This window comes from Lygodium microphyllum, chromosome 15 (assembly GCF_053477565.2).
Source record: "Lygodium microphyllum isolate KBCC chromosome 15, Lygodium_microphyllum_v1.1.10, whole genome shotgun sequence".
NCBI lineage: Eukaryota > Viridiplantae > Streptophyta > Polypodiopsida > Schizaeales > Lygodiaceae > Lygodium > Lygodium microphyllum.
The window spans coordinates 70,857,370-71,001,548 of NC_141149.1; the positions used below are offsets into that span (position 1 = coordinate 70,857,370).

At 41.1% G+C, this 144,179-nt stretch overlaps 1 protein-coding gene across 1 annotated transcript; it reads left to right on the plus strand.

Moving 5' to 3' along the window:
- Positions 1-47,220: 47,220 nt before the first annotated feature.
- On the plus strand, positions 47,221-50,413 carry LOC148024658 (uncharacterized). Its single transcript, XM_087694294.1, has 3 exons — positions 47,221-48,385; positions 48,555-49,151; positions 49,906-50,413. The coding sequence occupies exons 1-3, from the start codon at positions 47,369-47,371 to the stop codon at positions 50,011-50,013; spliced, it is 1,722 nt and encodes a 573-aa protein (XP_087550420.1). The 5' UTR covers positions 47,221-47,368; the 3' UTR covers positions 50,014-50,413.
- Positions 50,414-144,179: the final 93,766 nt, after the last annotated feature.

The window sequence follows — 144,179 nt, forward strand, 5'->3', positions numbered from 1 at the left end:
TATCGGCTCCTTTATTTGTAACTATGATAGTCAAAATTCAACATATTCAAAGGATGAACCAACGGCTCTATCCCAGCTTCTTCATTGAATCCAAGAGGGATGCTTGTCAAAATCTTTAAGTAGTGATGGTAGAAGACTTTGATCTCCCAAACAAATGTCACGTCCTCTAGCTCAATCACTTTATAACCTTTTCTCCACCAAAGAAGTATTTTGTGATGGTATCTTTGTTCTAAATATGGGTGTTCTAAGTAGGGGATTAGCCACCCCATCAACTAACTTTCAGCCTCTCTTAATGGTTTCAAATCCGTCCACAGCCTTGACCTACAAGAAAATTATCTCATCAGTATGCCTAAAGATAATAAGGTTTAATCTTATTTATATTAACCTTGTTTTTAAACTCCACACCCTACAAATCTAGTAGTAATGCTGTGGACTTATTTTTTTCAATTCTAACTAAATTATAGGGACCATCCCTCTTAGGCTTTAATTTCCTAGGAAACAGCTCCCTATGTGCATCATAGTATAAAACTAACTTCCTTTTCTTGAAGATATACTTCTTTGCTTTCAAATCATGAAGCTGCTTCATTTGAAAATTAGCTATCTCTTGATGTAACATGCTCTGCAATTTGAGCTCATTGAGGCGTGGTAAAGTCATAAAGTGCCCCAAGAATGCATCTTCGTTCCCCAAAGAATAGTTAATTGCAAATCTTATAATTGGTAACTCGATCTCTAGGGGTAGTATGCACTCCTCACCATAAAGTAATTCCTTGAATGGGGTGTGACCAGTGGCTCATCTAAAGGTTGTATTATAAACCCACACCACCATATATAACTTCTTATCCCAATCTCGTTTCTTCTATGATACTACCTTTGATAGAATGCCCCCAAGTTGTTAATTAGTACTTTCAACCTACCCATTCGCTTGTGGATTATAAGGTGTCATTTTATTGTGTTTAATCTGCCATGTTTCAATCAGGCTCTTAATCACCTTATTGACAAAATGGATTTCATAGTCCGACACTAACTCCTTTGGCAGACTAAATCAATAGATAATTTGCTCAACTAGGAAGTTGGCAATCTCCTTTGCATTGTCCTTCCTTGTTGCTCATGCTTTTGACCACTTTGTGAAATAATCAGTTGTGCTACTATGATACACCTCATCTGTGCAAAGGGTTGGGTAATAAGACCCACAAAATCTATGCCCCACTTCTTAAATGGTAGTATAGCCATAATAGGAGTCTGTGGATACTTCCTAATCTCCCTACTATCATGTCTTTGACATACATCACATCTTTTAAGATATGCAAATGTATCCTAGAAAATGGATGGCTACCAATATCTAGCTCTTAAAGTTTTTTGTATAATCGACCATCTAGCAAAGTGCCCTCCACAAGCATAGTCATGATACTCTTCCAAGATAAGCAAAACCTCATCATGCATTATACATTAGTGATAAACATCATCAACCCCTTACCGATATAATGCTCATGTAATCAAGGCAAATTTCAAAGCATGTTGTTTAATTTTTCCTCTTCTCAGCTTTTGAAAAATTAGCTTCAGTCTCTCCTTTAGATAGATAGTGTGTTACGGCAACATACCTCGAGCATACCAAGATGGAATGAAAGCCGTATCAATTTTGAATAGACCTCAATATCACTATCTTTAGCCAAAATTTTCTTCAATTCCCCAAAATCCACAAGACATTCAATGATGCCTTGTAACTTCAGTGGCTTACTCTTGATTTTATAATCAAACTCTTGCAAAGTTGTTATCACTTTACTAGGTGATTCGGCAACTGCAACTTATTTATCAATAGCCTCAGCCCTTCTGCTTTCATACAAAATATCACCTTTTCATAGAGAATATAATTCCTGAATTTCTTTGTCACAAATACCATCCCAAGGCACAACTTCTCCATATAGGTGTAGTTAAGCTCAAATATCCCCAATTTACGACTGGTAAATGCAATTAGATGATACCACTTTTCCTCCCAAGTCTAGGCTAAACAACAACTGATGCTATGCATTGAAGCTGCTAAAAATACATAAAAAACCTCACCTCTTTTAGGTGCTTTCAAGATTGACACTTTCACTAATTCTTGCTTTACATCCTCAAAGGATACTTTGCGTGGGTCACTCCAAACAAGCTGACAGTTAAAGGATAATAGATTCCTCACTTGGCAATGTCCTCTCTGCCAGTGCATTGATAAATCTTTGATAATATCCCATTGATGACAAAAAACTATGTACTTCTTTAGGAGTACATGGTGGACTCATAGCGATAATAACCTTTATCTTTTCAAAATCAGTCCAGTTGAGCTAACCACATGGCCCAATCACAATTCATAGGGCACTTGAAAGATGCACTTTCTTGGATTAAGAGCAATGCAGAATCGCCTACAATGCTCAAAACATTTTCTTAAAATAACCAACTGTCTCTCCCTTATGGTGGCTGCCCCTAGATCATCAATAAAAATTTTCAACTCCTTTGGAAAAATATCACCAAAAGTCTTATCAACTGTACGTTGCCAAGAACTTGGCGCATTGCATAACTCGAATGCCATAACATGATATGAAAACGGACCAAATATAGTAGTAAAGGTTGTTTTCAACTTATCTTCCTCTTTGCAATAGCCACTTGGTTATATCCAACAAAGCAATCCATGAATGAATAAATGTCTCTACCTACTAACTAATCCATGATAATCTGATCAATAAATGGTAGCAAATAGTGATCTTTGACCGTTTGTTTATTGAGCACCCTAAAATCTACACAAAGCCAGATTTGATTATTATTCTTTTTCCTGATAACTATCAAACAAAATATTAGTGAGTTTGGGAATCTCCCAATTTCCACTTTTTGAATACTAAAAAGGTGGCACCCGGATAACATGACCATAAGTTTCTCAAAACCATATGATGTGACCTATCATTGGAAAGCACTTGAAAAATGGAGTCTATTAAGCTATAGAGCACTTGATTTGGAGTTACAATGTTGAAGTTATGACAAATCCAAAGATTTGACCACATGTCCCAAACTTATAGAAAATTTCCACATTCCCCAATATGGTTTTATCATCGAACACCACTTCGTGTGTTGTATAGGAAAAATTAGGCTAGCCTTACGGAATTTCTACAACTCCTCAAATAGTCCATCCCTTATCTCGAAAGGCATCCGCCTCACTTTTTGTTGCACAGGGCAGCTACCTTCCTTCAAAGGAATGGTATACATAGCTAAACTAGGAGGAATATCCCTCAACTCATTATAACTCCAAGCAAAGATGTCATAGAATTCTTGGATCAAGGACATGTAGTCCTTCCTTTCTTCTAGACTAAGCATAGACCCTAATTTAATAATCATCCAACATACCAAGGTCAAGCTTATTGACTCACTTAGAGTCACCTGGTAGACATCCTGTATAGCGGACCCCTCTTTTGATTCATTACAAAGTCTCACTATCAAATGGATCATCTAATGCATCTAATTCTGACAAAGATAAATGTACTCTCTCAATTTGAGGAGATTTAGGATATGCATCCATTATCATATGTCGGGTACCTCTACAAAAAATCAAATGACTAGTAGGTATGTCTATTTCCTAACAAGGCTTGATAGCTCCGCCTTCCTACAAACCTAATAACCTAAAAGTCCACAATGCATTCCACATTGGCAATAATCATGTGAACTTTGGTAATGCAACTCTCCGGTTGCCTTAAAGTGTCATCAGCTATTCAGAGAATTGTGGAAGCATCCTTTTGGATTTCCAGTCCTAATCTTTTCATCAATTTTGAACTCATAATATTGATGGAGGATCCCGTGTCCACAATGGCATGTTCCACTAATATGCCATCAATGTATGCTGCTACCCTTGGGAAAATCCCTCACACTTCTCCCCTCACACAAAAGATCATGGAAGAGATACATTCTTACCCCACTAGTAGTCATTTGGGTGTTTCCAAAACATATGATAGGGTTTCCATGAGCTTTCACTAGAAGGGCCTATGGAAGGATGTTAAGGACTTTCGGGCTAGTTGTGTTCCATGCCAATAGAAAAAGGATAGCATGCTCAAATCCATTGGTCTCTTGTAGCCCCTACCTATTCCTAAAGGAAAATTGACACATATCACTATGGATTTTATTATTGGCCTTCCCATCGTCAAGCATTATCACGTAAATTGAAAACTCCTAGAGTTGTGTCTTGTTGGTAGGATTTTTTGTGCTTGAATTATCTATGTAACTATTTATCTTATTGGTTTTTAAGCTGAATTTTTTGTGTTTGTTTAGAGTAAGAGCTGTTTTCATCCATATTTTGGATTTTTTGTGCCTAAAAACTTGATAGTCTTGGTTGTAATTGGTGTTTATTTGAAAAAATTGAAGTTTGATTTTGATTAAACCAGTCAGACATCTTGAATCAAGTATATTTCCTTGCCAATATCTTTGCACATCACAAGGATTATGGATTCAAAAGCACTTTATGTTGTAGTTGTCCGATGCACTATACTCAAGGGCCGTCTCTTGATTTCTTCAATTACTTCCATGTCATGGGTCGGGTTAATGCACAATTACACCATCATTGAGTATTAACACGGCATGATGCTTGCTATAGCTATATGTAGTAAAATTTAGATATACACGCACTTGGGATAGCATCTTTCATTGTGTACACACAATTCTTTGTATATACAAGAGTTATGATTTTTATCATGGAATTAGGAACCTCAAGATGAGAGGAAAGGTAATTGGGTGAGTTTGAGAGTCGTGAAGGACACCTACAGTTGTGAGATGGGTTGTTTATCTGGTCAATATCTTCGGGACCATTTTTTCATGTGAGTTTGTGAGATTTGGGTGGGTGGAGCAGAGTGCAATATTTTTCTCTTTTGCTGAGTATTGAGAGGTGAGGCTAAGGATCCTAAAATTACCAAGGAATGGTATTTGCATTTTGCATGACGCACAGGAACTTTTAGCTAGGCTATGCACTATTCCTTCAGTGCATTCATCTTGTCTCATCTTACATCGATTGTGTGTTTGCATGGCATGGATTCAGATTTTGCACTTTTTCTCAAACATGGGTGATTGAGCAAGTACATCTTACAAAGCATATTTCAATTAAGACACTTTGCATAGAATCAAAAAGCAAGTATATCCAAAAGACCAAGGTTAATACAATAGATTATTTTAATTAATAATGCTAACATTTCTTATCCATTTGATCGAAATAAATCAAAATCCTAAAGATATAAAGGAGGCTAGGAAGATATTATTATTGTCTCCTTTAGCACTTTTATGAGTGGTGTTTACATGGGGGAATTAAGTTCAAAACAAGAAACTATCAAAGATTGGAAAATCTAGTGACCATTTAAGAAGTAGTGAAAGAGTAGGCACCATGATGAAATAGAGAAAATTAGTTAATATGATGCTACCTCTTTGGAATAGTGGCCTAATTTGGTAGGGCACATATCAATGTAAGTTGGTGATTATTATGATGGATGGAGTTGTTTTAACAAAGAACAAGATTTGGAATTCCAAGAGGGAGAGCTAGCCCTCTTGAAAGTGCCTAAGTCCCATTACTCCACTCTCAAGGAGGGAAATAGTGACAAGCTGGCCCACTGCTTCTATGGCCCCTACTAGATCCTTAAGAGAGTTGGTGACTTGGCTTACCAATTAGAACTTCCCCCCACCACCAAGATTCACAATCTGTTTCATATCAACTAGTTAAAGCCTTTCATTGGCACCTCAGTGAACTATGTGGAAGAGCTCTCTCTCATAGATGAAGAAGGCATCATTTAGTATATCCTTGAGGCAATTATTGGGCAATGAGATAAACAATTGAGATCTCAATCTATTAAGGAATACCTAATCAAATGGCAAGGCCTACCCCTACAAGAAGCCTCTTGGCACCCAGCCGCCATCGTGGAAGAGTTTCCTCACCTCCAAATGACCCAATGGGCTAAAGACTATCTAGATATGCCTTGTTTTGACCCACATTACCTGCAAATCATACAATGTTTTAGAATAGTTTTGTATCTTCATTAATTATAGACGTGTGCTTCCTACATAGGCCAAAAGTGCTTGTCATAAGCTCCATTTTGGAATGCTGCACATCCCAGTTGGAGTAGCCCATCAAAAGTTATGAAAGATTTACCTCAACAAGCTTGTGGTGGATAGCATGTTGTCCATGGTCTTTACCCAATCTTCTCATTGTAAGGTAGATCGGAGTAGTACTCTACACTCCCACTCACTAGCCACTCTATCAAGATCCTCTAGTTGTCTTTTGTTTTTTAAGGCAAAAACTTTCATGGTCAAGATGGAATGTAATGAGCGAGATACACCGAAACTAGGGGCTAGATACCTAGTCACACTGACTAGGGTATAAAAGGTGTAAGTGACCCAGTTTAGGGCATGCAAACATGATCAAGAACCGACTCTTTAGCTTTTCCTTCAGCTTCCATGGCTTCCTTCCTCCTTCTCCCCTCTTTCCTATCTTTCTCTCTCCTCTTCTAGCCTTTCTCTCTCTTCTTCTTCCTCTCTTTCTCTCTCTTCTCCTCTCTCCCCTTAGCCTCATTCATTACACATGTGTTTATAGTATCTTAAAATTTGCAGGTATAGTGTGTTTAAATTGGCATAAAAAGTTTTGCTTACATGATGTGATAAAAATGTGTCAATCACGATATGTATAGCCTAAATCCTTTGTCATAGACACATAGTAACTTTGAAAGTGTATTGAGAATTATGAGTTGGGCATGAATGGTGAGGACAAGCTTCATGTGAACTACAATAATGTTGGGGGATCCACTCTACATATTGAGCTAAGTTGGCATCTCTTTCAAATGACCCTCAACCCCCTTGTCTACTAGAAAACTTATCTACATCTAGCATGGCCTACAATTATTTAAAAAATATTAGTAAAATTTCATTATATATATATATATACATGAGAAATTAATTTTATCTCTTGGGCTCCATCATTCTCAACCTCAATCTCTTTAGTAAGGTCTAGGCTAGATTTTGACTCATTTATGATGTTGGGGGATGGTACCTAAAGTGTAAGGTGGAGCATCTCATCATATCCACCCTAGTGTGGTGGCCTTGAATTCTTCTATGCTAATTGTAGCTTGCTTAGATGTGTCAATTATAGCTACTAGGGCACATCCTCAATCTCTTAGAGCCTGGGGAACAATGTGAGAGTTAGCAACATTTAATATATATATAAAAAGAAAATATACATATAAGTAGATAAAATCCATTACTAGATAGCAACATAACCAAGAAGAGGAGTATTACCATGGAGACTTACAATTAGACATGAATTCATTATGTATAACATGGGGGGGTGAGCTTCAAATGCTTCATGGCGTAAACATATTATATTATTGCAAGTAGATCATCATCTCAAACCTCCTTAAAGTAGAGTAATCTAAATTTCCAATGAATCTTCAATAAATCATGATCTCTTACTCAATAAGAGCCAATTGCTCTTTGTTAAATATACACCCATGAATCTTTCTTAAGCATTGCTCCAATCCATTTTCCATACTCATCCCTTGTATCATAAACACAGTAGCATTGAGGGAATCTTAAGTGCATCGTTTTGATGTGACTTGCAATGATTTCGCAAGAATAAACTTATAGTTCTTGGGAGGAAGAAGGCAAGGAGTAATTGCAAGAAAGGGACGAGTGGTGGTTGTGGAACATCAAATGACAATGGTGTCTTTGTATCTATACCTATGGCTATGAAAAGAGAGGTTGTGGAAAGATTTAATAGATGGCTTTGTGAAATGGAAAGAGAGAACACCAAAAGAAGAAGCAATTCTCAAAGAAACACACCAACAAATCTTTTCTTGACTACACATAATATAAAATGATTTTTTAAAGGAAAAAGGGGCCTTTTGAGAGAGGATGAAAAAAAATTTCAAATTTTACTCTCTACTTTTGGCCACCTTGTGGGGGCCATGTTGTCAAAGGTAAAAGTTGGAGAGGGGAAGAGAGAGATAAAGTGGAGGGACGAGGGACAAGGCTACTTATAGTGGGCCCAATTAGGGAAAAAGGGAGTGGATTAAATATTCATACCTTCTCCTCTCCCATTGGTCCTCCTCAAAACTCTTATCATTAGGAGAGTCATTAAATCTTGAGTTAAAGGGTCCTTTCTTAGCCCCTATTTCTCCTAAGGATCATCTTTTTCCTCCTTTTCTTATTTTCTTGTTCTCCTTTTTTCAAGAGAAGAAAACAAAAAGAAACTCCATATTTATCAAATAAGGCAAGTGTGTATAGATAGGCATTTCTATTCTTCTTTGTTTAACTTGCACAATATCTACATCTACTTTTTTCCTATGTTAATGCTATGTTTTCTAAAAATCTTTTTGGTCTAAGATAACTTAGAAAAGGCCCTTTGTATAGCATTGTGCATAAATTGGTAGCATGTAACATTGTGTGTATTACCATTGGTAAATTATACAAGTGTAAGAAGTCATACTATTAAATACTGTGTTAGACGTACACAGTACAAAAGTTTTTTTAACCTCATCTTTGTGGTTTTCTTTGTATAGCATTGTACACAAAGTGATAGCATGTAACTGTGCATATAATAGCATGGGTAAACTATAGAGGTATAGGGAACTATACTATTGCATGTGCTGTTAGATGTACATAGTGATGAGTCTTCTCAACTTCATCTTTACGGTTCTTTGGGTAATCAAGTCAAACTTTGATAATAGGTAGTTTGTGCATAAAATTTGAATTCTATTATTGTTTTTAAAACTTTTATTTATCTCACTCTATTTATCCATGTGGACACACAAAAGAGGCAACAAGGTGGAAGGGAGGAAGAAAGAGAACAAGCACAAGTAAGACATCTCAAAATTGATATTGTTTATTTTCTCGTTTATTTTCTCATTTTTTGATTTAGGAAAATGTATAGTTTTGTTTGGTCTTATGTATACTCTCTGTATTTTATGTAGAGCACCTTAAATGGCATATTATTTTTCTAGGACATTGATCACTTCTTAAGGTCCCATTTATATGTGTATTGAGTTTTTCCCATGTATATTTTTATATTATTTTTAGTTTTGATATCTTTTTAAAAATTTTAGTACTAAATAATCTATTTTTGTTTACCTTTACGTGCCTCCTATTTTGTTTTAGAGTTTCAATTTCATATATCTTGTAGAAACTATTCTCTAAGTCTAAATCACCTTTAAACCATTTGCAATCTTATCACTATATATTTCAAGAATGTTATTTTATATTATTTGTGAGTCTCAAATGGAGCTCCAATTTTACAATGAGCAGCTTCTTAGTCTTTTTAAATGCTAGTCTAGAACATGTTTATAGGTGCATATAAAAGCACATGAAAATTGTAGAAAAAATGTGCTTTATAAGAGAGTGTATAAATTACCATAAGAGTTCAAATATTAAATAGTGTTTAAAAGTGCGATTAATATCACCTTATGGCTCATTAATACACACAAATTGTAACGTGTCCATCTGTTCCCTTTCAGGACACGTCTTAGTAGTCCAGCGGAAAGAGAGTCTAGAAAGCTCCGCTCGGCACTCCCATGGAATGTTACGGGGTTTGCGATCTAGGACTTTCCGCGTCTGCCACGTAGCGGAAGTAATCCGGCCGTTCCCACTTAGGACCGATCTGAATTAGGGTTTCCCCTAATGGTCATTTCCTAAACGGCAACTAGCGTCGAACCCCAAGCGAACTACTTTACGCAGAAACACCAGGGATGAAGCAGATTCACGCTGCACTTGGTTCAAGAAGAATAGGAAATGAGAGGGATGCAAGGCTCGACCTCTCCGCCCATAAGGCATAGTCCCATTTCGTTCCCCTAAAACATCATAAATCGGGATTTTTGTTGTTACTTAACTCTAGGTCAGCGCCCTTGCTATTCATTTCCTTTGAGAAGAACTCCTTGATTTTCACATTACGATTAAGAAAAGTACCTAGCCAACCGGGACCACCCATCCGTAGGACGGACCCATGGCCACATCCACCGCACTTTCCTCAAGGTTGCTTTAGTTGTCTAATTACCTAACACATTTAGTTGGACATGCATCAAGCAGCTTCCTTAATTAGCCCCTAGACACTAGTTCCTTCACGTAATCTTAGAACTTGACATAAAAAAATAGTGTCAAACAAGTTCCTTTTCAACTGGTTATCATATTTATCTTTGGAATACATTCATAAAGTCCAACCAGCAGGCTTATCCATAATCCACTCGAAGGCTATCCAGCAATCCACAGGGATCACTAATCCAAGATTCCACCCGTAGACTAGTATGCGGGCCTCAAGATCCAATCCCGAGTCACGTTGGCCTCTTGTGGAGGGCCCAGAAGGTGAGGGATTTATGGCCAGAGCCCCCCTGGCACCCAAGCATCCTCTTGCTCCAAGTAGTGCCCAACGGAGAGACCTCATGCAGTGGGTTCGGTCCACATTCTCGGCACTGCTAACAACCCCCTTGGTTAGGGTCAGGCAAACAGTCGGAGGTAACTAAGGCTGCCTCTTCCTTTAGGCCTTCAACCTGAAGCATTTAATATCTTTCCATCCTTTAGTTCCTTGAGCAAAACAATGCAAACAGTGCTCTCTAAAGTATTACAAGCACAATCAATTCCAGTGGTTATTTATTCGGCCAACTGCTAAGGAGTGAATTCTTCTCCCCAAATGCATCCATCATTCGATCTGGGATCAATTGCGACTTGGTAAGATCCCCAAGGGTTTGTCTGTTCTCCCTTTTGTCCTTGGGTTAGGGCAGTACCCTATTAACCCAACTCAACCAATACCTTAGGTTTTATTAACAGTAAATCATGGCGACTATGTCGCTCCAAATTATTGATTGGTCCTTTGATTCCAAGTAAATACCCAATTTCCTTATCTTAACTTGGCAATTTTTCCCAAGAAAGGTGATATAACAGGTGGACTACTCATCCTCTTGCAAGATAAACTTGAGCAAGAATCTGCCAATCTCATTCCAAGGAATTGGCAACTCTCTTGTGATCGAACCACAAGATCATGCGACGTTTGCAGCTTGTGGCACAAGTGTCCTATCTATTCCGTGGGATCATTTCACCCATCGAACAACGTCTTCTAGTCACGGAATCATGATTAGATAAGAAATAGGATTTAGGGTGCCTTCTTATCCAACCCATTTCCAATTGCACTAGGCCAACAACGTTCGCGGTCCTAGGGGTTCCAATTCAATCCGAGTTTCAACATTTGATCGAGTGATCCTTAGGGTAGAAACCCTACATCATTTCTTGCAAGTGCGTCCAATTTTCCCCTACATTCCATGAATGTGGGCAGGACATTTGGGTATGAGGGTTTCGACTTGGCTACAAGTGTGAAACTAGGTCAAGTCCTTAACGTGCTAAACCCTAGTTAGCACTTGGAGTATATTGTATCGATTGAACCATCCTATGCGAATCCTTTTTGGTTTAGGTGTTTTGGGTAATCCAGTTTACTTGTCTTACGATAAGGATAAACCAATCCTAGGGATGTTAATTGGATCTAAAAGGGGAAAACTAGTTGCATTACGTCACAATTCACGTAAGCACGTGATTCATTGCCTCTACATATGATTAGATTCACAAACCCTAACTTTTCATGTTAAGACCAAAGCACATGTTAAATTATGGCATAATTTCCATTGATCCTACTAGGACTTGCATTCACGAATCATGCCACTAAGCTTTTAAGATTTTACACTTAAATGAACCATGCAGCCTTTCCCTAAGTGTACCCTTGATGAATGAATTTCTTGCGTATGTCGAATGTGCAACATGCAACCTTTTCCTAACTACTATGTAGTTAAATGAGATTCATGCCAATTGAAGTTAGAGTTAACCTATTTCATGCAACCCTTAGGATCTTTTCCATGCTTTGCAATATCCTATGGTTGATAACGACTTCCTTAATGAATCATTACGAAGAAGATTTGTCTAAAAATGCGACATGCGATTTAATCTTTCCATGCATAATCGAAGGTGTACTATTATAATTTCGACTTTGTAATGCTAGTCATTAGCTATTCTAGACTCGTCACTTTGCAATGCACAAAAGGCAACTTGCTAATAAGGTACTAAAATGCATCGACACCTTATGTTCTTTTCCATTCATTCCATTGAAAATACAAATGACCAACTTAGTATCGTGAATTACTTTAAGTAAATTTCAAATAGAAAATTTATTTCAATCGCAATTAGCTAGGTGGATTTGACAAGCATAAGTGCATCCTAGTTCCATGAAATAACCATGCATAAATATAATACTTCTACGCAAATCAAAAATAGAAAGAAAACCTGGACTTGTGGGCTCGGTGAAATATCCACATGAATATTAGGAGATGATCCTCATGCAGGTGCGCCTTGTGATTTTTTAGGGGCCATTGTGATTTCTGTTCTGGTTTGCCTTCGTGGATTTGAATTACTTGCCTTGGTTCGCAACCTTATGAAATTTGCCCGTCTCCCTCGTACGCTGAGATTCCCTTTGAAGTACGGATCTTTGACAAAAGTACCGACTTGCGGAATTTGGCTTATGGAAGGCCTTAGGATTCGGAGCTTGGGCCTTCTTTCTTTCGAAAAAAGAGAGGGTTCGTGAAAGGGTTCTTGTGATGGACCTTGCAGGAGTGGAGACTTTAAATCCGTCCCTAGGGGGCTTGTGGGAGATTTGGTAGGAAGGGCCTTATAGGCATCCTCTTCAAAGCCGGGGGGAAAAATGGACTTATGGAGGATCTGTGTGAAAGGGGGTTAAGGAAACCCTCTTTTTCTCTACAAAGACCTAGGGGGGGGGGGGGGGGAGGGGAAAGATAGGGATGGGGTTATGTGGCGAATCTAGTGGGAAGGGGACTTTAAATCCCGAGCCTAGGGGGCTTGTGGGTGATTGGTGGGAAGGGAGGCTTAGGGAAGCCCCCTTAGAAGGCTTCCTAAAGAAGCTTCTATGAAGCTTCTAAAGCGTGCAGACGTGGAAAGAGGGAGAATAATGGCTACGTGGATGACGATGATTTGGAAGGCCTTGATGGCGGCCGTCAAGTGGGATGGCGGCAGCGAATTCAGCCGGCGCTGGCGGCATCTTGGCGATGGCAGTAGCGGCCTCCAGTCACAGGCGACGGCCCTTCACGAATTGGTGGTGGCTCCTTCTATAGTGCGGTGGCTCAGCTTCCTTCTCCTCCCACATAGCACTCAGCTTCTTCTCCTCTACGACGTCTTCTACAGGCTTACATAGCCTCTCTCCTCCTTCTCTACCAACCCCCCCTCCACTATGGGGGTTTTTATAGTCTAGGGGGGAGAGGGGACCTCCCCCCACGTGGTCCATTGCATTGCTCTCTCCCCCCACCTCCTCATGGAGCCCTTACTAGCCCATCCCCTTTCCTTAGCCATGCATCGGTTGGGGAAGATAAGTAAAAAATGTGAAATAATTGCACCTTTATTCACTTACCCTCCTCCCAAGAGGGAGTTTTCCCACGGCTTATGCGGTTTTGAACCTTGATCCTGGTTTGCCAATGCAAAGTTCTCCATTTCTCGCGTGCGGTTATAGATTAACTACCGGTATTGGGATAACCTTTGCACGAGTTTACGGTGCACGAGAGGTTGGTTTAGTAATATTTTTATTCAAACGGGAATATTACATTCTCTCCCCCTTGGAGGAATCAAGATGTACTCATCTCGAGATGAACTTGGGATATTGTTGGTTGAGAGCTCTTTTATCCATCCAAGTGGCATCCTCCTCAGGATAATCTTTCCACTGGACGAGGCATTCTCTCAAGGTTCTAGATCTCAGTTGTCTCTCTGTAACATCTAAGATCCTGTCAGGGCCATAGCTCAAGGACTCATTGGCTAGGCATTACAACTTGTTGGTCATCAAGTACATGGCTAGGATTAGGTACATACTTCTTCAATAGACTGCTATGGAATACATTATAAACCTTTAGGTTCTCAGGGAGTTGCAGTCTATAAGCATTGGGTCCTAGGAACTTGAGAATCTTGTATGGGTCACAATACCTTGGACTTAGCTTCTTACAATCCCCTAAGGATAGGGAACTCTTCTTTGGGTGTACGCAAATGAAGACCATGTCTCCCTCCTCGAATGTTCTATCTTGACACTTCAAATCCGCGTATGCCTTCTGTCTATCCTTGGCGGCTTGGATGTCCTGTCTAATTGACTTTATTTGGTCATCCATCTCTTCCAGCATCTGCCTCGAAGCTTCAACCCTCAAGGTTGGATCTGAGAAGTTTAGGTGACTTCGACAGTCATGCCCATACAATGCCTGGAAAGGGGTCATCTGAATGCCTTGTTGGTAAGAAGCATTGTAGGCAAACTCAACCAGTGGTAAGTATTGAATCCACCTTTTTGGTTTACGGTAGCAGTGTGCCCTTAGCATATCCTCGATGACTTGATTGACTCGCTCCGTTTGGCCCCCATCAGTTTGGGGATGGTAAGCTATACTAAAATAGAGTTGAGTCCCAATGGCTTCAAAGATAGCTCTCCAGAAGTGTGATGTGAAGAGAGAATCACGATCACTAATGATTCTTCTGGGTAACCCATGTAGCTTGAATATCTCCTTGATAAACAACCTCGCAATGTCTAAGGCTTTATAGTTTGTCTTAATAGGAATAATGTGTGCAACCTTAGTAAGCATGTCAACCACAACCATGATGGAGTTGTATCCTCCCTGAACTTGGGATAGGCCAACAACAAAGTCCATACTGATGAATTCCCATTTCATTTGGGGAATGTCAAGTGGTTGCAACTTTCCAGGCATTTTGACATGTTCGGCTTTGATACGTTGACAAGACAAACACTCAGTGACATATTTGAGGACGTCACCTTTAAGCTCTCCCAATAGTAGCTCTTCCTAACTACATTGAGAGTCTTGGCATAGCCGGGATGTCTTGAGAAAGGGGAATCATGAGCTTCCCACAGTATCTTCTACTTAAGTGACTGGCTTGCCAGTATACATAATCTCATTTGATAGTAAACAAGTCCACTACTGATAGAGAATTCATGATACTTAGCCTGTAGCTTTTGGTCCTGGTCCTTGATAGGGATCTCCCTTAGCATCTTTTGATAGGATGGATCATGGCATGCTTCTTCTTTAGCTAGCTCAAGTATTGGGTTATTTGGCATGGATACCTTTGTGGCTAGAGATCTAGCTATTGATGGATTTTGCAAGATTAGAGAATTAAGGAATGCATTTGCGAGACTGAGTGCATCGGAAACTACATTCTCCTTTCGAGTCATATTCCTCCAGCACTTCAATCCACCAACGTTGCCTCATGTTGAGCTCGTTCTGGGTAAAGATCCACTTGAGGCTTTTATGATCCGTTACTAGAGTAAACTTGTTATCCAACAAATAGTGTCTCCAAAGCTTTAGAGCATGGATGATAGCTAACAGTTCTAGATCATGGGTAGCATAATTCTTCTCATGGCTCTTCTATTTTCTTGAAGAGTATGCAACAGGATGACCTTCTTGCATGAACACACATCCTAAGGCAAGCGTGCTAGCATCAGTTACTACTTTGAACTCCTTACTGAGGTCTGAAAGTTTCAGGATAGGTACTGATACCAAACTTTGCTTTAATCTATCAAAGCTAGATTGTTCGGTAGCTGACCATGCAACGGATGTTTGCTTCTTCAGTAGATCCATCAGAGGTGCTGCAATCAAAGCATGGAATAGACTAGGATATTATTGAAGAAGACGAGTATGAAGTCATCAAGATATGGCCTAAAGATATCATGCATTAACCTGTTGAAGGTGGCAAGTGCATTCGTCAACCCGAATGACATGACTAGGAACTCAAAGTGTCCATATCTTGTGTTGAAGGCCGTCTTTGGAATATCTTCTTCCTTGATCCTTATCTGATAGTATGCAGACCTGAGATCAATCTTGGAGAATATCTTTACACCCTAAAGACAATCAAGAAGCTCATCTATTCTAGGAATAGGATACTTGTTTTTAACAGTTGATTGATTCAACCCTCTATAATCAATACACAGTCGAAGCGTTCCATCTTTCTTTTTCTGGAACAGCACTGGAGCTCCCCATGGTGAACTGCTAGGACGGATGTAGCCCTCATCTAGCAGTTTCTTGAGTTTCTCCTTCAGCTCAATTACTTCTGGGATGGATATCCTATAAGGTCTCTTTGCAATTGGCGCAGCTCCTGGCACTAGCTTGATCTCATGATCCACTTCTCTTTGAGGCAGGAGTTATGTCAGCTCTTCAGAAAATACGTCTGCGTACTCCTTTAGCCATGAAGGTTCTTCACTAGACTCCTGCTTCTGATCTAACTTATTGAGCTTAATCAAGTAGACATGTAGTCCCTTTCCAAATCCCTTTATAATCTAAGATGCTTTGGCAAATTGAATTTTCAGCTTTCCAGCCTCTCCTTGAGTTGTGACCAATTCCCCTTCAAAGTTTCAAAAGGAAACTTGGCCCTTTCCACAATGAATGTGGGTGTCATTAGGTTTAAGCCAATCCATTCCAAGTAAACACTCATGGATACCTAGGTTCATGACCCTGAATTTGACCGAAGTCGATTTTCCTCCCAGAAAGAATTCCACCTTAGCAGTTTGCCTGGTACAAGTGACCTCACGATCATTTGCTAATTCCACAAGCAGGGTAGGTGCTTCTACTGTGGCTATTCCTAATCTTCTTGCACAAGCTGGTGAGATAAAGGAATGTATACTACCATAATCAATCAAGGTTTTGAAACCTTTACCTTGATAGTCCGATGGTGTCTGAATCACCAAAAACTGGCGATTCGGGCCTTTCTTGTGAAGAGCGGCATGGAGTGTCGCCCTTTCAAACTCTGCTTCCATGGTTGGATATTTTTCTTCGCACATTTTCCTATTGGCAACACAGGCGGTTCTTCCTCTGCTGGGTGGCGGCTCCCTAGCCACGGCCAGTTCCTTGGAAAGGTGCTTGACGATGTCCTCCGCCAAGCTTGCGACATTGCCTTTTGAAATGACCAGGCTCGTTGCAATGGAAACAACGGAGATTTTGGCCATTGCTTTGGGTAGGGACAAAGTTGTTGATATTATTGGTCCTTGCTTTCTTTCTTTGTCCCCGGTTTTGACCTTGAATTCTCTTCACTTGGGGCCTATATGCTCCTCTGTTCTGGTCATTATAAGACCAAGTTTTGTTACTTCTTGGCCTAGCTTGCACCTCCTAAATTATGGACGCAGCTCGAATGATTGCATCTTGTAGATCTATTGGGTGCATAGATTTGAGGCGGGTATTCACTGGTGGGTTTAAATCAGCACAAAATTTCGACACCTGCTATGTCATGTCCATCTGTGGCGCATACTTCAGAAGTGAGATGAATTTTGAGTAGTATGCGTCAAGAGTGAGACCCAGTTGTTTCAGCTCGTAGAACTCATTCATTTTCTGCGTGCGATACGCAGGTGGTAAGTATCTTCCTTGCACAGCTTTTTTTAGCTTTTCCCAGGTAACAGATCCTTCCAAGATCCCTTGATCTCTGCACCATTGCTTTCACCAAATCCTGGCTTTGCCGGTGAGCTTCAGCTTGGTGAGCATAGCCTGGTTGGCGGGTGCAGTACCGGCTACTTCAAAGTAATCTTCCATGGACTCTATCCAAATCTCAGCATCCGCTTGGACAGTCCTACCTTTCCCGTCAAATTCTAGCAGCTTGATCTGCTTGAGAAGAAACTTCTTCTCCTGGATCACAGCCGTACTTGATGTAGGGGGCGAACTAGGAATCTATACCTGGGGTTGTACCTAGATAGAGGATTTTTTTACGTTATCACTCGCTAATCGTTATGATTATACTTCATACCCAATTCAGCTATCAACCAAGAACCCTAGCCACCTAACTTTTTATCAATTCTCATAGACAAGACAGACATTGATAAAAAGAAGTCTTATTTCATTTATATGGGCATAGCCCTTTTGGAGTACAATATTTCCTTGGATGATAGAGCAACTGTTACATTTAGTTTGGGGAGAATAATGTTGTATTATATTTAGCTATGGGAACTGGATAATAGTATGGTTTCGGGTCATGGATCTTCAGGAATCGATAAGTCATTGGAAGATTAGGGTATCCTTTCCTTTGGAACCCATTCTTCTCATAGCGTCCCAACACCTTGATCCTGTCGGGGATTATGCGGGTCACTTCCTCGTATACCTATGAGTTCAGCTCGACCCTCCGACCTTCGACATGTAAAGTTGTGTTTACATGAGCTACAACAAAAATGAATAGCTTTACGATCTTCAGGTCCTCCAACCACTTGATCCTCTTTAGGTTGGTTCAAAGGTACGCAAACAGGTGGGCAACTATGTAGTAGATTCCTGAGTCACCCATCCACCTCCGTTCCATGTACAAAGGCGATGGATTATAAATACGGTCTAGGATGTTCATCATATCGATCCTTTATCGATAATCTAAGGAGTGCATCGCGGTCATAAACATGACCCAGAACACTAAGAACCTATTCCATGCTTCATAATTCTGCAAGACAGTATCTAAAGTAAGGAAATGTTCTTAACAACAACATTTGCTTTACTTCTTCTTATTAAGATTTCTTATAAAAACAAATCCTTCGTTGGTTGGCTCTGATACCAACTATAACGTGTCCATCTGTTTTCTTTCAGGACACATCTTAGCAGTCCAGCAGAAAGAGAGTCTAGAAAGCTCCACTCGGCACTCCCATGGAATGTTACGGGGTTTGCGATTTAGGACTTTTCGCGTCTGCCACGTAGCAGAAGTAATCTGGCCGTTCTCACTTAGGACCTCAGGGTTTCCCCTAATGGTCATTTCCTAAACGGCAACTAGCATCGAACCCCAAGTGAACTACTTTACGCAGAAAGCCAGGGATGAAGCGGATTCACGCTGCACTTGGTTCAAGGAGAATGGGAAACGAGAGGGATGCAAGGCTCGACCTCTCCGCCCATAAGGCATAGTCCCATTCCGTTCCCCTAAAACAGCATAAATCGGGATTTTTGTTGTTATTTAACTCTAGGTCAGCGCCCTTGCTGTTCATTTCCTTTGAGAAGAACTCCTTGCTGTCCATTACGATTGAGAAAAGTTCACGGCCAACCGGGACCACCCATCCATAGGACGGACCCATGGCTATATCCACCGCACTTTCCTCAAGGTTGCTTTAGTTGTCTAATTACCTACCACATTTAGTTGGATATGTATCAAGCAGCTTCCTTAATTAGCCCCTAGACACTGGTTCCTTCACGTAATCTTAGCACTTGACATAGAAAAGCAGTGTTAAACAAGTTCCTTTTCAACTGGTTATCATATTTATCTTTGGAATACATTCATAAAGTCCAGCCTACAGGCTTATCCATACTCCGCCCGAAGGCTATCCAGCAATCCACTGGGATCACTAATCCAAGATTTTGCCTGTAGACTAGTATGCGGGCCTCGAGATCCAATCCCGAGTCACGTTGGCCTCTTGTGCAGGGCCCGGAAGGCGAGGGATTTATGGCCAGAGCCCCCCTGGCACCCAAACGTCCTCCTGCTCTCCAAGTAGTGCCCAACAGAGAGACGTCACACGACGGGTTCGGTCCACGTTCTCGGCGCGGCTAACAACCCCCTTGGTTAGGGTCAGGCAGACAGTCGGGGGTAAGTGAGGTTGTCTCTCCCTTCAGGCTTTCAACCTAAAGCATTTAATATCTTTCCATCCTTTAGTTCCTTGAGCACAACAATGCAAATAGTGCCCTCTAAACTGTTACAAGCACAATCAATTCTAGTGGTCGTTTATTCGGCCAACTGCTAAGGAGTGAATTCTTCTCCCAAATGCATCCAACATTCGATCTGGGATCAATTGCGACTTGGCAAGATCCCCAAGGGTTTGTCCGTTCTTCCTTTTGTCCTTGGATTAGGGCGGTACCCTATTAACCCAACTCAACCAATACCTTAGGTTTTATTAACAGTAAATCATGGCGACTATGTCGCTCCAAATTTTTTATTGGTCCTTTGCTTCCAAGAAAATACCCAATTTCCTTATCTTAACTTGGCGATTTTTTCCAAGAAATGTGATATAACAGGATGACTACTCATCCTCTTGCAAGATAAACTTGCGCAAGAATCTGTCAATCTCATTCCAAGGAATTGGCAACTCTCTTGTGATCGAACCAAAAGATCATGCGACATTTGCAACTTGTGGCACAAATGTCACATCTATTTTGTGCGATCATTTCACCCATCAAACGTCGTCTTCTGGTCATAGAATCATGATTAGATAAGAAACAAGGTTTAGGGTGCCTTCTTATCCAACCCATTCCCAATTGCACTAGGCCAACAACATTCGCGGTCCTAGGGGTTCCAACTCAATCTGAGTTTCAACATTTGATCAAGTGATCCTTAGGGTAGAAACCCTACATCATTTCTTGCAAGTGCGTCCAATTTTCCCCTACATTCCATGAATGTGGGAAAGACCTTTGGGTATGAAGGTTTCAACTTGGTTACAAGTGTGAAACTAGGTCAATTCCTTAACGTGCTAAACCCTAATTAGTGCTTGGAGTATATTGTATCGATTGAACCATCCAATGCGAATCCTTTGCGGTTTAGGTGTTTTAGGTAATCTAGTTTACTTGTCTTACGATAAGCACGAACCAATCCTAGGGATGTTAATTTGATCTAAAAGGGAAAAACTAGTTGCATTATGTCGCAATTCATGTAAGCATGCGATTCATTGCCTCTACGTACGATTAGATTCACAAACCCTAACTTTTCATGTTAAGACCAAAGCACATGTTAAATTACGGCATAATTTCCATTGATCCTACTAGGACTGGCATCCACAAATCATGCCACTAAGCTTTTAAGATTTTACGCTTAAATGAACCATGCAGCCATTCCCTAAGTGTACCCTTGATGAATGAATTTCTTGCGTACGTCGAATGTGCAACATGCAACCTTTTCCTAACTACTATGTAGTTAAATGAGATTCATGGCAATTGAAGTTAGAGTTAACCTATTTCATGCAGCCCTTAGAATCTTTTCCATGCTTTGCAATTTCCTACGGTTGATAACGACTTCCTTAATGAATCATTACGAAGAAGATTTGTCTAAAAATGTGACATGCAATTTAATCATTCCATGCATAATCGAAGGTGTACTATTATAATTTCGACTTTGTAATGCTAGTCATTAGCTATTCTAGACTCGTCACTTTGCAATGCACAAAAGGCAACTTGCTAATAAGGTACTAAAATGCATCCACACCTTATGTTCTTTTCCGTTCATTCCATTGAAAATACAAATGACCAACTTAGTATTGTGAATTACTTTAAGTAAATTTCAAATAGCAAATTTATTTCAATCGCGATTACCTAGCTGGATTTGACAAGCATAAGTGCATCCTAGTTCCATGAAATAACCATGCATAACTGCAATACTTCTACGCAAATCAAAAATAGGAAGAAAACATGGACTTGTGAGCTTGGTGAAATATCCACATGAATATTAGGAGATGATCCTCTTGCAGGTGCGCCTTGTGACTTTTTAGGAGCCATCGTGATTTCGGCTTCTAGTTTGCCTTCGTGGATTTGAATTAGTTGCCTTGGTTTGCAGCCTTATGAACTTTACCCGTCTCCCTCGTACGCCGAGTTTCCCTTTGAAGTATGGATCTTTGACAAAAGTACCGACTTGCGGAATTTGCCTGATGGAAGGCCTTAGGATTCGGAGCTTGGGCCTTCTTTCTTTTAGAAAAAGAGAGGGTTCGTGAAAGGGTTCTTGTGATGGACCTTGCAGGAGTGGAGACTTTAAATCCGGCCCTAGGGGGCTTATGGGAGATTTGGTAGGAAGGTCCTTATAGGCTTCCTCTTCAAAGTCAGGGAGAAAAATGGACTTATGGAGGATCTATGTAAAAGGGGGTTAAGGAAACCCTCTTCTTCTCTACAATGACCCGCGGGGGGGGGGGAGAGATAGGGATGGGGTTATGGGGGAAATCTAGTGGGAAGGGGGCTTTAAATCCCAAGCCTAGGGGGCTTGTGGGTGATTGGTGGGAAGGGTGGCTTAGAGAAGCCCCCTTAGAAGCTTTCCAAAGAAGCTTCTAAAGCGTGCAGATGTGGAAGAGGGAGAATAATGGCTACATGGATGACGATGATTTGGAAGGCCTTGATGGCGACCGTCAGGTGGGATGGTGGTAGCGAATTCAGCCAGGAGCTGGTGGCATCTCAGCGATGGCAGCAGCGGCCTCCAATCATAGGCGGCGGCCCTTCATGAATTAGTGGCGTCTCCTTCTGCAGCGCGGCGGCTCAGCTTCCTTCTCCTCCCATGTAGCACTCAGCTTCTCCTCCTCTACGACATCTTCTGCAGGCTTACGCAGAGCCTCTCTCCTCCTTCTCTACCAACCCCCCCTTCACTATGGGGGTTTTTATAGTCGAGGGGGGAGAGGGGACCTCCCCCCACGTGGCCCGTTGCATGGCTCTCTCCCCCCACCTCCTCATGCAACCCTTACTAGCCCATCCTCTTCCCTTAGCCACGCATCGGCTGGGGAAGATAAGTAAAAAATTTACAATAATTCCACCTTTATCCACTTACCCTCCTGCCAAGAGGGAGTTTTCCCACGGCTTATGCGGTTTTGAACCTTGATCCCGGTTTGCCAATGCGGAGTTCTCCATTTCTCGCGTGCGGTTAAAGATTAACTGTCGGCACTGGGGATAACCTTTTCATGAGTTTACAATGCGTGGGAGGTTGGTTTAGTAATATTTTGATTCAAATGGAAATATTACACAAATTTAGACATGAGACTTTTGATGCGATCCTGGGCACAATGTTAGTGAAAGGTGAGAAGGATTGAAGCTTGCATGCGAGCTATGGCAGGAGAGCAAGAGCAAGAAAGAGAGAGAGAAGAAATGGGAACTCCAACAGTCACAATGTGTGACCGGGCCTTCTTTTATTTACTAGTCACTAAAATGAATGTAAAGAATAAAGTGACGTGACGGGCGCCCGCCACCTGCAATGTGTAGTGGCGGGTATTGTTAGTGTAGTAATACATGGGGCGGCATGGCGGAGGCGCCTTTACCCCAACAACCTCCCACTTAAAGGTGAATCTGCCCCAGTGAGAGAGAAAAGAAAAGAAAAAAAGACAGTACAACTGTACATAGGTACAAGGGATGAGGAAAGGCAACATCTCATCCAACGCCCATCAATCTCCTGAGGAAGGCAAAGCGCTCAGTAGTAAGGCTTTTCATGAGCAGATCTGCAGGATTCTCGTCAGTGGAGATCTTGACAAGGTCAACAGACTTGTCCTCCACGACACCATGTATGAAGTGATACCTCACCTCAATGTGTTTCGTCTTCGCATGGAAGACTGGATTCTTAGCCAACTAAATGGCACTCATAGAATCCGAATGCAGTGTAGGTATAGCATCAATCCCAAGGTCAGCAACTAGATAGCCTAGCCATATGGCCTCCTTGCAAGCCTCAGTGGCTGCAACATACTCGGCCTCAGTGGTAGACAAAGCCGTACACTTCTGAACCGTGAACATTCAAGAGACAACACCTCCAGCATAGGTGAATACATAGCCAGAAGTGGACTTCCTACTATCTGCATGTCCTGCATAATTGGAGTCAGTGTACCCCACGACCCCTGTATCCTGGCTGCCATAGCAAATACACATATCTGGTGTGCCCTTCAGGTACCTCATGATACCCTTCGCGGCATCCCAATGTTTTCTACCAGGTGTTGCTATATAGTGTGCCACAACACCAACTGCAAAGGCAATATCTGGACGAGTGGCTATCATGGCATACATCAAACTGCCCAGGGCTGAAGCATAAGGGATCTCGGATATCTCGGCCCTCTGCTCATTTGTCTGCGGACAATCGGCCTGTGATACCTTCACATAAGAAGGCAATGGAGAGCCAATAGGCTTTACATCCTGCATGCAGAAGCACTCAAGGACTTTATGAATATACTCCCTCTGTGACAAGTAGAGGAGTCCATGATGCCTGTCGCGTCTAATGCGCATACCAAGTATGTGAGAGGCCTGTCCCAAATCCTTCATCTCAAAGCTCTTATTTAGCTGAGATTTAAGAGCATCTAGCTCATCATGAGCTTTCTCTTCTATCAGCATATCATCCACATAGAGTACCAAAATAAGTAATGAATCATCACGGGCTTTCTTCGTGTAAAGACATGGATCCATAGCACTCCTGCTATAGCCCTATGACTGCATAAAGATATCAAACTTATGATACAATTCCCTAGGTGCCTGCTTCAAGCCAGAAAGACTTTTCTTCAACTTGCACACTAGGTACTCCCTACCAGATTCTGCAAAGCCCTTAGGTTGCTCCATATAGATCTCATCATGCAAGTCCCCATGCAAGAAAGCCGTCTTGACATCCATCTGATATAGATCTAAGTCAAGCTGAGCAACCAAAGCCAAGACCAAGCATAGGGTGGTCATCTTAACCATAGGACAAAAGACCTCATCAAAGTCTACACCATGCTTCTATTTAAAACCCTTTGCTACCAATCTAGCCTTGTATGCCGGCTTGGGGTGTCCAGGGGTACTTTTCAGCTTGTACACCCACTTGCATGGCAAAGCCTACTTGCCCTTAGGCAAGGCAACCAAATCCCAAGTCTCATTTTTATGCAAGGAGTCAATCTCAGACTACATAGCCCTCTCCCAGGAGTGACTGTCACCCCTGCGCATAGCCTCATCATAAGTGAAAGGCTCTCCTGCATCTGTAACCAAAACATAATGCATAGAGGGCTGAAATCTATTAGGTGGACGTCTGTCTCTAGAAGATTGTCTCACTGTAGGCTCTGCTGCCTGCCCAGCTGCATGTCCAACACCCTGACCATGAGCATCTGTTGCAGCTGTAGGCTGTCCAACTGGCTGTGCAGGAGCTCTAGGCTCCTCCTAAAAGATCACTCTACGGATCTCAACCACCTTTGTCAAGAATCGCGTGGTGGAGGGGGTTGCTCAAGATGCTGCGCCGAACACACACAGAATGCACAAGGAGAAGCTCACTCAAGAGACAAGAAGAGAGATGGAGGCCAAAACGTTTTCTTGCTGATTTCTTCTTCTTCTTCCACACCCTTTACAATGTACACAAAGTATAGATAAGATACAACATAAAAGGAAAGTGACCTACTAAGTCAAACAATGCATAACCGACTACACTAGTCAACTGGCGCTATAATTATGCCAGCTGTAAATAGGTGTAACGACCTGAATATAATAAGTAATGATTCAGTGGCCATGTGAGAGTCATAATGACCATCGACGTGCTAAGTGTAGACGTGTGGACCCATCTAACTAGGCGGTCCATCATCAATGTCCGCATGTGTTGAGCTTGTCATCTCAACACTCCCCCTCAAGCTCAACTGCATCTCTGCAACTCCAAGCAAGCTTCGAAACTTTTGAAGCTTCTCTGTACCCAATGCCTTCGTGAAGATGTCAGCTATCTGATCCTGTGTGCTGACATACACCAAGTCAATCTCACCTGCTAGTACCTTCTCTCTCACAAAGTGGTAGTGTACCTCAATATGTTTTGTCCTGGCATGGAACACAGGGTTCCTAGCCAACTGTATACTGCTCATGTTGTCACAATAAATGACAACTGGACCTTCCACCTGCACATCCAAATCAGCCAATAGCTTTTGTAGCCATACTACCTCACATGCTGCAACAGCAGCACCTCTATACTCAGCCTCTGTACTCGACAAAGCAACTGTAGATTGCTTTTTACTGCTCCATGCAACTGATGCACTACCAAGAGAGAACATGTATCCGCTGGTATATCTTCTATCAGACATACTACCAGCCCAATCTGCATCTGTGTATCCAAATACCTGTACATCTATACCTGCCTCATAGAAAAATCCATAATGTAATGTGGACTTCACATATCTCAATATGCGTCTGACTGCATCTAAATGTGGCTTTCTAGGTACTTGCATAAACTGACTCACAAGACCAACAGCGTAGCTCAAGTCTGGCCTTGTAATGGTCATGTAGATCAAACTCCCCACTATCCTCCTGAACATAGTAGGGTCTTCTATCTCATCCCCAACATCAGCACTCAGCTTTACATTCTGCTCCAACGGAACTGAAAGTGGTTTGCATGCAGTCATACCATACTTGGACAACATATCCAAGCCATACTGTCTTTGGGACAGCCATATACCATCATCACATCTGATCACCTCAATGCCAAGGAAGTACCTTAGCTCACCTAAATCCTTCATCTCAAACTTCATCTTCAAACAACCCTTGACTTCAGCAATCCCACTATCACTATCACCTGTAATAATCAAGTCATCCACATAGATGACTATGATGACCAAACCTGCATCTCCCTTTCTCACATAAAGTGAGTGATCAGCATCAGAAACATAAAAGCCAATATTGACAATATACTCTCTAATCTTGTCAGACCATGCTCTAGGTGCTTGCTTGAGCCCATAGAGTGCCTTCTTCAACCTGCACACATATGTGGGATGCTCTAAATCTTCATAACCTGCTGGCTGATCCATATACACTTCTTCCTGTAAATCACCATGCAAGAAGGCATTCTTTACATCCATTTGCTGCAACCTCCAACCTTTGGCTGCTGCCAAAGCAATCACACATCTGACAGTTGCCATCCTAGCAACTGGACTAAAGGTTTCATCATAATCTATGCCATATGTCTGGGCATAGCCTTTTGCAACCAGCCTAGCTTTGTACCTGCTAATAGAACCATTTGCATTGTGCTTAATCTTATAAACCCACTTACATCCAATAGCTTTCTTTCCCTTCGTCAATGATACTAGATCCCAAGTCTTATTGGCCTCTAATGCAGCCATCTCCTCATCCATTGCTGCATCCCAATGAGCATGACCAACAACCTCCTCAAAACATGTGGGCTCAACATCCTCAACTAGTTTCACCATATAAGCATAATGGTGAGCTGCATAACCTTCAAAACCAAATCTTTTAACAGGGTATCTCACCCTGTTAAACCTGCGTACCACTGGATCACTCAATGGAGTCTTTGCATTAACGCGTGCTCTCTGCACACCTGGAGTCCTCACTGAAGGAATGCCAAGCTCATCATCCAAGCTCTCTGAGCCACTGGAGTCTCCATCAAGAACTGCATCAATGCCTTGTGACACTTTATTCTTTCCTTTGTCTTTACCTATAGTGCTACTAGATGCACCCGAAGATGTAGAGGTACTCCTTAGTCTCCCAGACCAAGGACTACCAGATGATGTCTCTGGTCCGCTAAGAGTTTGTGATTCTTGCTTTTCAGCCTGCACATGAGTGTCATGATCATCATCATCATCCAATGCATCACCACTAGATGCATACCAACTGCTCATTTCATCAAAGATGACATCCTTGCTCACTCTGAACTTACATGTGACAGGGTTGTAACAGCGATACCCTTTCTGCTCTAAAGAGTATCCAATAAAGACACACTTTTCAGCCTTTGGATCCAGTTTCTTCCGCAACTCATCTGGCACATGAACATACGCAATGCAGCCAAATACTTTCAAGTGTGAAACATCAGGCTTCTTTCCTATAAAACATTTTTTGGGGGTCATACCATGAACTGCAGCTGTGGGAGTTCTGTTCATAATATAAACAGCAGTATGAACAGCCTCAGACCAAAAATGCTTAGGCATATTCTTTTCAGCCATCAAGGCGCATGCAACTTCTGCAATATGCCTGTTTTTCCTTTCTGCAACCCCATTTTGCTGTGGGGTATACCTGCATGTGAACTGTCTCTTTATCCCATGAGACTTCAGAAAATCACTGAACTCATTGGAGAGGTACTCTCCCCCTCCATCTGACCTCAAACACTTTACTTTCAAGCCTGTTTCTCTTTCAACTACAGCTTTGAAAGTTCTAAAGTGCTCAAAAGCTTCACTCTTTTCCTTCATAAAATATACCCACAGCTTTCTAGAACAATCATCAATGAATGTGACGAAGTATGAACTACCTCCAAGGGATACATTTTGTGTAGGCCCCCAAATGTCTGTATGCACAACATCAAGAATATTTCTGCTTACATCTCTGTCATGTGAAAAGGGTTGTCTTGCCTGCTTACCAAACTGACATGCTTCACATACCTTCTGAAATTCTACAACGTTAAATGTAGGCAAACCTGTAACCAACCCTTTGGACTGCATTAGTTTCAGCCTTTGTACATTTGCATGTCCAATGCGTTTGTGCCAAATTTCAATGTCTGCAACAACACCTTTTCCTTTGGCATACATAGCAGCATTCATAGTAGGAATTCCAGCATCTAGAGTGAACATACGTCCAACTCTACTTCTCTTTGCTACCAACCTGCACTTGTCATTGAAGTCTTCTACAAAGCAGCCCCTTGCATTAAATCTGACTTGCAGCCCTTGCTCTACCATTTGAGCGACTGACACCAAGTTCTTTGTAATAGATGGCACATGTAATACATCTGAAAGACTCTTTGTCTTACCATCATGCAAGGACAAGGGAACTTTTCCAATGTGTGAAATTGGGTGGCATGAGTCATCACGCGTCTGCACATAACCTGCATTCTGCAAATCCTGCATCTCTCCAAACCATTCTGCATGGCTGGTCATATGATTGGATGCACCTGAATCAACATACCAAACATCTTCATGTGTTTCCTTTCCTGTAACAGCATTCAGCATATGCTGCATAACGAACAAACGTTCATTTTTGTCTTCATTCTGTCGTGAAGACGATGCATAGTTTCCTTGCTGCAACTTACCACTGCGGATATCATCTTTCTTAGCATAAGATTGGGCTGCAATATGACCTGTTTTGCCACAGTAGTGGCACACAATACCAGAGTTGTTAGAACCTCTGTTTTGCCATCCACCTCTTCCTCTAAAGCTCCCCCTACCTCTAAAGTTACCACGACCTCCTGAAACCTACATATCGCCAAATTGCTGATTCAATCTGTTTTGCTGGTTGTCACTACCACGTCCTGTACCACGGCCTCTTGAAGAGAACCTGCCACGTCCCCTTCCAGAACTGGAGTAGAAAGCTTGGACCTGTTCGCCACTTCTTTCAGATGTCTCACTCTGCATGTTGATCTCTTTAGTGATCATAAGGGAGACCAATTCATCGAAATCTAGAAATGGCTTTCTGACATATACGGAAGTTACAAAAGACTTCCAAGCCTTTTCATTATTAAGTCCACCCAAGGTAGACGACACCAAATCATCATCATCAGGCATTGCATCAATCGCTGCCAATGCATCTGCAATGCTTCTTATCTTCAGTGCATACTCATTGATAGACATCTTCCCTTTCTTTAATGTATTCAACTCTTGCTTGAGTTGAATCTTTCGTGCCTTTGTATTTACAGAAAACATACTTTCAAGTATGGTCCAAGCTGCATATGAATTCTCTGCATTTCTAATGTGTCCCAACATATTATTGACAATTACTGCAAACAACCAATACATGACCTTTTTATCCTTTGCATTCCATTCTTTCCGTGCCTTTGTCTCTTCTACAGTTGGAGGATCACTCATCTCTGGCTCCTTTTCTTCACCTGAAACAAACTCGTAGAGGCCTTTTCCAATAAGGAAATTCGTGACACGGAACTTCCATGAAGGGTAGTTGTTCTTGTCGAGCTTCTCAATGATAGGGCTTCCACTGTTCTCTGCCATTATCACAAAATTAATACCAACAGTAAGTAAATCTTCTGCAACCCTGGACCTGTAGTGCACAGCAATACACCAGGCAGCCTTTTTAACTGTCTGCTCAACAATACATGCAATCTACAACCTGTTTGCAGATACACCTTGTGTTTACTCACTGGTAAACACCTTTGAACTTACAGATCTGAAATCTGTAACCTGCGCACCCACTTTCGGTCAATACAGTCGAAGTCACAGCGTACCCTGAAACTGTTGTCCGCAACCTTGCGGCTCTAAAACGGGCCCTGAAACGGCCTCAGATACCCAAAATACGCAGCGCTCTTCGCGCACACCAAATCTCACTGCAATCTGAGATTTTTGCTCTACCCTGCTTTCGGTGCCTCCACAAGCACTATCCAAGAGAAAGAGTTGAAGGATGGGAGAGCTTCTTACCCGTGGCTTGCTTGCTCGAACCTTGCTTCTTCTCCTTTGCTTCAACCTTCGAAATTAGCCTCTCTCAATGGCGCGGCTCTGATACCATGTCAAGAATCGCGTGGTGGAGGGGGTTGCTCAAGATGCTGCGTCGAACACACACAGAATGCACAAGGAGAAGCTCACTCAAGAGACAAGAAGAGAGATGGAGGCCAAAACGTTTTCTTGCTGATTTCTTCTTCTTCTTCCACACACTTTACAATGTACACAAAGTGTAGATAAGATACAACATAAAAGGAAAGTGGCCTACTAAGTCAAACAATGCATAACCGACTACACTAGTCGACTGGCGCTATAACTATGCCAGCTGTAAATAGGTGTAACAACCTGAATATAATAAGTAATGATTCAGTGGCCATGTGAGAGTCATAATGACCACCGACGTGCTAAGTGTAGACGTGTGGACCCATCTAACTAGGCGGTCCATCATCAATGTCCGCATGTGTTGAGCTTCTCATCTCAACAACCTTCTCAGGCTGCCTATGCATCTTGTCTTCATGGAAGACTACATCATGGCTGCGTACTATTTTCCGCGCCTGCGGATCCCATAGGCGATAGCCCATCTCTCCTGAGTCACCATAACCAAGAAAGATGCATTTAATGCTCTTTGGATCCAACTTACTCCTCTTGTCCTTGGGCACATGGCAGAATGCCTCACATCAAAAGACACGAAGATGCGCATGAGGGTGGCTACCAGCCCAAACTTCCTTTGCAACCTAGAAATCCAATCCATTAGAAGGCGATCAGTTTATGATATGCACTGCCGTACTAACTGCCTCATCCCAAAAGCTCTGTGATAGGCCTGCATGGCTAATCATAGAGCGGACACGCTCCTGAATAGTCATGTTCATGCGCTCAGCCAAACCATTCTGGGCGGGGGTGTAAGGGGCGGTCAACTGACACTTAATACCCCTGTCATCACAAAACTACTCAAAAGCGTGTAAGACATATTCTCCCCCATTGTCAATCCTAAGGCATTTCAGTCTATACCCAGTCTGGTTCTCAACAAGTGCAAGCCAACGCTGAAAGACTGCCAAGACATCCGACTTTTGCTTTATGGGATAAGCCCACACTTTCCTAGAAAAATCATCAATGAAGGTAACAAAGTACTTTGCGCCACCCATAGACATACACGGCATGGGCCCACAAACATCTGAATGCACCAAAGCCAAGGGCTCACTCATGCATGGCCTACTCGATTTCTTATGCATAGACCTATTCTGCTTACCATAAAGACAATGATCACACGAGTCAAAACGTGCATAGTCCAAAGGTGGAAGATACTGCAAACCAGATAACATTTTCATTCCCTTCAAAGACATATGCCCCAAATGGGCATGCCAAAGTGATACATGTGGGATAGAGCCCACTGCCAAAACATGGTCTACAGAAGACCTAGATACAACAAGAGGATAGAGGCTGCCAGCCTTGGCGCCTCTAGTAAGCACAAGTCTGCCTCTGGTAATCTTCTAGGCAGAATCCCCAAAATAGACATGAAACGCTGCATCATCCAACTGTCCTGCAGACATAAGACTGCGCGTAAGCGCAGGTACATGACGTACATCCCTGAGCAAAAAGGAACTGCCAGTGGAAAACTGCAACTGAATATCTCCACAGCCCACAATATCAAGAGACCTGTCATCTCCAAGTCTGACTGATCCAGATACAGTACGGTAAGAGTGAAACCACTCACGGTAAGGCGTCACATGAAAGGACGCACCTCAATCCAATAACCAGCATTGTGCATACATACTAGGTGTCTCAGTCAAGTGTGAGGCATCAGAAGAACTAACTGCAAGTATAAACTCATCACCACCATCGGAATCCTCAGTCTGCGTGACATTAATTTCCTCAATCTTGACGCTGGACTTCACAGGTACTATGCTGCAATCAGAGGACTTCTCTTGCACTTTCTCTTTTCCCTTATCCTTGCACTTCTCATTGCGCAATTCATGACACTGTGGTCTGATATGGCCCTTTTTCCCACAATGATGACAAGTGACATTAGCGTTGCACCCACGCGACTTTCCACGAGATTTAGACCGACCCTTCTGTGAGTCACGACCACGGCCATGACTACGATCATTCCTATCATTCCTGCCTCTAACTGTCAAGGCATGTGAAACACGAGAGGCATCCAAGTTTTTGCGATTAACCTCTTCCTGCAAAAGAGCACTCTCAACATCATTCAGTTTCAGAGTAGCACTAGAGGCACATAGGGCAGTGCGAAATACATCCCATGACTCATTCAGAGTCCCAAGCAAGAAAAGAGGAGTTACTTCCTCTCCAAAGGTGATATCCTGCGAAGTCAGGTTCTTCAGTATAGCATGGAACTGGCTCAAGTGAGAAGACATAGTCACATTATCCTTCATGCGCAGATCCATAAGCTGCTTCAACCAGTACATTTGACTCGCTGGACTTTGCTTATCATAAAGATTCTTGATCTTATTCCATAGATCCCATGCACTCTGTGCTTCCTCAAATACATTATAATGTACCTATTTAGTGAGGGACAATACAATCGTGGACTTTCTTAGCTCATCAAGTTCAAGCCAGTCGTCATTGTTCATAGTTTCAGGCTACTCCCCGCTCAAGCGAAGTGGCTTAATCTGAGATTTTTGCACCAACACCTGCCAAATTTGACTCTTTCAATAAGAGTAGTTGGTACCATCCAACTTTGTGATGTTAAATATGGCATTATCAGTCGAAGAGGAGGCCATAATGCACGCTGGAAATGCACAGACAATGTAAAACTGCTTGTTGTTTTATTGCAGAAAATGCCCAAAATCCACTGAAATGAGCTCCAAATGGTGAGAAAAGTGTGCCAAAAGATGCTGCCCACTTATTACTAGGTGCGGTACACCAAATCAGGATGCTGCAATAATGAGAGCAAACTGTCCCAAAATTGGATCTAATATCAACTAAACAATGCTAGGTCCAAAGCCGGCATAAAGAGGACAAAGCAAAGCCAAATGATAGTGAAAATACATGAGCATAACACCGAGAGATGTCAAATAGCATCTGCCATTAAGAGGCACACCCCCAGACAATCTAGGCAAAATGTACCTGCAACTGCCAAAACCTGACACAAATAGATGTCTGCTCAAAAGAAAGCGAATCCAAAACTAAGACTCAGCTCATAAGCATCCTGTGAACCAAGACATATACTCAATGCAACATCCAAATGTCGGAGTATAATCCCAAAGTCTCAATACATCTGTAACTGCTCAATGACATAGACTGCTCCAATACATGTAACTGCTCCAATAGCATGTAATCCCTGCTCAAGGTCAAGTAAGCATGCAAGATGCTCCCACTGGCACAAAAGATGTACAAACGAGCTCAAGGGCTCAAGCAACCCAAGACAAAGTACCAGTGACAAGTGACCAAGTAAATGCGTCATATGCATCCCAAGAGCATGACATACATGAAGCAACTGATGGAAGCAACCAACGAGCAATACATAATCCCAAAATAAGATCTCTGTCAACTCAATGACATCCGATAGCAACCAAGTAAATGATCAAACTGAGCCAGAAATGCTCAAATACATCCAAGGTAAAGCTCCCAATTTCGGTAAAGCATAGACGAACCAAGCAGCATATATCACGAACCAAAGCATGCAATGTATGAAGCCTAACTATCAAGCATAGACATGAGGCATAAGCGGTCCAAGAGCATGCCAAGTCGGTCCAAATGCCAGTGAATACCAACCAAGACGGAGCTTATGCGTAGCTCAAATACATTCCATAGATTCAAACATGAGCTCAAAGTCATCCCCAAATGACAGATACATGATGGCAAATCCCAAAGCATACATTTGGTGCCAATAGGTAACTGACAAAGCATCCAAAGTACCTTCAGCCTGAAAGGTGAGAAGGATCGAAGCTTGCACATGAGCTCTGGCGGGAGAGCAAGAGCAAGAAATAGAGAGACAAGTTATGGGAACTCCAACAGTCACAATGTGTGACCAGGCCTTCCTTTATTTACTAATCACTAAAAAATGAATGTAAAGAATAAAGTGATGTGACGGGCACCCGCCACCTGCAGTGTGCAGTGGCGGGTACTATCAGTGTAGTAATACACGGGGCAGCATGGCGGAGGCGCCTTTACCCCAACAACCTCCCACTTAAAGGCGAATCTGCCCCAATGAGAGAGAAAGAAAAGAAAAAGACAGTACAACTATACATAGGTACAAGGGATGAGGAAAGGCAACATCTCATCCAACGCCCATCAATCTCCTGAGGAAGGCAAAGCGCTCAGTAGTGAGGCTTTTCGTGAGCAGACCTGCAGGATTCTCATCAGTGGAGATCTTGACAAGGTCAACAGACTTGTCCTCCACAACACCACATATGAAGTGATACCTCACCTCAATGTGTTTCGTCTTCGCATGGAAGACCGGATTCTTAGCCAACTGAATGGCACTCATAGAATCCGAATACAGTCTAGGTATAGCATCAATCCCAAGGTCAGCAAGACGGACTAGCCATATGGCCTCCTTGCAAGCCTCAGTGGTGGCTGCAACATACTCGGCCTCAGTGGTAGACAAAGCCGTACACTTCTGAACCCTGGACATCCAAGAGACAGCACCTCTAGCATAGGTGAATACATAGCCAGAAGTGGACTTCCTACGATCTGCATATCCTGCATAATCGAAGTCAGTGTACCCCACGACCCTTGTATCCTGGCTGCATTAGCAAATACACATATCTGTTGTGCCCTTCAGGTACCTCATGATACCCTTCACGACATCCCAATGTTTCCTACCAGGTGTAGCCATATAGCATGCCACAACACCAACTGCAAAGGCAATATCTCGACGAGTGGCTATCATGGCATACATCAAACTACCCACGGCTGAAGCATAAGGGATCTGGGCCATCTCGGCCCTCTGCTTATCTGTCTGCGGACAATCGGCCTGTGATACCTTCACATAAGAAGGCAATGGACAGCCAATAGGCTTTACGTCCTGCATGAGGAAGCGCTCAAGGACTTTATGAATATACTCCCTCTGTGACAAGTAGAGGAGTCCCTGATGCCTGTCGCATCTAATGCACATACCAAGTATGTGAGAGGCCTGTCCCAAATCCTTCATCTCAAAGCTCTTCTTCAGCTGAGATTTAAGAGCATCTAGCTCATCATGAGCTTTCCCTGCTATCAGCATATCATCCACATAGAGTACCAAAATAAGCAATGAACCATCACGAGATTTCTTCGTGTAAAAATACGGATCCATAGCACTCCTGCTGTAGCCCTATGACTGCATAAAGGCATCAAACTTATGATACCATTCCCTAGGTGCCTGCTTCAAGCCATAAAGACTTTTCTTCAACTTGCACACTAGGTGCTCCCTGCCAGGTTCTGCGAAGCCCTTAGGCTGCTCCATATAGATCTCATCATGCAAGTCTCCATGTAAGAAAGCCGTTTTGACATCCATCTGATATAGATCTAAGTCAAGCTGAGCAACCAAAGCCAAGACCAAGCGCAGGGTGGTCATCTTAACCACAAGAGAAAAGACCTCATCAAAGTCTACACCATGCTCTTGTTTAAAACCCTTTGCTACCAATCTAGCCTTGTATGCCGGCTTGGGGTGTCCAGGGGTACTTTTCAGCTTGTACACCCACTTGCATGGCAAAGCCTTCTTGCCCTTAGGCAAGGCAACCAAATCCCAAGTCTCATTTTTATGCAGGAGTCAATCTCAGACTGCATAGCCCTCTCCCAGGAGTGACTATCACCCTTGCGCATAGCCTCATCATAAGTGAAAGGCTCTCCTGCATCTGTAACCAAAACATAATGCATAGAGGGCTGAAATCTATCAGGTGGACGTCTGTCTCTAGAAGATCGTCTCACTGCAGGCTCTGCTGCCTGCCCAGCTGCTTGTCCAACACCTTGACCATGAGCATCTGCTGCAGCTATAGGCTATCCAACTGGCTGTGTAGGAGCTCTAGGCTCCTCCTGAAAGATCACTCTGTGGATCTCAACCACTTTCTCAGGCTGCTAGTGTATCTTGTCTTCATGGAAGACTACATCATGGCTGCGTATTATTTTTCGCGCCTGCGGATCCCATAGGTGATAGCCCATCTCTCCTGAATCACCATAACCAAGAAAGATGCATTTAATGCTCTTTGGATCCAACTTACTCCTCTTGTCCTTGGGCACATGGCAGAATGCCTCACATCCAAAGACACGGAGATGCATATAAGAGGGTGGCTTACCAGCCCAAACTTCCTCTGCAACCTGGAAATCCAATCCACTAGAAGGCGATCGGTTTCTGACATGCACTGCCGTACTAACTGCCTCAGCCCAAAAGCTCTGTGGTAGGCTTGCATGGCTAATCATAGAGCGGACACGCTCCTGAATAGTCTTGTTCATGCACTCAGCCAAACCATTCTGGGCGGGGGTGTAAGGGGCGGTCAACTGACACTTAATACCCCTGTCATCACAAAACTGCTCAAAAGCACGTGAGACATATTCTCCCCCATTGTCAATCCTAAGGCATTTCAGCCTATATCCAGTCTGGTTCTCAACAAGAGCAAGCCAACGCTGAAAGACTGCCAAGACATCGGACTTTTGCTTTATGGGATAAGCCCACACATTCCTAGAAAAATCATCAATGAAGGTAACAAAGTACTTTGCGCCACCCATAGACATACACGGCATGGGCCCACAAACATCTGAATGCACCAAAGCCAAGGGCTCACTCATGCATGGCCTACTCGATTTCTTATGCGTAGACCTATTCTGCTTACCATAAAGACAATGATCACACGAGTCAAAACGTGCATAGTCCAAAGGTGAAAGATACTGCAAACTAGATAACATTTTCATTCCCTTCAAAGACATATGCCCCAAACGAGCATGCCAAAGTGATACATGTGGGATAGAGCCCACTGCCAAAACATGGTCTACAGAAGACCCAGATACAACAAGAGGATAGAGGCTGCCAGCCTTGGTGCCTCAAGCAAGCACAAGTCTGCCTTTGGTAATCTTCCAGGAAGAATCCCCAAAACAGACATGAAACCCTGCATCATCCAACTGTCCTGCAGACATAAGACTGAGCGTAAGCGCAGGTACATGACGTACATCCCTAAGCAAAAAGGAACTGCCAGTGGAAAACTGCAACTGAATATCTCCACAGCCCACAAAATCAAGAGACCTGTCATCTCCAAGTCTGACTGATCCAGATACAGTACGGTAAGAGTGAAACCACTCACGGTAAGGCGTCACATGGAAGGACGCACCTGAATCCAATAACCAGCACTGTGCATACATACTAGGTGTCTCAGTCAAGTGTGAAGAATCAGAAGAACTAGCTGCAAGTATGAACTCATCACTACCATCGGAATCCTCGGTCTGCATGACATTAATTTCTTCAATCTTGACGCTGGACTTCGCAGGTACTATGCTGCGATCAGAGGACTTCTCCTGCACTATCTCTTTGCCCTTATCCTTGCGCTTCTCATTGTGCAACTCATGACACTGTGGTCTGATATGGCCTTTTTTCCCACAATGATGACAAGTGACATTAGCGTTGCGCCCACGCGACTTTCCACGAGATTTAGACCGACCCTTCTGCGAGTCACGACCACGGTTATTACCAGGATCATTCCTGTCATTCCTGCCTTTAACTGTCAAAGCATGTGAAACACGAGAGGCATCCAAGTTTTTGCGATTAACCTCTTCCTGCAAAAGAGCACTCTCAACATCATTCAGTTTCAGAGTAGCACTAGAGGCACATAGGGCAGTGCGGAATACATCCCATGACTCATTCAGAGTCCCAAGCAAGAAAAGAGGAGTTACTTCCTCTCCAAAGGTGATATCCTGCGAAGTCAGGTTCTTCAGTATAGCATGGAACTGGCTCAAGTGAGCAGACATAGTTGCATTATCCCTCATGCGCAGATCCATAAGCTGCTTCAACCAGTACATCTAACTCGCTGGACTTTTCTTATCATAAAGATTCTTGATCTTATTCCATAGATCCCATGCACTCTGTGCTTCCTCAAATACATTATAATGTACCTGTTCAGTGAGAGACAATACAATCGTGGACTTGCATAGCTCATCAAGTTCAAGCCAGTCGTCATTGTCCATAGTTTCATGCTGCTCCCCACTCAACCGAAGTGGCTTAATCTGAGATTTCTGCACCAAGACCTGCCAAATTTGACTCTTCCAATAAGAGTAGTTAGTACCATCCACTTTCTGATGTTAAATATGGCATTATCAGTCGAAGAGGATGCCATAATGCAAGCTGGAAATGCATAGACAATGTAAAACTGCTGGCTGTTTTACTGCAGAAAATGCCCAAAATCCACTGAAATGAGCTCCAAATGGCGAGAAAAGTGTGCCAAAAGATGCTACCCACTTAGTACTAGGTGCAGTACACCAAATCAGGATATTTCAGCATAAAAAATACTGCTCAGTCCACCAATAAATGCTCGCTGTAATAAATTTTAGAATTGCAATAATGAGAGCAAACTATTCCAAAACTGGATCTAATGTCAACTAAACAATGCTAGGTCCAAAGCTGTCATAAAGAGGACAAAGCAAAGCCAAATGACAGTGAAAATACATGAGCATAACACCGAGAGATGTCAAATAGCATCTGCCAGTAAGAGGCACACCCCAGACAATCTAGGCAAAATATAGAACCAACTGCCAAAACCTGACACAAATAGGTGTCTGCTCAAAAGAAAGCGGATCCAAAATTGAGACTCAACTCATAAGAATCCTATGAACCAAGACATATACTCAATGCAACATCCAATTGTCGGAGTATAATCCCAAAGTCTCAATACATCCATAACTGCTCAATGACATAGACTGCTCCAATAGCATGTAATCCCTGCTCAAGGTCAAGTAAGCATGCAAGATGCTCCCACTGGCACAAAAGGCGTACAATCGAGTTAAGGGCTCAAGCAACTCAAGACAAAGTACCAGTGACAAGTGACCAAGTCAATGCGTCATACGCTTCCCAAGAGCATGACATACATGAAGCAACTGATGTAGCAACCACTAAGCAAGACATAATCCCAATGGCAAGATCTCTGTCAAGTCAATACATCCAGTAGCAAGCCAAAGTCAATATCCCTGTGAGTTGAAAGTGCTCAAAACATCCAAATCGGAGCTCCAAAATATCTGTCAAGCATGGACGAACTAAGAGGCATCAACCACGGACCAAAGCATGTAATGCATAGAGCTTATCCGTCAAGTACAGACAATATGCATAAGCGGCCCAAATGCCAGTCAAGTGGACCAAACTACCAATGACAAACCAATAACAACAGAGCAAATTCGATGCTCAAAAGCATTTTGGAATCACGATCATGAGTTCAAAGTCGATCCCCAAAGTGTAATACATCATGACATAACCCATAGCATACATCCGGTATCGATAGAGAAGCAATACATGTGACAAATGAGCTTCAGCCCGCTCATATACAGCAGCTCTAAACAATCCAAAACTGTCAATTTCTAGCCCAAAAACAATGCCAAATCATGGGCAAATCGAATGCATATATTCCCAAGACATTAGGCATCATGTAGACCGCATACGGGCATCAAACAAGGTAACCGGAGTAGAGTATAAGCATCAAATGCCAATGCCAAGTGTGGCTATCCTGTTTCCAGCACTGTATAATAGTAAATAACAGTCCCAAATCAGCAAATATTTTAGGCCAAAATCATGGCATAATCACGTGCATACATTCCCAAGGCACTAGGCATCATGTAGACCGCATATAGGCATCAAATAGCACAACCGGAATGGAGTATAAGCAACAAATGCTAATGCCAATGGTGCTGCCCTATTTTCAGCCTGTTATGACAGTTTATGACAGTCCCAAATCTGAAGAAATCAGCCCCGAATGATCAAGACCAATGCCCAAAGCTTGAATGACATCAAACATGAAGTCTATAGCCCTCTTGATCAAGGTAGAGAGCAAGAAGCAATGGCCAAGTGTGGAGCTGAAGTAGACGAGTGCTAACAGCCTCGAAAAAAATGGTACAATCTGCCCTGTTGGTGCTGAACTTGCTGATGCTCCACATGGGCTGAAAAGGGGGTAATGGGGGGCTCAAGAAGGGCCCATCAAAGGCCTATGACAAGCCTCTTTGAGCCTTGATAGGTGTAAGGCACAATATGAGGAGAATAAGCTTCAAGGGTTTAAAGCCATGGCTGCCCTTGCTGTTTGCAACATGTAGACTGAAATAAAACCCTGAAAGAATAATCAAATACCTCAGTATCAATGCCTTGAAGGTGCCTCAATAGGCCGGGAAGGTGCTCGGGAAGCTGGGGAGTGACGGGAGCTCGGGGAGATTGGATATGGTTGCCGGGATGGAGATCCAATGCGTGAAGGGAGTCGATGCGAAGGTAGAGAAGCACCGAGTCGAGCTCAAGCAAGAGGAAGCCAAGCTCTGATACCAGTTGAAAGGTGAGAAGGATCAAAGCTTGCACACGAGCTATGGCGGGAGAGCAAGAGCAAGAAAGAGAGATACAAGAAATGGGAACTCCAACAGTCACAATGTGTGACCGGGCCTTCCTTTATTTACTAGTCACTAAAAAATGAATGTAAAGAATAAAGTGACGTGACGGGCGCCCGCCACCTGCAGTGTGCAGTGGCAGGTACTGTCAGTGTAGTAATACACGGGGCAGCACGGCGGAGGCGCCTTTACCCTAACACAGCCCACTGTTATTACAGCCAAGTTTGACTATCAAAATTGAGAAATTTCAGCCAATATTTTAGGCCAAAATCATGGCATAATCATGTGCATACATTCCCAAGGCACTAGGCATCATGTAGGCCGCATAGGGGCATCAAACAAGGTAACCAGAGTAGAGTATAAGCATCAAATGCCAATGTCAAGTGTGGTTGCCCTGTTTCCAGCACTGTATAACAGTAAATGACAGTCCCAAATCAGCCAATATTTCAGGCCAAAATCATGGCATAATCATGTGCATACATTCCCAAGGCACTAGGCATCATGTAGGCTGCATACGGGCATCAAACAAGGTAACCGAAGTAGAGTATAAGCATCAAATGCCAATGCCAAGTGTGGCTGCCCTGTTTCCAGCACTGTATAACAGTAAATGACAGTCCCAAATCTGAGAATGTCAGTCCCAAAGCTTCAATGCCAAGCACAAGGCCTGTAGAGGCTTTCAAAGTAGCTCAAATGCCTTCTAGAAACCATTGTTTAAGTGCTCATTTAGGAGCCAAGGCATATAGGCTGAAAACTTGATGAGTAGGTAGGCAGAAATCTGGCGCAAATTTAGCGCAGGCTGTCCTGGGAAGTGGCTGCTCCATGTGGCAATGTTGGTGTGGATGGGAGGCTCAAAGAGGCCCCAAAGAGGGCATACAACAAAGCCATGAATGCCCAAAGCAAAGGGCAAGGGAGATATGGAGCTTTGAAGCTTCAAATGATGGCTGCCCCTCTTCTTCCACCTGTTTAAAACTGAGAACTGAAGTAAAACCTTTGAAACTTTGATGCAATACCTCAAGGGCAAGGCCCTGAAGAAGCCCAACAATGCCGGGAGGGAGCTCGGGAAGCCGAGGAGTGTCGGAAGCTCGGGAGATCGGCTATGGCTACCGGGATGGAGACCCAATGCGTGAAGGGAGTCGATGCAAAGGTAGAGAAGCACCGAGTCGAGCTCGAGCAAGAGGAAGCCAAGCTCTGATACCAGTTGAAAGGTGAGAAGGATCGAAGCTTGCACGTGAGCTATGGCAGGAGAGCAAGAGCAAGAAAGAGAGAGACAATAAATGGGAACTCCAATAGTCACAATGTGTGACCGGGCCTTCCTTTATTTACTAGTCACTAAAATGAATGTAAAGAATAAAGTGACGTGGCGGGCGCCCGCCACCTGCAATGTGCAGTGGCGGGTACTGTCAGTGTAGTAATATACGGGGCGGCATGGCGGAGGCACCTTTACCCCAACAGTTAGACACACCCATAACTCTTTTTTTTATTTCCAGAAATGTGTTGATGAGGTCATCTATAGGCTTATCTCTTGTAGCGATCCTTATACACCTCATATGTATTAGTGATATGCACCATATCTCCTTTAAAACCCACATAGCATTGCCAAAGTCTAATTGCACTTTGTTTTATAGTCAATGACTACCTAAGAGAGCTCTTTTGACAATGTTGAAATGCAACATCGCACAATTGTTCTAGAAGGTAGCTACAAACCTTTTGGAAAATTTATCTCTGCAGTAGGTACTCTCCCAAGGAAGTACATAAAGAGGCGAGCAAAAAAAAATTCATAGCTCCTTGCCTACAATGTCCCCATGGGGAGACAAATCAAGGCATTGTGCACCTTCTTGTCCACAACAAGGATAATGCCTTGTTTTGCATCATTGAACTTTTACATGCCTATAGGTAGAGCTTGGCAAACCATGCACAAATTAATCTATTTGTTCTTCTCTAGGGTTGGATAGGAATCCAGCTCCAATGTCATATTAACATGTCTTGGTTGTTTTGGTACAGAATCTATTAAATTGTTGTTTCCATTCAGACTCCTCTTGCCTCGCATGTGCAACACATGGAGAGCAATTTGACAGTGAGTGTGATATGCTTCCCATGTTCACTGGCCAAGTTTTCCACCTTCATTGGTCTCTTGCGTCCTCTCTCTTCTCTTGTAAGTTGTCCCTCAGGTAGTCGTGAGTATTGATTTATGTAGAGATAGGTAGTACATATATGTTATAAACTCTTAAACTTCAATTTATCATTTAATTTAAAAGTAGACTATCAAGAAGCCATAGCTGAGTTGGTTAAGGTAGGTGGGTGAGTTTCTCTTGATTGATTCCTCCTTGCTACACGCTCGCGCCGTTGGTACTTACCATCTCCCGAGATGGTCCACTTTGGGCTTCATCCCAAATAAATAGTCGAAAATGGCTCGCATTTTAAAAAAAAAACATTGACTTATCATCCTCAAACTTTGTGAGCTTTATGGTTTGAATGTAGGTGATTCTTGAGCTTTGGATCCTAGGGCTTAGACTTCTAAAAAAAGCTCGTGGCTCATACTATAACCATCATCCATGGTACCTTGTGACGACTTTGCATGCTCTTGTGACCCAAGGTTCGGGGAAAAATTTTTGAGGAAGAGGAAGGAGATCCTTTTCACCATCATTTCAGAAGGAAGTATCTTCTATGGAGACTGTATTTTATACATAAATTTAAAATTTATAACTACACTTTCAAAAATTTGAGAAGGATTTATTACCTTCTTCTAAAGAATATACTTTCAAGATTTTGAGGAGGATTTATTGCCTTCTTCTAAAGAATTGAGAAGAATTTTCCGAACCCTGGAGAGTCTTATCCAAACTTCAAAGGATAACTGTCGATTCAATGTGGAACTTCAAAGCGAAGCATCAAGAGCCTCCTGAGTTTGAGACACGGGCTCAGGTAATGGCGCACGCAGTCGCTCATAATCTATGCTCGATACAGGTCAAGTACTAGCACTGGAGTTGAGAGAGAGAGAGAGAGAGAGAGAGAGAGAGAGAGAGAGAGAGAAGAGCTGAAGAGTGCGATATCTGCTCAGAATCCAGAGAGACACTATAGCTCTTTCTACATGATGTAGCTTGGAAAATGCGATTTTGCGAGTCTGCGAGAGATTCTTCTGTCGGAAACGAGAGACAGATCAGAGCCTCTCAGAGAGACACGAGGAGTCGAGAGCCAATGACAGTCATGACACGTCACACGGCCGAGAGGGACAGAGAGAGAGAGAGAGAGAGCGCATAACTCAGGACGAGGCAATCCAGGGCGGCCGTCTCCTCTCTCTCTAGCTCTCGCTATATATATATATATATATATATATATATATATAAAGAGGCCGTGACACCGTGTCATAATTGTCGTTGGCTCTGGAGTCTCTCTGAGTCCCAAAGCCAAGAATTAAATACGAGAGGGGCATGAAACCTGAAGAAAGACAGGACCTTTTGGCTACTAGTAATATCACCCATCCACGCGCTTCTCGTGGGATATCTGCGAGCTTATCTGGATGTTAATAACTCGTCTCAATGGAACGTCATGTTAAGATTAGACCCACTATCAAATATACATGCGTCAAGGAAACAATATCTATGAAGAAATTACCTCATTATTTCTCCAATTTCCTCAATATGGTTATGCTTTGTTGATATAAATATTAGAGTCCTGCCACATGTTTAGTCACGACTCGCATTTGAAAGTTAAGTTAACTTTACTTCTAGTAAGTAGGAAAGGAAAAGGGCATGCCACACGATGGAAACTTGACTTATTCAACATTTGAAGTGTTTGGTAGGTCTATGTTTAGCTCCACTCTTAAATATTACCAACAAGTATAGCTCATGTCATGTTCCCACTATGCCTTCGTTCGCAATTAGACTCGAAACTCATGGTCAAATTCACAAGTACCCACTGGACATGGGTTTGCAACCGGACACATGAGTACACTAAATGAACCAACAAACCTCACAAGCCTTTTTATGCTTCCAAAAAATTGAACATTTTGAATGAGCAGCCTATAGAATCGATGCATTCAATGCTTTTTGGGTGCTAAACCAAGTTTCAACACCAAAGGCCTTGTGCAAATAGGTTCTCAATCCGCATGATGCATGGTTAAGTAATGGAAGGCCTCGACTCCAAAACCTCTAATTGAACAGCTTTCCATTGCCTTTGCCTCTTTGAGATGTAGAGATTGGGATGAAATCCAATCACAAAGTTCACAATCAAAATGGTTGAAATAAAAAACTATAAAATATTTTTTTCCCATCCATAAAGCACTATAGCTTTTATCTCATATCAAGGTCTCCTTTTCATTGATTAAAAGCTTTTGCATTTCTAGCCCCAAGGTTGAAATTCTTGAAATATGTTCGTGTATATATATATATATATGTGTGTGTGTGTGTGTGTGTGTGTGTGTGTGTGTGTGTGTGTGTGAAACTTCCTAGGAGAAAACAATTAACTTCAAATAGTTGCATTAAAAAATGTAAAATGTTGTTGTGCCATCCATAAGGGACGCCAACATTTTCAGCCACATGTCAAAGTCTCCTTTTTATTGATGGAAAAAGTCATCATAATGTACTAGATTTTAATTGAAATATTTTCATGCCAAAAATCTCAAGTTTGTTTCAATTTTTAAAATTTACTTGCCATTTAGTATTGGTGTCTCATGAACACTATCTTATTCAAGAGAATAGAGAAGCACCTTGGTGTGCTCGGTGCACAATTCACACATCAAATATTTCAATTGGATAATATGTCTAATGTTTCTATGTGACTAGCATTTGCATTTTGTAATAAGAAATTGCATTGATTGGTTAGTGAAAAATGATTAGAAAATAAGGTAACCTAACTCATTTTAGAATTATGACTTTGTTGACAATGAAAGAGAAAGTGAGACATGTTGTGGCTTATAATATACAAGTCAATATGTAAAGGGGGTCTATAGTGAAACAAACTTCGGTTCTTAAGGTAGCGTGCCCAAAACCCTTGGGAATTTCAAAGCATATTGGCTACAAAGTCTATAAAGAAAGAGCACCCTTGGTTGTGAGTTTTGTGTGTATTACAAGAAAACAACGACAAAATTGTTAATATCATACGCAATGCAATTTGCCAAGGTATATGGGCAAGTTGTAAGCTTCTTAAACTTTCATTTCCTTCTTTAATCCAAGGCTCACACATTAGTCTACAACCAAGTGGACCTTGCCAATTTAGGTCTTGAAGGTGCCAGATAAAGGAAGAAAAGGGAGTGAGTGAGATACTACCTCCAATGAACATTTCACAAGCTTATATCTATTTCCATGCTACCCTTGCATTAGGGGGTGTTATATTAGCTTGAGATAGCACACATTTGCAAACAAGACTATGTACACTAATTTCATATATAAAGGTCAAATTGACTTGTATACGGCGTGGCTTAAAGACTAGCAAGCCTAACTCTTAATACAATCCTACCCTTTCCTTTTTTAATGTGAACATGTTGCCCTTGGTTTTGAAGGGTAACTCTATGCAAGGAAAAATGTGAATATACGTTTTAATTGACTAACTTAAGAAGGGTACATTAGATAACTTGTAAAATGAAATTCTTCTTTAGAAGGGTAGAATTTTTAATACCCTTGAAGGATAAAGTCCCTTGAGAAGGGTTTTTCTATGTTCAAAACAAAGGCCGGTGCGACACTGTATAGACGTTTGGAAAGTAATAACATGTATGACATCGAAACAAGGGGATATTTTACGTCTTATCCTTGATTGCAAACATTTGCTAGTCCCAAATGTGACTTAGAGTAATGTTAGTTGGTCAATTTGAATAGATTTAATAGGTGACTGTTATTGAAAGAGAAATCTAGAGCTTGCAAACCTGTAGACATATATTTCCTCATAGAGATTATTATTGAGAAGAGGTGAAATAGCTTGACCTCACAAAGGATAAGACGTATAGACATTTGGAAAGTAATAACATGTATGACATTGAAACAAGGGGATATTTTACGTCTTATCATTGATTGCAAACATTTGCAAGTCCCAAATGTGACTTAGAGTAATGTCAGTTGGTCAATTTGAATAGATTTAATAGGTGATTGTTATTGAAAGAGAAATCTAGAGCTTGCAAACCTGTAGACATATATTTCATCATAGAGATTATTAATGAGAAGAGGTGAAATAGCTTGACCTCACAAATGAATGCATTTTTGCATGTAGATAGACATACGTTCTTGAGATTTCACACATTAGACACGAAGAGCCTCATTCTTTGCATGCAAAATACACCATTTCTTCTCTTGTGAGCACATGGAATGCTCACAAAAAGGCAAAGCGAATGAAGCAAGAACTCATGAGCTTTGTAAGTTTGCAATCGTGCAACATGCAATTAGCAAGTTTAGCCGACAATGAGCATGTGAGATAAATTGTATTAATATGGGGTTTAAAAAATCTACAACATCCCTCTAGTTTACTTTAGTCCCATATTAAAAATTTTATATGTAAAGAGGCATTAGAGAGCAAGGCCTTATGTGGCACTAGAGAGAGTGTGGGGGCATTAGAGAACAAGGCATGATGTGGCATCAGGGTGTGTGTGTGTGTGTGTGTGAGAGGGAGAGGTGTGGCCCAAGAGAGACCTTTCAACAATTTCATTGATGGGGATGCTCTTTTCTAACCTGGAGAATTGAAGGCCAAACATCCCACGAGGAGAGTATGGTACTCGTCGCCATAGCTCTCTGTGTGTGGAGTGAGTTTCTCGTCGAGCTGCTCTTTACTACGCCATACTGAAGGCCCCTCCCTCACGCGACCCGCACCGAGACGTGCTCTGTCTGCTCGTAGCTCCTTATATTTGAAGGTTTAATGGCCTCCTCGACGGGTGCTTCCGCGCTCTTTTTGGCGCCCGAGTTTGATTTGAACGATCTCTTCTGCAGCAGCGCAGGATCAGCCTCGGTCAGCAACGCTGCGCCATCGTCGACGTCCTTCCATCCGTTGCACGCCGATCCGTCGACGCGTCCGGCGAAGAGGGACTGGTTTGCGTCCATTCTCAACGTCGATGATGGCAGCATGGATAACATCAATCTATCGTTGCAGCCGCCGCCGCCGCCGCCGGCTCCATCGACCCATTTGAGCTTCACGGAGCTTTTGCAAGATAGCCCGTATGTAAGCAGCGGTGGCATCATGCATGCGGGAGTGGAGGCGGCGGCGTCTGATATCTCGCAGTTTCTGACAAACCCTAACGATGGGGATGAGCAGGAAGGGGCGCAGCGGGAGGGGGGGCAGCGGGCTACGTATGGGGCGGCGCTGAGGCTGTCGGATGTGGCGGCCGCGCTGGGGACGGAGGGGGAGTCGTCCGGGAGAACGTTGATCGACCCGCTGCTGGACAAGGGGTCGATCAACGTTCTGCAGGCCGGAGCGACGGCTGCTGGCTCTCCGGCAGGCGGCCCCGCGTGGGCGGCGGCCAGGCCGGACGCCTTCCCGCGGGGGGCGGGCAACCTTAGCTACGTGGACGAGCTCATAGAGCGAGCCCACAGCCTCCAGCTGCCCCCCTTCCCCGTCATCGGAAAAGCAGGCCTCGCTGGCGGCAAGAAGAAAGGCTCTAAGAAGGCCGCTGCGCCAGGCAAGAAAGGTGGCGGCGGTCGGCGCATCCAGTCGTCGACTGCGCAGTCGCTTCTTCTCCTGCAGCGGCAGCAGCGTGAAGACCATCATGACGGGGATCTAATGAGTGCAGCCGATCTTACTCTGTCTGATCCGAAGAAGATCGCCAAGGACCCTGTCGTGCGCCGGGAGGTACATATCCACTCAGAGCGCCAGCGACGGAAGGGCATGACGCACCTGTACGCCACCCTGCACTCTCTCCTCCCGGAAGGGAAACCAAAGGTGATCTCGCTCTGGCTCTCTCTCTCTCTCTCTCTCTCTCTCTCTCTCTCTCTCTTTCTCTCTTCGTCTCTCCGTCTCTCTGTCTCTGTTTTTCTCGCTCTCTCTCGTTCACCTTATCGCCGCACTTCATCGTCCCTGCCTGCCCTTCTGATCCTGTCCATTCCCACAGACCGACCGTTGCTCCGTCCTCACCGAAACCATGAAGTATATCCGCGCCCTCCGCCAGCAGATCGAAGAACTCGGCGTCCAAAAGGCCGCCATGAAAAGCATGCCTGCGCGTCCAGCTCCCATGCTCTCTTCAGCACCTGGATCTACCACGAGCACGATTAACATAACCGACAAAGCCAGCTCGAAGGCCGGTGTTGTAGCGGCTATTAATGATCATAACCCTAACAATTCTATCAACGTCCATCATGCCGATCATGATGAGGCCACTGCCACTGCCATGGTAGTCGAACCAAGTACAGATCACACCTCGGCCTCCTTCACATCATCATCATCGTCGAGACCGGCTGCCAATTCAGGTGCCGATATTTATCCTAGTGATCAGTCAGCTGTGGGATCGTTGCCAGCCGATGCGCCAGCCGCAGCCGACGTCGCTGTGCGCTTCTTCGGAGGCGACGCCTTCATCACGCTGAGGACGCTGAAGAGGAAAGGCATATGGTCGGGCGTTTTGAAGGTTCTGGACGATCAGAACGTCGACGTGCTCAACGTGACACTGTCCGCCGCTACCGCAGACACAGACTTTCATTGCATCCATGCAAAGGTAATCATCATCATCTTAACCTAACCTAAAGGAACCTCTTGGTAAATCCTTTTTCTCTCAATCACTCAGCCGTGAACAGAATCACGTAAGCTGACCTTACGTATCCATGAAAACAAATACATCCATGAAACTTAGCTTTTTCGCTTGCCCTAATTCTTGCGTTTTTTAAACCATCACTAACTGATATGGTTTTACCCTTCCGGGCAGTCATGCTATAGTGCTAAATCAAGCTGTGCTGTCTTTATTGTTCTCTATCTACTCTAATTGAATCTTCTCGGCGCAATGATGCTGCGTATAGTTACGTTTCGGAATGCCCGGTCGCGCAGTCATGCTGTAGTACTAAATCTCTCTGCGTGCTGTCCTTGTTATGGTTCTCTAAGACTCTATCTACTCTGATTGAATCTTCTCAACGCAATAATGCCGTAATATTATTACTTTTACAGCATTGTAAGTATGTTAGCTACTATCCTGTTTTGACAGACTATAATTGAAGCCTCGAGACTGATGCAATCATGCTGCCCTGTAACAACAGTAAAATCATAAGTGCATTTGCTTCTGTTCTATTTGAGTAAGACTAAAAATTACCGCAATGAGGAATAGGTGTGTGTCAGTGTATATTTCAGCTTCATGATCATTGAGTAAGAGTTCTCTTCGATTATTAAGAATCGGTCGTGCAGACATAAAAACGTTGTGTCCTTGAATAAGTGCTTCTTATTACTGAAAGTACTTTTCTGCTTGTCTTTCTTCTTTCCAGGTCCCTGCTAATACATCTGAGCTTCGTAGTTACGACCTCCACAGAATTCTGAAAGCATTAGTGGCTGCTCAACCTAGCAGATTTGAAGAGGCGCAACGTCAGGTGTAGATTAAAAAGAAGCTCATGGATGCCTCACGAGATGGTACTCGGACCTTTGTACAGTAAATAAGCGCTGCATCCATCTTTTTAATTTAAGCCTGCACATTTGATGGGAAGCTATGGGTAGGTGATACAGTAAGGGAAGACCACCACGAATTCATGAGAATTGAACGTAAAATAGCTCTCAATATATATAGTTATAGAAGCTATGGATTCGAATTCATAGCCCATTCATACGTATCACGTGGGATTTCGTTACACAAACTGTTATCCTCCTTTGTTCCTTTTGGATATACAGTGAGCATATACACTACACCCAAGCAAGCATGAACGTGCTTTATAGAATTGGAATTTGGGTTTTGCTACCGAAATAAATATCCCCCTTTCTGTAAATGCATTGATTAGAATATTTATAATCTGTCCCAACGACGAGCAACTTGACGTGCATGCAGACGTCGTAGAGGTACATGCAATTAGACGCGGTTAGATCTTGATCGAGATCCTTCCTGTCGTCACTCGTGTACTTGAATTTCGTTACCAAAGTTCAAACATGCTAATTGCCAATAACTCCAAGTTATGAGTAGCATGGTTTCTCTCACGTGTCTTCGTCTTGCTTGAGGAATCAATAACAAGAGGTCCCTCTTGCATAAGTACACAACCCAATGCAAGATGATTTCGGTAAACTAATAATCCTATTTGCAAATCATGGCTCTCTTGACGATAGCATCTTGCACCTTGTTTTTCTTTTTGTCTTTGGTCGCTTTGAGGTTCGTTTAGAATAGAAGGAATGACATTGTATTTGGTAGGAATGGCAACAAATTGTTTGTGGATTATACTAGTTTGCTTTATGAGGACCTAGTAGCTCCACTTAACTTTGAAGAGAGCTATCACTTGGTCTTTAAGTTTTTTTCCAATAAATTATTGCCCTTGGTTTAATACCTAGATGCATTTAGGGATGCTAAAACTATTACTTATATATTTCTTCAAAGTGAACCTCATTATGAAATGTGAGAGAGCCAACATTTTTCACAACCTCAAAACCTTGTTTCATCTTAGAAAACTTCAGAATGCTTATAATGCAAGTCTATTTCTTTAGCAAGTCAATGAGGTGTATAGCAATCAAGGCATAATCCTTGATGAAAACTCGATACCATTGAGTCAATCTTAAAGACCCGTGTATTTCTTTGACTGGATCATTCTTATAATTTCAGGACCTAATCAACATGATCTACCACAATTCCTTCTAATCCTACAAACCCAAGGTAATCAATTTATATTTTAATGGCATGCAATACCTTTTAGTATAAAGCTTGTGAATCATTATTATTTCATGAATAATGTGGAGTTGTGGCTCATATTCGTTGTCTATCTTGAAGTAGGTTAAATTATCAACAAAGAAGATGAGAATGAAATCATTGAGATAAGGTCCAAAGATGTGCATCAATCTATTGAGCATTGTAGGAGTGTTGGTTAGTCTAGAAGAAATATCAATGAACTCATAGCGGCCATACCTTGTGTTAAAGGTTATTTTGAGGATATCTTCTTTTTTCATCCATATTTGATAGTACCTAGATCTCAAGTCGAACTTTGAAAAGATATTTGCTCCTTGGATTTTGTCACGTAACTCATCAATCCTAAGGATTGGGGACTTATGCCTAACTATGAAGCTCATAATAATCAATGCAAATATGAAGGGTTTTGTCATTTTGTATTTAGAAATATGATTGGGGCTCCCCATGGTGAATTGCTTGGTTGGATATATCCCTGATCCATAGTTGCTTGAGTTTTTCTTTCAACTCAATAGCCTCAAAGACAGGCATTTAGTAAGGTCTTTTTGCTTACTAAAGTAGCTCTTGATACAAGCTTGACCTTGTGGCCAATTTCTCTTCGAGATGGAAGTTTAATTACCTCTTTTGAAAAAATGTATGCATACTTCTAAGTTCATCCAAGAGGATTCCTTTTCTAAGTTCTTGTCTTGACTAATTTTATTGGTTTTAATCAAGTATATGGGTAATCCTCTACTTAGACCTTACATTATTCATAAAGGTTTTGCTAATAAGATTTGTTGTTTATTAGCATTACCAAGAAGTTACTTGATTTTCTTCCAAGTTTTAAAATGAGGCTTGGCCTCTCTCACAATGGATGTGAGTATCATTGGGGATTAGCTAGTCCACTCCTAACAAGCACCCATAGGCACCCAAGCTTATGACCCAAAACCTTATGCTAGTGGGCTATTGCCTCGATCAAAATCTACATTCATGAATTTTTAGAATGATACAAGTTCCTTTCCATTTGCTAACTCTACCAAAAGTTTGGGTGTTGGTGCAACCTCCATGTCTAGATTCTATACACATTTTGGAGAAATAAATAAAAAAGTATTTCTATAATGTATCAAAATCTTGAAGGGTTTATTAATATTTGAATCAATGCCAGCAACTAGTGCTTCACTGTATTCTTGTTAAAAGTGGCATGGACCATCACTCTTTTTATTTCAACTTCCATTGTGGGCTCTTTTTCTTCCTCTCCTACAAGGGTCATGATAGCACCCCTTTGTCTTTTTCATCCTATTGCACCTCTATTTTGGCTACAAAATTATCCTTCTTGAGAAGGTTGGTTTAGTTTGGGACAATGTCTTTTATAGTGGCCTAGTTCATTGTAGTAGAAACACCCTTGAGTACCATTGTTTTGATTTGATGTGACAAAGGTGCTAGTTGTATTGACCTTGATCCTCTTTCTTGCATCAATTTTCTTTGTCCTTGAGCCCTTTTAATGTAGGCATATGATCCTTTATTTAGATGATCCTTAACTCCAATATCTTTAGTTCCTTGATGTTACGAAAAGACTAAGTGGATTTCATCTTATCAAAGAATCTGAAGATATGTGGATCACATAACTTCTTGTCATGTATGAAATTTCCCCTCCCTATTTTGCCTTTGTAAATACCTTTATGAATCAAGGTATACATGTTTAAAGAAACCCTAATTAGGGTTAGCTAGGGATTAGCTAGGATTTACCTTTAAAATGACAATCAGTCAAATGTAGCATTATCACTTGATCATTGGAAGACATCTTATTCTAGGAAAATATCTTTCTTGTATCCCATTTTTTAGCTATGGTAGCTTGCCATGTTAATGAAGTTTAGTCTCTTTCCATTTTCAGTTTGTCTTGTTGATATCATGTTTCTTTATCCATGGTTGGACATGGAGCTAGGCCAATTTAGGCTAGTTAGAATAGCTTCATTACAATGGTATGAGAGTCTTGCTTTGATTCAAGGAAGGCTTTAATTCCATCATTTTCATGATTATGATCTGGCTGGGGAGGTCATTTTCATGGAAGATTTGGTTACAGGCATAATTTTTGTGTAACTAGAGTTGAAGGCACAATTACATGGTTTGGTTTCATCTAGATAGTGACTAGACAGGTTGTACTATTTCAAACTGTGGTTATTTTAGTGCTTCTTGACAGAGATATGGGGGCAAGATGGAGGTTCAAAGCTACTTTAGCAGGACCTTATCAGATTTTGGCTTATTTTAAAGGACATTTGTTAAAATAAGAGTTATGGGAGACTAGAGAGGACTAAAGTTCCCTTGACTTTTTTGAAAGTAGGGTTCATCTTCTTCTTCCCCATCTCTCTCAAGCTTTTCTGTGAGCTTCAATAGTGGATTTCCTTGCATATCATCTTTCTTATACATCAATGACATGAATGCTTGTCAAAGCCTCACTCTACTTGACACATAGAGTATGTTCATAACTATTCTTGGAGGGCTTAATGCAAAATGTGAACAGCAAGATCACATTAAAATGCACTGGTTGTGAAGTTCTATGAGATAATCATAGAAGGCTTTGGGAGAAGGAAGGCCATCAGATCTCTACAAGAGCTTGACGTTGTTCCTACAAAGGGGTCAGATAGCGCAGATTCATCTACAACAGTTAGTGTGATTCCATGTTTGAAGGCTTGGCTTGCATAGTGTTGGATGTGCATGCTCAAATGAGAGAAGCTGAGACTGCTACTTCTACTGTTGAATTGGTGGCTGTGAGACAAGAGAAGGACACACATGAAGAGTAGAAGCTTCATCCCTATCTTGCTCACCTCCTGTACCAGCAGCATTGATATTACCAAAATTAGTCGTTATTTCATCTTTTTGATCAGCTTTATCGTTAGCCTCAGATTCATTGCTTAGGCTTTCTTGAATAGATCCCAGAACAAAGTGATTTTCTACAAGGATATGAGGGTATAGTGAAGGAGATTTGTGACGTGAAATAGCAGCATCGCTATTTGCGTCGCTATTAGCGATGCAAATAGCAACAACACTTAGATGAAAAAAACGCGGGCCGAAACCTGAGCACGTTATTTTGCGCACATTGACGAAAGAGAGAGTGAAAGGGAGAGCGAGAGGGAGAGTGAACATCTTGCATTTGAGAGAGAGAGAGAGAGAAAGAGAGAAAGAGAGAGAAAGAAGGCTTCTCACCACCACCACCGCCATTTGCGAAGAAGAGGAGGTGTACGGAGAGTGAAGAGGAGCCACCGTTGCGAAGAGAAGCCGCCAAACCCTTCTTCAAGCCTTTATGCTGAGTGCATTGTCCATTCTTGCATTGCTTTTGTGTTTTCTCTCTCTCTTTTATTTGTTTTTTGTATAATTCGTGTGTATTGAGAGAGGGAGAGGAAATGAGAGAGAAAGAGAGGGAGAGGGAGAGGGAGGGAGAGGAAATGAGAGAGGGAGAGGGAGGAAATGGGAGAGGGAGAGGAAGAGGGAGGGGGAGAGGGAGAGGGAGAGGGAGGGGGAGGGAGAGAGAAAGAGAGGGAGAGGAAATGAGAGAGGGAGAGGGAGAGGGAGGGAGAGGGAGAGAGGGAAACATTAAACATAATAGGGAAAGAGAGAAAGAGAGGGAGAGGGAGAGGGAAACATCAAACATAATAGGGAAAGAGAGAAAGAGAGGGAGTGGGAGAGGGAGAGGGAGAGGGAGGAAGAGAAAATGAGAGAGGGAGAGGAAGAAAGAAAAAACATTAAACATAATAGGGAAAGGGAGAAAGAGAGGGAGAGGGAGAGGGAGAGGAAATGAGAGAGGGAGAGGAAGAGGGAGAGGGAGGGAGAGGAAAGAGAGGGAAACATTCAACATAATAGGGAAATAGAGAGGGAGAGGAAGAGAGAAAAAACATTAAACATAATAGGGAAAGAGAGAAAGGGAGGGAGAGGAAGAGAGAAAAGGAAATTATTGTTGTTTGTTGTTGTTGTTGTTGTAGTAGCAGTAGTTTTTTCTTTCTTTTCTTGTTTATTGTTGTTTAGTTTTCTTGTTTTTTGTAGTAGTAGTGGTTTAAAGCGACGTTTATTGTAGTAGTAGTACAAGAAACACTCTGACATATATACGTTAATTTCACTACAAGATATAGACCTTATAGCGACGTTTAAAGCGACGAAAATACAAACAACAAAATTTACCCCCGTCATCACAAAAAGCGTCATTATTGACTACGCCATAGAATCGTCGCTATATGCGACACATATAGCGACGGTTACAGAGAATTTGCGACGCTTATAGCGACGACAATAGCGACGCGTGCAGTAAATTTGTGACGCAAATGGCGACGGTAACAGAGAAAAAAAAATTTGTGGAGAATTTGCGACGCTTATAGCGACGACAATAGCGATACGTGCAGTAAATTTGCGATGCAAATGGCGACGGTAACAGAGAAAAAAAAAATTTGTGGCATGGCAGCAAGCTGCCCTGCCACATATAGCACTGTGTGCTGTATGAGAGCCATACAAAATAGTTTCTGCATTGCTGCATACAAAGCGTTTGCAAACAAAAAGAATGTATACTGAAATCATAAAACTGATAGATGAAATAAATACATGATATCGCATAAAATGCGATTGGTACAATCATAAAACAATATCACTAATACATAGAAAATGTGTACATAGATCGGGCGACTAAAAACTAAAGGTATGTGAGCTCTAAGGATCCAAGGGCGAGCTACAAATCCTCGTCCCCCGAAAGCTCTTCCCACTGCAAAGGAGCATCGAACGGATTCTGCAGAAAAAGTAACAACATATCAATCCACCATATAATAATGCATTCAAATATCTCATGGTAACTACGGACAAGAAAGATGAGTGAGTTACTGGGCCGCCGCGTCTATACAATCGGTCGATCTATGATCTGAGACCGTGCCTCTCTGCATATCGAGTCTCAAGGCCTTGTGGATCGCGATTTGTAATGGAGTGCTGCAAAGAAAACAAAATGCTAACTGTTAGAAACATGATTGTCAGTACAAAGAATATCTCAAAAAAACAAATAAGCAAAACAAAAGAGAAACTTATAAAGTCCTCCAAATATGTCCTGTGGCCGCCACTCCCAAGATGATGTACCAATCCGGCCTCGATTCGTGCCCTCGCCGCCTCCCGCTGCTGACTCCAACGTCCTGGCGAATTTGTAGCCTCCTCCCTCAGTCGACGCCAATCGTCTGCATCTAACCACTCGGGCTTTGGATCCCCACTCTTAATTGCCTTGTGTGCATCGAATCATCTATGTGACATGTATGCACGCATGCAATCCATCATCCAGCCCGCAGAGAATCTATCCACTGCGGCTGGCACCAGGAACTCCTCGTGCAAGGATGCTACTATGTACTCCTTGCTCCCCTCCGGTATGTTCCTCCAATGATCCAGGATGTTGTGCCGAAAAACTTGTTGGCACAACTCCCTCATGCGAGCCATCACCCTCCTCCCCTCATCATTCATGATGATGGCTCCTGACCTGCCATCCACTAGGTATCCATAACCCCTAGGAGTATGCCTAAGATGGGCCCTCTCCCATCTCCGTCCACGCTCCTAGGCATATCCAGGAGACCCCTGTACATCCGGTGTACTGACGGCAATACCCTCTCTCGGAGTGCCACTCAAAGGGGTGCCACCAAAGGGGGTGCTACCAAAAGGCGTGCCATCTGCCGACAGCTGCGCAAAAGCCGGAGTAACTAGAGTGGACGTCCCCACAAGTGTGACAAATCCTGGAGGTGATGCAGCTCCAGCTGAATGACGAGACGAAGACACCGCGTCTGTGTCTCCACAGCAGCACCCCCCTGATCCTCCTGCAGTCACAGTCCCTTCCTCTGGCCCAAGTCGCGAGCATCGAGATCGTCTGCTCGAAGCTGAAGCATCTGATCGCGCTGAAGCTGATCTAGCAGAGCGCCCTGACGAAGAACGAGACAGCTCCTGATCTGCCATCTCTCTGAATCTCGCGAGCTGATCTGGAGACATGCGTGCCATCATGTCCCGAAACTCCTCATCGCTCATCCCTCGACTCATCCTGAAAATGTTGATACCTGCACAGATAAAAAATGATGTTAGAATAATCAATTTAAACTATACAAAGCACATTAATATAAATCATTTTTGAAAAATCCCTCTTAAAATGCATATCTTATCTACCTTTATGGAAGATCTAAACAACGAATTGAAGTATTCTATGGTCCCATGTTAATCTCCTAACACAACTCTGCATACACTGGAAGGTCGATAGACATGTCACCACAAAAGAATGAGTCTGTCTCATTCTCAAAAAATTCTACGACTTCTGTATTTCCATCATTGTTAGCCGATGCGGGCTCCAAGCTTGCGGTGGCCTCCACCCCTTGTAATTTCGATCCCTCTATTTGCATATTTTCTTCATCTATGCGTGGAACATCGCTTTGATCGTATACTCTCGCACCTCGAGGAGTTGAAGGTATAACATACCACCATCGAGGTTGTCGAGGATTTGGATAGAAGATTACCTGTTCACAAATACTTACAAAGCGGCTTCAAACCATTGTGACATAAACCATGTCGTATTACAATTAGCAAGCAAATGACTATTTGTACCTGTTTACAATGGGCCGGCAACACAAAGGTGTCGCGCAAATCCATCCATTTTTTTTTTCGAAATCTATTTCGAGAAATCCATATGGACCTCGTCGAACTGTTGCGCCAGCTCGTCCAAGTACCACTTTGAACCACTGCACATCGAATATTATCATGGAGAATCTACAGTAATCCACCGTAATAATACTTTGCAAGTTCCCAAAATACTCCATCTCATCCACAACCGTATTCGGATCCGTTGCTCGTCGCCGGATCTCTTGCTCAAACCTTGCCATGACACCACAATCCATTGTGGAGCGCATTTGGTCAATACGCTCCATCCGAAAATGCCGTCCACGCGACCACGTTGCACTATATATTTTGTACTGCACATTGAAACACTCAAATTAGATGTAGCAAGCAAATTTAGATACGACACATTCTAAACCCCTCATTACCTTTGGACTACATCCCCTCGAGAACTCCCACTCCTCCATTGAGACCTCTGTCCCTTCGCTGGATGCTACAGTCAAGGCTCCATGCAACCATCGTGTTGACATAAACTGTGGCATCTCCTCCATGCCTTCGGGATATCGAATCGGTCGGTGACGCATACTGTGTCGAAATTCAGCTCGCGCTTCCTCTCGATCTTGCCTTGCAATCTGGTACTTGGCGAGCCACGTCTCTATGGAGGCATGATGCAACATACAAAAGCGATTCACCTTCTCTTCCATTGAGGCATCCATTCTTTTTTCTACCCCATTTCCAACCACCACATCTCCAGTCAGCCTGTCATCGTCCTTCAGCGTCCATAGCATTTCATTGTCTGGTTCCATCGTTGGTAGCCATTGTGAGATATGCACTAACGCCTCTGACACCAACCAACCTTCCGCCATGCTACCTTCCAGACGAGCTCGTTGTCGCACAAAGCCTTTCAGGGTTTTCATGAAGCGCTCCAAGAAGAACATCCATCGCGTATGGACAGGTCCAACAATCTCCACTTCGTCCACAAGATGCACAAGAAGGTGAACTTGTATCGTGAGCATGCTAGTGGGCAGGTATTTCTCAAAGAGACAGACCGTCTCAACTGCTCCCCGCCTTGCGGATTCAATAGAGGACGTCTTAATCTCTTTCTGTGAGATCCATTGCACCAAAGTTGACAACTTGTAAATGGCCCCGCGAATTTCTGGAGTTAGGCATCCCGCGATCCCGATCGGTAGGACAAACTGCCACAAATGAGAAAGCATTAAGAATAATGGTCACTTTTCAAATTTCAAAATGTCCACGCTAATTAAAATCCATTGCGTTCACAAACCTTACATATCTTCTTCATGGTTCGTGACCTTCGGGAGTCTAACTGTGGCCCACACAATGGACATGCATGATAACCTGAGGTAACGAGACCTGCAAGGCGATCCACGACCTAGTGAATACTTGATTGAATGAAATAAAATATAGATATTACCAGTGAGAACAAAGGTCTGCTCACCTGAGCACTCTCCCAATCCCGGAAAGTCATGCATCGTCCATATGAGAATGCCTCGAATGTTGGCTGACCGCCGACCATCGCGCCTGCTCATATCTTGCACCGTGACCCCCTCCTCCCACAAAATCTTAAGCTCATCAACTAATGGACGAAGATACACATCCATATTTTTTACGTTGTAACGGCCCGGGACGAGCAAGCTAAGGATGAGATGTCCTTTCTTCATAGAAAGCCATGGAGGAATGTTGTAGTTAACAAGCACTATAGGCCACACACTGTAAGAAGTCGAGCGCAGACCGAATGGGTTCACACCATCCATGGCGAGACCTAGCCAAAGATTCCTTGGCTCTCGCACAAAGCCTGGGAAGGTAGAGTCAATGTGGCTCCATGCGCGCGAATCTGCTGATATTCGTTGCACTCCATCCGTGGACCTATTTTGCACATGCCACGTTGTCAAGCTTGCCATGGCAGACGTACGAAACATGTGGTTTATGTGGGGGATGAACGGAAAGTGTCTGAGAACTTTTTGAGGGATGGTCTGCCCTTGCAAGTTCTGTCGATACCTATGAGCACCACACTTTGGACATGTCTCCATAGTCTCGTATTCATCTCGAAACAATATGGAGTCATTGATACATGCATGGATGTTATTGTAGTCCATGCCAAGCTTTCGTAAAACATGTCGTGCATCATCACAAGACTCAGGCATGGTATTTGCAGGTGGCAATATATGATATTTCAATAACCTGAAAAAATCATAAAACACCTTGAAAAATCCATCCATGTTTGCAATAATACTGTTTTTTAAAAAAACAATGAAGTCTGTGTGCAAGGTACCTGAATAACTCAGTCACACTCGTATCGCTCCAACCGTATTTTGCTTGCACACTTAAGAGTGCAAGCAATGTCTTCAACCGAGATACTCGGCACCCATCATATAATGGTATGGATGCTTCCTCTCTAAGCGGGTCAGATGTCTCAACATCCATGGGAATCAATGCATCGATCATTGCCTCCATCTCAGGCTCCAAGATTGTAGGCAAGTCGGGAAGGTTGTCTGTCTCCTCTGGCATTGACGGTATAGATGGGCCTTGCGAGTGGTTGATTGGCTCCTGCAATCCATCCATCGCACGTCCACGAACTCTTCTACCCTTGGGTCGAGACATCACCCCCGTGGATACAAAATTTGCCAACAAGACCCAATCTTATTGTGTATGGTTTTCAATTAGCTTGAGAGTACAATGCATGAAAAATGCTAACTTCAAATTACCGTTTGCTGAAAATTTGCAATCGCCTAATCAATGATCTCAGATTGAAACTCGCCAAATCGTCGTACGTGTTCTATAGACAATCGACGTTTTCGTCTAATTGCCAACTTGCATTGAGAGCAAGGACATGGGACACGCTGATTAAGATACGTCTCACGGTCTTGAACAATAAGACCTTCTTCATTTGCCATCTTATCTACATTACAGCAAACGAGGCTTAAATGGATAGCTTTATGGAGATGTACATCAAGTTGTAAGTTGGCCATAAACCTTGCATTGTATATAGTAGTCGAGAGATTTTCCGATGTTATATCTCGGCCTTGTATCATGCTCAACGATTTGTTTGTCCCGGTAGATAATTATTTGTTATATCTCGGCTTTGAGTATAAGTAATCCATTTTAAAATTAATGCGCGCCATCTATGAAATTTTATAACTATAGTAATAAAATTTATTTCAATCAATTCTACTCATAGTCATAAGACCTGAGAGAAATTATCCTATACTCAATTTAAGGGTTTCTTCTTCTATAACAATAATTTTGGGTTCATTTTGATGAAGTACGTGGCCCAGGCAAAGCACATTGCATACCATTATCAATAAGTATATTATCTTAAATTTCCTTCCCCTCCCTCTCCCTCTCTTTCTCTCCCTCTCCCTCTCTTCCTCTCTTTCTCTCACTCTCTCCCTCTCCCTCTCGTTCTCTTTCTCTCCCTCTCTCATTTCCTTCCCCTCCCCCTCCCCCTCCCTCTCCCTCTCCCTCTCTTTCTCTTTCTCTTTCTCTTTTTCTCCCTCTCCCTCTCTATCTCTCTTTCTCTCTCATTTCCTAAACAAGCAAAAAATAAAGTGATTTAAACATCCTCCAAGCAAAAGGGAGAGGGAGAGATACAATGCACTCTCCCTCTCTTTCTCTTTCTATCCCTCTCTCATTTCCTTCCCCTTCCTCTCCCTCTCACTCTCTTTCTCTCTCATTTCCTCTCCTAAACAAGCAAAAAATAAAGTGATTCAAACATTAAACAAGCAAAAGGGAGAGGGAGAGAGAGAATGCACTCTCCCTCATTCTCCCTCTCTTTCTCTTTCTCTCCCTCTCCTATTTCCTCCCCCTCCCTCTCCCTCTCCCTCTATTTCTCTTTCTCTTTCTCTTTCTCTTTCTTTCCCTCTCCCTCTCCCTCTCCCTCTCTCTCTCCCTCTCTTTCTCTCTTACTCTCTCGTTTCCTCTCCTAAACAAGCAAAAAAGAAAGTAATTTAAACATTAAACAAGCAAAAGGGAGAGGGAGAGAGAGAATGCACTCTCCCTCCTTCTCCCTCTCTTTCTCTTTCTCTCCCTCTCCTATTTCCTCCCCCTCCCTCTCCCTCTCCCTCTATTTCTATTTCTCTTTCTCTTTCTCTTTCTCTTTCTTTCCCTCTCCCTCTCCCTCTCCCTCTCTCTCTCCCTCTCTCTCTCTCTTACTCTCTCGTTTCCTCTCCTAAACAAGCAAAAAAGAAAGTAATTTAAACATTAAACAAGCAAAAGGGAGAGAGAGAGAGAGAGAATGCACTCTTCCTCTCTTTCTCTCCCTCTCCCTCTCCCTCTCCCTCTCCCTCTCATTCTCTTTCATTTCCTCTCCTAAACAAACAAAAGAGAACGATTTAAACCTTCAACAAGTAAAAGAAAGAGAGAGGGAGACTCACCAATGGGATATGGCGAGCATGGGCGGCTTCTCTTTGCAACGAGGGCTCCTCCTCTCCTTCGCGAACAACGGCGGTGGCGGCGGCAGCAAGTCTCTTCCTCTTCTTCTCTCACAAAGCCTTGGCTCTCTCCCTCGCTCTCGCTCTCAAAAGGCGAAGAAATGAAAATGAAAACGACGCTTTGGTTTCGGCCGCGCTTTTTTCCCTGCGGCGTCGCTATTTGCGACATTTGGCGTCGCTATTTGCGTCGCAAATGTCGCAAATAGCGACGCCAATAGCGACGCCTATAGCGATGCCGATCCCGCCGTCGCTAATCGGCGTTGCTAATTGCCCAATTCCTTGTAGTGTTTATAGGTGGGTGGGTGGAGACTTTACATACGTTAATTTTTGCTGAGTTACAAGAGAAAAAATCCCTTCTCAAACAATTTAAGAAAGAAAAAAAGAAATGATAACAAAAACAATTTGTTTGTCCTAACGTAGACAAAATGGAAAATGACGAAGGTCTTGCTGTTCAAGATTGCGAGGCGTATCTTAATTTGCGTGTCCCATGTCCTTGCTCTCAATGCAAGCTCGCAATTAGATGAAAACGTTGATTGTCTATAGAACACGTACGACGCTTTGGCGAGTTTCAATCTGAGATCATTGATCAGGCGATCTTGGATTTTCAACAAACGGAAAGAAAAGTTAATATCAATCATGCATTGTACTAGTAAGCTAATTGAATACCATATACAAGAAGATTGGGTGTGGTTGGCAATTTTTCTATCCAGGGAGGTGACGTCTCGTCCCAGGGAGTAGTACACCCTTTGCGGCCAATTAGAAGAGTTCGTGGGTGTGCGATGGATGGAGTGCCTGAGCCAATTCACCACTTGGAAGATACTACCCAATCTATACCGTCAATACTAGAGGAGACAGGCAGCCTTCCAGACCTACTTACAATCTTGGAGCCTGAGATGGAGGCAATGATCGATGCATTGATTCCCATGGATGTCGAGACTTCTGATCCGCTTAGAGAGGAAGCATCCATACCATTATATGATGGTGCCAAGTATCTCACCTGAAGATATTGCTTGCACTCCTAAGTGTGCAAGCAAAATATGGGTGGAGTGATGCGAGTGTGACCGAGTTGTTCAGGTACATTGTACGTACGCTGACTTGATTTCTTTTCGGCATTATCATTAAAAAAATTTGTGCTTTTTTAAGGTGTTTTATGATTTTTTTCAGGTTACTAAAATATCATATATTACCACCTACAAATACCATGCCTGAGTCTCGTAATGATGCACGACATGTTTTACGAAAGCTTGGCATGGACTACAATAGCATCCATGAATATATCAATGATCGTATACTGTTTCAAGGAGAATATGAGACTATGGAGACATGTCCAAAGCATGGTGCTCACAGGTATCGACAGGACTTGCAATGGCAAACCATCCCTCAAAAAGTACTTAGAAACTTTCCGCTTATCCCCCGCATAAACCACATGTTTCGTACGTCCGGCATGGCGAGCTTGACGATGTGGCATGCATAGAATAGGTCCACATATGGAGTTTAATGAATATCAGCAGATTCATGCGCATGGAGCCACATTGACTCTACCTTCCCATGCTTTGCCCGAGAGCCAAGGAATGATCTTCGGCTTGGTCTTGCAATGGATGGCATGAACCCATTCGGTCTGCACTCAACTTCTTACAGTGTGTGACCTATAGTCCTTGTCAACTACAATATCCCTCCATGGTTTTCTATGAAGAAAGGACATCTCATCCTTAGCTTATTCGTCCCCGGCAGCTACAAAGTCAAAAATATGAACGTGTATCTTCGTCCATTAGTCGATGAGCTTAAGATTTTGTGGGAGGAGGGGGTCACCATGCAAGATATGAGCAAGCATGATGGTCGACGGTCCGCCAATATTCGAGCCATTCTCATGCGGACAATGCATGGCTTTCTGGGATTCGGAGAGTGCTTAGGTAAATAGGCTTCCATTCTCGTTGGTAATATCTATCATAGCTCGTTCAAGTTTGTATTCACTGGATAGAGGTGTTGGAACAGGTTTGGTTACCTCATGTTATTATGCATGTCCATTGTGCAGGCCACAATTAAACTCTCGAAGGTCACAAACCATGAAGAAGATGGTATATCAAGGACACGTCACTTTCTTGCCAGAGAGTCATGAACTTAGGGAAGGTTTTCTTGGACGACCTCCAACACGTATGAATGTCGCAAGTTGGTACGAGCTGAAAATGGTACACGCGGAGTCACATCCAAACGGAATGTGAAGATTCTCAGTTTTCTAGGAGTTGCCATATTGGACCCACTTACAGATCAACCACTTGTTGGATCCCATGCATATTTTCAAGAATGTGAGCAGCTTGCTATGGGACCACATCACAGGAAAGAGAGACACTATAGGGGTATGAATGGATTTGAAGGAGGTAGGCAAGATGGAGGTGCTTTGGCCGCAATCGAGTGCTGATGGTTGCGTGCACCTACCTCGTGCTCCTTGGGTTTTGTCCACCAAAGAAGATTGCATTCTGAAGCAAATAGTCAAGTCTATCCGCACTCCAACAGGTATGATATGTTCTCTCAGGTATGCATTTTCTAAAGACGACCAATTATCAGGGCTAAAATCCCATGACTGACATGCACATGAATGAATGGGCAAAGGTGTAATGTAGTGGGGTTGATAGGACATAAATGTTCATTGGCATTCTTATGGACAATGGATATCATTAGCAGTGAATCTTGACTTGGTTTCATATTGCCTATCTCTTTGGTTTTCACATAAGCAAGAATTGCTTCAATCTTGGATATTTCAGGGGATGTTTCCACCTACTTCAATATTCTACAACTCCCTCCTACTTAGTGAAGTGACTTGGTATTGGGTATTAACTCAAATTGGTTAAGAAGTACCAAAAACATTTGCAACAGGGCATAAGCAGGGTGTAGTAGTCCAAATAGGGACAGATTTGGAAAAATTGCTAGAGAAATTAGTAGCATCATTCTAACGACAAACGGACAATTGGGCTTGATACTAGACATCACAAGCTTGGATTGGAGGTAACAAGTGCTTCATTTGGATATGTATTTCTCAAGTTAGAGCCTATTTTGTTCCAATAGTTCACTAGCAATTTACTGTGGACAGGCCTAGAGAATTATTTCCAGAATGGGGTGTAGGTACAAAATAATACAAACCAGGATTCCTAATTGAAGGTAGACATTTGGGCTTCAAGTGAAGCTATTAAATACCTCATTCCGATCAGAATTTCTCAAGTTATGGTCAAAACAATGCAACTAGGTACTTGGGACAGGGTGTTGTCTACTATGGACAGTTTTGGAAATTCTTAAACAGAGAGAGGAATTGCTACTCCTAAATTCAAACCAGGGTTTCTACTTGATGTTAGACATCCTAAGCTCCATGTCAAGCTATCATACACCTTATTTGAACTCATATTTTTCAAGATAGAGTTGATTTTGTACCAGCAGGTCACTATGGATAGCATGTACCACATGGGTGATAGACATGAAAATTTTGATGGTTGCATGGAAAATCATGCATGTCTTGGGTCTGATGGACAACATGGTGATTGTACCTTATGTAGCAATGTTGGGCACCATCAAACTCATTCATGTGGAGACTTCAATGCAAGTAGAAGTAATGTCTATTAACATCATATGTTGCGATCAGTTGCTACTCCAATGGATGGTTATGTATTCGATTATGGTGGCATGATTAGACATGAATATGCAACACAAGATGGAATGTATGGGCATAGTTCTTATAAGCAGTATTCTTTTTATGGTTATGATCATGATGATTATGCCAATTCAGATCCTAATTCTTTCGGGCAGCAATAGCATGTTAATCATAGGCATGTTTATGATCAACCATTTTGGGAAAGCCTCCATTCAAATCAATCTTACCTTCATCCAATGAGTGGGCAACAGCTACAATCAAATGCTCCTACAGAAATTCAGGTCCCTATGCATAGACAAGAAGTATATGAGCATGCCTATGTTATGGATAGTCCTTCTTCTCAGCCACAAAGGATTGGAAATGCTTATGTTGTGCAACCTTATGCAATAAACCATGGACAACAAGCTCATGGTTATGGTTATCATTTGATAGATGTGGAAAATGTCCGTCAATTTTCTTTCAGTGGTGTACATGGCATCTACTTGTCAAGTCGTATCTTGGACATGATAACTTCCAAGGGCCTATGTTATAAATACAATGAGAAGAACACTCTTGGGCACGACAACGTATGTAAGGCAAAGCATATTAATGTATGAGTTGTTCTTGAGTTCCATACTCCTCATGGCATTGGAAGAAAGCTTATTCCTCATCAACAATTGATGGAAATGCAAAGGCAGCTGATATGCTACAAGTGTAATGAGCATTGGTCACCTCATCATGAGAGTTATTGCAAGAATAAACATTTTGCTACAGCTCTTGTCTTGGAAGACCCAATGGAAGATGTATATGTGGAGCAAGGACATGTTAGTCATGGGTAGCAAGAAGATGATGCCTATGTTGAAAATTAGGCTGAAGATGTGACTGGGCAGTAAGGGCAAATTGCTCTAAATGCCATACATGTAACACATGTAGTTGATGAGCAATCATGTATATAAGAACAAGAAGAAGAAAATGTTTTTAGTGAACAAGATGAAGAACCAAGAGATGCAACTGTAAATGAAGAACAAGAGCATGTATATGTCAGTGAGGATCAAAAGGACTATGCAGTCAACCAAGATGATGCATATAACAATGAATCTAATGCTGAAGATGAAAGGGCTGAAGAAGATTCAATTGACCAAACAAGCATTGAGGATATGGAATCATTACATGATGATTTTCAGCAGCTCATACCTCATGTAGATGATGACTTTCAGCAGCCTATTGATTATGATAATGATTCAACAGACTTTCTTCATGATTATGGGGATGATGCCTTGCATTATGGAGGTGTTGACAATAATGCTAATGATCTTTCATTCCCATATGATCCAGGGATTGCAGGATTTCTTCATGATTATGGGGATGATATTTTGCATTATGGAGGTGTTGACGACAATGTTGATGATCTTTCATTCCTATATGATCCAAACACTTACATGAATGTATCTATGGATATGGATGGGATTTATCACATCCTTTTGATCCTGGAGGAGACCACTTGCTGTATAGAAATTCTGTGATGAATTAAATTGCCCTAATGTAATCAAAATATGGGTTTTGAGGGTATAGGTTGATGCCTTGGGTTCCATATTTCGTATCTACACCTCAAACACTGAATTTGGATACTTCAGCTAGAAGTTATGGGCATTTTACTTCAGCTACCTTATTTAGCCTTGCTCTCTGTTTCATGACAGTTACTCCTATCCTATGAAGACCATTTATTGATGATCCGCTTTTGGAGCTCGGGGAAGTTACTATGTGTATATCCTCTATATTCCTCTATATCACGTGTGTTCAAGGCCTATTTATAAATATACTTATTTTTTATTTTTTTAAATAAAACATAACCCTTTTCTATTTAGTCTGTAAATAACACCTTTATATTACACCTTTCTATAAGTAAAAATTGCATAATAATGGTATTTTAAAAATACATTTTTTTGAACTCACGTGATGCACATATATATTCATGAGTAACTTACCCAAGTTTTGGCATTTATCATGGATTATGCAGCCTCTACTCTACCTTCTTACATGTTTCCATCCTTGTAATCAATGTTATTTCAGCTTTGAGAACAAAGCTTCTTCAAGAGGGGATGGTTTGTCATGTAGGAAATTTTGCCCCCCTATTTTGCATTTGTAAATACCTTAATGAATCAAGGCATACATGTGTAAAGAAACCCTTTACACACCCTAATTAGGGTTAGCTAGGGATTAGCTAAGGTTTACCTATAAAATGGCAGCCAGCCAAATGTAGCACTATCACTTGATCATTGGAAGACATCTTGTTCTAGGAAACTTTCTTTCTTGTATTCCATTTTTTAGATGTGGCAGCTTGCCATGTTAATGAAGTTTAGTCTTTTTCCATTTTCAGTTTGTCTTGTTGATTTCCTATTTCTTTGTCCATGGTTGGACATGGAGCTAGGCCAGTTTAGGCTAACTAAGATAGCTTAATTACACTTCTAGTTGAGTGTCTAAGGAAGAATTTAATCCTTGGCAAAACTTGACCACCTTTGAGCAATATTCATAGATGGGACGTATTTCTTGGGGGTCACAAATTGGGAGTAGTAAGTTCCCTAAATGGTAGAGTTTTTAAGACTCATTTATCTTCAAGGGATAATAGCAAGGTGAATGATATAATGTACATGTATATTTCTTTATTAGCTTCAAAGAAACATCATCTTATGAGATTCTTGTATCTTGATACCACTACTTCCACTAGAGATGTGATTCACTTGTTAGTTTCAACTTAGCTAACATGGCTTGCTTAGGAGTGCTCATCTCTCTATCTTGAAAATGATCCTCCATGAATTCGATCCAGACTTTATCGTCAATCTCTACATCCTTAGCCTTCCATCAAACTAATTGGGGGGATTTAATTTATTCAAGAAATGATTTCTTCTCTTCTAACTAAATAGAACCGATATCAATTGAAATGTCTTGGTTTATAATATGCAAAGAACTAGTCTAATATATATTATTATAATTCCATTAAAACCTTCTCACGTTTCAATGCTACAATTTTAAGAGTTATTGACCTTGCACAAGTAGAAAAGAAAGCAACATATTTTATTTTTGTTTTTCAAACAGTCAATAGGTATTATATTATTATGAGAATCATATTATAATGATTTATCCATAAATTTGATATATCAATAGTGTGGTAGACTGGATGATTTGGCAAAAACTTGTAGGATTATATATTGGGAAGGAAGGTATGAATAACCTTCTTTATAATAATTTTGGTGGTGAGAGCAGCTTAGAATAGCAATTCTATCAGTTGGAATCACTTTAGTTACCTCATCAAAAATATAATGAGCTAGAAGCATTTTCTATTCTCTTATGAAAAGAATAGGATTAACCCTATATTCCTTAAAAGTAAATATTTAATAACTTTTAGTTATTCCATCTATTGTATCCACTTAAAAATGATTCAAATATAGGGAAGATAATCAACAATGATGAAGCAATACATGCCATTTTGCATCCAACACCTTTTATGATATAGTGAAGCACTATAAAGTCGATCTAGGGTGTGCAAAAAATGATTTCTCCATCTGAAATCAGAAGAGTGTATGGCTAACATAAAGATAGCTTAGAATACTTAGAAATACTTCCAAGCTTCATCATTTTAATACAAATTTATCAAGAATTAGTGGTAAAATGAATCCTATAGAATTTCTTCTCAATTAACTCTTATATAATTTTAACCATTTTCAAATAATATTTAAGTTCATATCTAAATTTCTTTTCTACCCTAATACCAAGTGTAGTGTGCATTAGGAAATCTTAATAGCACAAAATTTTGGTAGTCCATCAATATGTAATCAAGGTAAGTTTTGTTTAGAACTCCCTTGGAATGGCTTAACTCCATAATTTAGAACTACTTGAGCTACCTTGGTAGGAAAACTCTGCCCTCAACCCTAATAAAGATTAACCTAAAGTAGGGACTAAATTATTACTACAATTTCTTATCAACATTACCCTTAGTTTATGTGGACCATTTCCATAATTGATTCAAAGATCATGAGAAATGAGGGGGAGCAATACGTATTGATCTCTCTACTCATAAGGTATAATCTGAACTCTAGTCCCCTAAAATGGTATTTTTCGAGATCTAGGATGACATACTAGCGCAATCATAGGGTTTGACCCTTCCTAATTATCCTATTCTAGCATTTCAATTTTTTTGTAGAGGCCTCTTGGCTACTTAAGATTACCCTACCATAGAAAATATTTGTCGAGATCTAATTACTCACTTCCCTTGGTGAGTAGTTCTAATTTTCTAATTAACCTAATACATTTTAGTTATTGACATTTAAAACTAGCTCTATTAATTAACTCATTGGATAATTTTTCTTCATACAGGTTTAAGCACAAATACAAATACATGTAACAATAATCCTTTTAAGAAATTGAATATTTATTTAAACTCATTATCTTTATTCTTATTATGATAAATTTTCTAGTCTATATGAGGACTCCATATGAAGGCAAAAAAAGATCCACAAACGCTACCCCTAGCTAGTATTCGGGCCTTTTGGGTGATCTATCTTAGGTTCATAGGGATTAACCTACTCTTAGAGCTCCCAAAGAATTAGAGTAAGAGCCCTCTTAACTCCTTGGATCCTCCTAGCTAACAAGAAGTCCCTATGGAGAGAGTGTAATTACATGCCCGCCCCTCAAATTGCGGGACATGTCTTAGCAGTCCATCGAGAGATAAATCTAGAAGACGCCGCCCGGCACTCCCAAGGAATGACACAGGGTTTGCCAGCTAGGGTCTCTCGAGTCTGCCTCGCAACGGAACTTATGCGGCCGTTCCCACTAGGATCGACCTGAAGTCCGGGTTCCTAGCAGTCGGGTTCACCTAACATCCTTCTAGCGTCGATCAGCAGGCCGCTCCCCTTTGCGTGGATACAACTGGACCAGAGCAAACTCATACCTCACTTGGTTCAAAGATAATGGGAAACGAGAGGGATGCATCGCTCGACCTCTCTGCCCATAGGCCATAGTCCCATTTCGGTCCCCTAAAACGGTATGAATCAGGGTTCTAACCAACATTGTCTAAGGTCATCGTCCGATTTTACCTAACATTTCTTGTTAACATTTCCTTTGAGGAAAGCTCTCGGCTAATCAAGACCACCCTTCTGTAGGATAGACCCATTGGTCACATCCACCACGATTCCCTCGGGGGTTGTTTTAGTTATCTAATTACCTCCCACATTATGTTTGACACATAAAAGTAGCTTTCTTAATTAACCCGTTAATCACAGGTTCCTTTACTTAATTTAGGGCACAGACACGAAGACAAGATAACAAGATATCGGGGGGTCCACTGTATATATATTCTCTATATAATGTGCGTTCATGGCCTATTTATAAATATCCTAATCTGTGAATTTTTCTTGAATAAAACACAATCCTTTTCTATTCAATCTGTAAGTAACCCCTTTATATGACACCCTTATGTATGTAAAAAATGTATAAAAATGCTATATTTTTAAAAACCCCTTATTTTGAACTCACGTTATATATACATATATTTATGAGTGACCCCCCCAAGAACAAGATCAAACGCTTCCTTAACTTATCTTCAGATTAATGTTTGTCTCCCGTCCATACAGGAGAATTGAGTGTCCCTTTTTGCCTCCGCAGAAAAATCCTTCCATCTCTTGGCAATAAAACCCGAAGGTTTATCCCACCAAGATTCTGCCTTATAACTAGCATCAAGGCCTCGTGATCCCATCTCGAGTCACATAGAACACTTGTGTAGGGTCCGGAGGCATTGGGATTTATGGCCAAAGACCCCCTGGATCCCAAGCGTACGTCCTCCTACGCCAAGTAATTTCCACGGAGAGACCTCTCACAGTGGGTTCAGTCCACATTCCCGACACGGATTCATAACCCCCTTGGTTAGGGTTTGGCGGTTCACGAGGGTAGCTAGCGCCATCCTTCCTTAATTATCCCTTTAGGAAATCATCCACAGCTGAAGCAACCAACCCAATAGCATTTACTAGGGAAAACATCCCTTTTGTTCCCATGGCAATCAGTCATCACAGACCCGGCCATGAAATCATTAATCACAACAACTTGGATTAGCATCCAAAACCACAACCATTCCTTATCCTTTAGGAAATTAACCAAAGCTGAAACAACCAACGTAACATCATTCACTTAGAAAAAATGTCATTTCCCATATCAGCAATAACTTGCTCAATCCATCCTTTTTCCACAACTTACTCCCTCACATAAACTTATAACATGGCTTTTAAAATAAACCACGCATCCAAAGGTAGAAACCAAGCAATTGAGGTAACAACCACTGTACTCTTCCCACGATACAGTTTATTCTCTTTACTTACATCTAAAACATTACTTCAAGCATCCAAGGCTATCATCCAAGTATTGGAACCAATAGTCATTGCATTCCTTTTGAGAATATAGCTTACTCCTCCTTGAGACGGACCATAATAGTCTATGATGAGTGAACACTCTTGTTTACTCTCCCCCTTGGAAACTTTCCTTCCTTGCTAGGTATTCGGGTTAGATTTCTCTAGGACTTAGAGGCTTTGTCTCTGCTCAACTTGTCAATGCAAGACAAGTTTGTATTTTTCCCAAAATACATTGTAGCTACCCATATGATAATCCAATTGTCCTTGTTTTGGATTGGAAGTAGTGCCTCCTCTCATGGTCTAGGGTGTTGACAAGTTTACTTACCTATGCACCTCACAAGGTGAAGCCTAGTTAGATTGAGTACCTTGGTATTCCATACTTAGCAACCTTTAACATACGCTAGCTAGGAGGTAGATTTATTTCATGACTTGGATCCCTAGGTAAAGTTTTCAATTATGCATGGCAATTTTCTCTAAGCTTCTTGTTACGAATTGCAATAGATCCCATCAACATTTATTCCTTTGTTGCAAGAAGAGACATCACTCTACTTTTGAGAATCAACGTGGACATTAGGTCCCAATACCTTTATCTACAAGATTATTGGTGTTTAACTTAACACAATTTAAGATTAAACTATATGCAATATGAGGCAATGAAACCTTCCCTTCATTTTAGTTTTATCTACATGTTATGATTCCAGCATATCTCCTTTGAATGCAAGACATCCACAATACTTCCGTGATTACCTCGTGAGTAAAACCTATTATTTTATGTGTGCGAAAAACCATGCAAAATCCATCATAATTTTATAAAAGAACCTAGTTGAGTGCCATGGGATTGGGCTATTGATTCCCGCTTGAGCTTCTGTCGGCTCTCGTAGCTCCCGCATCTCTCATGGCTCTCAAGCTTTCTCTCTTCATCTCTCTCTCTCTCTCTCTCTCTCTCTCTCTCTCTCTCTCTCTCTCTCTCTCTCTCTCTCTCTCTTCTTCTTCTTCTTCTTCTTCTTCTTCTTCTTCTTCTTCTCTTCTTCTCTTCTTCTCTCTTCTCTCCCTCTTCTCTCTTCTTCTCCTTCTTCTTCTTCTTCTTCTTCTTCTTCTTCTCTTCTTCTCCTTCTCTCTCTTCTCCTTCTCCTTCTTCTTCTTCTTCTCTTCTTCTTCTTCTTCTTCTCCTTCTCTCTCTTCTCTCCCTCTCCCTCTCTTCTCTTCTTTCTCTCCCTTCCTCTTCTTCTTCTTCTTCTTCTTCTTCTTCTCTTCTTCCTCTCCTTTCTCCTTCTCTCTCTCCCTCTTCTTCTCCTTCTTTCTCTCCCTTCTTCTTCTTCTTCTTCTTCTTCTTCTTCTCTTCTCTCTCTCCCTCTTCTCTCTCTCTCTCTCTCTCTCTCTCTCTCTCCTCCTCCTCCTCCTCCTTCTCCTCCTCCTCCTCCTCCTCCTCCTCCTCCTCCTTCTCCTCCTCCTCCTCCTCCTCCTCCTCCTCCTCCTCCTCCTCCTTCTTCTTCTCCCTCTCTTCTCTCTTCTTTCTCTCCCTTCCTCTTCTTCTTCTTCTTCTTCTTTTCTTCTCTCTTCCTCTCCTTTCTCCTTCTCTCTCTCCCTTTTCTTCTCCTTCTTTCTCTCCCTTCCTCTTCCTCTTCTTCTTCTTCTTCTCTTCTCTCTCTCTCTCTCTCTCTCTCTCTCTCTCTCTCTCTCTCTCTCTCTCTCTCTCTCTCTCTCTCTCTCTCTCTCTCTCTCTCTCTCTCTCTCTCTCTCTCTCTCTCTCTCTCTCTCTCTCTCTCTCTCTCTCTTCCTCTTCTCCTTCTCTCTCTCCCTCCTCTTCTTCTTCTTCTTCTCCTCTCTCTCTCTTCTCCTCCTTCTTCTTCTCCTTCTCTCTTCCTCATTGATCATTGGGGGGGGGGGGGGGGGGGGGGAGGGAGTTTCTCAGACGGAAGCCTAGGGGGCCCGCTCTGCTGCCGCCGTGAAGCTGGGGGGAAGGTGACGAACACGAGGGGGGGAGGAACTACCGTCTAAATGCCAAGGAGGAGGGGGCGATGTCTTCTACGCAGGGAGGGGGAGCCTCCCCTTTATAGGAGGGGGAGGAGGGTGGCATGGCCGCTACCCCTCCCACCTGGGGGCTACATGCCCCCTATCCTCCACTTCACTCCCTCTCTCTGTCTCCCCGACATCCTGTCGGTGGCGAGAGAGAGAGGGAGTTAAAAATTTTTGCACTAACTATATATATATTTTTCAGTAAGGGGGGGGGGGGGAGCACATGAATATTACAGAGAGTGATTGCATTTGGCGTTGGCCCTTGCATCTAGAGCAATAATCTAGCTCCTTGTGAAGAGTTACAGAGAGTGATCGCATTTGGCGTTGGCCCTTGCATCTAGAGCAATAATCTAGCTCCTTGTGAAGAGTTAGTGCAACTAACCTTGGTGGAGCTCTAGTATGCATATGCAAGAGTTCACTTTTGTTTGGATCAATTACTTCTTAAAATCTACAAATTGTTCAAAGTAAGATATAACGATAGTCGTTTCCAACATGAATTGGCGTAGTCACTAATAGCATTTCCATTTGCATCACTATATATAGTGGCACTATCAGTGATGAAGTACTAAGAAAAAAAAAAAGTGAAAATCCAAGTGCGGCATTGTGACAGTGAACGAGTGAAAGATAATAAAAGAGAGGGAGAGAGCTCAAAGCTGTGAGCGAGAGAGAGAGAGAGAGAGAGAGAGAGAGAGAGAGAGAGAGAGAGAGAGAGAGAGAGAGAGAGAGAGAGAGAGAGAGAGAGAGAGAGAGAGAAACAAAAGAGAGATAGAGAAATAAAGAGAGAAAAATAGAGAGAGGAGGAAAATTGGAGACAAGAGAGAGAAAAATACATAAAAAGAGAGAAACATAGAGAGGGATGTAGAGAGAGAGAGAAAAACAAAGGAGAGATAGAGAAATAAAGAGAAAAATAGAGAGAAGAGGAAAATTGGAGAGAAGAGAGAGAAAATACATAAAAAGAGAGAAACATACAGAGGGATGGAGAGAGAGAGAGAGAGAGAGAGAGAGAGGAAATGAGAGAGGAATAGATAAAGGAAGAAATGGAGGCAAAGAGAAAAATAAGGTGAGAAACAAAGAGAGGGAGAGAGGGGAGAGAGAAAAATAGAGAGGGAGAGAAATAAACAAAGAGGGGAGGAGAGAAACAAAGAGGGATGGAGAGGTAGAGAGGAGAAAGAAAGATAGGATGTAGAGTTAGGCAAACAAAGAGGGAGAGAGAGGGGAAAGAGAGGAAAATAGAGAGATGGAGGGAGGGAAAGACAAGGATAGATGCAAAGAGAGAGGGGGGAAAGAGAGAGGGAAAGAATCAAAGAGAGATAAATAAAAAGAGGGAGGGGGAGAGAAACAAAGAGAGAGGGGGGAGAGAAGTAGAAATATACAAGGGAGAGTAATAAAAACAAAGAGTGAGAGAGAAATAGAGAAAGAGAGGAAGAGAGAGGGTGAGAAACAAAGACAAACGATAGAGAAAGAGAGAGAAACAAAGGAAGGGAGAGACAAAAACAAAGAGAGTAGAGAAAGAGAGGAAGAGAGAGGGAGAGAAATAAAAACAAAGAGATGGAGAAATAAAGAAATAAATAGAGAAATAAAGGGAGGGATACACACACACATATGGAGGGAGGGAAGAGAGAGAGAGACTTAAAAAAATGAATAGAAAGAGATATAGAGAGAGGGAGGGAAAAAGAGAGCGTGAAAGAGATATATGTAGATAGAGATGGAGCAGTAAAAAAAAAACTAAACAAAAATACAAAGGGAGCGAGGGAGGGGGAGGGAGAAAGAGAGGGAGTGATGAATTGAGAAAGAGAAGTGTATTGACCATTGTGACATTGAGAAAATGGACAACGATGAGGGCCACGATATTTGAGATTGAGATATATATCTCAATTTGCATGTCCCATATCCTTGTACTCAATATAAGCTTGCAATTTGATGAAAACATCCCTTGTCTAAAGACCACATGCAATGCTTTCGTGAGTGTCAATTGTAAGTAATTAATCAAGCCGTGAAGGTTGACCACCAAGGTACAAGACAGAAGGGTGTGTAGGGATTCGGAGATAGGAACAAATGAAAGAGAAGAGTTTTGGAAGAAAAGAAGATTTAGATGATCCAATAGAGATGAATCTTGTCATTTTATTTCATAGAGCTCAGTAGAGCATACATCTTGACATACATGTAATATATCAGCTCATAATCAAATCAAGATAGATACATCCATGAAGGTGGGACAATAACCCAAGACACACTGAGGCGATAGCTCAGCTCATACACAAGTACATATTATGATCTTTGTTGACTCAATCCAAGCTCAAACTCCAAGATAAATATGCTCAAAACTATTTAGACTATGCTAGTACTTTTAAAGACCCATTTTAGGTCAAAAGCTCTTCAAAAGAATCACTTTTGATACATCCAAAATAAAAACCATAGCAAGCTTCCTTGATTTTGATTGTTTATTATAGCCAAGAATATCCCAAATCAAGTTCATAGATGGTCAAAGACTCCTCTTTGGTGAAACATACAAGTGCCCCTACTTTCTAGAACTATGCATAAACTAAGCATAAACCACCATAAAGTGATAAAAAAGAGTGCATGAAGCCCATATACAATATTTAGTCCTATTTTGCCCTATCACAAACATCCCACAAATGGAGCTCAAAGCTTGTAGACCAATCCAACAATGATCAAGGGTTAACCCTCCATTGTTATAGGCTATGTATCAAACAGATGATGAGATAGTTGGTTCAAAGAGAGAAGAGGATAATCCAAAGTTTGTATTCAGTCCTATATGCTTTGTTGTTGGCTATCAAAATAGTCCCAAATCAATTCACAAATGGTACTCATGACATATAACACTCTCCTTCCATGAGAAAAAATGAATCTTCTATGGTTAAAGTCCAAGATGTAAGCATAAAAAGCTATGGATAGTGTAGAAGGAGAAGAAGAGAACAAATTTGAGAATTCAACCTTGAAAACTTTGTTTAAAACTAAGAATATAGCAACACACCCTCTCAAAGAGAGCCCCTTTTCATAAATACAAAGTCATTAATCCCTGCTCCAATGGTTGGGAGCTTCCAATACACTTTCCATTTGAGTTGCTGGCTATCAAAATAGTCCCAAATCAATTCACAAATGGTACTCATGACATATAACACTCTCCTTCCATGAGCAACAATGAATCTTCTATGGGTAAAGTCCAAGATGTAACCATAAAAAGCTATGGATAGTGTAGAAAGAGAAGACGAGAACAAATTTGAGAATTTAACCTTGAAAACCTTGTTTAAAACTAAGAATATAGCAACACACCCTCTCCAAGAGAGCCCCTTTTCATAAATAGAAAGTCATTTATCCCTGCTCCAATGGTTGAGAGCTTCCAGCTCACTTTCCATTTGAGTTGTATGGCCCACATGAGCTCTCCTCCATCCCTTTTTCTCCATGACAGAGATAGCACCATGGCACCTATTAAAAGAGGCCAAAAATTGCAATGAAGATCCATGCCATACTCCACAACTCCTTGTCTACCATTTAACTCTCTAGTGAATCACTAATTAAGGCTTAAGTCAAGCCACACACTAGCATGACTTATCAAGTGCTTCTGAGGGCTATAAGATAAGTCAAACTTTCATTAGATCATCATTACTTGGTGAAATAGACAGCAACTCTACTATTGCTATCTCCAATTAAGTGTCCATTTTCAGATTTTGTACCAAAACTCCTTTGACAATGGTCTTAGACTTTGAGTTAACTGTGAGCAAAGTGTGTATCAATCATGCTTTGCAATAAAACTCTAATTGAAATAAAATTCAATAATATTAAATATGTCCTAGAAATGTCCATAGAGAGGTGTTAGTCCATCCCAAGCAATGCACCTATTGCAATCCATAACAAGATTTCGTGGATATATAATGGAAGGAGTACTTGGGCCGATAAACCTGTTGAAGGGCACTTTGCTAACTACACCCTCAACACCAATAGATATTGAGGACCTTTTGGACCTTCCTCAAAGCTTGAAGCTTGATATGAAGGCAATGATCGGTGCATTACTACCCATGGATGCTGGGTCATTTGATCTATTGAGAGAGAAGGCATCCATACCATTATATGATGGGTGCTAGGTATCTCAATTAAAGAAGCTCCTTACACTCCTAAGTATATAAGCAAAGTATAGATGGAGTGATGCAAGTGTGACTAAGTTATTCTAGTACATACTATACTCCTTTGTCTTGATATAAAAAGAGGAACAAATTTTTATTTCTTTAAAGATATTTGAAAATTTTTCAAGCTACTAAAATGTCACATATTTCCATTTTAAAAAATGATACCTAAGTCTCGTGATGATGTGTGATAGGCATATATTATAATAGCATTCGTACATGTGTCAATAATTGTGTGCTCTTTTGAGGAGGATAAGGTATCGACAAGACCTACATATTTTCCAAACCCATTTATAGATCAACCATTTGCTGAGATCCCATACACATTTTCAAGAATGTTGGTAGCTTGTTATGGGATAATATCACAAGAAAAAGAAAAAATCGAGGGACATGGATGGATTTGAGGATGGTAGACAAGATAGAGGCGCTGCCATAGATGAGCTTTAATGTATAAAATCTACAACACAACATGGTCATGTGGGTGACATTTTCCAATTGAGTGGATTGATAAAGTACACTCCGCCACGAAGTATGGCGTCATGGTGAAGTTTGATAAAGAAAGTTAACGGCAAGCTACAAATTTGAATATTGTAGTGGATGAGATGGAGTATTTTAACAACCTACAAAGTGTTGTTTCAGTAGATTACCATAGCTTCTCCATGATCATATTCAATATACAACGATTTAAAGTGGTATAATTGGAAGGAGAAAAGGTAATGGCTAAATAAGGACCCTCTAGATTATTAGAGATAAACTTTGAGAAAAGATGGAACGATTTGCACAACATGTTTTTCTTACAACCAGGTCAGTGTGAATAGGTGCATGACATTTTTTGTTTATTTTTTCACAATATGAAATAGTCACCAATGCTTTTTTGTTCTTTGTGGCATGCTCTTATTTGATATTGAATAGATAATCTTCTACCCAAATCCATGACAACCTCATTGATGATATATTGTGCCATCAATACCTCAATGGAGCACTCGAGTGTATGATGAAAGAAACATGTCTAGCATAGATGAGGAGAGTATGTAGATAGATGAGTCACTATTGCAGGGGGTGGAGGATGAGAAGAGCTTGTAATATGTGACTAGAGTACAAGAATTCTTTGAGAATGAAATAGAGTCCTCTTTTTGTGGGGACCTATGCATAGACCTTCCAATCTATACTAAGCTATGTTAAGGGCTTGTCATGGAGCCATAGGACCAGCCATATTTGCATCCCCTTGTTATCAAATTTGTTGACTATTTGCTTATATTGGTACTTTATTATGTAATATTGTTTAACTAACATCTATTTTTGTAAATATATGTTATTGTGCTTTACCTTCATCCTTATATTGATTATACTAATATTGTTTTATGGCTGTGTAGATCACTATAGATGATCTAGAGAGCATGATGAGCCAAGAAATGATAGATGAGGAGCTGCAAGAGATCTTGATACGTATATCTCTAGATCAAGTGGAGCACTTCAAAGATATGGAAAATTAGGAGTTGTCTCCTATGCATTCTAGCTTGGCACCCATTCAATTCGTCAATCTCTAGCAAAAAGAGTCAACACTCTAGGAGGTTGGTTGTAAAGGGATGCCCCACTCAATCAGTAGAGGTGATAATTGTGGTGAATATCTCAAAGAGCTGTAAACCTTCTTTCATTCTTGTTCTAAGGGTGGTTGTGGGAGGTGATCCCACTATTGGTTGCTACTTGGGAGGTGTATTTAGGTGCCAAAACTAAAGCAAGAAATAGAGAATTTATAGTAAAAAATCAAGAGGCATTAGAGTTTCTTAAGTGAAAGTAAGTGGCTCAAATGCATTGAAAGCATCCATTCATCAATCGGAGTTCATTAGACGTCCCATGTAAAGAGGTGCAACTTGAGCATTACTATAACTAGGCACAAAAAAAAAGTAAAAAACGAAGCATTTATAGTAAAAATCAAGAGACGTTAGAGTTTTTCAAGTGAAAGTAGGTGGCCTGGAATGCATTGGAAGCATATGTTATTTTCATTCTAAAATTGAGATGCATATGGACTAAGGAAGTGATATGTGTTGCATTTAAGAGCCATGAGCCCAAAATTTTAGAATATGTGGTTGTCATAGTGCAAAAATTAATTATCTAGTATATGCAAGACACATAAAATTGAGAAATATGATGCTAATTAATAACATTTGTGAAAGTAATGGTGCACATGATAGAAAATAATACATATTGGTTATCATGGATGTGTTTCTCTATTTTATGATAAAAATTTACAAAATTACTAGTATTTATACCAAGGATAATTGAGAAAATTTATTTAAAAATAAGTTTTTCTTTTAAAAAAGTAAGAAAATATTTGGATATATAGTTAATAGTAGGGCATGGGATTTAGCCTTAGCCTACCCTCACTTTTATGTTAAAGTACTCAATTAAGGATATTTCTATGAATGATACATAACATATAAAGATCATTAGATATAAAGTATCAATACAAAATGAATGTTGAAATTATAAGTAATTATAATAAAAAATAAATCTTTATGCATTGTAGTGAAGCAGTTAGGATTGTGTCGAATATTTAAGGGAGTGGAAGCATGGGTTAGCCTGATTCCATCTCTCCAATACTCCACCGTGTTAGAAAAAAGCATGGAAAGAATGTTATGCATAACACATGGTTGGTTGTTAGTTAAGGTTATTTGAGAACAATATGGCATGACACATTGCATATGCATAAAGCATGGTATTGAAGTAGATCTACTAGATGCAAAGCACTTGTTTACCAAACCATTGTCCAATGCTATGCAAAAGAGGATACCTGGATGTAGAATGGAATGGTTTTCCTAGAAAAAGACTGCACATTGAGGATATACTAAATCTCCTAGATCATATAACATCAAGAGAGGACTTTGTATATGTTTTTCTATATATGCAAGACGATGCATCCTGGGGCCAATCTCCCTAAGGTATCTTCCTTTCCCCTAAAGAATGCGAGACAAATTTGTAATGATGCAAGTCTATCTTCGAATGCAAAGTAATCCCTGAATTATTGTGTGAGTTGTACTCAACTCATGGTTGGAAGCACAAGATAACTCTTTAACCATTACCCAATGTGAAACCTTCATAGGATGGATGCATGACTTTAATGCAAGATCAACTTGTGTACAATCGATGCTTATTTCATACAACCTTTTCCATGCATGTACCGCCTATGTGCACAACCCTCAAGGTAACCTTATATGCCCTTCATGTTACATTTGATTTTGTCGTTTAGCACTCAAATGCAATGATTATATTTGGGTACAAGGTTTTTTGCAAGCCTCAAGCCATAAGGGCCACAATAGTTAGTTGGAGATACCCTCTGTGTGTGTATCAATGTGAAGTAGTCATCTAAGTGTGGAAAGCTCCCTTTACTTAGAGTCAGGAAGCATAATTCAATTGGACTACAATTTAAAAATTTTGTGTACAAATGCAATAGTTATGCAAGTCATTTCATACTACCTAGCACTCCTAATTATGAGGTCGTGTGAGGTGTTTGGTGTGTCTAGGAGCCCATCAACTAGAGCTGATCGACTAGACCCAATAGAGTGTCGGGACCTAAAACGGGTCTAAGACTGGCTATAAGTACTAGCCGAGCCTCTCTATACTCAAAGAACACAACCCCTTGGCCTTGTGGCTATAGGAGAGTATATAAGGGACACACTGCCCTAATTGCTATCATGAATCTTGCGTTTGTTCTAAATTGTAGTCCAAGTATTAGGCCCCACACTTCTTAGAGGGAGTCCCTACACACAAATCGATATAAAATACCTCGTAATCACAAACAGAAGGAGATACCCCTTTGTCTAAATGACGTGGCCCCACTGAGCTCTCCTACACCGAGGGGATTGGCCCCTTGATACACCGCTAACACAAATAACATAGGCATCACAAACTTCACTCTTATTTTAGAACATTCTAGGAGATAATATATTTCCTCACTTAACAATTTTCCAAGGAACTCAAATGCCTACAGCTTAGGTATGTCACAACTCTGTGTGGGTCATGTGTATAAGAAACCAATTGCAATGCATCAAGGAGTTACCATGTGATATGTGCAATGCAACTGTGAATGCCATAGTGCTCAATCATTTCATGATTCATAAATTAGTGTTGTGAAGTGCAATAAACATTTATTTTAATGATTTCAGCCTACATGTCACACTTCCTCAACCCCGAGCATCCTCGTTTTGCTTGACCCCTTTAAACTTAATTTATAATCGTTCTATATGGTATACACAAATAAATAGATTGGAATTTCATATGTTATCAGCAACTAATCAACATCAAAACCCCTCTCCCCCTACCGTTTAGGTTGTGCATCGTTGATAGGTGTAAAGAGTGGTTTTTTCATGTGTTTTTTTGTAAAAGTAATAAAAATCAAACTTTAACATGAAGACATAGCTGAACTGAGGCTCATCCCTCATGCTACAGCCATGCCATACATTCACTGACATAAAATATATTCTTCCTTAATTTTCTAGTGTAAAAAACTAAATTTTTTCATTTTTTCTTTATTTTTCTTCATTTATTAAATAAAAATCTTGATATTTCTAATTTATGGGTTGGAACTAATCACAATCACTGAATAATGATTTTATATTCATTTCTACTCCATATGAATCCCAAATCCACAACAAAACCCCCAAATTTTATCATTTCCATGAAAACTGTATAATTTACAAATAGTTTCATTAAACATCTTTCACAAAACGAATAAAATGAATACTTATGCATAGAAACCTGATTTTGGAGGCACCTATTTAATGGTGGTGAGGCCCCTAACACTCATTTATGGCTACTGACACTCTCTCCAACTCTAATCTACAATCTACTCCACTCCAATACCATTATTCCATCAGCATCTCGCATCCAACTCCTTCCCTTTCTTCCATGGATTCATGCATGTAAACAACCCTCAAGAGGAGAGAGGAGGGAGGAGAGAAATGTTGAGATATCGAGGTCCACTCGTGATATGCCAGGGTGACCGTTGTGCATTTATGTCACCGACTTATCAGTTGCAGATACGGTTGGTACACCGCCCATGAATAATAGCTAGATGACAGCTATCCTTATCTACTCTAGTTCGTGGCTCAGTTAGTATGCCACCTTAGTTAGTTGAGTTTGGTTTGAGACCCATATATAGGGTTCTTCTATTTCTATGTACTTGAGTTCTTTTTGGCTTACACAACTAAGAAGAGTTAGCCTCCACCCTTGTGTGTATTCCCCCATTGTGCAAGCAAGAAAGCTACAAGTGAGACTCCTTTCTTCTCTCCCACAATCTTGACATGGTATCAGAGCCTTGTTCATGGTAAGGAGCTCAAGAAAGCAAGCCAAGTTTGCGGTGTTCTGGTAAGAGGATCAGTGTTGCTTTCATTTTTATGGTTTGGGAGCAAGTCTCTGCAAGTAGCACAGCCGGAAAGTGCAGGAGTGCATTGTCTCAGATTGAGACGCCCTTCACGGTGTGGCAAGAGGGCAGTATATGTTGCGGGACAGGGCTTCAGCCCTAGGTATCCCTGTTTTTTTTATTTGAGACCATTTCGGGGCCTGTTTTGGAGGCGGAAGTTTTCTGCACGCTCAGGAAAAGGCCTAGTTTTATGCTGTGCAACCACTGTTCTACAACTTGGTGAAAAGTTACTGTAGAAATTGCATCGTATGCCTGTGCGCAGAGACATTGGGAGTTACAGAATCATCCTTATTTCTTGTTGATGCAAAATCGTCACTAAGAAGTGACTGTGTGGTGAAGTACCACTTTCGTCAGTTTTGCAGATTTGCCCTTGTGAGGCTGAAGCTGTGTTTTTTACAGTGATAGAATTTTTTGCAGTGTTCTATAATGGAGTCTGATTCTCTTTCACAGATTGTCACCACTGAAAAGCTCGACAATAACAACTTCCAAGCATGAAAATTTAGAATGGCGAATTTCCTTATGGGAAAATGATATTGGGAACTTGTTGCAGGAAATGAAGAAGAACCAGTTCTTCTTGATATTCCCAATCAATAGCAAATGCAGGCATTTAAAGCATGGCATGAGAGAGCCAGAAAAGTTATGTACTGGCTGTTTATCAGTATTTCAGACTCTATGATTGTGCATATTCAGGATGCAAGTACGCTAAAGGAGGCATGGGATACTCTGTCAAAAATGTATAGCACAAATACGCAAGCCAGGAAAATGCAGCTCAAGCAAGAGTTGCACAATGTGCAAAGAGAAAGTATGAGCATCAATGACTACCACATGAAGGTGAAGAAGATTGCAGATGCACTTGCTTCCATTGGGTCGCCAGTGGAAGATGATGATTTAGTTTCCGTGACCTTGAATGGTCTAGGAAAGGATTATGCACAGTTCCGAACATCCATTTCCGTCCGTGAAAGATTTCCTGATTTTGAGGAGTTGATTGCTCTTCTAATTTCTGAGGAGCAGAGAAATGGTGGTGCATCTTCTTCAGGAGGAACTTCAAAAGAAGCTGTCTTCTACTCAAATGCTAGAAGAGGTAGAGGCAGAGGTAGAGGAGGCCGATCTGGAGGCCATGGTAGAAATCAGAATATGCAGCAAACTCAAGAAAACTAGTCCTATGGAGGAGGACGTAGTAACTCTAGAGGCAAGGGGAGCCAAAGAGGTTGTGGTGGATGGCAAAGAGGCCAAAATGCAAACAATAATGTTGAATGCTACTATTGTGGTAAAATGGGTAATATGGCTAAAGACTGCTATAAAAAGAAAAATGACATCATGAATGGAAAACTACAACAAGGGAATTATGCATCTTCTAGTAGACAGGGTGATGACAGAAATGAGCATTTGTTTATGGTGCAGCACATGAACAATTCTGTGACAAGTGCAGAAGAAAGCAAGGATGTATGGTATGTTGACTCAGGTGCATCAAACCACATGATAGGTCATGCAGAATGGATGGAGGATGCAAGGAAAATGGAAAAACCAGGATTTGTGGAGACTGGTGATGATACTGCACATCCTATTGTGCAGATTGAAAATTTTTCTTTGTCTATGCAGGATGGGAAAAAGAAATACATGTCTGATGTATTTCATGTCCCGAATATCACCAAGAATCTGGTTTCTGTTGGTCAAATGGTTGAGCAGGGCTTGCAGGTCTGATTTAATCCTCATGGATGCTTTGTTGAGGATATGAAAAATAAAGGTCGCTTGATAGCAAAAGGAAAGAAGAAGGGCAGAATGTTTACGTTGGATGCAGACATGCCTGAATTGAGTGCAGCAATGTTTGCACATGGGACCGGTGTAGTTGCAGATATTGATATCTGGCATAAACGCATTGGTCATGTTAATGTACAACGACTTAAATCAATGCAGGCCCAAAATATTGTTGCAGGATTGCCTAAATTCAAGGTTGCAAAAATGCACAAGGTATATAAAGCCTGTCGATTTGGAAAACAGGCAAGGAAACCATTTCCTAGACATGTTCAAGAGAGTAAGAAGCCATTGGAATTAATCCACTCTGATGTGTGGGCTACTAAAGCTGCATCTCTTGGAGGCTGTCATTATTTTGTCACTTTTATTGATGACTATAATAGAAAAATTTAAGTGTATTTCATGAAAAAGAAAAGTGAAGTTTTTGGGTATTTCAAAACTCTAAAAGCTATGGTTGAAAAAGAAACAGGCCTGCAAATAAAATGCCTAAGGTCAGATGGAGGGGGAGAGTACCTCTCAAATGATATTGCAAGGTTCCTGCAGGAGCATGATATAAAGCAGCAATATTCATGTAGTCATACCCCACAACAAAATGAAATTGCAGAAAGGAAAAACAAGCATATTGGAGAGGTATCTCGTGCCATGCTCAATGAAAAAGACTTGCCAGATTTTTACTGGGCTGAAGTAGTTGCTACAGTAGTCTACATAATGAACAGGACTCCCACTGCAGCAATACATGGGATGACTCCAAAGGAGAGGTATACTGGTAGGAAACCGGATATTTCTCATTTGAAAATTTTTGGTTGCATTGCCTATGTTCATGTGCTAGATGAGTTGAGATCCAAGTTGGATCCAAAAGCTGAGAAGTGCATCTTTATATGATTACTCTCTGTAGCAAAAAGGGTATAGATGCTATAACCCTTCTACTCGTAAGTTTACAGTGAGCAGAGATGTTGTTTTTGATGAGATGAGTAGCTAGTATAAACCAGTAAATGTGATTGATAATGTAGATGCACAAAATGGTAATGCTGCATAGAATTCACAGGAGCAGTCACAAGATATTAGTGGACCTGGAGCGTCCTCTAGCAATGGTTCACATTCTTCACCCTGGATAGGCAGATTGAGATCAAGAGAAACTTCTCAAAGCAATGCAGATAGTGGTATGCAGGTATCACGAAAAGGAAAAGAGAAGGTAGATCAGCCCATGTTTGATGTGAATGCAGGCCACTCTTATGTGGATGGTGAATCCAGTGGCTCAGAACAGAGCATTGATGATGAGTTGGGTATTCCTTCTATTATTACACCTAGAGTAAGGAAGACCAGGGATGTTTTGAGCGCACCTGGGAGTGAACCTACTTTGCGCAGGTCTACCAGAGTTAGGTATCCTGTGGATAGGCTGAAATATGATGGATTTACAACCATTCACTATGCATATATGGTCAAAGTGATACAGGAACCTGAACCCACTTCTTTTGAGCAAGCCATTGGAAAAGAAAAATGGGAGAAAGCCATGGATGAAGAAATGGATGCCTTGGAAGCAAATGCTACATGGGAATTGGTACCTTTGCCTAAAGATAAGAATGCAATTGGTTGTAAGTGGGTTTATAAGGTGAAACACAATGCAGATGGTTCTGTGAATAGATACAAGGCAAGATTAGTAGTCAAGGGGTATGCACAAACATATGGCATTGATTATGAAGAAACATTAAGTCCGGTTGCAAGGATAGCAATTGTAAGAGCAGTCATTGCTATGGCTGCATCAAAGGGATGGTCTTTACATCAGATGGATGTAAAGAATGCCTTCTTGCATGGTGATTTGCAAGAAGAGGTCTATATGGATCAGTCACCAGGTTATGTGCATGCTGTTCATCCTGAGTTTGTTTGCAGGTTGAAGAAAGCCTTGTATGGCTTGAAGCAAGCACCTAGAGCATGGTCTGATAAGATAGGACAGTATCTTGTCACTATTGACTTTCAGATTTCTCACTTTATGTGAGAAAAATAGAGAAAGGTATTATGCTACTTGTCATTTATGTTGATGATTTGATTATGACAGGTGACAGTGATGAAGATATCCTTCATGTGAAAATGCTATTGAAGCAGAAGTTTGAGATGAAGGATTTGGGAGAGCTGCGTTATTTCTTGGGCATTGAGGTGATTAGATCACCAAGTGGGATACGGCTCTTGCAGAGGTAGTATGGATTGGACATGCTGTCCAAATATGGGATGACATGCTAGAAGACTATTTCAGTTCCTTTGGAGCAGAATATGAAGCTGAGCGCAGATGCAGGTGATATTCTGGAAGACCCTACTATGTACAGACACATAGTAGGAAGTTTGATTTATATGACTATTACCAGGCCAGATTTGAGCTATGCTGTTGGATTGGTAAGTTAGTTTATGCAGGCTCCAAGGAAACCGCATTTAGATGCGGCTAGGTATGTGAAGTCCGCATTGCAGTATGGACTATTTTATGAGACTGGGGTTCAGATACAGTTGTATGGATACACTGTTGCTGATTGGGCTGGTAGTATTTCTGATAGACGATCTACCAGTGGATATGTGTTCTCTTTTGGGAGTGCTATAGTCACTTGCAGCAGTAAGAAACAACCTACAATTGCCTTGTCGAGCATAGAGGCTGAGTACAGGGGTGCAGCAATGGCTGCATGTGAAGTAGCTTGGTTGCATAAGCTACTTTATGATATGCATCAGCCTACAGATGGGCCAATTGTCATTTATTGTGACAACATGAGCAGTATACACTTGGCAAATAACCCAGTCTATCATGCTAGAACAAAGCATATTGAGGTGCATTATCACTATGTGCGGGAGAGGGTTTAACTAGGTCTTATTGATCTAGTTTATGTCAGCACAGAGGATCAGATAGCTGACATATTCACGAAGGCATTGGGCGCAAAGAAGCTGCGCAAGTTCAGAGACCTACTTGGTGTGCAGGAATTGGGATTGAGCTCGAGGGGGAGTGTTGAGATATCGAGCTCCACTCGTGATATACCAGGGTGACCATTGTGCATTTATGTCACCGACTTGTCAATTGCAAATGTGGTTGGTACACCGCCCATGAATAATAGCTAGATGACAGCTATCCTTATCTACTCTAGTTCGTGGCTCAGTTAGTATGCTACCTTAGTTAGTTGAGTTTGGTTTGAGACCCATATATAGGGTTCTTCTATTTCTATGTACTTGAGTTCTTTTTGGCTTACACAACTAAGGAGAGGAAAACTGTTTTCAGCCTCCACCCTTGTGTGTATTCCCCCATTGTGCAAGCAAGAAAGCTACAAGTGAGACTCCTTTCTTCTCTCACACAATCTTGACAAGAAAAAGATTAGATTTGTAGCTTCCTCATTAGGCAGCCCACAAGAGGAGAGAGGAGGGTGGAGAGAAAAAGATTAGATTTGTAGCTTCCTCATTAGACAGCCATTCCGCGATTTGAAGCCGGTGAGACGGGAAGTGAAAAAACCAAGAAGATCATTGCCAATGCCTATTGGATGCCTAAAATCATTGTTTCAAAACCCCCTCCCCTCCCCAAAATCACGATTTTTTTAAGGAGGCCGTTGCCCCCCCGAAAGACATGTTCAAATTCTTTAAAATCTTAACTTGGCACCATCCAGCCTCCTGTATCTTGACCGCCCGAATTCAAATCTCAAAATTCCTGCCTGGCCGACTTGACATCCCGAACGGCCGAGAAAATATCTCTTTTCCATCTGGCTATCAAAAAATTTACTAAAAATCTGCAACCACCAGAATGGCCAAAGTTTTTCATTTCTGTCTTCCTTCGTCTATGAAATTTTCGGGTCTTCATGTTCTGCTTCTGTCTGCTTCAAATTCCAACCTAAAATTTACACATATCCGCTTTGTTTATAGGGGTCTTTACAAACTAATCTCATCAGCAACCATGGGATAGGGCGACTCAGCCTGTCGAATTCCATGAACTGATCTAGACAAACAACAATCAAAGAAAGCATCAAGCTGCCACAAAAAATATACTCAACAAAGCACAAGAATAGCTCTCACCCTACTCCTTGTCAGAATCAAGGCATGGAAATCCACAAGGAATAGGCCTAGCATAATCTAACAGAAATCTAAAGCGAGTCACTAACTAAGTTCTATTACACGGACTGGCTAAAAATCCTATCAAAGAGGTCATCCTAATGGTGGTCTGAACTACCTACCTAACATAGGACAACTAGACTAGGACCTCCTACTAGGCAATGTCTCCGCCTATAGCTTGATAATCATATTTTTCTTATAACACGTTTTGTTCCCAAAGTTTCCATACTCGGGTGTGTAAAATAGAGGGAGTTGAGCGTAAAGTGACCCAAGGAGAATAAGGCATTGGCCTCAGGTCCTAACTTGGTATCCAAGAACCTACCAAGCTCTTGCGAGGCGGCTTTTAATCGTTTTCTTTTTTGCTCACTTTTATTTTTGCCCCAACCTTCCTTAATTTTTTCCTTTTTGGCTAGCTGCTACCCTTAGAAAGACAAGGCATCAGACTCGTTCCTAGGAACCTACCAAGCCTTTGCGCAAGGCAATAATCAAATGCTTGTAGGACCTTTCTTCTTTTTTTTCCTTTTCTAATTGAGGGGTTAGAACCCCTTTTTACACACCTCTATAATTTGTATTTTTAGATATATTCAAAACTTTCTCTTCTTTCCTATTTTGGCAGGCTTCTCTAACTGCTCACACTAATAGGGCCTCCTAGGACAACTGTCTAGCAAAGCAGGAAGGACAAGGTAACAAGGACTACCCTCTATCACAGGTCTTTAATGCGTGACAATGTCCTTAATAGGAGATAAACAACTACTCAAATATCCCCCAGATATACCTAATCAAACCCTAGGACTTCATGCCTTGATAGCTGGTCCCCATAAACAAAAAGCAAACAACCCCCACATATACATGTAACATTATCAAGTTAAGGGAAAACTCAGAAAGGCGACGATACTGCCTGGAATGGCCATAAGAAGCTTCTCCGTAGCAAAGGCTCCCTCCAGGTACTTCATCCAACCTGTGTGATGTAATCACTAAAACAAAAACCATTAAATGTGTCTGTACCAAACAGGCATATGGCTCTCTTGGCCTGAAGAGATATAACATTTCACAACCAACAAAACTGGCCCTCTTGGCCTAATGAAATAAAACATTAGAACTCGACAGAGATGACCCTCTTAGCCTTATGAAATAAAAAAATTTAATACCATTCATCACAGTATACTGTTAAATCAATCCCTTGGTCCTAATGTTACTCTATTAAAGCACAAAACTGACCAAGAATAAGGCCTCTTAGGCCCTACACTCAGTGCATCAGGTTATTAACTAACCCCCTACATAAATAGCAAGGGGTATCAATGAATATGCCGATACACAATCCTATGCATCCATGACAGAGTGGGAAGGTGCTCACTTGCTACCTAACTCCTAACCCAAACTAACCATTGGTGGCTGAAATGTGACGTGTCAGCAAGAAGACCCCATTGGCAAAGGATTCCAGGGCTAATGTTACGAAGTAATTGTAAGGGCTCTCTTGGACCACCATTGAAAAAGGCATCTTCCACGAAAGCATAGTTAGCCAAGGAATCCACAAAGCAATTCCATTGTCGAGGAGCTAACTAACAAGTCACCATCTCAAATATATGCAACACATCCAAGGCTGCATGATGGTACATCCGTAAGATGGGATTTCACACATTGTAGGTTCCATTTAGCTGATTAATTACTAACTGCGAGTCACCTTTAACCAATAATCGGTGGATACCACCACATCAAGCTATATTCAGCCCCATGATCAAGGCCTTTTATTCTACCATATTGTTAGTAAAAAAAAAGGTCCTAAATAGACTCCCATCTACATCGAGGGTCTTTAGTGACCACACCAATGCTCTCATGTTTAGCGGGCCCTCTGGAAGCTCCATCAAAATACAGAGTATAAACCCAAGCTTCATTGATAGGCCACGCCATAATAATCATCTCACTCGTACTTATGATACATTAAAATCAAGCCAAGAGAGAGGATGTATAATAGGCACAATCCCTCCTTCCTTGCTGAATTCGATAGGAATGCTAGTCAGAAGTTGTTGACAATGGTCGCAATATACCTTAATTTCCCAACGTAAAGTATCCATCTTGCCGCTCAATAACGTGATACCATTTACTCCACCAAATTACTTGACCTTGGTGGTTACGTTGCTCAAGATAAGAATGCTCTAGATAGGGATGATGTGCCCCATCCACTTGTCTTGGTTCCTATTGCACGTTAAAACTAAATCCTGAAGGACCTGCACATGCACCAAGCCCAATGTCAGCCCTTACACATAGTAAGGCTTCAGCTTATTAATGTTAAATTTAGTCTTAAACTCTACCCCCTACAAATCTTGTATGGCCCATCCCATTCCAGTTCTAATTTTCTTGGAAAGAGCTCCCTATGAGCATCATAATACAACACTAACTGACATTTCACAAATTTTTACTTCTTAGCCCGAAGATCATGAAGGGCTTTCATTCTCCTCTTTCCTATTTCTTGATGTAATAAAGCCTGCAATGAATCTCATCAAGATGTGCCAAAGAAGTATACTATTCATGTAACACTTCTTCCTCTCCCAATAAATGATTGAGGGCAAAACGCATAGTGGGGAGCTCTATTTCTAACGGCAAAACACACTCCTCCCCATACACTAGCTTGAACGGGGTGTGGTCTGTGACTCTCTTAAATGTCGTGTTGTAAGCCCACATTGCCACATATCATTTCTTATCCTAGTCACCCTTGCTTTTTGATACTATCTTATCTAAGATTCCCACCAATTGTTTATTTGTACTCTCAACCTAACCATTTGCTTGAGGATTATACAGGGTAGTCTTACTGTTCTTAATCTTCAAAGATTCAGTGAGGGCCACTATAACCTTGTTCAAGAAGTGTGTCTCTTGATCAAAGACAATCTTCTTTGGTGGACCGAAATGGCAATCAATTTGCACCATAATAAAACTAGCTGTCTCCTTAGCATTGTCCTTTACCATTGCTCAAGGTTCAAACCACTTTGTAAAGTAGTTTGTTGCTACAATAATATACCACTTTTGCGTAGTTGATGTGAATGGTATATTGGTCCCAAAAAATCAATACTCCATCTTTCAAAGGGTAAGGTTACCAAATTGGGATTTAGAGGTCGCCTACAACTTTCTCTCACATAGTATCTTTGATAGATATCACAACACTTAACATAACTAAAAGCATCTTGGAAAATCAATGGCCACCAATATCCATGGAGAGCTTTTTGGGTGGTAAGCCGGCCAGCAAAAACGTCCCCCACATACTAAATCATGGCACTCTTCTAGAATAAATGGTACCTCATTGGGTACTACACAATGACAATAGATATCATCTACTCCTCTTCGATACAAGACACCCGCAATAATTGAAAAGCGTAATGATTGTTGATTAATCTTTCTCCTTTTAGACTTCAATAAAGTAGCCCAAAATCCTCCTATAGACAAATAATGCATTATAGCTGCATACCAAGAAGGGATAGAAGTTGTATTGATTTTAAATAGACCTTCAATATCACTTCCCTCAACCAAAATTTCCTTTGGCTCCACGAAGTCCACAAGACATTCCACAATATCCTGCAGCTTTGATGGCTTACTCCTAATCTCATAATCGAGCTCTTGCAAAGTGATTAACCACTTTGCTAAATGGGCAGGCAGCTGCAACTTGTTCAACAATAATCTGAATCCTTCGGCCTTTGTAAAGAATACTACCTTCTCATAGAGAATATAATGCCTAAATTTCTTTGTCGCAAAGACCATTCCAAGGTACAATTTCTCCATGTACGTATAATTAACTTCAGATATACCCAATTTCCTTCTAGCAAAGGCAATTGGATGATACCATTTCTCTTTAAACAATAGCTAATACTATGCATTGTAGCTGTTGAAAATATATAAAAACTTTGCCTCTTTGGGCTACTTTTAGGATTGGAGATTTTGTTAATTCCTGCTTCACATCCTCAAAGGATACTTGACATGCTTTATTCCACTCAAATAAATAGTTAAAAGATAGGAGATTTGTCAATGGCAACACTCTTTCTACCAATTCATTGATAAATCTTTGATAATGATTCCATTGATGACAGAAATTTGTGCACCTCTTTTAGAGTATGCAGTGATCCCATAGAGACAACAACCTTTATCTTTTCACGGGGTTAGTCACAATACTATACTGACCACATGGCTGAGTAACAACCCATAAGGTACTCCAAATACCCACTTTCTAGGGTTAAGAGCAATGCAAAACTGTCTACAATGCTCAAAACATTTTCTCAGAATAATCAATTGTCGCTCCCTTGTGGTGGCTACTCCCAAATCATCAATAAAGACTTTTAACTCCCCTGGGGATATATCACCAAAGGTCTTATTAGGTGGGCTGTTCGTTGCCAAGGTCCAAGCGCATTTCATAGACCAAAGGCCATCACATGATACACGAAGGTACTAAAAACAATTATAAAAGCTACTTTCAATTTGTCTTCCTCCATAATAGCCATTTGGTTATATCCATCAAAGCAATCCATAAACGAATAGATTTTCCTACCCACTAAACTGATCCAAAATTTGGTCAATGAATGGCAACGAGTGGTAATCCTTCATCCCTCTAAAATCTATGCGAAGTCGAATCTGATTGTTCTTCTTCTTCCCGATAACAACTAGTGAACACCATTCCATGTGTTGAGCTGGAAATATCAAGCCAAACTTTCATAGCTTTGTCAATTCTTCAAATAGCCCGTCCCTTAATTCGAAAGGCATATGCCTTACTTTCTATCACATAGAGCAACGAGCTTGCTTCAAAGGAATCGTATGAACAACCAGCAGGCTGTGAGGAATGCCTCTCAGGTAATCATAACTCCAAGCAAAGATATCACGGAATTCTTAAATTTAGGACACATAGTCCTTTCTTTCTTTTGAATTAAGCATGGCCCTAATTTAATTGGCCATGAATCATTCATCGTATCAAGGTCAAGCTCAATTACATCCTCATCCCTTATCCTCTCCTGAACCTCTTTTGGCTCATTCAAAGTCACTTGGTAGATATTCTCTGTAGTGGACCCCTCATTGGATTCGTCACTTGATGACATCTCACTAACAGATGGAGCATCTAGCATATCAAACTCTAACAAAGATAAAGGAACTCTCTCACTTTGACGAGATTCAGGATAGGCATCTACTATTAAACGTCTAGCACCTCGCAACCAAAGATCAATCACCTAGTGGGTATATCAACCTGAGAGTCTACTTGTAAGATCCATGGCCTGCCTAGCAATACTTGATAGCTAGGTCACCCTGCAAACCTAATCACCCTAAAGTCCAAAATATATTCTACATTGGCAACAGCCACATGGACTTTAGTAATGCAACCTTTGGGTTGTCTTAAACTGTCATCAGTCATTCGGAGGATTGTAGAGGCATCTTTTTTTATTTCTGATCCCAACCTCTCCATCAATTTTGAACTCATAATGTTACAGAGGATCGTGTGTCCACAATAGCATGGTCCACTAATATTCCATCAACATATGCTACTACCCTCGGACAATGCTTTTTATCATGCTCAAACTAATCATCTCCTACTTGCGCTATTCCCAAAGGCTCAATGATATACCCGATGTGTAGAATCTTCTTAAATTCCTTGTGCACTCCTAGAGATAGCTTAATCAACTATAGAAGATTTACATTTGGCTTAACTTTGCAAAGAAAATTTGCTAAATCAAATTCATGATACTAGCAAGAGCTCGCTTTTTTCACCAAGCCATTCTCTCTTTTGGTCTTTGAACTAGCTTTGGTGCTTCTTTCTTGGCTTTTGCTTTCTTCTTTGGTGAGTCCTTATCCTTCTTAGGGTCGGCTTTTCCAACTATGGCCTTGAGAGGTCAGCCTTCCATATTGGGATTAAGGGCTTGCATCCCCTTATCATCTTGCTTGGGGTTTTCCTCGATAGGTTTTTCCTTGGCTTTAATGACTCCTTTACCCTTTTGACCTCTTGTAATAACCCACAGATTAGAAGCTTTAGTGCCATTGACACAAACAGCTTCTATGAGGCTCACTCCACTGCCATTAGGTAGCTCCTCTACCATAGCTTTCCCTCTTTGTAATATTTGTTTTGGTCCTTCATCTTGCTGAAGATTGTTCCCTTGTGCCCAATGATTAGTTAGACCTGGTTGTTTACTTCCTTGCTGGGGAGAGCTAGTCACTCCAATAGGTACTAGCTAAATGGCCGAACTTTCCATATATGTCACATTTAACATTTGAACAATTACTAGGGAAATGTTGGTCACCACACCACTTACAGTTGAATCTTGAGGGACCACCCTCTTCAGGGTGTCGATTCCCTATCAAATTCTACTACTTCTTAAGGAAATTAACATAAATGGATATTTGTCTATATTGTTTGCTATAATCATATCAGTATATTGCTTCATCATATCCTTAACTTTGCCAAGGATATTCGAGGTACTTAACTCATAGCCACGATCGTCTACCTATCATTCCATTGGTCTAACCACTTGATTAGGAGTTAACTCTTGATTCCCTAGAACAACGATAGAATTTATCATTGAACTTCCAATAGTCGATGGAGTGATTTGACTCGTCATAGGCATGATCACATTAAGAGGAGTTGCTAACATGGGCACATTTGAAATTATGCTTCCTCTCCCATTAGGAGGACTCATGGGCATCCCTTGACTTCCATTCGTTAGCACTAAAGTATTTCCAAACCCTAAACTTGGATTCCAACTTGACTTAGAGGCATAAGCTACTTGTAATCGCGATTCTACCTCTTTTGCTCGTGTAATAGCCGTATCAATGTCATCAAGAGCATTACTTCTCGATTGCACTTGAATGTTAAAGTCTAACCCATTCAAATAATATTACAACTAAGTAGTAGCTGTAGTAGCTAGAATAGGAATATAGGTTTGCAACTTCCAAAATACTTCCTTCAGTTTCTTGGTATACCCATGGACATTCTCATGAGGTTCTTGGATGTGTAACATTAAGGACATGTAGCCAATACTGACCTCCTCTTTCAAGGGAAAACTCTCTTTGAAAGCCGCAAAGAATAAGTCGATCATAGTTATGGTTCTAGCCTCTAGGATGTGATACCACATTGCAGCTCGTCCTTTCAAAGTCATGTTGAAGAACATCATGAAGTGTCCTTCATCTTGAATTCAAACGTTAAACATTAACTTTTGGAATTCATTAATGTGAAGTTTCGCATCTTCCTCTACCAACACATTAGAGATGGGTAGAGGGAACCCTAAGGCTAGAAAATCCAATGTTTCAGTAGGAATTGCAATGGGTTGCATCACCATGGTAATGACCGGATTCGCTAAAGGAGTTTGCACAATCGAAACTATCACTCCACTTGAAGTGGATGAACTGATTGAAAATGGAAAAGTATCAGAGCTTTCTCCCCCTAACGAACTATGCATCGAGCTAGGGTTACTAAGACCCCTCCCTTGTAAGGATATTGGACCACTCCTTTGCGGAGAATATCTTTTATTTATTTTGACCCACCATCTAGCCCATTCAGCTCTTTCTTTCTTTTGAAGCTTGGCTTGATAGTCTTGTGAATATATCTCACTGATTTTTGGCATACACTAATGAATTGGTCCCAAATTGACTGAGATTCAAACACTTATTAGCAGCTCCTGGCAAATGCACTGCCTATCAGGACCTAATACAGGCCCGACACTGGCTATAAGCATTATCTGGGCCTCTCTATACTTAAAGAACACAATCCCTCGCCCTCGCGGCGAGGAGCGTATAAGGGACACACTACCCTAACTGCTATCGTGAATCTTGTGTTTGTTCTTAATTATAGTCCAACGACTAAGCCCCACACTCCTTAGAGGGAATCCTTATAATACAAATCGGTATAAAATACCTCGTAATCACAAACAAAAGAAGGCACCCGTCTGGCTGAATGCCATGGCCCCACTAGAGCTCTCCTACACCCGGGAGATTGGCCCCTCGATGCATCGCTAACACTGGAGCCCCAATAGGAACACCAAGGAAAAGGGAATTCTCTTGCAAGAAAATCTATCTTGTAACATCAATAAGATTTTATTTCATTCTTTTGATAACCAAAACAAAGAAAATAGCAAATATTCACGTAGTATCATAGTAGATATCTCCCACGGATTTAATAGAATCAACCATAATCTTCAATCTTCATAGAATCCTTCAATAGAACAATGAACATAAAATAATACACCATCTTTGAATGGAAATCAATCATAGATTATTCATCTTTAATGTCTTCATAGTTCTCTCTCTCAATCTCTCATATACAATTACACTGTTTTGATAGAATTGACTATCTCTGACTCTCTCTCTCTCTCTCTCTATCAATAGTACATCATATCCTCAATACAATACTCTCATAATAACTCTCAATTATCCTTCTTAGGTCGTGGATGCACCTCCCAAGAGGTATTTCTGATATGAAGAGTCACCAGAGCCAGTACAATGTCTTTTCACAGCTCACTACTATCACTGTCACTTAGTCTTCTCTTCAGTCTTCAACATCTACTTCTTCCACTTGTTTTAGCTCTTTTGAGCTTAGATTCATCATTTCCAAAAGTTAGAAAACTTTCCCAAAGTCACCCGTACATTCTACAGAACACTTACAGAAGGTCTACAGAATAGTTACAGAATAGTACTAGAGCAGCTACATTATAGTTATAGTACAGAGACAAAGTAGAGACAGAGGCTTTACAGAAGGTCTGCAGAGGGTTACAGAAGGTCATCAGAACCTCATAAATCATACTCAAACCATTTCAAACTATAGAAAACTATTCAATAAGCTTCCAAAAGGTCTCAATCCTCATCAATGATCAATCCATGCTTCATACAGAAGAAAATCAGAACAAAACAGAAGCTATATAGAAGGTATACAGAACCAATCAGACCCTATCAGAACATCATAGAGCTTTATATCTCCACTGAGAATCATCATGAACTTCCAAAACATAATCAATATCATCCAAAACACTCTCAAACACTTCCATCAACAATCATACATCACTCTAAATCCATCAAAAATCAATCATTCAGTCCTCAAAAACAACAAAAATCAGTCAAAAATTCAGTCTTTTTCTACTCTCAATATATCCTCACACTTAGAAAGGAAGCGTCATCACGACCTAAGGAAAAGAAGAATATAAGTTCATTAAAGTGTCGAATTTTATATTCCCTAGGATCTTCAATAGTCTTTCCAAACCACGACCCCAACTTATTACCTGTATCTGATAGAAAAAACTACTAAAGGAAAACTTTGTTGTTCATTAACTCATCTGATTAATTATTTAGAAGTCATAACAAATTTGTAAAGGATATAAGAGGTTCTTCTTCAGCTTTCCACCATAAGCGTTCCATCCACCATCAATCGTTTAAAAGGAGCTCTCGAACAAATTATTCTCAATCAGCACGAACTCATCACATACAATTATTACAACTTATATACAAACACTGACACAACCATCTGAATGATACCTCCAAAAAGAGAGATATATATCATTAAGAATCTTCCAAAATACATTGCAAAGGTATCAATGAAGGTGATCCCTTTTAAAGGCTTGGTGGTTTCAAAAATGATCCATGGAGAAGGATTCATCTACAAATGTCTTTGGAGGATTTTGAAAGAACTGCAGGCAGCACATCCTTTCTAGCAAAACAAGGTATCTGCTAGGTAGACATAGGGCATGAAAATATAGGACATCCAACTATTGGGAGTCAATGTTCACATTGACATTCATACAAAGCTTTGGAATGGCCTTTTGATCATTATGGGAATGCCTATGCATATATCCTAGATACCAATCAAAATGAGCTGTCAATCTCACTGAAGGATCTAGAGATTGTGAATATTGGTGAGCAAAATGAAGGAAGTTCTGGTATGCTTGTCTGGCAGTAGTCCAATCCCCTGGAATTATTGGCCAGTTAATCTAAGGTCCTGTAAGAGAATCATTCAAGCTCCATCCTCTTCTTATTGGAATCTGTTGATCAAACCCTTCGTATTCACTAACCAACTAAGGGGATTGAGAAATAGAAGTGGCAGGAGATGGAAGTGGAATAAGTAAAAGACAATGAAGAGATGGGTAAGAAAAATCATAAAAAGAGGAATAAGTTAAAGAAGAAGTGGCTGAAAATTTAAGTGAATCAGTTAGGAAAGTTGTTAATTGATAAATAGGAAAAATAGAAGGTATATGGACAGATGGAGAAGGGCACAATGGAGAAGGGGAAAATACTCTATCTTCAATAAAAGAGCAATAGGTAAATATAGGAATTTGAGGAAAAGATTGAGGTTGGAAAAGAAGAGGTAAGCTTGTTGTTGAATTGGTTTGATAAAGAGAAAGATAGGTATCATAGCGATGAGCCATTTGTTGGTAATATAATAGGCTAGGAGCAGAGGGACCTAAGACAGATCTTCTCTGATAGGCATCAAAAAATGTTGAATCGAATGGATGGTTTTTGAAAAGATGAGCTAAGAGATCCACCCTCAGTTGGTTAGTGCTCCGTACATAGGTAGAAGCTGTGTTATAACGTTGATTCAAGACCACAGAATCAATCATTGAGTGCTAGGAATTGTCAGGGCAAGTAGCCATTTTTGAAGCATAACACTAGAACATGTCATCTATCCACAACTCCAAATAGTTGACATACAAAACAGCTTGCAAAACCACATCCCCCACATACAAGCCATATCTACTTCATCTGGAATCAACAAATCACCTCGTAGATACATGTAAGATAGCCACATGGTATCTATCATCACAGAATCTTCAAACACCATACGGACCACTTCTCTCAGTAACTCAGGAAACCAAGCCCCACTTCAACCATCTTCTGGAAGAGGAAGATCCATCATTGAAAGCCTCATGTAAAATGCCAACTTCTGCAATTGATAGTGGACAAAGAAAGAATGGTCCAGAGGAACATACTCCTAGCAACGCTCAAATGTAAACCATAACAAATCCAACCTGGACTGCAATCTTTCCACTTTATCTTGGAACAAAGGACACAATGTGGCCTGTCTCTAGAGAACTGCCAAGTCTTGCTTAGAGATAGAAGGAATAATATGAACATTGGGGCTTGGAGGAACAGATCGTGACTGCATCAGTTGGTCTTGCAACTGCTCGATTTGGGAAGCTTGTGATTCCACTGTGTCATGAGCAGTCTGTAAGACTGAGAGTTTTGCATCTAAAAGAGTCTGAAACTCTTGAGCGTCTCTAGACATCCTCTCGTTCTCCTCCGAGACTTTAGTGACCTCTGATTAAGCTTCTGTACTGAATCTTCAAAGAAGATATCTCTTCTCTTTGAGTCTCAATCATTTGGGTTTACTACTCCATCTGCTTAAACAGATCTGCAAGTGTGTCTTTAGCAGAGGCTAACTCTGAGGTTGCCTTATGCAACTATTCTTTGGACTGCATCAGTTCTTCATAAAAAAAAGCATACAGCTGTTGAACATAGGTCACTGAAAGTTCAATCGAACTTTGGAAGTCTTTACAGAGGAATGGAATAGCATCTCTTGACACTAAACTGTTTAGTGAATGGACCGATATCTCCAAAGAACCCTCTCTATGTGCCCTAAACAAATTGTTACATGTGAGGTAAGTAGGGAGATCATTGCCAGATGTAGCAAGAATTGTGACTGAAGGAAGAACTGAGGGAGTTTTATCTGCCACACGCTTCAAGCGCTTTTGTTGAATGACCAGTGGAGGAGGGGAATCAAGATCCTCTATATCAATAGGTTTTGACTCTTCTGAAGGTGGTGGAGGAGGTACTAGATCAGATGGAGAAGGTGGTAGCACACCTTTCTTTAGGCCTGAGTATATCAGGAAAGCATACAAGTAGGAACCATACGTGACATTTGTAACATTTCCTCTAGTTACTTTGACAAAATGTTGGTCCATCTCTGTAAGCAAGTAAGTACTCCAATCAATAGCTGCCCCTTTAAACACCATCCTGGAAGCTGTGATGAGCTCTTTGGACAAGTAATGGGATGGTGTTTTGGCAGGCATAAACCTGTCTTGGAGAAACTGATAGAGTAACTTCCAAAGAGGATCAGTGACCATGGAAAAAGATCACTTTCTTAACATCCAGAATTTCCTTAGTCTACTTTTGTAACAGCTTGAAAATGTCATCGATCGAGAATAATTGTTTAGCTGTAACAAAGGGCTCTCCTTTGTAGGGAAGAGACAAAGCCTTCCCTACCCCTTGAGGTGTCATTATCATGGAAGTACCATGAACCACGCCCGACTTCTTGCTGTATGAGGCAAGGAACTTATCACACAAGGATGGATCATCTGGAATCACTGCGAATGAAGCAGCCATGAAAGTCACAAGTGTGGCTTTCGCTATAGGCTCAAAAGCCAGTAGGAAAGAATAATCCCTACTAACCAACGGGACATACTGGATAGGAGGAGGAGCGTGAGGCACCATTCAGATGGAAAACACACACACCACAACACAGACAATCACAAAGAATGTCTATAAAACAACCAAAGGGCTATAAAAAAGAAATCAATCAAAAAGAGGACACACACACAAACGTAGCTAACCAATTTACCACCCCAAACAATACACATCCTAGAAAAAATTCGGCATGACCTCTACACATATGTAACTGAAAACTTCATGCAATGCAACAAACAGGCACCCAAAACCCCGTATCAGGCAATAAAGAAAGAAAAACTACAAACCGTACCCATAATCATAGCACATAAACAAATCATAATACCATAAAAAAGTACATCAGGACCTGACCATAACCTTTGATCAACAGTTTCAACTTAAAGGACTTTACGCGCCCATCCCACGAAGCGTGTTTATTAAAAGGGGAAAAAAAGTGCAGTGAGGAAAATTTTATTTTAATGAAGGGTTTATTTTAAGAAATTATTAACAATGTGTGACATTTTATTAGGTTATAAACATTAATAGGAAAATAGCGGTTCCTTCTTAAAATTTTAATTACAATTTATTAGGGTAAAACTGTGCTTTATCGAAACCCGGACTACGATTCCCACACTGGGTCTCTAAATGCAAATTCATTAATTAAAAATTAATAGTGATGTGGAGCTCTTTTTTGCCCGCGCGTGCTTTTTTGTGACAGTTGGTTTATTTTTATTAAAAATTAAGGTGCCTCTTAAGCGCACGTAGCACGAGAAAAAAGAACGGCTGGTTGTTTTTTATTTTTTTTAAAATAATGTGTTTAGCGCAAATGCGCATGAAAAAGTGGGTGAATATGGTTCATTTTAGCAATTAATTGTGGTTAAGGGATAATGAAAATAAAAAAAGCTCAAAAAATAAATATATGGTAGGGGTGTGTATGCAATGGATTGAAGGCACATGGAGTAGCCTCCCAAATGCAATGAAACTAGTCAAACAAAAACAAACACCACTGACTAAAAAAAAATACAGCACCTTAGTGTTTTTGTTTTATTTGGATTTGATTTTTATGTATTTATTTATTTATTTACTTTTATGGTTTTTTTTCTTTTTTCATTTGTAGTTTAGGTGTGTTTGTTTTGTGTATATTATTTGGTTTGGTTTATTTGTTTTGTTATCTTTATTTTTTTTGTGTTTTTGTTAAATAATTAAATCATGATATATGACACATGAATATGTTATGAAGTGTAATAGTAAATTGTCAGTCATCTAGTAAGTGTCAATAATGTGTGTTAATTCATCCATGACTTTCCAACTGATTTTTTGGAATTTAAAATGAATTTTTATGAAGTGTAGTATTAAAATTAGGGTTTTTTGGCTTCAAATAATATTTTTGCCTTGTATGGAAACATTTTTTATTGAGAAATTATTTGCAAAAGGGACAAGGGAGTTTGTGGAATTTTTTGGATTTTTTTGAATTTATTTTTGAATTTTTAATCATTTTTAATGAATTTTCATCATTTTATATATAATTTTAAATGAATTTTCAGATTTTAAATTTTTTACAATTTTTGTTTTTAAATTTCCACTTTAAAAATATTTCAAATAATTTCAATAATATTGGTACAATTTTAGAAATTTTTATGTAATTTTTTTTATTTTTAAATGAATTTTTAACATTTTCATGTGTTTTTTGTTTAATTTTTTATGTATTTTTATATATTTGCGGGTTGGAAAATAAAAGGTAGTACCTGGGCTGCATGTGAACAGCGAAGGATGACTACATGTGAATGGGGGACTGCAATACTCCACCGCACAAACAAGTCGAAAGCGTGTCCTCGCGCGTGAACGCTTGCTAGCACACCCGTATGCATCAGGAAAACAACGGAAGAGAAAAGGAAGGAACGGGGGCTAATTGAGTAGATTAAGTGAATTAGGTTAGCTTAGTTTGAGAAAGTCAATTAAGTTAATTTAGTTGAGTAAATCAATTAAGTTAGGTAGGTTAGTCAGGTTAGTCAGGTCAAGTCTGGTAAATTTAGGTTACTTAGGTTAAGTCTAGTAAATCATGTTAGTCAAGTTAACTAGGTTAGTCTGGTTAGGTAAGTTAAGTCTGGGTAAGTCTGGTTAGGTCTGATTACTTAGGTTAAGTCAGTCTAACTAGGGTTAATGTGGACTAACTAAAGGTTGGTTAGACTAACTAGTGTGAAGTTAAGCTAACTAGGGGTTAGGTTAATTAACTAGGGTTAGTTAATCTAACTAAGGCTAGTTAATTTAACCAAGGGTGAGTCAGCTAACTAGGGTTAATGTAGACTAACTAAGGGCGAGTTAGGCTAATTAGGGTTAGGGGTCAATTAACTAGGGTTAGTTAAATTAGGGATAGTGGAACTAACTAGGGTTAATTAGGGTTAGTGGCGGCGGCGAACAGCGGTTCTCGGCTGGCAGATGACAGTCCTCGAGTGATAGACGACGCGCGCGGCGGCTGGAGCGGCAACAATTTGAGGGGGCAGGGCGGCATCGAGCAACGGCGTCAAGGAGCAATTGGAGTGACAGAGACAAGAGAAGGAGGAAAGAAGGTGGAGGAGGAAGAAAGAAGAGGAAGAAGAAGAAGAGGAAGAAGAAGGGGAAGTGAGAAGGGAAGGAGGAAGAAGAAAGGAGGGGATGAGGAAGGGGCAGGGACGCGGGGTCTCAACGGCAAACATGTATGTTTTTTTTCTTTTTATTTTTCTTTTTCTTTGTTTCTTTCTTTCTTCTTCTTTTTCTTTCTCTTTTTTTCTTTCTATTTTCTTCTTGCTTTGTTTTCTTTCTGTGTTGTCTTTTTTGTTTTTCTTTTTGTGTTGCTTTTTTGTTTCTTTTTTAAAAAATATTTTTTTTCCTTTATGTATTATTATGATTATGTAGTCAGTTATTTTTTTTTAAATTTCTTCTTCATTTTGTGTAAGTGTTGCTTTTTTTCTTTTTCAAGGTGGAGATTTTTTTTTGTTTTTTTTGCTATGTTTGTTTTTTAAATGGAAAAAGATAAAGAAAATAAATAAAAAACTGGAAAATGGAGGGGTAAGAAACACACCCCCGTCCCCTGCGCATGCACGAGCAGGGGTAAAAAAATTTGCAATGACGTGGTCAAACAGGCAAGGATGGTGACGCACAAGCCATGGATGCCACGGGGGCGTCCTGAGGCGCGTGAACCCAAAACAGGCGCGTTCACGTGTGACACAAGAAACACAGTCATACGGGAAAAATGAAGAAATTTTAATAAAATCCAAACCGTTCGTCGGATCGAAAATCCGTAAGAAGGAAAAATGTGCTGGGAGACGAGGGGAAAAGGATGGAAACATGCAACACCGGGTCCGAGGCAAAATCATGGTGTTCACATGGGAAAAACGCAAAAAAAAAATCGAAGACACTCGGAAAAATTAATATCAAAAAATTTGTGCATCGAAACGAAGGGCAGAAAGAAGGAAAAGTGTGTAGAACAATGTGTCCTACAACCCTATCATGACAAAACACAGTTCAGATTGAGATAGGATGCATTCACATGGAAAAAACCCCAAAAATGGACCTGAAATTTGATTTGAAAATTAATATGAGAAAAACTGTGCGCCGGAATAGAGAACAGTAAAAAGAAAAATTGTCCAAAAGAAAGGAATTCACAGGGTTGGTGCATCAAAACTCAGTTTGAAAGGAACTAGAATGGGTTCACGTGGAAAAAACACAAAAAATGCATCCGAAAACACTCGAAAAAATTGATAACTAAAAATTTGGCATTCAAAAAAGGGGGGGGAAAAAAAAAAGGGGGGCAAAGGCTGGCAGGACACGAGTATCAAATCAAACTGGAATTCCAGCGAAAATAAAGCAGGTTCACATGAAAAAATGTGAAAAATAAGCACGAAAGGGTCCCGAAAACCCGAAAGAATTCATAACGGATTAACTGTGCATCAGAATGACAGGAAGCAAGAAGAAAAAATGTCAAGGGGAATGATAGAATAGGGCTAGCACATCAGATCAGGATTCCAAAGCAATAAAGATGCGTTCACATGGAAAACTGTCTAATTTACGGGAATTGCTTCAAAAATTAATAACTTTAGAATCGTTAGTCGGAACAAGGGTTGGTAAAAAGGAAAAATGGGCAGTTCAAAGGAAAGAACATGGCTATAAGGTTGGATTGGGATTTCGGTGAACATAGTGTCAAGATTGTGGGAGAGAAGGAAGGAGTCTCACTTGTAGCTTTCTTGCTTGCACAATGGGGGAATACACACAAAGGTGGAGGCTGAAAACAATTTTCCTCTTCTTAGTTGTGTAAGCCAAAAGAACTCAAGTACAAAGAAATAAAAGAACCCTAGATATGGGTCTCAAAACCAAACTCAACTAACTAAGGTGGCATACTAACTGAACCACGAACTAGAGTAGATAAGGATAGCTATCATGAAGCTATTATTCAGGGGCGGTGTACCAACCGCATCTGCAACTGACAAGTCGGTGACATAAATACACAACGGTCACCCTGGCGTATCACGAGTGGAGCTCGATATCTCAACACTCCCCCTCGAGCTCAATCCCAATTCCTGCACACCAAGCAAGTCTCTGAACTTGCGCAGCTTCTCTGTGCCCAATGCCTTCATGAATATGTCAGCTACCTGATCCTCTGTGCTGACATAAACTAGATCAATAAGACCTAGTAAAACCCTCTCTCGCACATAGTGATAATGCACCTCAATGTGCTTTGTTCTAGCATGATAGACTGGGTTATTTGCCAAGTGTATACTACTCATGTTGTCACAATAAATGACAACTGGCCCATCTGTAGACTGATGCATATCATAAAGTAGCTTATGCAACCAAGCTACCTCACATGCAGCCATTACTGCACCCCTGTACTCAGCCTCTGTGCTCGACAAGGCAACTGTAGGCTGTTTCTTGCTGCTCCAAGTGACTGCAGCACTCCCAAAAGAGAACACATATCCACTGGTAGATCGTCTATCAGAAATACTACCAGCCCAATCAGCATCAGTGTATCCATGCAACTGTATCTGAACCCCAGTCTCATAAAATAGTCCATACTGCAATGTGAACTTCACATACCTGAGTATGTGTCTAGCCGCATCCAAATGTGGTTTCCTTGGAGCCTACATAAACTGACTTACCAATCCAACAGCATAGCTCAAATCTGGCCTGGTAATAGTCATATAAATCAAACTTCCTACTATGCGTCTGTACATAGTAGGGTCTTCTAGAAGCTCACCTGCATCTGTGCTCAGCTTCACATTCTGCTCCAAAGGAACTGAAATAGGCTTACAGCCTGTCATCCCATATTTGGATAGCATGTCCAATCCATACTGCCTCTGCAAGAGCTGTATCCCACTTGGTGATCTAATCACCTCAATGCCCAAGAAATAATGCAGCTCTCCCAAATCCTTCATCTCAAACTTCTGCTTCAATAGCATTTTCACATGAAGGATATCTTCATCACTGTCACCTGTCATAATCAAATCATCAACATAAATGACAAGTAGCATAATACCTTTCTCTGTTTTTCTCACATAAAGTGAGAAATCTGCCTTGGAAATCTGAAAGCCAATAGTGACAAGATACTGTCCTATCTTGTCAGACCATGCTCTAGGTGCTTGCTTCAAGCCATACAAGGCTTTCTTCAACCTGCAAACAAACTCAGGATGAACAGCATGCACATAACCTGGTGGCTGCTCCATATAGACCTCTTCTTGCAAATCACCATGCAAGAAGGCATTCTTTCCATCCATCTGATGTAAAGACCATCCCTTTGATGCAGCCATAGCAATGACTGCTCTTACAGTTGCCATCCTTGCAACTGGACTGAATGTTTCTTCATAGTCAATACCATATGTTTGTGCATACCCCTTGACTACTAATCTTGCCTTGTATCTGTTCACAGAACCATCTGCATTGTGCTTCACCTTATAAACCCACTTACAACCAATTGCATTCTTACCTTTAGGCAAAGGTACTAACTCCCATGTAGCATTTGCTTCCAAGGCATCCATTTCTTCATCCATGGCTTTCTCCCATTTTTCTTTTCCCATGGCTTGCTCAAAAGATGTGGGTTCTGGTTCCTGTATCACTTTAACCATATATGCATAGTGAATGGCTGTAAATCCATCATATTTCAGCCTATCCACAGGATACCTAGCTCTCGTAGACCTGCACAAAGTAGGTTCACTCCCAGGTGCTCTCAAAACATCCATGGTCTTTCTTACTCCAGGTGTAACAATAGAAGGAATACCCAACTCATCATCAATGCTCTGTTTTGAGCCACTAGATTCACCATCCACATAAGAGTGACCTGCATTCACATCAAACATGGGCTGATCAACCTTCTCTTTTCCTTTTCGTGATACATGCATACCACTATCTGCATTGCTTTGAGAAGATTCTCATGATCTCAATCTACCTGTCCATGGCGAAGAATGTGAACCACTGCTAGAGGACACTCTAGGTCCACTAATATTTTGTGACTGTTGCTGTGAATTCTGTGCAGCATTACCATTTTGTGCATCTACATCATCAATCACATTTACTAGTTTATACCAGCTACTCATCTCATAAAAAACAACATCTCTGCTCACTGTAAACTTATGAGTAGAAGGGTTATAGCATCTATACCCTTTTTACTGCAGAGAGTAACCAATAAAGATGCACTTCTTAGCTTTTGGATCCAACTTGGATCTCAGCTCATCTGGCACATGTACATAGGCATTGCAACCAAAAATTTTCAAATGAGAAATATCTGGTTTCCTACCAGTATACCTCTCCTCTGGAGTCATTCCATGTATTGCTGCAGTGGGAGTCATGTTCATTATGTAGACTGCTGTAGCAACTGCTTCAGCCCAATAAAAATCTGGCAAGTCTTTTTCATTGAGCATGGCACGAGATACCTCTCCAATATGCATGTTTTTCCTTTCTGCAATTCCATTTTGTTGTGGGATATAACTGCATGAATATTGCTGCTTTATGCCATGCTCCTGCAAGAACTTTGCAAACTCATTTGAGAGGTACTCTCCCCCTCCATCTGACCTTAGGCATTTTATTTGCAGACCTGTTTCTTTTTCAACCATAGCTTTAAGGGTTTTGAAATGCCCAAAAACTTCACTTTTCTTTTTCATAAAATACACCCAAACTTTTCTGCTATAGTCATCAATAAAAGTGACAAAATAATGACAGCCTCCAAGAGATGCAGCTTTAGTAGTCCACACATCAGAGTGGATTAATTCCAATGGCTTCTCACTCTCTTGAACATGTCTAGGAAATGGTTTCCTTGCCTGTTTTCCAAACTGACAGGCTTCACATACCTTATGCATTTCTGTAACCTTGAATTTTGGCAATCTTGCAACAATATTTTGGGCCTGCATTGATTTAAGTCACTGTACATTAACATGACCAATGCGTTTATGCCAGATATCAATATCTGCAACTACACCGGTCCCATGTGCAAACATTGCTGCACTCAATTCAGACATGTCTGCATCCAACGTAAACATTCTGCCCTTCTTCTTTCCTTTTGCTATCAAGCGACCTTTATTTTTCATATCCTCAACAAAGCATCCATGAGGATTAAATCTGACCTGCAAGCCTTGCTCAACCATTTGACCGACAGAAACCAGATTCTTGGTGATATTCGGGACATGAAATACATCGGACAGGTATTTCTTTTTCCCATCCTGCATAGATAAGGGAATTTTTCCAATCTGCACAATAGGATGTGCAGTATCATCACCAGTCTCCACAAATCCTGGTTTTTCCATTTTCCTTGCATCCTCCATCCATTCTGCATGACCTGTCATGTGGTTTGATGCACCTGAGTCAACATACCATACATCATTGCTTTCTTCTACACTTGTCACAGAATTGTTCATGTGCTGCACCATGAACAAATGCTCATTTCTGTCATCACCCTGTCTGCTAGAAGATGCATAATTCCCTTGTTGCAATTTTCCATTCATGATGTCATTCTGCTTTTTATAGCAGTCTTTAGCCATATGACCCATTTTACCACAGTAGTAGCATTCAACATTACTGTTTGCATTTTGACCTCTTTGCCATCCACCACGACCTCTTTGGCTCCCCCTGCCTCTAGAGTTACCACGTCCTCCTCCATAGGACTGGTTTTCTTGAGTTTGCTGCATATTCTGATTTCTACCACGGCCTCCAAATCGGCCTCCTCTACCTCTGCCTCTACCTCTTCCAGCATTTGAGTAGAAGACAGCTTCTTTTGAAGTTCCTCCTGAAGAAGATGCACCACCATTTCTCTGTTCCTCAGAAATTAGAAGAGCAATCAACTCCTCAAAATCAGGAAATCTTTCACGAACTGAAATGGATGTTCGAAACTGTGCATAATCCTTTCCTAGACCATTCAAGGTCACAGAAACTAAATCATCATCTTCCACTGGTGACCCAATGGAAGCAAGTGCATCTGCAATCTTCTTCACCTTCATGTGGTAGTCGTTGATGCTCATATTTTCTCTTTGCACATTGTGCAACTCTTGCTTGAGCTGCATTTTCTTGGCTTGCGTATTTGTGCTATACATTTTTGACAAAGTATCCCATGCCTCCTTTGGCGTACTTGCATCCTGAATATGCACAATCATAGAGTCTGAAATGCTGATAGACAGCCAATACATAACTTTCCTGGCTCTTGTCAAGATTGTGGGAGAGAAGGAAGGAGTCTCGCTTGAAGCTTTCTTGCTTGCACAATGGGGGAAGACACACAAGGGTGGAGGCTGAAAACAGTTTTCCTCTTCTTAGTTGTGTAAGCCAAAAGAACTCAAGTACAAAGAAATAGAAGAACCCTATATATGGGTCTCAAACCAAACTCAACTAACTAAGGTGGCATACTAACTGAGCCACGAACTAGAGTAGATAAGGATAGCTATCATGTAGCTATTATTCATGGGCGGTGTACCAACCGCGTCTGCAACTGACAAGTCGGTGACATAAATATACAACGGTCACCCTGGCGTATCACGAGTGGAGCTCGATATCTCAACACTCCCCCTCGAGCTCAATCCCAATTCCTGCACACCAAGCAGGTCTCTGAACTTGCGCAGCTTCTCTGCGCCCAATGCCTTCGTGAATATGTCAGCTACCTGATCCTCTGTGCTGACATAAACTAGATCAATAAGACCTAGTAAAACCCTCTCTCGCACATAGTGATAATGCACCTCAATGTGCTTTGTTCTAGCATGATAGACTGGGTTATTTGCCAAGTGTATACTACTCATGTTGTCACAATAAATGACAACTGGTCCATCTGTAGACTGATGCATATCATAAAGTAGCTTATGCAACCAAGCTACCTCACATGCAGCCATTGCTGCACCCCTGTACTCCGCCTCTGTGCTCGACAAGGCAACTGTAGGCTGTTTCTTGCTGCTCCAAGTGACTGCAGCACTCCCGAAAGAGAACACATATCCACTGGTAGATCGTCTATCAGAAATGCTACCAGCCCAATCAGCATCAGTGTATCCATGCAACTGTATCTGAACCCCAGTCTCATAAAATAGTCCATACTGCAATGTGGACTTCACATACCTGAGTATGCGTCTAGCCGCATCCAAATGCGGTTTCCTTGGAGCCTGCATAAACTGACCTACCAATCCAACAACATAGCTCAAATCTGGCCTGGTAATAGTCATATAAATCAAACTTCCTACTATGCGTCTGTACATAGTAGGGTCTTCTAGAAGCTCACCTGCATCTGTGCTCAGCTTCACATTTTGCTCCAAAGGAACTGAAATAGGCTTACAGCCTGTCATCCCATATTTGGACAGCATGTCCAATCCATACTGCCTCTGCAAGAGCTGTATCCCACTTGGTGATCTAATCACCTCAATGCCCAAGAAATAACGCAGCTCTCCCAAATCCTTCATCTCAAACTTCTGCTTCAATAGCATTTTCACATGAAGGATATCTTCATCACTGTCACCTGTCATAATCAAATCATCAACATAAATGACAAGTAGCATAATACCTTTCTCTGTTTTTCTCACATAAAGTGAGAAATCTGCCTTGGAAAATCTGAAAGCCAATAGTGACAAGATACTGTCCTATCTTGTCAGACCATGCTCTAGGTGCTTGCTTCAAGCCATACAACGCTTTCTTCAATCTACAAACAAACTCAGGATGAATAGCATGCACATAACCTGGTGGCTGCTCCATATAGACCTCTTCTTGCAAATCACCATGCAAGAAGGCATTCTTTACATCCATCTGATGTAAAGACCATCCCTTTGATGCAGCCATAGCAATGACTGCTCTTACAGTTGCCATCCTTGCAACTGGACTGAATGTTTCTTCATAGTCAATGCCATATGTTTGTGCATACCCCTTGACTACTAATCTTGCCTTGTATCTATTCACAGAACCATCTGCATTGTGCTTCACCTTATAAACCCACTTACAGCCAATTGCATTCTTACCTTTAGGCAAAGGTACTAACTCCCATGTAGCAGTTGCTTCCAAGGCATCCATTTCTTCATCCATGGCTTTCTCCCATTTTTCTTTTCCCATGGCTTGCTCAAAAGAAGTGGGTTCTGGTTCCTGTATCACCTTGACCATATATGCATAGTGAATGGCTGTAAATCCATCATATTTCAGCCTATCCACAGGATACCTAACTCTGGTAGACCTGCGCAAAGTGGGTTCACTCCCAGGTGCTCTCAAAACATCCCTGGTCTTCCTTACTCCAGGTGTAACAATAGAAGGAATACCCAACTCATCATCAATGCTCTGTTCTGAGCCACTGGATTCACCATCCACATAAGAGTGACCTGCATTCACATCAAACATGGGCTGATCAACCTTCTCTTTTCCTTTTCGTGATACCTGCATACCACTATCTGCATTGCTTTGAGAAGATTCTCCTGATCTCAATCTGCCTGTCCATGGCGAAGAATGTGAACCACTGCTAGAGGACGCTCCAGGTCCACTAATATTTTGTGACTGCTGCTGTGAATTCTGTGTAGCATTACCATTTTGTGCATCTTCATCATCAATCACATTTACTGGTCTATACCAGCTACTCATCTCATCAAAAACAACATCTCTGCTCACTATAAACTTATGAGTAGAAGGGTTATAGCATCTATACCCTTTTTGCTGCAGAGAGTAACCAATAAAGATGCACTTCTCAGCTTTTGGATCCAACTTGGATCTCAGCTCATCTGGCACATGTACATAGGCAATGCAACCAAAAATTTTCAAATGAGAAATATCTGGTTTCCTACCAGTATACCTCTCCTCTGGAGTCATTCCATGTATTGCTGCAGTGGGAGTCCTGTTCATTATGTAGACTGCTGTAGCAACTGCTTCAGCCCAATAAAAATCTGGCAAGTCTTTTTCATTGAGCATGGCACGAGATACCTCTCCAATATGCCTGTTTTTCCTTTCTGCAATTCCATTTTGTTGTGGGGTATAACTGCATGAATATTGCTGCTTTATGCCATGCTCCTGCAAGAACTTTGCAAACTCATTTGAGAGGTACTCTCCCCCTCCATCTGACCTTAGGCATTTTATCTGCAAGCCTGTTTCTTTTTCAACCATAGCTTTAAGAGTTTTGAAATGCCCAAAAACTTCACTTTTCTTTTTCATAAAATACACCCAAACTTTTCTGCTATAGTCATCAACAAAACTGACAAAATAATGACAGCCTCCAAGAGATGCAGCTTTAGTTGTCCACACATCAGAGTGAATTAATTCCAATGGCTTCTCACTCTCTTGAACATGTCTAGGAAATGGTTTCCTTGCCTGTTTTCCAAACTGACAGGCTTCACATACCTTATGCATTTCTGCAACCTTGAATTTGGGCAATCCTGCAACAATATTTTGGGCCTGCATTGATTTAAGTCGCTGTACATTAACATGACCAATGCGTTTATGCCAGATATCAATATCTGCAACTACACCGGTCCCATGTGCAAACATTGCTGCACTCAATTCAGACATGTCTGCATCCAATGTAAACATTCTGCCCTTCTTCTTTCCTTTTGCTATCAAGCGACCTTTATTTTTCATATCCTCAACAAAGCATCCATGAGGATTAAATCTGACCTGCAAGCCCTGTTCAACCATTTGACCAACTGAAACCAGATTCTTGGTAATATTCGGGACATGAAATACATCGGACAGGTATTTCTTTTTCCCACCCTGCATAGACAAGGGAATTTTTCCAATCTGCACAATAGGATGTGCAGTATCATCACCAGTCTCCACAAATCCTGGTTTTTCCATTTTCCTTGCATCCTCCATCCATTCTGCATGACCTGTCATGTGGTTTGATGCACCTGAGTCAACATACCATACATCATTGCTTTCTTCTGCACTTGTCATAGAATTGTTCATGTGTTGCACCATGAACAAATGCTCATTTCTGTCATCACCCTGTCTACTAGAAGATGCATAATTTCCTTGTTGCAGTTTTCCATTCATGATGTCATTCTGCTTTTTATAGCAGTCTTTAGCCATATGACCCATTTTACCACAATAGTAGCATTCAACATTACTGTTTGCATTTTGGCCTCTTTGCCATCCACCACGACCTCTTTGGCTCCCCCTGCCTCTAGAGTTACCACGTCCTCCTCCATAGGACTGGTTTTCTTGAGTTTGCTGCATATTCTGATTTCTGCCACGGCCTCCAAATCGGCCTCCTCTACCTCTGCCTCTACCTCTTCCAGCATTTGAGTAGAAGACAGCTTCTTTTGAAGTTCCTCCTGAAGAAGATGCACCACCATTTCTTTGTTCCTCAGAAATTAGAAGAGCAATCAACTCCTCAAAATCAGGAAATATTTCACGAACTGAAATGGATGTCCGAAACTGTGCATAATCCTTTCCTAGACCATTCAAGGTCACGGAAACTAAATCATCATCTTCCACTGGCGACCCAATGGAAGCAAGTGCATCTGCAATCTTCTTCACCTTCATGTGGTAGTCGTTGATGCTCATACTTTCTCTTTGCACATTATGCAACTCTTGCTTGAGCTGCATTTTCCTGGCTTGCGTATTTGTGCTATACATTTTTGACAAAGTATCCCATGCCTCCTTTGGCGTACTTGCATCCTGAATATGCACAATCATAGAGTCTGAAATACTGATAGACAGCCAATACATAACTTTCCTGGCTCTCTCATGCCATGTTTTAAATGCCTGCATTTGTTGTTGATTGGGAACATCAGGAAGAACTGGTTCTTCTTCATTTCCTGCAACAAATTCCCAATATCCTTTTCCCATAAGGAAATTCGTCATTCTAAACTTCCATGCCTGGAAGTTGTTCTTGTCAAGCTTTTCAGTGACAATCTGTGAAAGAGAATCAGACGCCATTACAGAATACTGCAAGAAATTCTGTCACTGCAAAAAACACAGCTTCACCCTCACAAGGGCAAATCTGCAAAACTGGCGAAAGTGGTATTTGACCACACAGTCACTTCCTAGTGACGATTTTGCATAAACAGGAACCAAGGATGATTCTGAAACTCCCAATGTCTCTGCGCACAAGCATACGATGCAATTTCTACAGTAACTTTTCACCGACCTGTAGAACAGTGGTCGCACAGCATAAAACTGAGCCTTTTCTTGAGTGCGTGCAGAAAACTTCCGTCTGCAAAACAGGCCCCGAAATGGCCTCAACCTGAGACAATGCACTCCTGCAATTTCCAGCTGTGCTACCTGCAGAGATCTGCTCCCAAAACAGGAAATGAAAGCAACACTGCTCCTCTTACCAGACCACCGCGAGCTTGGCTTGCTTTCTTGAGCTCCTTACCACGAACAAGGCTCTGATACCATGTCAAGATTGTGGGAGAGAAGGAAGGAGTCTCGCTTGAAGCTTTCTTGCTTGCACAATGGGGGAAGACACACAAGGGTGGAGGCTGAAAACAGTTTTCCTCTTCTTAGTTGTGTAAGCCAAAAGAACTCAAGTACAAAGAAATAGAAGAACCCTATATATGGGTCTCAAACCAAACTCAACTAACTAAGGTGGCATACTAACTGAGCCACGAACTAGAGTAGATAAGGATAGCTATCATGTAGCTATTATTCATGGGCGGTGTACCAACCGCGTCTGCAACTGACAAGTCGGTGACATAAATATACAACGGTCACCCTGGCGTATCACGAGTGGAGCTCGATATCTCAACAGCTCTCTCATGCCATGCTTTAAATGCCTGCATTTGCCGTTGATTGAGAACATCAGGAAGAACTGGTTCTTCTTCATTTCCTGCAACAAATTCCCAATATCCTTTTCCCATAAGGAAATTCGTCATTCTAAACTTCCATGCTTGGAAGTTGTTCTTGTCAAGCTTTTCAGTGACAATCTGTGAAAGAGAATCAGATGCCATTACAGAAGACTGCAAAAAATTCTGTCACTGCAAAAACCACAGCTTCACCCTCACAAGGGAAAATCTGCAAAACTGGCGAAAGTGGTATTTGACCACACAGTCACTTCCTAGTGACGATTTTGCATCAACAGGCAACAGGGATGATTCTGTAACTCCCAATGTCTCTGCGCACAAGCATACAATGCAATTTTTACAGTAACTATTCACCGACCTGTAGAACAGTGGCTGCACAGCATAAATCTGGGCCTTTTCCTGAGTGCGTGCAGAAAACTTCCACCTCCAAAACAGGCCCCGAAATGGCCTCAAATCAAAAAAACAAGGTCGCCAAGGGCTAGAGCCCTTTCCCACAGCATATATTGCCCTCTTGCTTCACCGCGAAGGGCGTCTCAACCTGAGACAATGCATTCCTGCACTTTCCGACTGTGCTATCTGCAGAGATCTGCTCCCAAAACAAAAAATGAAAGCAACACTGCTCCTCTTACCAGAACACCGCGAGCTTGGCTTGCTTTCTTGAGCTCCTTACCACGAACAAGGCTCTAATACCATGTCAAGATTGTGGGAGAGAAGGAAGGAGTCTCACTTGTAGCTTTCTTGCTTGCACAATGGGGGAATACACACAAAGGTGGAGGCTGAAAACAGTTTTCCTCTTCTTAGTTGTGTAAGCCAAAAGAACTCAAGTACAAAGAAATAGAAGAACCCTAGATATGGGTCTCAAAACCAAACTCAACTAACTAAGGTGGCATACTAACTGAGCCACGAACTAGAGTAGATAAGGATAGCTATCATGTAGCTATTATTCAGGGGCGGTGTACCAACCGCATCTGCAACTGACAAGTCGGTGACATAAATATACAACGGTCACCCTGGCGTATCACGAGTGGAGCTCGATATCTCAACACGTAGGGTGCGTTTGTATGAAAAAGTCACTAAACAAAGGATAAAAGAAAATGGTCAAGAAACAACCCCAGGGATAAGGTGAAATAGAATGGAAGAGGGGGGAAGGGACCCCATCAGGATAAAATGAAGTCATGGCATGGATGCATGATCAAACATGGTATATGCATGGGGATATGCAACATAGACACGCAGGGACGCGTCCCCACACTTAAAACCTTAGCAAGAAGGATAAACCAAACATCAAGGACCTGGTACCTCACATCAGACTAACCACGAACGTCCCCACACTTAAGACATAACCATAATTGAGAAACAAAAGGTGTAGGGTTAGAAAAACTTGGCCCATATTGCCGAGGAGTTCGAGGTTGCAACTTATATCATTGTCAGCTGCAAGAGGTAACAAGGTGTCGTCACAGCACATGTCCTTCATCCTTCATGGCATGGACCATGCGACAACACCCAGGGAGGTAGCTGGTGGAAGGAATCATAGGAAATTCCTCGATGGCGAGGGATATTGCACTCAACTCACGATCACTCAAGTAGATTGAAAGAGCAGTCACTCGCCCCATGACTAACATCACTCGAGGAAATAATGATGAAAACCCAGAGCTCGCACTCGGTTTAGAAATTGACAAAGGAATGGTGCAGAGAGAGTATGCCAGGGTGCACAATTGATGGTGCATCAGTGCGCCCAACCCCATCTAGCATAGGTGCAAGGAGAAAGGGCATGGAGCCTTGTAGTGCAGTGTACAAAACAGAATGATGTATCTCATGCTTATGGCAGTGACCCAACCCGAGGGTGCATAGGGGAACGGGAATGTACCTGACTCCAAGGGTTGTAACGTCCCTCAATCCTCACCTCTTGATAATTGATTGAAGAACACCAATCACACTCAGCCCACCCTCTGTCTCACGCTCTATTGAAAGATACAGAGGGCAACCCATTCCTGAAGCCCATTGATGTAATCCTCACCATCACTTGTGTAGAAGTTGTATACCTTGTGCACATTTGATGGTGCAACTGTGCATCCTGCCCTGTGCCGGCATGCAGTGCAAGAAGGAAGGCCAAGGAGCCTTATGGTGCAGTGCATAGGAATAAATCGTGCATTGTGCATTGAGAGGCCCATCCCTTGCATGCAACACTCCATTCACACATCTCACCTCTCATTTGATTTGAAGGGAAAGACTAGTCACTCACTCCACCCTCTGTCTCACACTCACTGATAGATACAGAGGGCAGCCCATACTCACGTCCCCATCTTGTTAGGATGAAAGCTCACGTCACTCAAGGGGTTGATGATGAAGATCATGTTGGCTGTTGGTGTCATCGGGATCTTGAAGACGAGGCGTACCCAGGGAGGCAGCCAACAAATCTCGTACTTCAATGATTTGTAAGAAGAGTCATCTGTTAAGAAGGATAGACTGATATTGCAGAGACAACGCACCAAGGGAGGTGGCTTCGAATTACTTGTTGAAGAGGTTCTACTGGTGAGTCAGCTAGCCTAAACTGTAGGGTGTTACCACCTTTTCCACAGTCAGCTTCTCGCCTACGGGTGTTTCCACCTTTTCTTGGAACGAGGCCTGTTATGTTAGGGAATTTCTTCCTTTTCTCCCATAATAGTTTTTTTTTTTCTTTTCTTTTTTCTTTTCTTTCTTCTCTTTTTTTTCGGTGAAAAAGAGAATGGTAGAAATACCATGTGTCAGGACCAACCACCATTGTTGGATCAGATGAGAAGAGAACAAGGTCGGGTTGAGATGTTTCTGCGAGGGGTTAGCAGAACGAGACCGCCTTATGAGGAGAATCATAAGGGCTATCAAAAGCATGATGAGAAGGACAGTGCGATGCCCAAAAGGGAAGGGGTAGGTCGATTGTGATTGTCAAGATCCCCAGGGAGGGAAGTACATTTTCAGGCGATAGCCATTGATCAGGAAAGGATCATTAGAGGCATCAACGGTCTACACCTGAACAGAGCCGTTAGGATTGACAGCAAGTACCTTGTATGGACCCATCCACTTGTTGAAGCTTGCTAGGAAACTTGCCAAATCTCGAATCATAGGCTAGGACAAGATCACCTTTTTTGAACTCCTTGTGCCGGATGAAACTGTCATGATAGGCCTTGCGGCGCACTTGAGTGGTTTTCATGCACTATAAGGCCATCCACTGTATCTCATCCAAGCATTCCAAGTGCAAGAGGTGGCGTCGCATTGACTTATTATCTCCCAAGCATTCTTTAACTGCCACTCGCAAAGAGGGCAATTCCAGTTCAACAGGGAAGACGCCTTCTGTACTATATACTAGTTGGAAAGCGGTCTGTCCTGTAGCTGCCTTATGGGAGGTTCTGTACACCCAGAGGGCCTCTATAAGTCGATTGTCCCAATCACGATGATGTGCAATAATCGTTCTTGTCAAAATCAAGCAAAGGATGCAATTGGTGACTTCAACTTGGCCATTGCCTCTGGGGTAATAAGGAGTGGACACAATTGTAATGGCGGATCTTATACAGTTTCGTCATCTCCTCCATGATTTTGTTAAGGAAATGAGTACCTCTTTCATTTACCAGCTCTAGGGAAGTGTAAAACGGGTGATAATATTCTCATACATGAACAGGGCTACACTGTTACCATCATCCCGCTTCAGAGCTTTAGCTTCACACCACTTTGTGACATAATCCATACATACTAAGATGTATTTGTTCTGCTTCCGTCTAGTAGGTGGATCAATGGGACCCAGAAATCAATTCCCCACGTCTCAAATAGCTAACAAGAATCACATCTTTTGGTGGGTTTTTCCATTCGCTAACAAGAATCACATCTTTTGCAGCAATCATATGCATCCTTATGGAGGATCGGCCACCAGTATCCTGCTAGCAGAGCCTTTCTGGCTGTCGCTTCTCCTATGAAGTGTCCACCACATGGTTTTTCATAGCATACTTCAATACTATGCCGATTTCTTTCCTTGCAACAGATCTTTGCAGCACTTCATCTTTGCCTCTCTTGTATAGTGCACCGCCTAGCAAAGTGTAGGGGGCTGATTCTAACAGAAGCTTCTTCTTCTCACGGCTTGAGATGCTAGGAGGATACTATTGAGTTGCTAGGAGGTTGGCTCTGTCTGCATACCAAGGAGTAACTGTTTCAACTAGAAATAAGAAAGCATTAGAAAGGTCTGGATCATCATGTTCCTCTTCTTTTGTTTGAGGGATCTGTGATAGATGATAAGCTAGGACATGGGAATGGCCAGGCTTAGTGACCACTTCAAAATCAAACTCCTGGAATAGGTGCAACCATCTCATTAGTCGTCTTTAACATCGGCTTTGTTCATCAGGAAGGACAAGGCTTCATGATCCACATAGAACTTGAAATGCGTTGACAATAAATAGTGTCGAAACTTCTCCAGTGCAAACACCATTGCCAAGCATTCAAGCTCTATCACTGTGTAGTTCCGTTTCCTATCAGTGACCTTTCGGCTTGCATAATATATCGGCTGATCTAATTTAGAGGGGCCTTTTTGACATAGGATAGCACCTAGCCCTTCAATTGATGCATCTCTGTGCACATGGAACTCCTTCGTCTAATCAAGAGGCTGTAAGATAGGTGCTTCGATTAAGGCACTGTTTGAGGGCATTAAACTCTTCTTTAGTAGCCCACGTGGCCAAGAAATCCTCTCAATTGCTTGAGGTTTGTTGGTGCTGTTGAGGCGCCAATATTCTCCGGGTCTATTGCAATCCCTTATGCAGAGACAATATGGCCCAAAAGAACTCCTGATGAGATGCCAAAGACACATTTGTCGGGATCCTATACTCTCGACATCTGTCAAAACATTGCTCTAGGTGTCCCCAGTGTTCTCAGATCAAACTATAGACACAAAAGTCATCAAGATACACCTCAACGAAATCATGCAAATGATTCTGAAAGGCAGCCATCATTACTCATTGGAAGGTGGCATGAGCATTATAGAGCCCAAATGGCATTACTCTATAGGCATAGGTCCCCCATTCTATGGTGAAGGTTGTTTTAGATTGGTCCTCTTCTACAATTTGGACTTGGTTATATCCATTGAATCCATCCAAGAGGGAATACATCTCATGGCCTGCCATTGTGTCCAACAGTTGGTTGGTAAAAGGGATAGGGAAATGATCCTTCTTTGTCTTCGAATTGAGCTTTTGGAAGTCCACACATATTCGAAGTTTCCCATTCTTCTTGGGTACTTCCACAATGGGCGAAACCCATTCACTGTTAGCCATGCGATAGATGAACTCGGCTTCAAGAAGTTCAAATAATTCAGCCTTCACCAATGCAAAGTAATTAGGATTCATACGCCTTTGTCTTTGCCTTACATGTTTGGCATCCGGCTCTAGGTCAATGTGATGTTGGCATACTGTGGGATCAATCCCCTTTAGGTCTTTATACGAATGAGCAAACACATCTAAGTTCTCTTTGAGTAAGTCTCGTAGGACTACTAGTTCTTCTTCTGGAAGATTGAGGCTCACTTTCAGATGATGTTCAGTACCATCAGTATCTAGGAATGTCTTTCACCTTCCACTTCGCGGATAAATGTCCCACAGATTGCTTTTGGATAGAGGTTTGACTCTTTCAGAAGAGTAGTATCCTCGTCTGATGTTTCGCTAGAGCTAGTGTCCTCCTTCTGAACTAATGACTCATTCGTCTGTTTAGGTTGCTGGAAGGGTATTAGAGCTTTGTTTGCTTCTATCTGAGTGGTGATTTCTTCTGGACTTAGGGATTCATCTTCAGAGGATACGTTTAGGAATGTCACATAGCATAGACCTTCTAGAAGCCAAGGCTTTGATGGCTCTATTTTCTATTGTGGCAGGGGGCATCATCATCATCTTTTCTCTGGATTGAACAACCAGGGCGACACGAGCCACTAGTAAACTTAATTTTTATGCTTTTAATCCATTGCTTATATAGATTATGCATACTTTATGGTCCATTGGTCAACCCAAATGGAACCATAATCATTCCATACAGCACCCTGAGATCTTTGGCCTCTGAGCTCTCTGTAGATACATCAACAAGATCATCCTCTATCAGAGGGAATTCTTCATCTACGCTTTTATAACCTGCTTCATTTTCTTCCTCATCATTTTCATCCTCTCCCTCTGGAGGATCTGTCTCTGCTTCTGTAGAGGCTCTGTAGGAGAAGAACAGATCTTTTGCCTCTGCATCTACTTCTACTTTGGTCCCAGCTTCTGACTCTACTTCTGCCTCTGGCTTTGGCTCTGTGTCTGTTACTCTCTCTGTGACTATCTCTGTATCCACTCTGTCTCTATTCTCTATTCGCTCTGTCTCTATTTTGCCTCTGTACTGTCTCTGGTTTGTCTCTGCTTTGTAACAATTTTGCCTCTGCACTGTCTCTGCGACTGTCATGTAACAGGGAGAACAATACATCCATGCTTCTATTTCATTGTCAGATGTGATTTCAAAATTTACTTCTAGTTGAGGCAAGAGGTATTCACCCATGGACAAGGATTTTACTTCCTGTGGCAGTTGGCTTACAGTGCCCACTATTAGGGACTGTGTCTTTGTTTTCTTAGAAAAGATCTGCTTAATAGCCTCTTCATCTCCTGATGTACCATCTATTACCTCATTGGAGGAGTCAGTTATGACTTCGATGGATGTGGATCCATTGCCTTTTTGCGATCCATACAGCTTCAACACCACTTTGTTGGGTCCTCTGCCTAGGGTTCCTTTGAACCAGTTCGTCCTGGCTCTTGCTTCAAAAAGCCAAGGTCTTCCCAACAGCAGAGCGTATGAGGTCCCATAAGAATTTGGTTTGACCACTAGATATGTCAGCCAATAGTCTCTTCCTGTAAGGGTTGTTTTTACGTATGGGAGGATGCCCAGCGGTTTGACTCTGCTTTGGTCCGCAAATATGATAAGCCACTGTGTAGATTGAATTCCTTGCAACCCTAAGTCCTTCATTGTCACATTCGTCATTATATTTAATGATGAGCCTCCATCAATCAATGCATCTGAAATGAAGCATCATTCTATCCATACACTAATCTCTAGGGTTCCAAGATCTAGAAAGGCGTTAGCCACATCTACTTCCTTTACAGGCTCCGGGGCCTTATTAGTCTTGGTCGCTGTTGAAGGAGCGATCCTTAATCCATGTCTTCTTGTCAAGATGCTTTTGAATTTCTTTTAGCAGCTGGGATACAACATTAGCAACTATCGGAATGTTAAGTTTGGTTTAAAAATGTCTAGGTCTTTGAGCAAGTCATAATCTTTGATAGAATCCACAGGTTTCTCCAGCCTACTGGGGAATGGGGCTACACCCATTTTCATCTTTCCCTTTTCTTCTAGTAATTGCAGCATCGGCACTTCTTCTATTTCTAGAAGTGCTTCTCACTCTTCTATCTCCTGGGCCTCTGGTCCTGTCTTTGGGACAGTCTCTATAACTCTCTATGGCACTACAATGCTCTGTACTGCACTGTTCTTTCCTGTATTACTCTGTCCCTCTGTGGGTAGGTTGAACTTCATAGTCTTGGCACGAGAGTTATTTTCATTTTGAACCACTGGTTCCTTTTTCTTGGTGTGCGTAACAGCAGTAACTTTCAACTCTACCAAATTGAAGGTAGGCTCTTGTACCTTCTGTTGGCTATCAGTGCCATTGGCCTTTACAGGGGCTTGGACAATCCTTTGCAATGTGGCCTTCACCTTTGCATCAACTGCATAAGGGCTTGTAATCCATAGATCGTCTAGGGTTTGGACAATTTGGGGAGATATGGCCCTTTTCTCCACACCTATAACATTCCACCTCTAATCTCTGACCACCTCCAGACTGTTGTCCTATGTAACTTTGAGAAGGAAACCTCCTTGGACCAAAATTAGGCAACTATAGAGCACAACAATTTTCATAATATCCTTGCACTTCAAGAAGGGCCTTTAGAACCGATCGAGCTATTGCATAGGGGTTACAACAAGTCTAGTGACAATGAAGGTGGACATGTATTTGCTCCTATTTCCTTGGCTTGTGCAATGAAGAGGGGCAAGTGAGGTTTTTGGATTGCCACTTCCACTGAGTGGTGGAGCTTACAAGTGGCTTCTTACAAACTTGATCATTCAACAATTGGGACAAACGTGTGATGGTTTTAGGTGCAAGGTTAGACTAAGATGTAAGAATGATCTAAGTAGGCACATTGTGTATCTCTTTGGAATTGGAGGTCATGATTATCTGAGCATATACCAATAATAGATAAAGGCACTTATTGATGTAGTTAAAATTACGGTTAGTTAAGAACTTGAATGTTCATCCCAATAGGACCTCAATGTCACTCCCCTTAGAGTTCAAAAAGAAACATAGAAAAGGAATGGAAGGCTTCTAGCCTTAATAGTTATAGTCAATTTACATTTGTTCAATAATGAGTAAGGTCATTCTCCATAGTGATTCAATTTGGCATCCATGGGCTGAAGCTGCAACTGGCTAAGTTGTTCCAATAGCAATAAAAAAGTGTATTGTAATCTGACTCCTCATGGATAAGTGCATCAACTAAGTTTGAATTAACTCCTAGAAGGAAGATATGGAGGTAAGTGGCCAAAATCAAGGGTTCATCTTCCATTTCTAAACCACTAATGGTGACTAATCCAACATTCGTAATGGAGCCAATTGGATTCAATCGGAAGAGTGGTGTAAGAATGGATTATTGCTATTGCTAAACTACTCATGGAAATTTCGTTCTACACATAGCAGGGGAATTTTATTATTTGCCATGGCTAGCTCATGGGAAGGGTGTCTTGGTTCATACATCATTCTTATGGGTTTCCCTAGCCTCAAATCATTTGTTCATATAGTCCGTGGTTATGATAATATAAAAAGGTAGTGAATATTTTGTTGTTGGACTAATGGATCCCATAAAGTCCCATTTCTCAAAGGGATTGCAGGTGATTGCTGACATGAGTTCCATTTTATCTTTTTGAATAGGTAACTTCGTGTGTTGGCACTCATCACAATGTTGAAAAATATGGATGCATCCTTAGGGAGAGCAAGCCACCAATTGGCCTCGATGTTCTTTTTGGGCTTTAGTATTGGCACAATATGTCCTCTAGTTATGGTGCCACGAGCTTCTTGCAAGACATCCTCAATTTTATGCTCAGAATTGCATCATCTTAAGAGCCTATCTGAGCAATATACCTAACATGTGATTAATTGGTAGGGTCGAAGGAGGCATCTCACTCAAGATTTTTTATTGACCATTATGGTAGGCCTAACTCAAGGATATGTATTATATCATTAGCCCAATCAAGCAAAGTCAACCTTAAAGAATTGAGCTTTGTGGTTAACATGGAATAGATGAGCATTAAGGAGTTGATTCTCAACTCTTGTGGCATTCTGGCCATTAGTCACTTGTGATGTGATTGGCAATGAAGTGTTGCCTCCCTTTGCACACCACAACATAGAAATCAAAATCTAATAACAATAAAATCCATCTAGTGATGCATCCCATGGTACATGGTTTATTTACAAGGTATAGTAGTGTGTGATCATCAACAAACAAGGTGAAAGGTGTAGTAAGAAGATAATTATAAAAGTTTTTAATAGCGTAAGTTATCCATAAGTTATTGATAACCCTTCTTTTTTGGCAATAATGGAATAGTTCATTTGTCCCTTGATGAGCTAGCAACTAATAAAGCCCACAAGAAAATCCATATTATGCTCATGGAGTTGGCATAATATTGTGCCAATAGCAATTTTAGAGGTGTCAACTATCATCCTAAACATAGTACGGTCTTCTATCTCATCCCTAACATCATTAGTCAACTTCACATTTTGCTCCAATGGCACTGACAAAGGCTTATATGTTATCATACATACTTGGACAACATATCCAAGCCATATTTCCCAGGTGCTTGCTTTACTCTATAGAGTGCCTTATTTAACCTACACACATATATGGGATGCTCTAAATCCTCATAACCTAGTGGTTTCTCTATACACACCTCTTTTTGTAATTCTCCATGTAAGAAGGCATTATTTACATCCATTTACTACAAACTCTAACCTTTGGCTATTGTCAAAGCAATCACACATCTAACGATTGCCATCCTAGAAACTGGATTGAATGTATCTTCATAATCTATACCATATGTTTGAGCATAGCCTTTTGCAACCAGCCTAGCCTTATACATGCTAATAAAACCATCTGAATTATCCTTAATTTTGTAGACCCACTTAGAGCCAATAACCTTCTTACCCTTAAGAAATGGTACTAGATCCAAAGTCTAATTGGCTTCTAATGCAGCCATCTCCTCATCCATTGCTACATCCTAATGAGCATGACACATCAAGCTTCTTATCGATAAAGTATTCTTTGGGGTCATCCCATGAACTATAGTTGTGTAAGTTCTATTCATAATATAGATAGCCATATGAATAACTTCATATAAAAAATATTTTGGCAATTTCTTTCCAACCCATTAGTGCTTTTGCAACTTTTGCAATATGCTTATTTTCCTTTTTGCAATCCCATTTTTCTGTGGGATACATCTATAAGTAAGTTATCCCTTTATCCCATGAAACCTCAAAAAGTCACTAAACTCATTAGAGAGGTACTCTCCCCCTCTATCTGACCTCAAGAACTTAACTTTGAAGTCTATTTCTATTTCAATAATAGCCATGAAAGTCTTGAAGTGCTCAAATACATTTCTCTTTTTCTTCATGAAATATATCCATAACTTTCTTGAACAATCATCAATAAACATGACAAAGTATTTGCTCCCACCAAGAGTTATGTTTTGTATAGGTTCCCTAACATCTATGTGCACAACATCTAGTATATTCTTACTCATATCTCTGTCATGCAAAAAAGGTTGTCTTGCCCGCTTACCAAATTGACATGATTCACACACTTTATGAAATTCTACAACTTTAAAAGCATGAAACCTTGTAATCAACCCTTTGGATTGTATTAATTTTAGCCTTTGTACATTTGTATGTCCAATATGTTTGTGCTATATTTCAATGCTTGCAATCACTCCTTTACCTTTAGCATACATGATGGTATTCATAACAGGAATTTCAATATCTAAAGTGAATATACGCCAACTCTACTTCCTTTTGCAAACAACCTACACTTATTATTAAAGTCTTTCACAAAACAACATTTTGTATTAACTTAAATCAACAACCCTTACTCTACCATCTGGCCAATATACACTAAATTATTTGTGACTAATAGCACATGTAATACATCTGAGAGACTCTTTGTTTGACCATCATGCACGAACAATGGAGCTTTTTCAATGTGTAAAATTGGGTGGCATGAATCATCACCTGTCTACACATAACCTAGATTTTGTAATCCAAAATCATTCAACATGGTAGGCTATATGATTAGATGCACCTAAATCAACATACCATATATCATCATGTACTCTCTTTCCTTTAACAACATTTATCATATGCTACATAATAAACAAAGGCTCATTTTTGTCAAGTTCATTCTATCATAAAGACAATATATAGTTTTCTTACTATAATTTTACACTACATATATCATCCTTCTCAACGTAACACTAGGCTCCAATATCACTAGTTGTTTTGCCATAATAATGATAAAAAATACGAGATTTGCTAGAACCTTTGTTTTTCCATCCATCTCTTTCTCATGAGCTTCCCCTTTCTCTAAAGTTTCCATGGACTTTTGAAACTTGCATTTCATCAAATTGCTTATTTAACCTATTGTGCCGATTATCACCAACACATCCCATACCACTGCCTTTTGAAGAGGATCTACCACATTCCCTTTTGAACTTATGTAAAATTCTTGAACCTATTTATCACTTCTTTCAAATAATGTACCTTGCATGTTGATCTATTTAATGATAATGAGAGAAACTAACTCATCAAAAACTAGAAATAGCTTTTGTACATACATAGAAATGGAAAATAATTTCCAAGACTTCTAATTATTAAGGCCACCCAAAGTAGATGAAACCAAATCATCATTATCATCAGGTATTGTATCAATAGCTGTTAAGACATCTGCAATGCTTCTCACTTTCAAGACATACTCATTTACAGACATGTTTCCTTTCTTCAAAGTATTCAACTCTTCCTTGGGTTGAATCTTCCACGCCTTTTTGTTTACTTGAAACATATTCTCAAAGATTACTCAAGCTACATGTGAATTTTTTGCATTTATCATATACCTCAATATAGTGTTATCAATGACTATAGATAGTCAATATATTACTCTCTTTTCTTTTGCATTTCATTTATTGCATGTCTTTAATTCTTCTTCAATCATAGGATTACTTAGCTTTAGCTCCTTTTCTTCACTTGAAAAAGCTCATAGAGGCATTTTCCAATAAGTTTGTCACATGAGACTTCTATGATTGATATTTGTTCTTGTCTAGCTTCTCAATGATGGAATTTTTATTATTCTCTACCATAAAATTGATATAATAACAAGAAAGTCTTCTGTAACCTTTTACAATAAGTGCACAATAATACACCAAGCAATTTCTTTCACTGAGACTACTCAATAGTACATGTAATTTGCAACGTAATTATAGATAAAACTTACATTTGCTTCTTGAAAAACACCTCAAAACTTAATCAATAAGAACTTCCTATCATGGCCTATGTTGATGTAAAATCTCAAATCTGCAAGTTTGATGGGAGAGACGCTCACCCTTGGTAGGTATTAATGAAACATAATATGATGGAGAGGGTTTACTGGCCCTTCATCAAAAGGACTTGTAGTGGTGAGCGCAAGCTCTACTGCCAAGACCCACAGACTGCTTATTGTTCAAGTATTTCAAGCGAGCACTAATGGCTACCTCTCACACAGTCGGCACGCTATCCAACTCTATGAGTGTAGTGAGCTTACTTACCTTGATGCCCGATTGAGTTGCTTCCTCTCTCAAGCACTCTGATAGCTCCATGATTCTTGATGCAAGCTCAAGCATTCTCAAGCCTCCACCCTCAAGCTCCATCCTCCATAGCTATACATGAAACAAGAGAAGAGAAGAGAGAAGAAGAGAAGAGAGAGGATGGTGGAGAGCTTCACCTCCTTGATCCCTCACCCTCACACACTCACTCCCTCACATTCTCACACTCCCTTCCTCAAGCACTCACAAGCAAGAAAAGAGAATAGGAGGAGAGAAGAAGAAGATTCCACTTTGCCACACAGCAAAGAATGAGCTTTCATTCACTTTTTAAACTTTATATACAAAGCCCTAAATTCTATTTAGGTGGTCATCCCCTTTTTACATGGTCGGCCCTAGGCCCTTTTTTCATTGTCCTCCTATCTTCCTAGTTTTACAACTTGCACAGCTCAAGGCCTGACCCTTTTTAAAATAAATCATGGTGTGACTTGCACTCTTTTGCAAAAGTATTGACTTGTGTTTTTTCTTAGGCGTCTCTCCTTAATTTAGGACTTTTTCACACTTCTTGTGTTTTCCAATTTTTCTTGGCATGCCTTCATTCTCCATTCCACTTTTGCCTTAGATTTGTCTTCTACTTTAGATTTTCTGGGTTTTCCACCTTGTTTGTTTGAGGGTTAACATTACCTCCCTCCTAGATGAGTGCCAGTCCCATGGCACTTGTTGGGGGGATGAATTGAACTCTGTTGTGCTGGAATGGCCAAGTAGTTTTTTGAGTTTGGGTACGAGTCGTGTTAGAGGGTGTGTTGAAGGGATTTACAGAACTGTAGGGCCCTTGAGTGGGAGATGGTCCCTTTTCTTGGAGGGGTGTTGAGGGGCGAGTCCATCTTTGCAAATCAAAATGGTGTTAGATGGATCCGTCATTTAACTCTTCTTGGCTAAGTTTGCCTATGCTATTCCAAATGAGCTTCTTCATTCACTTTCTGAGCATGGCTATTGCATTCGTCCCTTGGTTTGATGGGTTGGCATGGTAGGATGTTTGGAGCCCCAAGAGGAACACCAAGGAAAAGGGAATTCTACTGCAATAAAATCTATCTTGTAACATCAATAAGCTTTTATTTCATTCTTTTGATGGCCAAAACAAAGAAAACAACAATTCTTCACGCAGCATCGTAGTAGATATCTCCCACGGATTTGATAGAATCAACCATAATCTTCAATATCTTCATAGAATCCATTAATAGAACAAAGAACATAAAAGAATACACCATCTTTGAATGGAAATCAATCACATGGTGTTCATCTTCAATGTCTTCATAGTTTTCTCTCTCAATCTCTCATATATAGTTACACTATTTTGATAGAATTGACTATCTCTGGCTCTCTCTCTCTCTCTCTCTCTCTCTCTCTCTATCAATAGTACATCATCTCCTCAATACAATGCTCTCATAATAACTCTCAATAATCCTTCTTAGGTCGTGAATGCACCTCCCAAGATGTATGTCTGATATGAAGAGTCACCAGAGCCACTACAGTGTCTCTTCACAGCTCACTACTGTCACTGTCACTTTAGTCTTCCGCAATTGCTTCTTCCATTTGTTTTAGCTATTTTGAACTTAGATTCATCCTTTCCAAAAGTTAGAATTTTTTTTCAAAGTCACACATACATTCTATAGAACACTTACAAAAGGTCTACAGAACAGTACAGTACAGTACCAAAACAGCTACAGAACAGTTACAGAGCAGAGATAGAGCAGAGATAGAGGCTCTATAGAAGGTTTACAGAGGGTTACAGAAGGTTATCAGAACCTCATAACTCATACTCAAACCATTCCAAACTATCAAAAACTATTCAATAGACTCCCAAAAGATCTTAATCTTCATAAATCATGAATCCATGCTTCATATATAAGAAAACCAGAACAAAACAGAAGCTATACAGAAGGTATACAGAACCAATCAAAACCTCAATAGAACCTATCAGAACATCACAGAGCTTCATATTTCCACTGAGAATCATCATGAGCTTCCAAAACATAATCAATATCATCCAAAACACTCTCAAATTTTTCCATTATCAACCATACATCACTCTAAACTCATAAAAAATCAATCATTCAGACCTCAAAAACAACAAAAATCAATCACAAATTCAGTCTTTTTCCACTCTCAACATATCCCCACACTTAGAAAGGAAGCGTCCTCACGATCTAAGGAAAAGAAGAATATAAGTTCACTAAATAGCTCAATTTTATCTTCCGTAGAATCTTCAATAATCTCTCTAAACCACGACCCCAACTTATTACCTATATTTCTAGAAAAAAATTCTAAAGGAAAACTTCATTATTCATTAGCTCATCTGATATTTATTTAAAAGCCATAACAAATTTGTAAAGGATATAAGAGGTTCTTCTTCAGCTTTCCACCATAGTCCACCATAGGCTTTCCATCCACCATCAATAGTTTGAAAAGAGCTCTCGAACAAATTATTCTCAATCAGCATAATCTCATCACATACAGTTATTACAATACACGCAAAAACTAACACAACCATCTGAATGACACCTCCAAAAAGAGATATATATATCATTAAGAATCATCCAAAATGCATTGCAAAGGCATCAATGAAGGTGATCCCTTTTGATGGCTTGGTGGTTTCGAAAATGATCCATGGAGAAGGACTCATCCACAAATGTCTTTGGAGGATTTTGAAAGAACTACAAGCAGTACATCCTTTCTAGCAGAACAAGGTATCTGCTAGGTAGACATAGAGCATGAAAATATAGGACATCCAACTGTTGGAAATCAATGTTCACATTGACATTCACACAAAGCTTTGGAATGGCCTTTTGGTCATTATGGGAATGCCTATGCATATATGCTAGATACCAAGAAAAATGAGCTGTCAATCTCATTGAAGGATCTAGAGATTGTGAATATTGGTGAGCAAAATGGACGTAATTCTGGTATGCTTGACTAGCGGTTGTCCAGTCCCCTGGAGTTATTGGCCAGTTTATCTGTGGTCCTATAAGAGAATCAATTGAGCTCCATCCTCTTCTTTCTTGGAATCTGCTGATCAAATCCATCGTATTCACTAACCAACTAAGGGGGTTGAGAAATAGAAGTGGCAAGAGATGGAAGTGGAATAAGTAAAAGAGGATGAAGAGATGGGTAGGCAAAATCATAAAAGGAGAAATAAGATAAAGAAGGAGTGGCTGAAAATTTAAGTGAATCAGTTAGGAAAGGTGTCAATTGATAAATAGGAAAAGTAGAAGGTATATAGATAGATGGTGAAGGGCATGGTGGAGAAGGGGAAAATACTCTATCTTCGATAAAAGAACAATAGGTAAATATAGGAATTTGAGGAAAACCTTGAAGTTGAAAAAGAAAAGGTAAGATAGCTACTGAGTTGGTTTGATAAAGGGAAAGATAGGTATCATAGCGATGAGCCATTTGTTGATAATATAATAGGCTAGGAACATAGGGACCTAAGATAGATCTTCTCTGATAGGCATAAAAAAAGGTTGAATAAAATGGATGGTTTTTGGAAAGATAAGCTAGGAGATCCACCCTCAGTTGGTTAATGCCTGCACATAGGTAGAAGCTGTATTCTGACGTTGATTTAGGACCACAAAATCAATCATTGAGTGCCATGAATTATCATGGCATGTAGCCACGTTTGAGGAATAACACTGAAACGTGTTATCTATTCATAATTCCAAATAGTTGACATACAAAACAACTTACAAAACCACATTCCCCACATACCACGCCATATCTACATCATCTGAAATCAACAGATCACCTCGTAGATACATGTAAGACAGCAACATTGTATCTGTCATCACAGAATCTTCAAACACCATACGAACCACTTTTGTCAGCAACTCAAGAGACCAAGCCCCACTCCAACCATCCTCTAGAAGATGAAGATCCATCGTTGAAAGCTTCATATAGAAGGCCAACTTCTGCAACAACTGATAGTGGACAAAGAAAGAATGGTCCGGAGGAACATACTCCTAAAAGTGCTCAAATATAGACCATAACAAATCCATCTTGGACTGGAATCTTTCCACTTTATCTTGAAACAAGGGACACAATGTGGTCTGTCTCTGGAGAACTGCCAAGTCCTACTTAGAGAGAGAAGGAATAATAGGAACATTGGGGCTTGGAGGAACGGACCATGACTGTGCCAGTTGGTCTTGCAACTGCTTGATCTGGGAAGCTTGTGATTCCACTGTATTATGAGCAGTCTGTAAGGTTGACAGTTTTGCATCTAAAAGAGTCTGAAACTCTTAAGCTTCTTTAGACATCCTCTCTTTCTCCTCCAAGATTTTAGTGACCTCTGACTGAGCTTCTATTAATTGAATCTTCAAAGAAGATATTTTTTCTCTCTGGGTCTCAATCATTTGGGTCTGCTACTCCATCTGCTTAAACAGATCTGCAAGTGTGTCTCTAGCAGAGGCTAACTCTGAGGTTGTCTTATGCAACTCGTCTTTGGACTGCATCAGTTCTTCATAGAAAGAAGCATACACCTGTTGAACATAGGATGTCATTGAAAGCTCAATCAAACTTTGGATGTCTTTACAGAGGAATGGAATAGCATCTCTTGACACTAAACTGTTTAGTGAAGGGACTGATATCTCCAAAGAACCCTCTCTATGTGCCCTAAACAAATTGTTACATGTGAGGTAAGTAGGGAGATCATTGCCAGATGTAGCAAGAATTGTGACTGAAGGAAGAACTGAGGGAGTTTTATCTGTCACATGCTTCAAGCGCTTCCGCTGAATGACCAGTGGAGGAGGAGAATCAAGATCCTCTATGTCAATAGGTTCTCACTCTTCTGAAGGTGGAGGGGGAGGTACTGGATCAGATGGAGGAGGTGGTAGCACACCCTTCTTTAGGCCTGAGTATGTCAAGAAAGCATATAAGTAGGAACCATAGGTAACATTTATGACATTTTCTCTAGTTACTTTGACAAAATGTTGGTCCATTTTTGTAAGCAGGTAAGTACTCCAATCAATGGCCACCCCTTTTAACACTATCCTAGAATGTGTGAAGAGTTCTTTGGACAAGTAATGGGATGGTGTTTTGGCAGGCATAAACCTGTCTTGGAGAAACTGACAGACTAACTTTCAAAGAGGATCAGTGATCATGGAAAAAGATACGCCTGAAGTGTTTATCACTTTCTTGACATCCAGAATCTCTTTGGTCTACTTCTGTAACAGCTTGAAAATCTCATCGTTGGAGAATAATTGTCTAGCCTGTAACAAAGGGCTCTCCTTTGTAGGGAAGAGACAAAGCCTTCCTTAATCCTCGAGGTGTCAATACCATGGAAGCACCATGAACCAGGCCCGACTTCTTACTGTATGATGCAAGGAACTCATCACACAAGGATGGATCATCTGGAATCAATGGAAATGAAGTAGCCACGAAAGTCGCAAGTCCTGCTTTCGTTATAGGCTCAAAATCCAGTAGGGAAGAATAATCCCTACTAATCAACGAGACATACTAGATAGGAGGAGGAGCGTGAGGCGCCATTCAGATGGAAAACACACACACCACAACACAGACAATCACAAAGAATGCCTGCAAAACAACCAAAGGGTTATAAAAAATAAATCAATTAAAAGAATGACACACACATAGACGTAACTAACCAATTTACCACCCCAAACAACCCACATCCTAGAAAAAATTCGGTATAACCTCTACACATATGCGACCGAAAACTTCATGTAATGCAATAAGCAGGCACTCGAAACCCCGTATCAAGCAAGAAAGAAAGAAAACTATAAACCGTACCCATAACCGTAACACATAAACAAACCATAATGCCATAAAAATCTACATCACGACCTAACCATAACCCTGACCAACAGTTTCAACTAAGAGGACTTTACGCACCCATCCCCCCACAAAGCGTGTTTATTAAAAAGGGGAAGAAAGTGCAGTGATGAGAAATTATTTTAATGAAGGGTTCATTTTAAGAAATTATCAACAATGGGTGACATTTTATTAGGCGATAAACCTTAATAAGAAAATGACAGTTTCTTCTTTAAAATTTTAATTACAATTTATTAGAGTGAAGCGGTACTTTATCGAAACCTGGACTACGATTCCCTGACTGGGGTCTCTAAATGAAAATTCATTAATTAAAAATTAATGGTGATGTGGAGCGTTTTTTTGCCAATGCGTGCTTTTTTGTGAAGGCTGGTTCATTTTTATTAAAAATTAAGGTACTTGTGAAGCGCACGTAGCGCATGCAAAGTGAATGGCTGGTTGATTTTAATGATTAGAAATTGTGTGTTTAGCGCGAATGCACGTGAAAAAAGTGGGTGAATATAGTTCATTTTAGTAATTAATTATGGTTAAGGGATAATGAAAATAAATAAAACTAAAAAATAAATACCTGGTAGGGGTGTTTATGCAATGGATTAAAGGTGCATGGAGTAGTCTTCCAAATGCAAGGAATCCAGTAAAAAAAAGCAAATACCACTAACTGTAAAAAATAAAGCACCTTAGTGTTGTTGTTTTATTTTTATTCTTTATTTTTATTTAATTGTGATTTTTTTTCATCTTTGAATTTAAGGTGTGTTTGTATTGTGTATATTATTTCGTTGGGTTTATTTGTTTTTTTATTTTTTAATTAATAATTAAATCAAGATTATAAACACATAAATATGTTGTGAAGTGTAAGAATAGAATTTCAACAATTTAGCAAGTGTCAACAATGTGTTGTAATTTATCCATGATTTTTCAGCTGATTTTTAGAATTTAAAATGAATTTTCATGAGGGGAAGTATCAAATTTAGGATTTTGAATTCAAATAATACTTTGGCCTTTTATGGAAGCATTTTTAATTGAGAAATTAGTGGCAAAAGGGGCAAGGGTATTTGTAAAATTTTATGTAATTTTTCTAGATATATCTTTAAATTTTTACTAATGTTTAATGAATTTCACTTATTTTACATGTATTTTTGAATGAATTTTCAGATTTTGAATTTTTTGTAATTTATTTTCTTAAATTTTCACTTTAAAAAATATTTCGAATGATTTTAGTAATATTGGTAAATTTTTAAAATTTTTTCTATAATTTTTTTGAATTTTAAATGAATTTAAATGAAATTTTGGAATTTTTATGTGTTTTATGTATATTTTTATGTATTTTGCGGGTCAGGAAATAAAAGGTGGTACCTGGCTGTGTGTGAATAGTAGAGGATGACTGCGTGTGAATGACTGACTGCAACACTCAGGTGCACGAACAAGTCGGAAGCGCATCCTCGCGCGTGAACGATCGCGAGCACACCCGTACACAACGGGAAAACAATGGAGGAGAAAGGGCAGGAACGGGGGCTAATTGAGTAGGTTAAGTTAAGTAGGTTAGCTTAGTCTAAGAAAGTCAAGTAAGTTAGTTTAGTGTGGTAAATTAAGTAAGTTAGTTAGGTGAGGGTAGTTTGTTAAGTTAGGTTAGTGGAAGTAATGTTAGTTTGTTTAATCTGATTAAGTAATGTTAGTGAGGTTAGTCTGTTAAGTAATGTTAGTCAAGTTACGCTGTGGTTAGTCTATGGAAGTAAGGTTAGTTAAGGCTAACTAGGGTTAGTTAGGTCTAACTAGGGCTAGGTTAGTCTGATTGTGGTTAGGTTAGTCTAACTGTAGTTAGGTTAGTCTAACTAGGGTTAGGTTAGTCTAACTGGGGTTAGGTTAGTCTAATTAGGGTTAGGTTAGTCTAATTGTGGTTAGGTTAGTCTAACTAGGGTTAGGTTAGTCTAATTAGGGTTAGGTGATGTTAACTGTGGTTAGTTAGTTTAACCAAGGGTGAGTTAGTGAATGAACTAGGGGTTATGTAAGTAACTAGGGTTAGTTTAATTAACTAGGGTGTAGTTTAATTTACTAGGGTTAATGAAACTAGCCAAGGTGGAGAGAGGGGGAAGGGCCACCAGTACGGCGGAGGAGGAGGAGAAGGAGAAGGAAGAGGAGGAGAAGGAAGAGGAGGAAGAAGAAGAAGGGTGAGGAGGAAGAAGGAGGCTGGATGACCGGCGGCGAACGAGAGGAGGAGGAGGAGGCTGGAGAAAGACGACGACGAGGCAGGTGGTGTCCATGACGGCGGCAGCAGGCGATGGACGTCGACGGTGACAGTAGGGGAGAGGGAGAAGGGGAGAAGGAGGCGTGTGGAGGAGAAATGGTCCGTCGCGGCAAGTAAGCATTTTAAAAAAAAAATTATTGGTTTTGTAAATTTATTAGTTGTTGTTTTGAAAATTGTGAAATTGAGGTGTTTGTTTTTGTTTTTGTTTTTCTTTTCTCGTTGTTTTTTTTGTAGGTCATGGAATATTGTGTGGTGTGGGTGTTTTTTTTTGTTTTAAATTTTGAAATGTTGAAATTTAGTTGTATTTATTTGTTTTGTTTTGTTTTTTTTGGATTTTTTTGTTGTTTTTTTTTTGTGGTGTGTTTGTTGTTTTTTTTAAAAGATATGTTTTTTTAATAAAAAGAAATTAAATGTGGGTGTGCACAAGAATGCACCCTATCCCGCGTGCATGTACGAGGCGGGAGTAAAAAATTTTGCAATGACGGGATTAACGGAGGCAAGGACGGCAATGCGTGAACCACAGACGCCACGAGGGCGTCTCGAGGAGCGTAAAACCAAAAACATGCGCGTTCACGCGCGACACGAGAAACACGGTCACACGGCAAAAAGAAATAAAAATTAATAAAATCCAAACCGTTCATCGGATCGAAAAACCGTAAGAAGGAAAAATGTGTCAGGAGATGAGAGAAAAATGATGGAAACATGCAACACGGGTTCCGAGGCAAAATCAAGGTGTTCACATGGGAAAAACACAAAAAACAGACTCGAAAATACATTCGTGTATAAATATCAAAAAATTCGCGCATCAGAACAAAATGCAAAAACAAGGAAAATTGTGCAAAACAATGTGTCCAACAACCCTATCGCAACAAAATACATTTCCGTTCGAGACAAGACACGTTCACATGGAAAAAACCCCAAAAACAGACTTGAAAATGGACTCGAAAATTAATATGAAAAAAATCGTTCACCGGAATAGAGGATAGTAAAAATGAAAAAATATCCAGAAGAAAGGGATTCACAGGGTTGGTGCATCAAAACCCAGTTTGGGGGAAATTAGGAGGGGTTCACATCGAAAAAACACGAAAAACACATCCAAAAACATTCAGAAAAATTAATAACTAAAAATTTGACAGTCAGAAGAGGGGGGAGAAAAAATGAAAAAGTGGGGGAAAGACTGAGAGGACACGCCTGTCAAACTAAACTGGAATTCCGGTGAAAAGAGGACAGGTTCACATGGAAAAATGTGAAAAATAGGTACGAAAATGACCCAAAAACCCGCAAAAATTAATAGCGGACCAACCATGTATCAAAATGATAGGGAGTAAAAAGGAAAAATGTCAGGGGAAAGGGGCAAGATAGGGTTGGCATATCAGATCAGGGTTCTGAAGCAATAAAGATACGTTCACATGGAAAACCGGCCAAGTTATGGGAATTGCTTCAAAAATTAATAAATTTAGAACTGTCTATCAGAACAGGGGTTGGTAAAAAGGAAAAATGGGTAGTTCGAAGGGATGAACAGGACTGTAAGGTTGCATTGGGATTCTGGTGAATGTAGAATGCGTTCACATGGAAAAATCACAAAACAAAGGATAAAGGCAAACAGTCAACGAACAACCCCAAGGACAGGGTGAAATAAAACAGAGAAGTGGGGGAGGGACCCCACCAGGGTAAAATGAAGTCATGGCATAGATGCATGATCAGAACAGGGTATATGCATGGGGGTATGCAATATAGATACGCAGGGACGCGTCCCCACACTTAAAACCTTAGCAGGAAGGGTAAAACGAACATCAATGACCTAGTACCACACCTCAGACCAACCACAAACGTCCCCACACTTAAGACATAACCGTCACTGAGAAACAAAAGGTGTAGGGCTAGAAAAACTTGGCCCAAATTGCCGAGGAGGAATGTCGACTATCGAGGTTGCATCATGTATCGTTGTCGGTTGTAGGAGGTACCCAGGTGTCTTCACAGCACACATCCTACGTGGCAAGGACCACACGGAAGCAGCTAGGGAGGTAGCTGGTTGAAGGAATCGCAGGAAATTCATCGATGGCAAGGGATATTGCACTCAACTCACGATCACTCAAATGGAATGAAAGAATAGTCACTCGCCCCATTACTAACATCACTCGAGGAAATAATGATGAAAACCCATAGCTCACACCCGGTTTAGGAATCGACAAGGGGGTGGTGTAGAGGGAGTATACCAGGGTGCACAATTGATGGTGCATTAGTGTGTCCAACCCCTCTGGCATAGGTGCAAGGAGAAAGGCCAGGGAGCCTTGTAGTGCAGTGTATCGAATAGAGTGACGTGTCCTATGCTGATGGTAGAGACCCAACCCGTGGGTGCATAGGGAAACGGGAACGTACTTGACTCCAATTTTCGTAACGTCCCTCAATCCTCACCTCTCGATAATTGATTGAAGAAACTCTAGTCACGCTCAGCCCACCCTCTGTCTCACGCTCTGTTGAAAGATACAGAGGGCAACCCATTCCTGAAACCCATTGATATAATCCTTACCGTCACTTATGCAGAGATTGTATACCTTGTGTGCATTTGATGGTGCAACTGTGCATCTCGCCCTGTGCTGGCATACAATGCAAAAAGGAAGGCCAGGGAGCCTTATGGTGCAGTGCACAGGAATAGATCGTGCATTGTGCATTGAGAGGCCCATCCCATGCGTACAACACTTCGTTCACACATCTCACCTCTCATTTGCTTTGAAGGTGAAAATTGGTCACTCACCCCACCCTCTGTCTCATGCTCTGATAGATACAGAGGGAAAGCCATACTCACGTCCCCATCCTGTTAGGATGAAAGCTCACATCACTCAAGGGATTGGTGATGAAGATCATGGCGGTTGTTGTTGTCATTAGGATCTTGAGGAGGAGGCATACCCAGGGAGGCCGCCTACAAATCTTATACTTCAATGACTTGTAAGAAGAGTCATCTGTTAAGAAGGGCAGACAGACTGATATTGCAGAGGCAACGCATCCAGGGAGGGGGCTTCAAATTACTTGCTGAAAAGGTTCTGCTGTTGAGTTAGCTATCCTGAACTACGGGGTGTTACCACCTTTTCCACAGTCAACTTCCCACCCAAGGGTGTTTCCTGGAACGAGGCCTGTTATGATAGGGAATTTCTTCCTTTTCTCCCATAATAATTTTGTTTTTTTCTTTTCTTTTCTTTTTCCTTTTTTTTTGGTGAAAAAGAGAATGGTATTTCTACCATATGTCAGGACCAACCTGACCACCGTTGTTGGATCAGACGAGAAGAGAACAATGTCGGGTTGAGAGATATCTGCGAGGGGTTAGCAAAACGAGACCGCCTCATGAGGAGAATCATAAGGCCTATCAGAAGCACAACGAGAAGGACAATGCGACGCCCAAAAGGGCAAGGATAGGTCGACTGTGATTGTCAAGATCCCCAGGGAGGGAAGTACATCTTCAGGCGATATCCATTGATTAGGAAAGGATCATTAGAGGCATCAACAGTCTGCACCTAAACAGAGCCATTAGGATTGACAACAAGTACCTTGTACGGGCCCATCCACCATTGTTGAAGCTTGCTAGGAAACTTACCAAATCTCGAATCATAGGCTAGGACAAGGTCACCTTCTTTGAACTCCTTGTGCTTGATGAAACTGTCATGATAGGCCTTGCGTCACGCTTGAGTGGTTTCCATGCATTGTAGGGCCATCTGCCGTACCTTATCCAAGCATTTCAAGTTCAAGAGATGGCGTTGCAGTGACTCATCATCTCCCAAACGTTCTTTAACTGCTACTCGCAAAGAGGGCAATTCCAGTTCAACAGGGAAGACAGCTTCTGTACCATAAACCAGCTGGAAAGGGGTCTATCCTGTAGCTGCCTTATGGGAGGTTCTGTATGCCCAGAGGGCCTTTGTAAGTTGATTGTCCCAGTTGCGACGATGTGCAGCAATTGTTCTTGTCAGAATTGAGCAGAGAATGCGATTGGTGACTTCAACTTGGCCATTGGCTCTGGGGTAATAAGGACTGGACTTGCGATGGCGGATTTTATACAGCTCGGTCAGCTCCTCCATGATTTTGTTAAGAAAATGAGTACCTCGGTCACTTACCAACTTGAGGGGACTGCCAAAACAAGTGACAATATTCTCGTACATGAACAAGGCTACGTTGTTACCATCATCCCGCTTCAGGGATTTTGCTTCACACCACTTTGTGACATAATCCGTACATACTAAGATGTATCTCTTCTGCTTCTATCTGGTAGGTGGATCAATGGGACCCACAAAATCAATCCCCCACTTCTCGAATGGCTTTAGGGGAAGAATGGGTTGCAGTGGCATGGCACTTGTTTTGGCGGGTTTCCCCATTCGCTGACAAGCATCACATCTCTTGCAGTATTCATATGCATCCTTGTGGAGGGTCCGCCACCACTATCCTGCTAACAAAGCCTTCCTGGTTGTCGTTTCTCTTGCGAAGTGTCCACCACATGATTCGTCATGGCATGCTTTCAATACTATGCCAATTTCATCCCCTGCAACACATCTCCACAATACTTCATCTTTGCCTCTCTTGTACAGTGCACTGCCTAGCAAAGTGTAGGGCGCTGATTCTAACAGAAGATTTTTCTTCTCACGACTTGAGATGCCAGGAGGATACTGTTGAGTTGCCAAGAGATTAGCTATGTCTACATACCAGAGAGTAACTATTTCAACTAGAAACAAGGAAGCATCAGGAAGGTCTGGATCATCATGTTCCTCTTTTTCTGTTTGAGGGATCTGTTGACAGATAATCAGCTAGGACATGGAAACGGCCAGGCTTAGTGACCACTTCGAAGTCGAACTCCTAGAATAGGAGAAACCATCTCATTAGTTGTCCTTTAACATCTTCTTTGTTCATTAGGAAGGACAAGGCTTCATGATCCACGTAGAACTTGAAATGCATTGACAATAGATAGTGTCGAAACTTCTCCAGTGCAAATACCATTGCTAAGCATTCAAGCCCTGTCACTGTGTAGTTCCGTTCCCTATCAGTGACCTTTCGGCTTTCATAGTATATCGGTTGATCTAATTTAGAGGGGCCCTTTTGACATAGGACAGCAACTAGCCCTTCAACTGATGCATCTGTGTGCACATGGAACTCCTTCGTCCAGTTAGGAGACTGTAAGATAGGTACTTGGATAAGGCATTGTTTTAGGGCATTAAAGGCTTCTTCACAATCATTAGTCCAGACTAAATCCACATCTTTCCTTAGGAGCCCACATGGCCAAGAAATCTGCATCTTTCCTTAGGAGCCCACATGGCCAAGAAATCCTCTCAATTGCTTGAGGTTTGTTGGTGTTGTTAAGGCGGCAATCTTCTCAATCTTCGCTAGGTCTGTTGCAATCCCTTGTGTAGAGACAATATGCCCCAAAAGAACTCATGGCCTGCCACTGTGTCCAATAGTTGGTTTGTAAAAGGGATAGGGAAATGATCCTTCTTTGTCTTTGAATTGAGCTTTCAAAAGTTTCCCGTTCTTCTTGGGTACTACCACAATGGGCGAAACCCATTCACTGTTAGCCACAGGATAAATGAACTCTGCTTCAAGAAGTTTCAATAATTCAGCCTTCACCAGAGCACAATAATTAGGATTCATATGCCTTTGTCTTTGCCTTACCGGTTTGGCATCGGGCTCTAGATCAATGTGATACTGGCATACTGTGGGATCAATCCCCTTTAGATCTTTATATGACCAAGCAAGCACGTCTAAGTTCTCTTTTAATAAGTCTCGCATTACCATTAGTTCTTCTTCTTGAAGATTGAAACCCACTTTTAGGTGACTTTCAGTACTGTCAGTATCCAAGAATGTTACTTGTCTTTCACCTTCCACTTCGTGGATAAATGTCCCACTAATTGCTTCTAGATAGAGGTCTGACTTTTTTAGGAGAGTAGTATCCTTGTCTGATGTTCTGCTAGAGCCAGTGTCCTCCTTTTGAACAGATGACTCATTCGTCTATTGAGGTTGCTGAAAGGGTATCAGAGATGTGTTTGCTTTTGTGCGAGTGGTGATTACTTCTAGACTTAGGGATTCATCTTCCGAGGATGCATCCAGGAATGTCACATAGCATGGACCTTCTAGAAACTGAGGCTTTGATGGCTCTAGCTTCTGTTGGCAATGGGCATCATCATCATCTTTTCTCTAGATTGAACAGCCAGGGCGATAAGAGCCACTAGTGAACTTAATTTTTATGCTTTTAATCCATTGCTTATACAGATTTTGCATACTTTGGGGTCCATTGATCAACCCAAATGGAACCATAGTCATTCCATCCAGCACCCTGAGATCTTCAGCCTCTGAGGTCTCTGTAGGGACATTAACAAGATCATCCACTATCAGAGGAAATTCTTCATCCTCACTTTCATAACCTGCTTCATTTTCTTCCTTATCATTTTCATCCTCTTCCTCTAGAGGCTCTGTCTCTGCTTCTGTAGAGGCTCTGCAGCAGAAGAACAGATTTTTTGTCTCTGCATTTGCTTCAGCTTCTGTCACAGCTTCTGACTCTGCTCTAGCTCTGGATCTAGTTCTATGTCTGTTACTGTCTCTATAACTGTCTCTGTATCTGCTCTGTCTCTGTTCTGCCTTTGCTCTATCTCTATATCTGCTACTGCTCTGTATCTGTTCTACCTTTGCTCTATCTATGCGACTGTCATGTAACAAGGAGAACAATACATCCATGCTTCTATTTCACTGTTAGAGGTGATTTCAGAAGTCAATTCAAGTTGAGGCAGGAGGTATTCACCCATGGACAAGGATTTTGCTTCCCTTGGTAGTTGGCTTATAGTGCCCACTGTTAGGAACTGTGCCTCTATTTTCTTGGGAAAAATCTATTTAACAACCTCTTCACCTCGTGATGTACCAT

Bases quoted from the DNA above. Each gene is read 5' to 3' on its own strand.
- LOC148024658 (XM_087694294.1), top strand. From the start codon at position 47,369: ATGGCCTCCTCGACGGGTGCTTCCGCGCTCTTTTTGGCGCCCGAGTTT. The intron at 48,386-48,554 runs GTGATCTCGCTC...CCATTCCCACAG, and splicing joins TCCCGGAAGGGAAACCAAAG to ACCGACCGTTGCTCCGTCCT. The intron at 49,152-49,905 runs GTAATCATCATC...TCTTCTTTCCAG, and splicing joins TTCATTGCATCCATGCAAAG to GTCCCTGCTAATACATCTGA.